Raw genomic sequence first — 144,179 nt, 5'->3', positions numbered from 1 at the left:
ATCCCAATACCTGGCTCAGGGTTTGTTTTTATTAATAAGACCTTCTAAGATTCGTGCTACAGACTATCCTGATAAATTTAACACCAAGTATCTCAATAGTCTTATTTTGCATTTAAGTTTTCTGCTCAGGGAGTGAAAACTATATTAAATTAAAATTACTTTGAATTTGTGTCAATGTAATCTGAAACAAAATATATATAAAAAAATCAAGAAATAGCACTCAACTGCTGAGAATAATCTCCAAAACAACCAAGAAAGAAAACTGATTGCTCTGGGAAGGAGGCCTCTCATTCTTCAACATAGTCTGTTTAAAATAAAAAATTATACTTGAAAAAAATGGGGGGTTAAGTAGCTGATTAGCTTTTAATATGATAGTGACATTTCTTATGTGTTCAAAAGCTACCCTATGTTTTGCTCTGTACTTATACTTCCTAATTGCCATCACTATACTTTGTTTGAAGGACTTAAGCTTTTAATTTGCATAGAAAAGATCTTTAAAAAATGGTGTCCTGGCAAGAATAAAATAGATGTGAAATTGGATACTGCCTTTCCCTGTCAGTATTTTCAGGCATATTAATTATCTTTTTGGCTAACACAGGTAAGCAGAATCCTGATAATTACAGCAAGAGGGATTTCCACTGGTTCAAATATATATATAATTTCCACTGGTTCAAATATATATTTAATTTCCATTGGTTCAATATACATACATATACATTTCACTCTATCTCATGATTTGTTACCTAGGCAAGTGTGGCATTAACTGGAAACTATGACCCTTAGAATTAATCATGTTTATATGCCTAGATATAGCTTATGTCAGCACAAGGTTAACTGCTGAAAATATCACCTTTCATTAAAAACATGTTTTCTAGGTAAAATACCCTACTGCTGTAACTGTTTGAAGGGATCACTAGATTGGATAGATAATAGATCATTTTTCTGACATGAACCAATTAAGAATGTCAATATGATTCACTTTATGTATATTTATTCTTATACCACATGAACAATATATATATATAATATATATATATATATATACATACATATATATAGTCTCATAGTGTAAATTTAAATATTATTTACATATATTTGTTGGTTTGTTTTTCAAGACCTCACTTTGGAACTTAATGGTTGGATTCCTTTCCACCCTGTTGATGATGTAAGCTCAGGGCTGCTGTGAGATCTGCAGGGTTAGTGCTCTTGGCTACTCTCTCTCTCCTGTCTTAAAGGCTGTGTATAGTATCTTAACACCAGCTCTGAAAACAGCATAATAAGAATGGAATCAGGTGGGAAAACATTACCAGAGTCATTTCTAGAAACTCTACATGGCTCTTGTGCCTTCTACCAAAGTGTTACCTAGTATTACTCTGCAGAGGACAATGCAAAGAAATATGAGGGTTATTTCTTGGTCAGCTTAGCCCACTTCACACCACACATGTAAAAGCTGGGTGAAAACATCTGCATTCAAACCTACAAACTATACCAGACATTTTCTTTTCTTCTCTTTTCTCTAGTTTTTTTTTTTTTTTCATTTTTGTTGTTTTGTTTTTTTGAGACAAGGTTTCTCTGTGTATCCCTGGCTGTCCTTGAACTCACAGAGATCTGCCTGTCTCTACCTCCTGTGTGCTGGGATTAAAGGTGAGCACCACCACAGCCTGGCTCAGACTTTTTTGGTTTTGTTTTTTGTTTTTACTGTTGTCACTGTTTAATCAATCTTGGGGTATCATCAAATTCAATCCTGAGCTTCATGTCTGGATAGTAAGACATTGTCTTAGTTAGGATTTCTATTTCTGGGATGAAACACCAAAAGCAAGTTGCGTATAAAAGGGTTTATTAGGCTTATGATTCAGCATTGCTGTTCATCACAGAAGCCAGAACAGGAACTCAAACAGGGCAGGATCCCAGAGGCAGGAGCTGATGCAGAGGCCATGGAGGGGAAATGCTTACTGACTTGCTTCCCATGACTTGCTAAGCCTGCTTTTTTATGGAACCCAGGACCACCAGCCCAGGGATGGCACCATCTACCATGGGCTGGGCCCTCCCACACTGATCACTAAATGAGAAAATGCCTTACAGCTGGATCTCAAGAAGGCATTTCTTCAGCTGAGGCTCCTTCCTCTGATGACTCTAGTTTGCGTCAAGTTGACACACAAAACTACCCAGTATAGATATCTACTCTAAATTCAACTAAAATAACTGAAATTAAGACAAATAGAAATATCACTTACAGATGAATCTTAACAATTGAATTGAAGGAATGTTTGCATACTGGTGGTTGGGATATAGAGTTATTTAAAAAGAAAAACATATTGGAAGTAATATTTTTCTGTTTCTACTGAAGGTAAATACATAAATTCCCTTTGCTCTTGCAGTCTCACACCTGGAAATGAAACCAGAAGACATTAAATGCTTATGCATAAAAATCATATGCAGAAATACTCACAATAACTTAAAGAGTAAAGATTCACCATCCAGTGGCTTCATAAATCCTGACATCTTGTTACAATGTGCACTAGACATTACTGAGGAAAACAAACCCCTGATACACTCATGACCACAGATGAATTCCACAGACAAAATATTGAGTTTAAGAACACAAATATAAGATAGCATTTTTGTATGATACCTATTGTATAAAGTTCAAAATTGGCAGAAATAACCCAAGGGTAAAGTGAGAATAGCAGGAGCCTAGGGTCATTGATGCTGAAGGGGCTTAAGGGAGTCAAGGATCACTGACCATCATGGGCTTTAGGGGAGTAGATTAAAATGAATCTATTTAACACAGTTTCATATACTGTTAGGTCAAGATTGGGCAGACTCCCCTGTTGGACCTCTAGTGAAGACTTTGGCTTTATCACAACTGGGGAGATGACATCACAGCCAAAGTGTCTTTTAGATTGAGAAAGAGGGGCATGGGTATAGCAGGAAACCAGAAGAAACAATTCTCACTCCTATAGCAAAAAAATTCTCCAGCTTATCCAGTTTCAGAAGCTTGACAGATCTCAGAGACAGAATTATCATCCATGGGGGTGGCACTCAGGGCCTCCTTACCTTCCATGAGGCCTATCCTTTTATTCAAACCATCCCATTCATTCAGAAAAGATTGTGGCTTCATGAGGCTTGGATGTGGTTTTCCACACAGCCCCTGGGATGTGAATGAAGGCTTGATCCTAAGAATGGTGTCTGTTAGCAGATAGAGTCAAGGAAAGTCTTGTCAGTATGTCCTGGGAAGGAATTACTAGCTCCTGTGAGATGTCCTAGGAAGATTATTTTGAAGGAATGCAATTGGTCCTCTCAATTCACTAGCTTCATCTCCAGTTCAGTAATCTTCTCTTTTGTGTACTTCCTCATCTGTAATTTTGGCCATGCTGAGATCCTCATAACAGCTAAACTGCTAATAGCATTTACCTTGAAGATCCAGAACAATGAACTAATTAAAATTTCTCTTGTTTATAAAAGCAGCCTACTTTAGGTATTTCATTATAGTAATGGAAGTTACACCAACACATAGATACCAGAAATAGCCATAGCCTGGTTTAGAAGAGAGTCATGAACAGCTTTCTATATGAAAGGATATCAATTTAAATAGGTTTAAGATTATAGTAATTTCCACATCACCTAGGAGGGATGAAGCAGAGTGGGGGCAACAGATGGAGAGAGGACTACTAGAGAGGACTGTAACTGGGAGGCACTTAGGGGGACATTGTGGAAATCTAATACAGTGGAAACTCCCTGTAATCTGCAAGGGTGGCCCTAGAAAGGAAGTGCATGAGACTCAGAAATGAACAAACTTCAAATGCTTGGGGAGATTGATTTACTTAAAAGATTCCCTAGGGCTCCTCCCCAAGGTTTAGAAGCAGTAAATAACTACCAAAGGAGGATAGTTTGACCAGTTGAGCTACAGAAGGGAGATGCAATCTGTTGAACTTCCTGCAAGTCTTGCAAGGAGCTCCAGGCTTACAGCCATCATAAGCTTTCACACATGTCATGGAGGGAATTTTCACTGATGCAGCTGCTTTTGAGTCGACTATGCTTCTGGAAGGAACCCTTATGCATACTCCTGTAAGCAAACTCAATCAACATGTATAATCACTGAGGTGAGATTTGGGTAGAGTAGATATAGTATCCAGAGATGTTGCAAGGTCTGGGCCTAAACTACAAGAGGCTATGTCTTGCAAATCACATGACTCATATAGATACACAGTTTAAGGAATCTTAGTCAAGATCTTCCCTAACCTTTATCTCTGAGGTGACCATACATGCACAGTAGCATGGATGAGTCCATGTTGGCAAAGTCCCTCTATATGCATACGTTTAGCTCCCTAGAAAACCTTAAGAGACACCTTTGCACAGTCTTATCTATTCCATCTTTCCACTAGTCATGTATTCAGTGACTATTTGTGGAATGCACGTGTGCACTGTTAATAAATAACTTGATAGTTTTATTGCTTGGTGAAACGAGAAGTTATCATAGATGAGTAATATGGAAGACACCTTGATAGACACCCTTGGTAAGCAATCAGAAGAAAATAGCAAGTCAAAGGTACAAGGAGAGAGGGGGATAGTTTTGTAAGTGAGGCTCTTGCTTTTAAGCATGCTAACTGAGTTCAGTCCCAAGAACCCATGTGGAAATATCAAGTGTGATGGCACATGCTTATTGTCCCATCACTGTAGGAGCAGAGCTAGGTGAGTCTTTGGCACTTATTGGTTAGCCCACCTAATCTAACTGATGAGCTCCAAACCAATGGAGATCATATCTCAAAGGAAGTTGATGATACCTATGTCTAGTGCCATACCACTGTGCAGACAACCAGTCTCATGTAATATCTGATATTTCCCTCTGACCACCATATGCATGCATGCACACACACACACACACACACACACACACACACACACACACACGAGGTGGATTCAATAAACAAGCAGGAAGAGCATTTATTAGCCAAATAGATCTTAATCTATGAGATGTAAAAAGGTCTTTTGACTCTTTCAAGTTACACTAGGCTGAATTAATGCTGTGCACATGGATTTCCATTTATCTCTTTGCAAAAACAGGCAATTACACCATAACGTTTGGGTCACAGAGCTTGTTAAGTAGAGTTTATCTGGGATGCAGGTGTGGGATGAGGGGAAACCCATCCATCACATAAAACTATATTAGGAATGTTAAGCCCTCTCTGTAAGCATGTGCTTTATCAGCATGGCCACATACTTTAGTTTCTTTAAATAAAGGAAAATATTTTTAGCTACTAAGACTCTTCTTTTAATTGAAGCCCAATGCATGCTTATTGCTGACACATGTTAAATTTCTTGCTTATCTAGTATATAAATCTTTTCAGCCAATAGACTCACATTGTGTGTTTCCTAATTAGCACAGGCACTATATGAAAAATGCAGGAGACATCTGCGAGGCGGAGTTTCCTATCGGTTTTAATTGATTCTACTTGTCCTGCATAGTCCACAGGCTCTGCTAGTTCGGCTTGTCATGAAGATTCCTTTAATTACCAAATTTTCCAGGTGAATTAAACATAATACTAATTTGTTGGTGGTCTAAGTAAGTTCTACATTCAACTCCTAGTGTCAGCTAGTAGAGTTGAACAGTAATGGCCACACATGTTTGTCTGGAATGATCTAGAGCTAGACATGGAACTGCACAGTGTCCTAAGTGTCCTGACATATGACCTGAACTGTGAAGCTATCAAGGGACTCTTGGGAGTGAACTATTCTCAGAATACCTGACTGTGGATAGAAGATGTGTCTTAGGTCTTTGTTTTCATGAAATACTTTCCCTATAACAACATAGTCTGATATTTAATCTATTTAAATGGATATCCTTTACATAGAAAGCCACCCACCCACTGATGCCTTCCCCCTAAATCAGGGTGTGGGTCTATTCTAGTCACTAATTGCAAGATATGCTTTTGCCCATGAGACCTTTTATAGAACACTATTAAACAATCTACAGCAGATGAGAACTGGAATTCCAGTCCCCTGCAGAATATTTCAAAAATTATTATTCACCCATCCTTTTGATTTTGCAGTTACCAGAAAATTAGCTAGTGGCCTAAATGCTGTGTCTGTAGTTCCATTCAATACTCACTTTTTTCTCTCAATTCCTTGCCAAACACACTGTATCCTGGGAACAAACTGTGCACCCTAAATTTTACTATTACAGTAAAAAAACTTCAACATTTGAAATCAAGATGATTTACATTTGCATTTCTTTACTGCTATTATCTAGCATGTTGCCTGATATGCCCCAAGAACTTAGTAAATTATTGATAAATGAGTAAAATTTTGAGCAATCTATGATGATATTTGTTACAAAAATGGAGATGATTGCACTTATCCATGCTGATCTCGCTAAACACATACCTCACAAGAATATGTAGCTCTCTATCTAAAATGAATTAGAGAATTGTTTTATATTTTTGTAATAAAATTAAAATAAATTAAATTTATTTTCTCTGATATTTTCTTCTGTATGAGTCTCCCTGGATTAAACTGCAAACATCCATGAACTCAGAAGAGATCACTATTTTTATAACAGGAATAAGGAAAGGAAGGGCAGATGACTGTGGCGGGGGGGGGGGGGGGGGGAGCTTTACTTTTTTTCATGGGTATTAGTGAAGGTATATTTGTATACAGCTCAAGAATAGCCATATAAATTCTCTTCACCTGCATTTTTCATTGTCAGTTGGAGAGGAACTGAAAATCAGGCAGTAGGCACAACACTGTTTGATTTACAAACATCATTTCAATTAAGCATTGTAAGAGACTCTGAACTGGGACTTCATACCTGCATTTCAGAGAAGACAGTGCCTCAAAAGATGAAGTCAAGGAGAGGTGACAGATAACTATTTGAAGCGACGTTCCTTCACAACCATGTTCATTTGGGACCTACAGACTAAGATAGAAGAAATAAGAAAGTTTTAACAAGAGAAAAACCCAAAAGGGTCAACCCTGAGACACAAAATCCATCAATGAATTGCCTTCCCAGTTTGTGTTTGCTACAATTTTTAAATCATACTAAAATGGACTTGGTTAAGACTTCATTATATTCGATCTAACTCTCTGACCTTGTTCGTGTCAATGATCAACAATTCAACAGAAATCTTTTTTATTTCCTTTCTTCAAATTTCACCTCTTTCCTTATCAAGAAAATACTCAATTTCCCAATTTAGTCATCCAATTGCAGCAATCAAAATTATAGCTACCATTTTGCTTAGCAATTTACTGTGTAGGAGCCATTTTTCAAAAAGCCAAGCTTTAAGGTAATTACTATACTTATTTTATAGATGAGTAAACTGAATCCCAGAGACAAGAAGGGCATTATCCAAGGTCAAATTTAGCAAAGGTGGCTTCTTCATTCTGACTCAAATGTTTTTCCATTAAATCATATGTGTTCTTATTCAAATTATAAAGTCTTGTTCAACTCTTCCTGCCTCCTTGGAAGACTTGCTGAATACGTGTCAAGTTGTCCATCTTTAGTATGACATCCCAAGAGCTCTCATCCTAGGTGCAACTGACCTCCTTGCAACTTGTATTTAATTCCATAAAATGGTTAATGCTTTGTTTCAACCTAGTGAGGCCATGGTCCTTAGATGCTAGGTCAAGTGTTAGTCCACATGAGTCTTGAAAACACGTTTTAGATGTGATTAATTTTGAAATCAGAAGACTTCAAATAAAGCAGGTTGTCTTCCATAATATAAATCTCTCTCTCTCTCTCTCTCTCTCTCTCTCTCTCTCAATGGATCCTAGTTCTCTGTACAGCACTAACCACAAATGATAATAAAACTCCTTTAAATAATTAAGTCCCTCTACTTTAGACAGAACCTTTGGTATGTAGCAGGGTGTCAAGGAATCACTAAGAACAAGGCAGTCTAAGTGTGGAAAGATAATGTCTTGTAAGCAAAACAAACACAAGGGATTAGACAGCTTTCAGTTACATGGAAGTCATTTTTGTATAAACCACATGAAGTTGCATCTCTGTGTAGCACTGATGTGTGCTGTAGATTTCCAAACTCCCAAAGCATTTTCTTTTTATATATTGGAAAGCCAGGTAACTATTCAGTTGATTGCTTCTAGGAAAAAGAATGAAGGAATTGTTGAACACTCTGGGGCCTGAGGACTTCAGAGTAGTTGAGTAAAATATTACAGGCAGGCTTAAAGTGATCCTGTCTGGGTATCTTATGCCATATTTATACAGGATAGAAAGACTAAAGTACTTTAAATATAAAATTTATTTGGGATCCTTCAGGGGCAGGAATCTCATGTAGAGTATGATTTTTCCTCCTCTTAGAGATATTTAACAATGCAGAGGGACAAATTTTGTTGTCATAACATGAGAAAAGCAATGACTATCAGAACCTAGAGAGCAGAGGTCAAACCTAACCCTACATAGCCTACAAGACTCAAGATAGAATCTAATGGTAAAGATTTCTATAAACTACACATCAACCTTCTCAAGTTCAGAAAGCCTACTCTTCAAAATCTGAATTTTCTGAGGTTGTCTTGAGAGATCTGAATAATTAATGTCATCACCACCAGGGTTGGAGGTCTTTTCCCTCCTGGAGATGAATTTCATTTTCTCGCTTAGAAAAGTAAATGGAAAACACCCAAATGAAAGCCAGCAGACTATTTGCCCAGAGTGTTCCTCAGTGATGGTGTCAATTGTTCTCTTTTGCTTTTGGCTGAGTTGTAAGTTGGGTGGAGAAGAAGTGTTTTTTACTTTTTTTTTTAGTTTAGCTTTTAAAAAAAGTTGTACATGTATGTGTGGTGGCCATCTCTGTGTGGTGTTATGCACATGACTGCAGTGTCATCAGAAGCCAGAGGAGTGTGTCTGATCCCATGAAGCTGCAGTTACATGAGGTTGTGAGCCACCCAATGTGGGTCCTGGGAACCAAATCTTGGTCCTTTGCAAGAGCAGTAGGTGCTCCTAACCACTAGGTACTCTCTACAGGTCAGAAAGTCTTCAGGTACACCCTCTGTTAGTGTGGGGAAGCAAAAGGCAGAGCATCCCATATGATTGTTTACAGGGGAGTTTTAGTATTCTAAGTTTAGTCTGAGTGGAAGAATGAGATAGACTAAGAGAAGCTGTATTTCTTAATCCATATTCTACCAGCTTGGTCTGATCACTACACAATTCATTTGATATCCTTCTGGCTTCTAGAGCTAACAAATTATTAGTTATTAATCACTATGTTAATTATATTAGTTGAGTAAGTCATTAATTAATTACTGTATTAATGGTTGCAGATAACACATTTGCCTCTGAGCTAATAGATGCAAATTGTGGGTCAGATTTCTATTTTTATTTACCTCTGACTACCTATCATTACCTTTCATATCCAGTCTTTGGCACTCTTCACCCATAGCTCTACAAACTGCAGCATTTCAATGTTTCTTTGGATCCAAAAACATACAGCAGTAGACCTCTACAGCCAAGCCTAGAAAGCAACAGATGAAAATGATCACACAAACAAGGAGAAAGAGGATACAATTGTAACCATTACTATAAATGATTATAGAGAGCCTGGAGAGAAAGACCAGTGGTTAAAAGCATGTACTGATCTTGCAGAGGACAGACATTTGGTCCCCAGCACTTACACAGCGGCTCATAACCACCTGTAACTCCAGTTCCTGGGGACCTGATGCCCTCTTCTGGCATCTTTGAGCACCAGATATGTACACAATACACGCACATTCATGCAGGCAAGGCAAACCCTTATAAACTGTTGGAGCCCACCTATGCTTACTAGTGGCTTTACATAGCAGGACTGCATAAGAGATTGATTGGACCATGGGCCTGAGTACCAAGTGTTTATAAGGGTCTACACTTGGATGTATCTAGCAAGGGGGAGGTACTTTGCCCCTCCCCTTGGCATTGTTATAAAAAGCCCTTTGGAATAAAGTTCTGGGCTGGTGTCTAAGAATCCAGGCCCACTCGACGCTATCCTGTGTTTCTCTGTTTCTCCTCTTTATTTCTACCTAAGTCTCTTATCCCTCATTCCTCAAGAGTCCCTGGGGTAAATAAATATGGGAGCTGTTCTCCCACAATAGACATAAAATAATAAATATCCTAAAATTAATATTTTAAAAATGTTTAAGGAAGAGTAGTAACATTTTAATAATTCTCTACTTATTTATTCATCAATTATTTTTCCTTCAACTTTTTTTATACACTGCTCTTTTCTTCTCAGAAGCTCTCAAACTATGTTGCCCAAATTTTTTTTTTCTGCTAACTTCATGTTAGCTCCTTCCCAAAAGAGGTGTTCAGGAGAGATCAGAACTTATGGGATAAAATCAAAACACTATCTCTCCACTTCTGTGTTGACCTAGAAGCAGTTGCTGGCAATCCTAGGAACATCATGGAGAAGGAATGATCTAGGAATCTCACAGTCCAAGGGTAAGCAGTGCTTTTGTGCTAGGTCCTTTGAAAAGTGTCTTTCATTTCACAGTATCAAACACAGACCTTTTGAACCAGGCACCTTTTAACCCAGAGGCATCAGTGCTTCTGAACATCAAGAATCAACCTTTATTCCTTTCTCCCCTTTCTTCCCAATCTCTCTTAAACATTTTTTGTGCCCTAGACCTTTTAGCTCCAGACAGTTTTATTATGATCCTTTGGGTAGATAGATGGGGAGAATCTGCTTGTATTTATGGGTCTCTGTTATCTTTACAGACTGTGTTTTCTGTTAAAAGTGAAGGTTTTGAAAGGAAGAGTTCAATTTCCCTTAGAGATTTATTAATGTTTTTATATACATGTATACATGCATAGGTATGTGTTCATGATTAAACTTAGTCCTGCCAAACATGCATGTAACCCAACTATCCAATTTCATTAAAGAGTTTAACTCTTTATTTCTCCCAATGTGATTGATGAAAACCATTGTTTCAAGTTTTTCCAGGCACCTCATAAGCAAATTACTCCCATTGATTTCTAAAGTGGAACTTGTCCACAGACAACATGCTTGCTCAGCAAAGCAATTAATAACGTTCACTTGGCTACTTTAGAAAACAGAAGGTTGGCTCTTTTGTGTTGGGTCATGATCCTAGTTAATGAACCCGAAGTATTTCTAGGAGATAAGGAATTGTGTTGTCACATATATGTAGAGCTAGGTTTGAGGGGAGCCTTGTAAGAAGATTTACTGGCTTTAGTGTTTCTTTCCTTTAAATGCTGTGAGTGGAAGCTTTTTATGCTCAGAAAAGAAGCAACATCTCTCTCTCTCTCTCTATCTCCCTCTCTCTCTTTTTCTGTCTATTACTGTCTCTCTGTCTGTGCCTATCTCTGTTTGACTTCTCTCTCTCATGCAGGCATACACACACACACACACACACACACACACACACACATCTAACTTCTTTTCTTCATTATATAAGCCATGTACTTGGTAAGTCTTCCTGATTTTATTTACATCAAGTAGACATTCAGAATTCAGTTTCAATAAGACTGAAACAAGGCCTGGGTATCATCTATCATCTAAGACAGGAAAAAGTCCAGTAATTCTTCCATCTACATAATACCATCTTTATCCATGCTGTCTTAAAAATGAAGCTGGTAGATAGCAAAAGAAAAAAAAAAAGAAACTCATTTTTCTTCTGCCTAATCGACTTACAGGGAGCAATAATCCTTTGTTAATTTTTTCCATCAGAGCAAGCCCATGTTGCCAAGAATCACTTCAGGAAAACAGTAGGTGACATTCAGTGCCAAAAGTAATTTAAAGAAGAATGTTTTGCATTCTGAATGTGTCAGGTTCTCAAGGTTCAATCAAAGGGCTTTGCTTATGGGATCTGAGAACTTTTCATAAACAAAGGCAATGGGTTCTAGAGGGATCCGCATCTTGTTGACTCTAATTATTTTCATATGATATTGAAACTACCTACATGGATTATGCTGTTTGAAAATGGCAATCTAAGTCGAGGCAATTTGAATTGCAAAATGAGGATATTTAGGACAAGGTCCTGTGTGTGTGTGTGTGTGTGTGTGTGTGTGTGTGTGTGTGTGTGTGTGTGCATTAATTGTACTCTATTACGAAAATCAGAATCCTGGGGTTGGAAAGGTGGCTCAGTGCTTAAGAGCACTGGCTGAAGAAAACTGGAATTCAGTTTCCAGGACCCACATGCAGGCAACTGCCTGCAACTCCTGCTCAATGGCATCTGATACCCTTTTCTGGCCTCTTAGGGTGCCAAAAGGCATATGTGTATATGTTTCTGTGTGTGTGTGCACATGCATGCGCACATGTGTCATACACACATAAGTACTAAATAATAATAAAAGCTTTGCAAAACTTTGTGTCTTAAAAATCATACATTTACATAGATAAGAGATCTGCCAATCATAGCCATGGGACAAATCTGTCCTAGAAACATTTTCAATATATCCTAAGAGAGGGGAATAGGTTTAACCTTTTTTAAGGGTTATAAAGCCTAGTTTTATTTACTTGTTTCCTGTCGTTTTCAGAATAAAAACTCTGCATTCCCCTGATTCCACTACAATTTTTCTAGTCAGAATTGAAAACTGGTCTTAGTGGGGTATTGCTTTGTTTTGTTTTGATTTTGTTCTTGGACAAGCTCCATTACACACTTGGGGAGGAAGCATTCCCTGACTCTCTTTCTGGCGACTTTCAGAGGGCATGACCAATTTTTTCCCAAGTGTCTTCTATCATGTAATAAGTACTCTGGCCTGTTCACTTGCATCTGGTAAAGTTCTAAGAGAAAGTACAGAATTGTAGAAGGCTGCTTAGGGACAATACATGGAGGTGTCATGATGTCACCTTCTCCCTCTGTGTAGGACTGAGGTAAGAAAAGAGATGGGAAGGTATGTGTTGCTTTTGCAGAGAGTCTTACAGAGAAACCAAAGGATTTCTCATGTTTTCATTTTTGTTGATGGGATAAAGCACCCTGGCCAAAGGCAATTGTGGGAAGAAAAGTTGGTGAGCTTGCAATTCCAGGTTATAGTCCATCATTTCAGAGAAGTCAAGACAGAAACTTAAGTAGCTAGTCACACGACATCCATAACTAAGAGCAAAGAGATAATACATACATCTCTACTTGCTTGTTTGCTCTCCTTGAGTTTCCTCTTGTCTTACATTATCCAGGACACCCTCTGAATGGGGAATAGTGCTTCCCACAATGAGCTGCACTTTGTACCTTCATATATCAATTAACAATCAAGACAAGTCCCAACAGATCTTCCCATGGGCCAACCTGATCTAGATAATTGCTCAGTTGAGACTCTCTTCCCAGGTTATTCTAGGTTGTATCAAGTTTACAGTTAAAATCATCAGTGTGGCTTCATGAAAATAGGACCCTATTTGTTTCTAGGATGTTATACCCAACTTTCTTTTTAATTGTTTTGTTTTTCAAGACAGGGTTTCTCTGTGTAGCTTTGGAGCCTGTCCTGGAACTCTCTCTGTAGACCAGGCTGGCCTTGAACTCACAGAGATCTGCCTGGCTCTGCCTCCCAAGTGCTGAGTTAAAAGCTTGTGCCACCCCCCCCCCAGCTATAACCAACTTTCTATGTGTTTTCCTCCACTTAATATCAACCATGATGGATCCTAGAATCTTCTATTGAAAACATTTGTCTTTTAGTGAAGCTGCAATAGTGGCATTATTTGAGTAAAGTGATTCAGAATTGAGGAATGTAAATGATTGATAAGTGTCTTAGTTACTTTTCCTATCACTGAGATAAAATATAAAAAATAAAAGGAACTTACTTAAGAGACTAAGAATTTTTTTTGCCTTGCATGTTGCAGTGTATCATGGTGAGGAAGTCACAAGAGGCAGCTAATCACATTGAATTTTCTAAGGAACAAATATCATTTGATGCTTATGATCACTTCATTTTCTCCCTTTTCTTCAAGCTCAGGGAATGAAGCCTCCTACTTTTAATGTGAGTTGTCCCACTTCAGTTAACCTCATCAGTGAAACCACTCACAGGTCCACATAGAAGATAAATAATCCTTCACATGTTTTTGAAGACTTGTCTCATATGAAATTCCATAGTCAATCAAGTTGACAATTAATGCTTACCATCACAGCTCTACCCCTTGTCAACTTGACACTCAACACATGGCTTTTAAGCTATAACCTTCCATTTTTGTCCCCATAGATGCATGATGATCTTATAACACAAAATGCATCTAGTCCAAAATCAAAAGACATAGTCATGAATTGTTTCAACCCTTCAAAATTAAAGCAAAGTCCCTTAACTATGGACTCCTATAACATAAAAAAATGACTTACATACTTCTAACATACAATGACACAGAATAAACAGTAAGCTCCCTTAGATCAGGTTGTAAAAGAACAATAGAGCTTTTTCATATTAGGTAGTTGTGGTGCCCATTTGTAGACTATTCTAACATCAAAACTATAAAGTTAGAAGTATGGTAAGATATCAAGATGAAGAAATGAGACAGACCTAAACCATTTGAGATGGATTTCCATTTTGTAGCATTTTTCCATGCTTGTGTTATGGGAAAAAAAAAAATCCCAATGAGCATACTGCATACACCTTTATCCTCTTAGTCACAGTCTTTACTGATAATACTATGTATCATTAAAGTATTGCATATTTTAAAGTGTAATATGATGTTTTAAGCAATTCTGTGGTGGGAAATGATCTTTTCAAGTCTTCTCCCCTTCAGTGACCCCTGAGATGAGTTATCAGAGTACCTGTAAAGAGACTGTTCCTGTAATTTGGAGCAGTTCCTTGGAGTAAAGTTGGGCTGGCTCACAGGAAGAAATGGTTGCAGGAAGCTAACAGAAGGTGATCAGTTAATAAATGGGTGGCTCAAGAATGAGATAGGCTCCATCTCTCCTGAGACATGCTAGCAGGAATGTCTCTGACATTTGCTACAGCATTGGAATCTACTAAAATTTATACATGAGAAAGACATAATGGCGTCATACACAACAAAATCTTGTAGGCTTATAATTCTGTGGGGGGCATGTGAGTCACAGGTTGGATATGCCTGCTAGAGAAAGATGTTTCTTGAGGAGATGGGAGTTGGTGTGGGGTTACATGAGGAGAAACCTGGGATTTTAGAGAATATCATGAAGCTAATGTGGATATGACCTCATTTCTCTTGGCTACAGTTTTTGTTCTGTTATATGCAGCCATTATGCTAAATCAGCCCCAAGGTCCATTCTGATTAAAACTCTCTAGAATTCCAAATTTCAATGTAGATCTTATGACCATAGAGGTTTTTTGAAGAGCTTTGCAGTAAAGAAAGTATAGATCACGCTGCCAACATCTGATAATTCATAGTCTGCAATTGCTTTGTGCTGGTTCATCTAGTGACAGGAGGAAGGTTAGCTTCCTGTGCCCCTGCAGCACTAATGACAGTTTTGAAGTTGCCATAACTTGTGTCTGCTCTTCTATTCCTCAGTTCAGACACCTGTGTTAGTTCAGTCTGTTCCCTAAAGGAAGAGAATTGACAGGATATGTGCATATACATATGTGCATGAAGAATTTATTAAATCAACTTACAGTGAAATAATAATAGTAATGACCTTACTCCTGAGATGCTGAACACCTTGTAGTTTCTCAGTCCTTGAGGTTGGGTGCCTTTCACATGGCAGAGGCTGAAAATTCCAATAGTTACTCAATCCATGCTGGATGCCTCAGCAGTCCCAATCTGGGACCCAAAATCCAGAGGACTCCTGAGAGCCTCTGGTCCTTATCCACCAATGGAAGCCTGGGAATGCTGGTTCTGACACCAGAAGGAATCATCAACAGAGTCAATCAACTTCTTGGCAAAATGCAAGGCCAAGAAAGCAAAAGGCAAATCATGCTCCTTCTGCTCTACCATTTTCTTATCTGGGCTGCTACCAGAAGTTGCCACATGCATTTGGGGTGGGTCTTGCCAATCAAATAAGGCAATTAGGAGAATTCTTCAGTTGAGGTTCCCTTCTCAGATGACTTCAATTTGTGTTAAGCTGTCATTAAAACCAGTCACCACACCAGGATGTTCACTCTGTAGCTGCTTTGGACAGGACCAGTGAAGCCATGGGGATGTGGATCTCCAGAGACAGTGGGCCAGGAAATTGACTATTATTAAAAAATAATTAAAGCAACAACAACTGTAACTCAAGTGATCATAAAGCAGAGATCATGACAACCACACTTGTCTGGAGAAGTCAAGATTTACTTGCAAAAGTGGCCTTTGAGTTGAGAGAAAAACGATGTTTACAAAAGGGTCTGAAATTAAAAAAATAAGAGGAAAAGTTGAATTACTGATCATAAATTTAATTGGGGTATCCACTTTCTTCCTTCCCTCTCTCCCTCCCTCCTTCCTTTGGTTTCCCCATTGGCACTGGGTAAATTTGCTCACTGAAGGAGAAAGATCGCTCCAAGGACACACTGCTTGTTATCATCACCCAGGAACTCTACAGTGTATCCTGACTTCCAGGCTAGGGCTGAAAAGTATTTTGGAGTTGGATCATGAGACACTTTGAATTCTACATCAAACACTTGTTAAACTAAAGCATCAAAAGACAAAAGAATGGCATGGCTTCTTTTGATGTTTTAAAAAAAACAATCCTGTAACTAATGTAAAGGATATAGCTAAAGTTGGGAATCACTGATAAAGGGGTGGCAATTATCTTAGCATGGTTTAAGCACTATCACTAGAAGGAGATTGGAAAAGCTGAGTTCCAACCCAGTGAAATAAGTGCCATGTGCCAACATGTTTGCAGGTGACATTTGCAACCCACTAATGTTACTGAAGTAATCTATCTTCTTCCAGCCCAGTTGTCTAAATAACCATACAGTGGCTTCCTGGTGAAGATTTATAAGACCCTACGAGTGCCAAACATTGACTATATTTTTCTCTTTAATTCATGTTTATAGGCAGGGAAAGTGTCATCCAGAGAGGGTTGTCTTTGATTAAACATCAGATTGAATATCATTAATTTTTTCCTCCTATTGGCAAACTGTTGGGTGGGTAAAAGGGACCTGCAAATATTATTTCCACTGTAGCAGTAATCATTTAATCCCAGAGGTTGGCATTTGTGCCAGATGAATTAATTATTCTCCAAGCCTCACTCTCTGCTACCAAACGAGACTAACTTTTCCAGCTCCACTCTCTGCATTATGACTCCAACTCTGCTCTCAGCATTGTGATTCCACCTCTGCTCTCAGCTCTGGGACCCTAATCCTACTTTAGTTTGTTCCCAGTTTCTACCCACAAACCAATACATGAAATAAGAAAAAGAGAGAGAGAGAGAGGGAGACAGTTTCATCACATACCCAGACAAAGAGAGTTAGTGATTTTGCAAACAGCTCAACCAAAGCCTACATCATTTTGTAGCCTGTCTACAATGTTACACACAAACCAATTTCCCCAAACATGTCTTCTATTCTTCAATAGCCAGTACCTGGCTCCTAAGCTTCTATTTTCTAATTTGGATGAATAACTGAACTTGGCAAAGTAGGTGCATTGTCAAAGCTGATTTATGTTGTCGTCAATCCAAACTGCTTGGCTCTACACTGAAATGATCCTTTCCTGCCCATTGTTCAGAGTTCAGAAAAACACCTTCTGTTCTATTGTTTGGCCATGGTTAGGATAGAGATTTTCTGTGCTCTTGTTCTCTTCCTGGTGCACCAAGCTTCCCTACAATAATAGATAAACTCCTCTATAGAGGTTTGTGGGACTCTCAAAGGGAAAAGGGAGAACAGCTTTAAAAATGGACATCAGTGGGTGGGAAGTGCTGTACAGAGAATATCAAACAGCCTGAATAACAGCCACCAACCATTTGGATTTTCATGAAATATGTTCAATACTTATGGTGGAAGCTTATTTTCTTTTTTACAGTCTGGAGAATTCAATGAAACTATTGGTCTCTTTTCTTAGAGAAGATGCAGAAAGGACCTAGCTAGAAACACATGGATGCACACACACACACACACACACACACACACACACACACACACACACACACACACACGTACACACGTACACCTGTGTTTACCCCTGAATTATTATTCAAAGTGAAAAAGATGTAGTTTTTCATATATTCTTTTCTTGATATTAAAAATTATATAGGAAACCAGTGTTTTAATTACTTTTCTGGTTGCCTGACAAGCAATTTACAGAAGGAAGGGTTTGTTTTCAGCCTATAGATCAAAAGGTTATGGTCCATAGGGTGATTAGTCACATTGCATCCACAGTCAGGAAGCAGAGAGCAATGAATGCATGTGCTCAGATCACTTTATCTTTTCAGTGACGGCTAGGACTGTAGCTCAAGTCATTATATGGCCTAATGTAGGGTAAGTCCACACACTCCAATGATTAATATCTAGGTAATACCTCACAGGCCCACCCAGAGGTATCTATGTCCTGTCAAGTTGACTATCACACAAAGCTACATTCATATTGAACACATAGGGGGTTATTTACTTTATTCATCTTCGAGATTCTTAGCTCTTGAGAGCAGAGATGTGACTACAGAGTTTTGGGGCGGGGGGCTTCTATGCTATTAGATTTAGAATTGGAGGCCTGGATAAAGAAGTCAACCTCAAGAGAAAGAAAGGCTTTTGCTAATAGACACGGCTATCTCAGAATTGTCTATCTTTTGATCAAGGAATCGTATAAGTATTCTGCTGTTAGTGGTGCTATTGATGTAGCTCACAATGTAGTCAATACAATGAAAAAGAGTGCCTGTGTTGTGGATGTGATTGTTAGAGACAAACTCCAAGACCAATAGGACCATGGACTCCAATGGATGATGTTAATCATCAGACACAGAACAAAGATCTGTGGTCCCTGGTTTGTCAGGGTCATTGTGTCCATCAACTCTTTGATCCCATCTTCACTGACATTTACCATCCACAAGGATTTCAGTTCAGGGATGCTAGTTGTGTACTATTCCTCCCCCCCTCTCCAAGTGTGTATGCATGTGTGTGTACATAGTGAGGAGACCAAAGGACATCCTCGGGAGCCATTCATAAGATTCTGTCTCCTCCCCAAGTCTATTCTTACTCTTTTTCAACAGACTATCTCACTAGGATAACTAGTCATATAGATCTGGAAATCTTCCCATCTCCATCCATACAGTAAGCCTCTGGGATCTGCTTGTCTCCACTTTCCAGCTCTGAGATTACATATATGAATCATCATACCTGGCTTTTTATTCTTTTTAACGTGTGTTCTGGGGCTCAAACCTATATCATCATGCTTCTAAAGCAAGCACTTTACCAACTGAGCTATTTCTCCAGCTACTGTATTCAGTATTTTTAACTAGTATTTGGAAGCCCTGGAAGCTTTGTGTATGGCGGTGGGGATGGGGGCCAATGCCTTTGCACAAAGCCCCCTTTCCCCTCTTGGCTCTCACTGCTAGTATGACATGGTTTTTTCAGCCACATTTCCTCCATCTCCACGTTTCTGAGTTCTAAATCTGTGTTTCTCCTCCTCAGGTCTGAAGGAAGTCTGGCCTTAAGGACTCTCTTAGTTAGGGTTCCCGTTGCCGTCATAAAACACCACTGACGTAAGCAACTAAAGGAGGAAAGGGTTCATTTCAATTACAATTCCATATCACACTCCATCACAGGAAGTCAACGGCAACTCAAATATAAGAAGCCAGAGGCAGAATGGCTGGTGCAGAGGCCAGAGGCCAATGCAGAGGCCATGAAAGAGTTATATACTTACTGGCTTGCTCATTTATGGCTTGCTTAGCCTTCCTTCTTATATCATCTAGAACCACCTGTCCAGGGTGGTACTGGCCACAGTGAGCTGGGCCCACCAGCATCAATCATAAATCAATAAAATGCCTTATAGATGTGCCCACAGTCCAATCATATGGAGGCATTTTCTAGATTAAGATTTCTTCTTCCTAAAGGACACTAGCTTGTGTCAAGTTGACATAAGAACAAGCGAGCACAGAGGCCATGTGATTCTCTAAGTCTAGAACACAGCCATGTTTACTATAGTGCCTTCTGTGGGAATTCCCTACTATGGCACTAAGATTTGAAGTTTTCAGGAATGCTTTCTGTCTGGTTGCTTATGAGAGCCTTCCCACTGAGGAGGTAACAGATGGTGTCACTGGTAGATGAGCACAGACAACACCATAATGCCAGGTTGTCCATCCCAAAAGTCCCCACATGAACACAGGAAAATCACCCCATTCTCAGAGTGTGTCCTCCTTCTGCCTTGTGTGTGCATGTGGAGTTTGGTGGGCAGAGGCATCCTAGATAGGATATGCTGCACTCAATAGATTATGAACAAGAAAATCAGAGGGTTGATTTGAGTTTTTCACCTCCTTCCATTTTAGCCTCAGGATGTATAATCTATAACCTTGGGTCAGAAGCTCCATGCTGTCTAAAACTTTAGGTAATATATATCAGGCTACTTTACGAGTTTCCCCATTAAGTCTTTTAGATTTTGTGGTTGAAGCCAGAGAATCGCATCAACCACCTCCCTCCGTGCCTTTCTGCCTTATTTCTATAAGACAGATCTTGAAGCTTGCTATCAAGCTTGGTTATGCATATCAGCCCAGAAAGCTCCCAGGATCTTCCCATTTCTGCCCCCACATCACTGAGTTTACAAGGAGTCATAGCTATGCCCAGGTTTACATTGGGTACTGGGGATTGGAATTCAGGTCCTCATGCGTGCCCAGCAAGTTCTCTCGTTTACTGAACCATCTTTCTGGCTGCCCCCTCCTCCAGTGAGGTGTTCTTATGTGTTACGTACCAGTCTGTCACATTTTTTTCTTGTCCAGTTTGCTTCTTTCTCAGCCTGTGTGATGTTCAGGGATGATGCTGATCCTTGCTTCCGTGGAAGTAAGTCTTGAGGGTTCCTAAAATAGTATTGTTAGTGCATGTAATTATAGGGTTTTTAAAGCCACTTCAGTGACAACATATTTAATCAACATGGAAGCAATAATGGCTATTATCAAATTCTCCATGTTTCAGAACACTTTCTTCACCTTTACCTCATTAAATTCTCACAACACTATGAGATGGGCAACTTTCCCATGTCTTCAGTGAAGCTTCTTGGCCACTGTGATCGCTGCATTCTTCTGTTCCATGTTTCACCCACTCGACTCGGCTGTCTTTGGGTCTTCATCTGCTACTGTCAGAACATGGCCTCAAGTAGCTGCTAATGTTCAGAGGACTTAGAAATGTACTTTTAAAACATATACAGACCCTACATAGATGTATCAAATGTCTCTCACCCCACACACCTGCTCAAATCTTGAAAGTGAGGCCATTTAGAACAAGCAACAAGAGACAAAAGAGAGGCAACTGGATTGCTCAGAATCATGGCAGTTGTTGAGCTGTATGATTTATTTTTACTCTCAGTGTTATTTATAGCTATCATATTTTACTGGAGCCCAGCTCTCCTCTGCGTGTAGCACTGGTCTGCAAAGGCCTTTTGGCTGAATCACATCCCCTCAGGAGGCAGCCTTATAGGAGACTGTGCAAGAGTGAGAGATTACACAGCAAGGCAGGAACATAGCGAGACCAAAGAAGGTCAGACAGACTCTCGTAAAACCCTCTCATGAAAATTAACCAGTGTCCCCTGAAAACAATCCCAGTCCCTTCTAAGGACAGTACTCTCCCTGGCTTAATTACTTCTTACTAAACTTCACCTTCTGAAGACTCCATGCCATCTCCCATCATGCCTGTAGTAAAAATCATACACTATCTAGGAGCTTTTGAGGGAAGCACTATGCCAAACCATGGCAACGGGTAATCATCACACTTTCTTTTCCAAATGAAATCAACTTTTCCCTAGATCTATAATTTGAGTATTATACTCTTATTTTTTTTTTTATGAAATGTCTCAGGCAGACCAGGCTGGCCTCCAACTCACGATATAGCAGAGAATGAGTTTGAACTCCTAATTCCTCTACTTCCATCTCCTGAGAGCTGGGTTTACAATCATATACCACATGCCTAGATTGGAGTGCCTAAAGTCATACTCAGGACCTCCTGTATGTTAGACAAGCATTTTACCAGCCAAGATACATCCCCATCCCTGAGTATTATAGTCTTGAGAATCTTACATCCCATTTTTATGAGTGATTATTGACTCCATATATGCATCTTTCATGCTGCTCTTGATTCTGCTTTGTTTATTTACAGTTTTGGCTATATCGCAGATTAACATAGGGAAGAACATGTGTTGATTTGATTAATAAATACCTGAACAGAATCCACATTCCTGAAGAGGAGGGTCTAATTTCTCCTCTGATTTTAACAACAACCAAGGATATACTTGCTTTGAGAGATGTCTACATTCCTGAGTTGACATCTTGTGTTTTTCTCATTCTACATGAAAAAGTTATACAGAAATTCAAAATGAGCATTTGGTTAGCCTAATTTAAGCACTTGGAAACGTGACATAAAAACATTCACCTGAAACTACAGATTACAATTTAAGCACCATCTTTTACTTTCTATTTTATAAAAGAAATCACACTGAAGTAATTCATAGATTTTTTTCCCTTTTATAGTCAGCTTGCAAAAGTTTCTTAGTAAGACAAAATTCAGAAACAAAAATACAATGAACTCCATTTTTGAACTTTCTTCTCCCCACATTTGTGGTAATGAACAAGAAACAATCAGAGTGATGAATTAATTAATCTAATAACATCTCTCCTCATCACATTCTTTTGAGAACAGGGGTCTTTTATCCCTCCTGTATTGAAGAACAGCCAATCAAAACACAGAAGTAATTATTCTGAAAATGCCTCGCTCTCCCTTTTAATACAATTATTTTTAAATATCCAGACACACACACACACACACACACACACACAGAGAGAGAGAGAGAGAGAGAGGGGGGGGGACTGAGGAGACACAATCAGAGGAGGAATTAATTACTCTATTAACTCTGCTTTTCCTCGGTTTCATTTATTCACAGTTCGGGAAGGGGATCTCCAGAGGTCATCACTCCATGTATCTGCCACCTGTCAGGGATGCTCCAAAACCACACAGACAGATGGGCAGCCTCCTGGTGGTTGTGCTCCGTCATCCAGGGTTGTTGCATCCTTTGTTCCTCTTTTTATTATTTCTTTTCATAGAAGTTCTTGGCCCACACAACTAATTACACACAGATTCAGGATTTGTCCACTTTGCTAATGATTATATTTTATTCTAAAACTGTAATTTGCTTGTAAAAGTGAACATACCCTCAAAAAGTTGGTTCTAGTGTGAAAATGTGAGTGGAAATGCTGCAAGATGGGTTATACTCATAGAGAGCATTCAAGACATACTCTGAGGAACCTCAAAGGGCAAAGAGAAATACTGGGTATCTTAATCACTTCTCTGTTGCTGTGATAAAACATGGTGACCGAAAATTATGTAGCAAAGAAAAGCTTTATTTGGGCATACAGTTCCAGAGAGATAAGGGTCCCTCATGGTGCAGAAGTATGGCAGCAAAAAACAGTCCTGACAGTGGCAACAGAAAGCTGGGAGATCATTATCTTGAACTGCTTGATACAGCCTAGCTGAGAAACATGAGCTCTTGGTGCAGGGAGAGACCATCCCTGGAAAGTAAAAGGCAGAATGGTGAAGGAAGGCCTCCTCTTGTTTTCATTAATGCAAAGGCACACATGGTTACACATACATGAATACAACACTCTGTATACAAAATCCCCCCTCCCTCTCTCTCAAACACACACACAGAGCTGAAAAGGGTGTTATTAGGTGTGATGAAAGTTGCCAGCTTGAGCCAACTCTCTGTGCTCTTGAATTTCAGCCACGAAGTCTTGTGCTTGGCAGTGAATTGAATCGTAAACTCCACCTGGAGTTCTTCCTGGACATACACACCCTGAAATGCTCAGAATTTCCACACTAATCGGAAGTTCTCCTAGAAGACTAATTACTGCAGGAAGCTGTCTAAACTCATATTTCTGTGTATTTATTTGATTTTTTATTACTGTCTCATAACTATTGGCAAAACCAATAGCAAGACACAGGCTGGGGTGACAAAGATTCTCCGTAATTCTACACCTTGGCACACTGCTACATTAGAGAAAGTCAATTCCCTGCAACTTCTGATGTGTGCTTTTTCAGATTGTCTCTCCTCTGAAGATCAAACTTCAAAGAACTTTTGGAAATTCTATAAAGCACATTATTCGACCAACTGACAAAAGGGGGAAATAGATGGTGAGTTAGACAAAGTGCAGTATTAGTGTAAATTTATGAGAGTGTCAGCTGTACTGGTGGACTATAATAGAACATCCCCATTGCCAGGAAATATTCATGAAATCTAAGAGGTAGAGAGTTATGCTGTATATCATATTCGAATTTTCAGAACAGAAAAGAGGACAGACTTCTAGTTAAGAAAGCAAAATATTATCAATAGGTAATAGGCAATAAAATGAGAAATGTGTTCATATATTATTTTTACCATTTTCATTTTTGCACAAATTTAAATTTTGAAATTATTTAAAAATGTAAAACATTAGCAGCCAGTAACTCCTCAGGGCAGGAAGGGGCCTCATTAGCCCTTCCCCATCCATGATGAATGCTGACAGGCTCCATCTTGAATGGTTCTTGTGCAGATAACCATGGCTGTGATGAGTTCCTGAGTGTGGTCATGTCATGAACCAAAGACGTTATTCTGAAGCACTCCTCTCTAAACTCTTCATGTCCCTCCTGGGATGTTCACTGAGCCTTAGCATGAGTGACATGGATGTCCCATTCGGGCAGTTGTTCTTAGCACTTGAACTAGTTATCTACCTCTGCAGCACCTGCTGCCTACCCTCAGACAAGGTTTCTAGGAGGAGCTGTTCAGCAGTTAACGGATGCCGGTAGGAGGAGGGAGAGATAGTCTCTTCACTTGTGTACACACACACACACACACACACACACACACACACACACACACACGAACACACACAGTGAGAGACAGAGACAGGCACATTCAGACACAGAGACAGACAGACAGTAGACATGAAAGTAGACTGGGGACTAGCTGTGAAGGAGTCAGTTGGTTAGGCAAAAGATATGAGAGAAGGTTATATAGGTAAATATGATCAAAACACATTATACACATGTATGAAGTGTTCAAAAATAATTTAAAAATAGCATTGAAATATTTTTTGTTTGTTTGTTTTTCTCTTCACCAAAATAAAAGGAAATGATGTTATGTCAATGTTAATGTCTCCTTGCATTCTGACACTGAACAGTTGTTGTTTGGGTCCTGGGAAGAGGTTGTGTTGCCTTTTTCAGAAACATTCTGATTGGTCAGCTCTCATTTGGAAAAGCCACTTTCTTTGAGTTCCTCCTCATGCTGAGGCCATAAGTAGGCATATGCTAGTGGTTGCATCAACTGTGCTGCTATTAAGTTTTCAGTAGCCACACTCTCTCAGAGGCAGGTGATGGGAGAGAAGAGCAGGTGAGTGAAATGTCAAGGAGAATGGCAGTGGAGGCTGAGGCCTGTATCCCAGTGTGCTTTGTACACAGGAGAATGGGCAGCAAGTAGCTGGCATTATGCTCAATGGCCCATGCTGAGTGTGAATAACAGCTTCTTGATATTAATAAATAAAGGGAGATCCTGTTGTGCATCTCTTTTATCACAGCTGATGCACAGTCACAAGCTTGTGATGGATAAGGACAATAGCACATCTTAAATATCTTTTATTCAGTAACTAGTTTATCAAAGGTTCACCTTGGTAGGGGGGAAGGTTAAGTGACTTTTTTTCTTGCTAATCATTGCTCTGTTGAATTGTATGTTACTATCCATATCCTGTCATTTTTCACAGCTTCCATTGACTCACCTCACAAAAATTGAGACTATCTTGTACCGTAAACTCTAACTTGTTGACACAGTTGTCAATACTTGGTGCATGTAAAATCTTTGAAATCAAATTCAATTTTAAACCTATCTTCTTCCCCTGCTGGGTATCACCCCCATCCTTTGCCTGAGCCCTCACCATCACTGCTACTGCTTTCTTCCTAACTCTCCTCCAGTTCAGCTCACCTAGAAATCTGCAGCTGGACTGAGAGGGAAGAATCAACTGGATTTTCTCTGCTCAACTGGGTATGGTTTTCATTTACTGGTATGGATGTCTGCTGCTTCCCCTGATACTGGCTGATCTTTGCCCTCTAAATGGTTGATCCTGAATATGTGTGATTGGAGGACATCCTTGGACATTAGTTTACTTTCTGTATGATTTCAGACAAGGTCTCTTTTTGTTGTGGTTTTCATGGTCAGGCTGGCTAGCTGGCCTTGACGCTTTTGAAGATTGACCCTGCCTCCTACTCATCCTCCAGCAAGAGACTGCAGAAACTCACCACTGTATGTACTGATATGAGCTCTGGGAATTGGAACTTAGGTTCTCTCTGAGCCACCTTCCCAGCCCCCTTCTAATGGCCTTCTAAAACTTCATTATTACTGTTTTTGAAACAGGGTCTCATCATGTATCTCTAGCTAGCCTTGAACTCTTTACGTAGACCAAGTCAGCCTGGAATTTACCTGTTTGAAGCTCTGGAGATCTGCTTGCGTCTGCCCCCCCAATGCTGGGATTAAAGATCTGTGTCACCATGCCAGGCTAAATCTATTGTTCTTACTCATCTGACATTGTTTTCTCTTCCTGGAGGTGGGATTTCACTCTGCACATAGGTCTTGGATTTCCTTGGTGGTCATGTCACTGTAACCAATGCTCGACTTGTTTAGACAGCATTGGCAACTTTGAGACATATTGGTCAAGTATTTTGTAGGCTGTTTATCTGTGAGAATTTGACTCATTTTCACCTCAGACATTACTTGAGTTCCAGAATAAATTAGTGCTGTGGTTTTGGAAGAATGAAACTATGGAGGCAAAATTAAAGGTCATGTTTATACACACAGTGAAGATACATAGGATTCTCATGATGATTTATCCTTGTAGATGATGCCTTCCATCAGTTGTTGGGCATATCTGATATCTACTTTGTACAGTTATTGCTCTCTTTTTCCCTTCCTTCATGTGGTTTTTGAAAAGAATTCAGTGGAAGTAGTTCACAGATAAAGATTCAGGACACAGGGTTGATCACTAAGGACATTTTCCTTCCATGCTTCTTTTGAATTCTGTGAGTGAATCTCGTCCTTTCCTTCACTTATTTACTTATGTATCAAATCAATGTGAATCATTACATATATTGATTTTTTTTTACTTTGGATTTTAATCTAATACTGGCATGTTTATTTGATGATTCAGACGTTTCTGTGTTTGACTGGTATGTCTCTTCAAAATGCCACCAATTCTATAAGGACTGGCATTGTTCATTACCCGGTACCATAGAATATTCTAGAAGAATTTTACTTCAGGTGCCACTCTTAAAATTGGCTACATTCCCCTACTTCTTTTAGGGTTGCTAGCTCCTTCCACTGAAGAATTTTAATGAAACAAATTCTAGATACACAGTTTGCCTATTGCAAGTCATCTAACATTCATCTTCTTAAACCATTTTAGTTGTCACAATAAGGAACTCTATGTGTATATTAACTGTATATGTAAATGTTTACATAAATAGTTTGTGTTTGACTTTCTCTCATAAGCTAAGCCTAAACTCCTACTGATGTCTCTGAATTGAGTCTGTTGAGCTGTGGATTGATCTAGCTTCTCCCTCTTAGTCATGGGTAAATTTCCACTTGACTGGTAAGAAACCTGGCTGCCACTTGTCCCTACTCATTTCATTCCTTGTTATATGGCGTTTTTGTAACTGTGTAATTGTTAACATGGTACCCTATGGGAAGTAATCATAGGAACTGGAGTACAATGCTCCTATTAAGTACCTTGAACCACCAACCTACCAACTATACTTACTTCTACAGGCTTTTGTGTCAAAACTACAGAACTGATTGATATTGCTTGGTCCACTTTAGTACAGTAAGGTTCTCTTATCACAGCCTGAACTTGTCTCAGACTCTATCGATCTTTTAAATGATCAATAACTATATTGGATACATGAGGTTCATTCTTTCTACTAGAAAGATATTTGGGGTTAGAAAAGTTCATGGTATATGTGCAGCATGTTAGTATCAAACAGAACCATTTTGCCATTCTGAAAATCCTCTGTGCTTCAGATATTCACAGGCCCTGCCCCACACAATCTTACCTTTTATTATCTTCATGATTTTGCTAGTGGAAGATTGTCAGCTTACTCAAATGATATTATGCAGTTTTTAGACCATTTGTTTGGTTTAAGGGTATGAAGATAAGGTTTATCAATATAATTCTGCAACTCGGTAATTCATTTGTTTATCTGGTAAATAGCACTCAATAGAATATAAGCTTATTAACCTCTTGGGTAATATCTTGGTAGTTTTCAGTTTGGGGTAATTAAAACTAAATCTGCTTCAGTTAGCATTTTATAAAAACTGTTCTATTTGGTTTTGAGATGAGATCTCATTACATACCTCAGGTTGCTTCAAACTCAAAATCTCCCTGCCTCTGTCTCCTGGCTATATAATATCACACATAGCTCATACCTACTTGTAACTCCATCTGTAGGTGTTCTAACTCCCTCTATGGCTTCCCCAGGCACTCTCACACATATGGCATATACTCACACAGTTATACATATATGAACATGATGTTTTAAAGTGTCATGAATAAGTACAAAACACCCAGAGAGTTAGAAAATGAACTTGGAATCTGTTATATTTCAAATTTAAACTGCCCTCAAGGCTATTTGCTAATAGCTTAGTTTGTGATAGATGGCTTGGGAAGAAGTTGGATAATGAAGGTTTGAGCTTTGTTTTAGATTGGTCCATTACTGAGTTCGTAATTTGATGCACTCATAGGAAGTGATAGAATATTAGGGTGTGTGGCTGAAATGAAGAAGTGGGTCCTTGGATATGTGCTTGTGGAGACAATATCTTTTTTCCTGGCTTCGTTTTCTCTTTCTCTGGGTATGCTGGTTTCTCTGATGTGGCTGTTTTTGTTGTTACTGTTGGTGGTGGTTGGTTTCATTTGCCATTCCTCTCTTACCTTCCCATAGAACTAAAGGTGATGAAGTCAACTGACCGTGGATGCAGAGCTCAGAAACCACAAACCAAAAGTGATTTGTCATCCTTGAGTTGATCTTTTTCCAGCTATGGCATCACTGTGATGGAAACATAACGTATAATCTATGTTTTCATGTTGGAAATGTGTAACAAGACTAAGGAACACATCATAAGCTATACATAGCATCAGCATTAAGAATAACTGTTGTTTGCAGCAAATGTAACTGAATACAGTTAGATTATATATTAGTTGATAAGATACTTAAAATCACCAGGGTGATTTAGTAACAACTATGTGAACTACTTTTGCAGTTTTATGACAAAATACCTGGCTGAAAAGCTTATGATAGACAAGACTTATATTGGCTCATGCTCTAAGAGGGTTTAGTCCACCATGGTGAAGAAAATGGCCAACCAAAGTAGCTGAAGGGATCTTCTGGCCTCCTCGGGCATGTATGTATGTAGTGCACAGACATGCAGGCAAAGCACCCATACGTATAAAGTAAAAAGAAAAGAAAAATGAGGATATACAGAAACATTCAAATTCACATGATAAAAGTCACCTTCCTGGCAAAAAAAAAAAAAATAACACCATAGTCAAAAATCAAACACAACATAAAACAAAGCTGAAGAAACTTCTAGTCAGCCATATGCAGAGTGTTCATTTGCAGTAAACTTCCAAATCATAACATGCAGACTCACCAGTGTAAAATTTAGGTAATATGTATGATTGTCTTCTATACAGGAATCAATAGCTTTCGAATACAAAAAGTCAACTTTTACAACTTTAAACATGAACAAAACAGCATAAGTGTAAAAATCTACCATTTTTAAATGACGCCTAAAATTACAATATCCAGTGGTTCAGAAATGTAAGGGAAAGAATATTCCTACTTATACATGGTAACAAAGGACCACAGTGTAAACTGGAAAAATTCCTATGGATATCAATGTTTATGTGTACCAGTAACTTAAAAAAGTGACTTCAGTTTGCCCAGCTTTCAAATGGACTCCCCCTGCCAGTGTGTGTGTGTATGTGTGTGTGTGTGTGTGTGTGTGTGTGTGTGTGTGTGTGCATGTTATGCATTTTGTATGTCTGGGTGTCATGCCTGTGTGTGCACAGATAGAGTCTAGAGGAAAACAGCAAATGACCAACTCTATCACTCTGCATCTCATTCCCTTGGGACATGGTGTCTAAGGGAAAGTGGAGCTAGGTGGGCAGCTAGCAAGCCCCACCTATCGTCCTGTTTCTGACCCCAGTAGCACTAGGGTTATAGACTTGTGCTTGACCATGTTAAACACTTTATGTGACTGCTTTAGATTCCAATTTAGGTCCTCATGCTTGCTCAACAAGAGCTCTTATCCATTGAGTCATATTCCTAGCCTCCAAACGCATGAACTCAACCATAATTCTACACTATGAGATCAAACTTGCAGAGCAGCAGAGCTACTGTATTATGGGGACAGGAAGAGGGAGAAAGACAGGGGGAGGGGGAGAGAGAGGAAGAGAAAGTTGGTGTGTGTGTTGGTGTGTCTTTGTGTATGAATGCACAAGCAAAAAAACAAAGACTTCATAGAATTGGTGATTTAAGCCAGAGCTGCATAGCATCATGATAAATTATGACTTATCTCTGCTCATATAGCAGTCTACAAGGAATTATACCACCATGCCAGGCTAGTGTAAAAAGAAACTTTAATGGGGCATGGTATAGATGTTATTATGGATTTATCATAATTATGCCATCTTTCTAATAATATTATTTCAACTTTCCCATTGGTAACTGTCTTAGCTTTTTTTTTTTTCCAGTTTGCTGTGACAAAACACCCTGACAAAAGCTACTTAGGGGAGAAAGGGTTTATTTTGGCTCAGTTCCAGAGGGATAGAGTCTGTCATGGTAGGGAGGGCATGGCCACAGGGGCAGGAGCCCAACATTAGCATTCCCAGTCAGCAAACTGGAAGTGGGGGTAGGCTATAAAAGTACAAATCTCACTTCTAGTGACCTATCTCCTCCAAAGAGGCTCCACCTCCTAAATGTTCACTACCTGCACAGACAGCTCCACTTTCTGGGGACTAAGTGTCCCTGCTCATGAGCCTGTGGGGGAACATTTATCATTCATTTCACATCCAAGCTGCCAAGTATCTTCATCCAAATAGGAATTAAGGAAAATTCTGAGTGAAAATAAGCATGTGTATAGGTGTATGTATTCTTGGACAATATTTCATTAGGAATACTAGATTACTTTTGTCAGATTTCCTTGGGATTTTTTGAGATATAGGGAAATGAAGGGGCATCTATTAACGTGTTTGAATTTTTTCTTATTGAAAATTGATGCAATGTATTTATATTCTAGTAACAGGTTGATTAATGGATTATTGTTAAAGTCTTTGGATGTCACTACACATGTAAGGTATTCTTAATATAAAGAGTTTACAGGGAGCCCACTGAAATCAGAAATTTTCTAATGTGACTCAGCAGTGGATTGCAAATGTATAGTTTCCATTTATGCATATATAAGGGAAGTGATGTGATGGTGTTGGGTACCTGGAGATGCTGGGTGGGGATGCTTTGGGCTCTTTTACTCTATCATTATTTTTACATTGTTACATTTATTTGTCTGTGTGTACATGTCCATACCACTGTGTGTGTGTGTGTGTGTGTGTGTGTGTGTGTGTGTGTGTGTGAATCAGAAGACAACCTGCAGGAGTCAGTTCATCATTCCATCTTTTGGGTCTGGGGATCAAACTCAGGCTGTTTGTTTGGTGTCCAAGTACAGGAAATACATCCAACCTCATATTGTTTTTCCCTTCTTTTAGGAGTGTATTTTAAATAAGTCTTCTTTTGAGAGATTTAACATATAGAATTTTATTTTCCTACCAAAAAATCATTTTATTTTTATTACATTCTTATTTATTTTATATGCATGTATATGAACATACACTTGCCTCAGCCCATGTGGTCAGAGGACAACTTTCAGGAGTCAGTTCTCATCTTCCATCATTTTGGTCCCAGTATCAAGTTTTCCAGACTTGGTAGCAGGCAACTTTACTCACCAAGATATTTCACCCATCTCAGAAGTTGTATCCTATCGGGTTTGCCCAACCCTTGTAATGTACTTTGGGTCACATATGGCTGAGGGGACTCACTGAATGGGAACCCAGACAAAAATAATAAACTTAGCTAAGACGAGTTTTTGTGACTTGGTTATACAGTTTTTAAGTGTGATGTCTAGAAATGATAGTGTCCTGTTGAGATGTCAAAAGTTGTCCCTGACTTTAGGCCACCCTTGTCTTTTTGATTGATACATGGTCTTTAATTCATTACACAATGGGGAGCATCATGAAACTTAGTCTTTGAGTTTGTTTTGGGCCTTTGTTCTCATGATAATGGATTACATCCTCTCTCTGAGACATATTCAGCTTTGAGTCATCTGATATTGTCTGAGGAAAGGCTTCCTAATAAACAGAACAATAATAACAACAACAAAAGACAGGTAAAACACTAGTCATGAAGTTAGTCAATGAAGAATGAGAAGGTAAATTATAGCAATCTATTTAAAATGTAACAAATGCAACAAATTAGAAACCCAAAGTTCTACTGCTACTTACCGCTCATTACACATTTATAACACATTTGGGCTGTGCTTTTGTGTGTGTGTGTGTGTGTGTGTTTGTGTGTTACTGTGTGCTCATACATGGTCTGTCCACAAGTGTATGGAAGTCAAAGTTTGACTATGGCGTATCCTTTCTCTCTCTCTATCTTATTTATTTTAAGGACATGCTCCTTTACTGAATTGGGATTCAGATATTGGCTAAACTATCTGACCAGAATGCCCCAGGGATTCTCACATCTTCATCCCTATAGTACTGTGTCGAGCTTTGTACATGGGTGCTGGAGATCTGAACCTGAACACAGGCCCTTAGGTTTGCAAGACAAGCATGGTGCCTATTGAGCCATCTTCCTAGGCCCTGGGTTACGCATTGTTTGATTTTTTTTTTCAGAAACCTGGGGGGAAACTCTGAACTTTGGTGGGCTATAGATATAATACATACCCACTTGCATGCCTGCTTGTTGAACAAAGAAAAGGATAGAGACACTGCACCTAGTTGAGCCAGCCTTTGGAAGTGCTCCACCCATCTGCAAAAATGAACAGAAGAATAATGGGAGACAGAAGCATGTTTGCAATATAGATATTGCTGTGTGCCACTTGTATATTGCCAATGATTATGAGTAACAATGAGAGCAAGAGAATTCTATATCTGCTTTGTGAATTACAAATGTTGTCTTTATTCAAACTGATTCCTGAATACTAATACTACTATTATTATTACAATTTTGATTACTATCATGGTTATTTACAATTAAATTACTCGCAATAGTTGTATAAAATGTTCATTCCTATTGCCATAGTTTTCATTGTGTGGTTTGGGGACATAATTCTCTTTCAAAAAAAGTGTGAATAAAGGGGCTGGAGAAATGGTTCAGTGGTTAAGAACACTTGAAGCCCTTGCAGAGCATAGGGATTCAGTTCCCAGCACCCACATTAGGAGGCTCACAACCACCTACAACTCCAATTTCAGGTTATCCAGCCCCCTCTCCTGTCCTCTGTGAGCACTCACACTCATGGTGTGCATACATATACTTGAGTCTACATATATACACCAAAATAATGAATCCAATTTGTGATTCGAATATTCAGTGTATGTATTAGACACTCACAGAGTTCTAGGCAGAAGGAGCCAATGAACCAGGTGAAGCAGTGTTTTCTGGGTTGGTTATTAATGAGCAGCTCAGAGACTATGGTGAGACTCAGAAGCTCTGCCTTGAACCTTCACAAAGGTGAGAGGAGAAACTCCCAGAGAAGAGATAGCAGAACCAATGTGGAGTGGGCAGAGGGGGTCCAGGTGCCAGCTGGAGGGAGGGGAGAGGAGTTTCTCCTCACTGCACGAAGCTGGCTGTCCAGGCTGCAGAACGGAGCAGCATGTCAGATGGCCGCCGTCTCCCCTACCGTGGCAGAATACACACCTGTGCTGGTTACTATTCTCGTGGCTGAGACTCCCAACAAAACAAATGGAGGGAGGGCTTTTATGCTGGACTCACAGTTTTTTAGATACAATCTATCACAAGGGCAAGAGCATGAGGAATCTGGTCCCACTGCACCTGCAGGCAGGAAGCAGAAAAAGGAATAGAGTAGCTCAGCTCACATTATCCTTTGTATCAAATCAGGACCCTAGCCCATGAGAGGAAGGTGTCACATTTAAGGTGTGTCTTCCCTTTTCAGTTAATTCACAGAAACTCCCTCACAGACATGCCCAGGTGTTGGTCTTCCAGGTAATTCTAGGTCCTATCAAGTTGACAACTACCATATTTCCAGCAGAACACCCCAAACCCAAGCTCCCCATGGGAAGCACATTGGAATATTTATGGATAACATTAATGGGACACTCCCCTTGAGTTGGGGCTCTAGACATCTTTTGTTTTTATAAACTGACTTTAAACATTATCACATAGCATTTTCTTTTTTAAATCCACAATTAAATGGTTGATCATGTACTATAATTGCAAAAGGAAATGGAAGAAGACTGTCATTAAGTAGAAATGACACATTAGTTACCTATAATGAAAAAACTCAGCAGACTGAGTAATAGGAATTCAGCAGCCTTGGAAATTGAAAGGTAGAGCCTCTGCCTGGGACAGCTTTCCACGTCTCTGTTGGGAAAAGGCCTTTTCCTGCCACACCTGATGAGTTCTGTTTGTCCTCCTCTTGACTTTGAATCTGTGTGTTTTGTTTTGTTTTTTGTTTTTGTTTTTTTAAGAATTAGCTTTCATGTGATCAAACTGCTTCTATTTTGATTCAGGATTCAAAGCTTTTGTAATTCTATTCAGAGCCCTTTTAAAAAAGAACAAATGCATGGTTAATAATATATGGAGAGTGGAACCCAGCAGCCTAAGGAAGACCCCAGCAGTAAGCAAAGATGGTGTACAGGATGTCAGAGGAAATGTGGGAAAGAATAGATATTAGGTCCTGCCAGATAATTCAGGGAGGCGATGCAAGGATGAATCAGATTTTGAAATATCATTTGGCAAAATTATGCACATTTAGAGTACAGGTAGTTTTGTTGATGAGCAACGAAGAACTTTGACAAAATGCAGCTTCCTATTTGTTGAGTTGATGTGTAAGCAAAATATGGTAGCTTTCCAATGCTCTAAGTACTATGTAAAGGTGACTTTCTTTATGCGGAGGCCAGAATATGAAGACGTATCGTATGTATGTATTCTCCTTTGTATAGTCTTGATATGTTCATCATAAGGCTTACGATTGGTGAGACCCATCCCGCGTGGGCCAGATATGGGATTAGGCCCAAGTTGTGAGCCAACCTGATGTGGTGCTTGGACACCCTGAGTTTTGTGTAACTCAACCGATCTCCTAGTCTGAAAGAAAAGTACACCCACAGCTGTTAACTCCTGATTATACATCATACTGCTCGTAGCACACTCCCTCACGAAAACGAACTCTTTCTCAAGATAATGCTGATTATCTTAGTAATAACAATTGCACTTCATTTTGACGTTCCAGACACATGCTGTACAGAGTGTAAGACGACCAACAAAATTTACCTTCACAACATAAGAGCAAACTACCAAAATCGCAATTTAATTTAGAATTGAGCAACCCAATATATAAGTGAAAATATTTTATCATATGCTTTTCAATATTATATAACACCTTATACCTAGTCACACCACCAAGCTCTATACATGTGTGTACAACAGTTAACTCTTGTGTTTATAAACATGTAAGCTAGAATGAGAAGCCACTATTATAAAGCCCAATAGATGCGTCTCCTTGACAGCCCTCACTCCCCAGCAAAAGCAAGTGTTTTATTAAAGAGAACTTTTTCAAAAAAGGTAGTATCTCATCTCAATCATCTTATACACACACACACACACACACACACACACACAACCTATGTAACAACACTAACAAGCTGGTATTAGGTGCTGGTAAATGAGATCCATGACTTCCGAGACGTTCTCCCTGCTAAGGCGTCAGCAAAGACGTCCACAATCGGACTAGGCCTGTCTGAGATATGGATCAAGCATTTAAACTGTCTGGATCTAGGTATCTGTGATGTGGCACATGAGACTTCTTCCGGTCTTCGAGCATACTGGGTGGCCTGGGGCCTCTCCATGTCTCCAGCGACTCCCTTCCTAAGCGATATGTAAACACCTCTTAACCACTGAAGCCATTGCGTCCTCCGGCTCTCTCCCTCTACACGAGCATAATGTTCTTACAATACATGGCTTACTATCGTTTGTAACAACTTAATTGGATTCCTAAGTGAAAGAGTTAGAAGTTCTTATCCAAACTTATTAGGTCTAGTTTGCTCTACAGTGATTGGCGTTGCTTCATGGGGAATCGGCAGATTACCCAATTTCTCTAAAGAGTTCCTAAATTCGGATCATCAAGCTAATCCATTATAATATCTAGCGAGCGCGCAACTGACTTCTTTTCCATCAGCTAGCAGCTATATAATAAAGTGTGTGCAGAAAACTCAGAGAGATGTCTGCCTTGTATGTTATGGACTTTTGATTTTCATTGACCCATTCTCGCGTATTTATTCTCAGGTAAAAGTCCTTTGACAAACGTGACAACCCTTGTATTGTTGAGCCACACAATTATCGTGGTTGGCGCGTGCGTTCACCTAAAGCCTTCGAATTACCTAACTGTCACCAGGGTAATATTAGTTCGAGTTCTACCACACTACATAGATGTCTTCCTCTGTCACACAGTATAAATGGAGCACAAGAATCATGAAAATTTAAAAACTGCCTGCTCATAATGCGATGACGTCACCACCTTCACGAAATCTATGTGAGAGTTACTCTCTTAGAAGAGAACCACTTATAATATTTAAAATATGACTTCTTTAATTTAAGATTTTATTTCAATTATCTTAAGCAGCTTTATTAAGTGCATATCCACCACGAGCCCTGTAACTCATCAAGCCACTACCTTAGTCTACTCAGATGTCAACCCGCCTCTGCGTACATCGAAGCCCCACCAGTTAGGATCCCCCTCTCCTAGTCCCCACTCAATAGACTAGTATTAATTAAACTTAAGGTAGCTTTTGGTCCGTTCTTCGATGTAGTCCCGAAACTAGCGAAGAGGCTCCTATGATTGTGGGAGTGGAGTGCTCTTTGACTCCATCTACCCTATAAGTTGAGTCTCTAGGAAAAACCCCTCTATTCTCCTCCCCCATTGCGCCACCTCCTACCCTCACTGCCATACAAGCGTCTGTGAAGTATAATATGCGGCCACTCGACCACCTACCCAGGCGTAATTGGACCTCCTGACAAGTGCTTGTAAGTTGTCCAGTGCTGTGCTCAGTGTTATGTACCATGACCCATAGAGAGGTAACCTGCTTCTCCCATGTCTAGGAAAATATGCGAGCAGAAAGCTATAAGGGAGGCGATAATTGTGTCACCACTCAATAAAAGATGAGGAGATGGTACGGCCCTATATGATGGAAGAGCATCTGAGTCCTGAGGATATCGGAGAAAAGAGATAAGAATAGCGCGAAATAAGACGTGTATCGAGGAAGGACTCGGGTAAGCAATCACGGTGAACTTAGATACCTAGTCCATTAAAGGAAATACCACAGTAAAAACACCATGTGTAGATATAAAGGAAAGTAATAAGGCCTGAGCCCTTTGACCCTTCTATTAGGCATCATAAAATAATCCAAAGCGAAAGGAGCCAAAAGAACTCACTATGGTTATTCACAGTCGTGAACTGCAGAGCTCCTCTGTCAAACCCGTAATTCTACCATGAAAAGAAATATGCAAATGACCTCGTGTAACAACCAGAAACTCAAGAAGTGCTCATTTTTGTCCACCTGTGTGAGAGACACTCTGCAGCTATATTCAGCTTATCTCTCTCACTTATCAGGTAACTCCCTCTGTATACTCTCATATTGATGAGGGATGATTATGCCTGTGAATCGTCTTGTCCCCTAGTGTCTCATGAGATGGAACACGTCGGTATTACAGCGCGCCATATGAATACATGTTGGGCGTAGTTATTGGAGAGTATATCTTCTGGCTTTTCACGTGACTCTTTTTCTCATCTTCCCAGGTAGTTCACATCCCCAACTAAATCGTGGCATCAGCAGTTATATCACATCTTTTATAAGAAGGTCAGATTTATATAATGTTCACTCTTCTTATTTATTAAGCAGACCTGCTCTCACCTAGTCAGAGACTATAAGTAATAAGCAAGCAACGCCAACTTTCACCACAATTAGAGGGCCTTATAGGTAGTTTGTAACTATTTCGACTCAAAGATGGCGTCTACTTCCCAGTGTGCATATCCAGTAGACAAAGTTCTGAAGCTGTGCTCAATATTTATTCCCTAAGATAGGTTGCTGATGTCAGTTTATTGCCCATAGTTTTTGACGCCCTTCATGTGATTAACTGACCATCTCCTTTCTTTTTAATACTCGTGCCCTCATACCTCATTTAAAGAAAATAAACATCCAGAAATTATCTCACCCAAGATGCGTGTGAGGCCCTATAGTGAGTCTTCTGTAAAATTTGCTTCCCAACCAGTCACTGGACCTCTTAGTTAGCTAATGCAAACCCAATAATTATAGGTATCTCGACACCTCTCCTACATCCTTCTTCCCTATCTGCCCTTCGGTCTCATGCTGACGAAATAAAAGACTATCACGCTCTTTAATAACAGCAAAACCACCTTCTTTTTCTTTCTAACCCCATGTGGTACTCTGAGAGTCCCCTATTGAAGACTAATTCTACGACGATGGTGTGCCCTGCTTTTATTCTATCTGGGTTTTGTTCTACCTCTTTTTTCATCTCAGTGGAGGCAATCTAATATTCATGTGATTTGTGAAGAGAGTCGTATCCTGGGCTCAAGTATTAACTTGACATTCTCAGAAGCTGCTCTCCGCCATTACTACCCAAGCATGAAAACCTGCGCAATAGCCCTAAATGTAAATATAGTTTCATCAGAGAAGTACACAAAATTTCTGTGAGTCGTGCTGTATCTAATCTGCTATTCCTTCTTGTCGCATGATCGCGCCCCTGCCAATAACTCGGGCCTAGTCTTGAAATCCCTCCCCAATATGCCCATCTTCCTCCTGTTTACCAATCTCACTCCAGTTACTTGCTCCACATCGCTCACCCCTAAAGTTTTAATCCGAGAGAGATCCAGTAACTTTATACGCACCATGCCGCCGGTGCTTCCTGAGCTGTCCAGTCGAAATCCTCGAATGTCCGCGTGTCTTCCTACGACAAGGGTCTGCACCTATCTGCAACCCTCCTGAGACCCCTCTTAGCCTGTTCTTCTGGGTTCTGTTGGAATTGCTGAGGCCTCTTATATATCTTTCTGCTTTTCTGCCATCACTCCCTGGGATTAAAGCTTCACTTTCTGGGATTAAATGATCTCTAAATGACTTTTTCAGCAAGCCTGTGGGTGTTCCAATGTGTCCTTTATACAGTAAACTCTATCAAAAAATTGCGACAGTGAGTAAACCACTGATAACTTTATTCTGCCTTGGAATGCATAGGATAAAAACGGTGTGCTTGCTTACACTGCCTTGATTGTCCTCTATGAGGATTAACCTCCCTCCAAGAAGGAAAAATTTGTTTATGAGTGTTCCATCTCAAATTAGTCCGCTGAGCAAATCTTCTCATTCTGAAATCTGATATACCCCTATTGTATTAAAGCCTAAATTATTCATGGTAACATAATTCAATTATTGTTGTGAAAGAGTACCGAACAAGTGTTCCTATTAACACAAATATGAGCCATGCGTATCTACCAATCGTCTTTAATCTGTAATGAATATTATAGCAATGTTATAGTGGAACACCATTTACCACTATACCAAATATTGCAAGTAGAAAAATATTGGAGAGAGTGAGTGCATATTGTAATGCGAGCTTTTTTAACCACAAAATGACTTTTGAGTAATGGAAGTGATGACCTTAATATTGAGCTCACATAGCAGATGAGTACCTTAAGAAGCGATCAATAAGGGGCGTGTGCGATCTTGATGGAATAGGTATGTGTGTCACCTAATGTTGTCTTGACTAGTGAGCAAAGCACAAGTCTAGCTGATTTTCCAGATGCTGTAACAAGATGCATTGCCCATCAGCCAGTGGCAGGAGTATTCCCTTCTCAACATTTTAAGCTGTCATCGGTGCTTTTGATTTAGCATTCCTGACAGGTGTGAGGAAATGGTATCTCCAAAAAGCATTTGATTGCATTTCCCCTGACAACTAAGGAATCTGAAACATTTGTCTATGTTCTTTCCCCGGCCCCATTGAGATTCTTCTGTTGGAGAAAGGTTTTTTTTTAGCTCTGTAGTTCATTTATTAATGATTATTTTGAATTATAGATATTGAAAATTAGCTTACCTAAGTTAATTCCTCAGAAAGTGTCTATGATAGAGATTGCTATTCTTCGAGCAGGAGATCAACTCCTCCTGTTAAAAGATGTTAGAGTGCTCGTTCGAATCCAAGTACCTCCTATTCCCCCAGTCTACCTGCCTTATCACCATCCTCGTCTTATTAGTAATTACGTCTATCTTGCTTTCCAACGGAACCAAGCAAGCTCTGCATCCCGTACGAGCGATCGCGTAAGTGCATGTTTGAATTTACTTGATGGCTCTCCGTGTACTGTGCGTCTAATGACAGTATTAATAAAAATATCTGCAATGATCACAACCTCCTGATCCGAACTAGAGGCAGTTGATAGCTACCTTCCTGTATACACGGTTCTTCCTTCGTCTTTATCGTAGGTCTCCGTTCCAGTATGAGGTGAATCCTAAGAGTAAATAATCTAGAAGATCCTGCCTTGTCCCATGAGGAACTTATAGACTACTATATTGAGTCTGAACCCTAAAGCTGATAGATTTCAATCAGGATCCCATGCCATTACTCTTTCTACCTAGTATGCTAAGTAGAATCGCCTCATCTTGCCAGCAGCGTGTTGTGAAGATGGGTTTGGTCTTTTCTTATTATTGTATAAAATCTGATTGGCCCACTGCCACTTTTGTCAAAATATGGCTGCTCAAAGGAGTGGGGAAGTGAAAGGAGTGGTGAGCACTGAAACACTAGCATTGGGCTTGAGAAACCCAAGATGCTCTCTATATAATTGAATCGATCTCAATGTAGACTCAGAAATATTGCCCACCAAATTGAGAGCACATCATGGAGTGTGGTGATTGTGAAAGATGGCAAGATACCAAAGCCTATCTTTTATTGTGGTCTAGCTTTAGTTAACGCTTTGAAGTCCCAGATTATAGCTACAATAATTAAACAATAGATAACAGATATTTGAGTACACCTACAGGAGCTATACATATACTGGAACAATTTTGAGCAGGCGGATGCCCGCCTTCTGGACATCTTCCTTTCTTAACTATTGCCTTTGAGAGAATTCGGCTATCCCTTATTCTATGACTGACCTTGCGTGCATTTAGTTTTCATCAATGATGAGATGATAAATCTATTTACTTTCAGCGCTCTCGCGTATCCGATATACCAAAATACAGTGTGAGGAACTTTTCTTTTAAAGAGGAGAAATATCTGAAAAGCTAGCAAATCTCGTGATAGTCTCCCTATTAAGTAAAGTAACAAATTTCTACATTATAATCTTAAATGTTGACTTCCTATCTAAAAAAACAATGGGAAATCTTTTCCCCATTTCTTGAATCTTCTTCCATTCCTTTACATTCTGAACGTACAACCCTAATTTACCCTGTCCTTGCCATTAACCAGGTTCTTATCGATTATTGTTCGTGCTCTCAGAGAGTCTGACCCAAGATATTTTCTGTTAGTCTTGGCCTAATATGTAAGAGGTGGTGAAGTATCCTTAATCCCGAGCCTTTTCATTAGTCACTCGCCTGGCAGGTCAATGATCTCTTGTGTTAGTTCTAAGGCCGCAGTCTCTAGTGTAACTATTTCGAGGAATTGATCTATGTTTTCCAAGCGCTAGCTCAAGCCGCCAGCACTTTTTCAACTGAATAGATAGGTATGACCACCACAAGTCGGTTCCTTGGTTCAATGCATATAATTAGAACCATAAAGTGAAATAAATAAATAAACGTACAATCAGAAATAATAATGAAATAATAATATTAAACAATTAAAATAAAATAATAAATACCGAGTGCAATTGCAATAAGTGCGTAAAGCCTTTCTGTGGTTTATAAACTATCCAGAAACATTGGTCTCACTCTATTAATGAGACTCGTCGTCTTTGTTCATCGCTATGGTGTGGTCGACCTTGTTGTGTAGCGGCGTAGAGGGTAGAACCATTCACAACTGTTGGAGTTAACGGCTTTTATGGTCTCTTTGTTTAGGCGTCTAATATGCAGTAGAATCCCTGTTCAAGTGCCTTGTCTTGTTCCTGTCCTAGCTAGCTCCCAGTAGAATTCTGACATTATTTGTGGACCGTGTGTCCTTCCTCATCCATATATAGTGTTTTAAGGACTTTTGCACCTAGTCTTCATGTATTACGACCCCTCAAAAGTGTTACTGTATCGCGTGTGCTATGTCATGTGCCATCCTGCTCCTATCCGTACATATGAGATCTACATCGCAATGAGCCTTTAGCCCAAATGAAACAGCGAACCTCTGAAATTTTAAAGGTAAGTCATCATCATATGTATGGAGAGTATTTGTGTTTCATAATTACTCTATAGTTCATGCATCTAGAAGGTATTTGATCATAGTTCATGTCTGCAACTACTATGCTTATAGCACATACTCTAGTGAATCTACGTACATGAAAGATTTACATTGACGGTACATATTATGCACTGCGTATGTCGAACCAACCGTCCATTGCTATGCTCTCTTAGTAAGAGTGACAGCTGACACTCGATGAGTTTTGAGTGGAGAGGAATTTGATTTTTTTGTATCTGTGTAGTTTGACATTTTGGTGTGTGGTCTAAATGTGAATATTTAATCTATGAAGAATGAGTTTATGCCTTTAAAGCACTGCTTAAATAAGACTCGATTACTATATGTAGAGGAGAAGTCTTGTGCAAGCCAGCAGTAATTCCCCTTTCCTAGTTATGTCCTTTAATGCTGGTTTGTGTTATCAGGGGTAACACTAGATAGAGCCTATTTGATAAAACTAAAATGATAGGTGTGTCTCACTCAAGAAGTGTTTTCCTCTAGCTGTAGCTGCGACGTAAGTAATCCTCCAGTGTAGATACCTCCGATATGGTAGCGATAAGGATTCTTGTGATATAGTATTTGAGAAGGAGTATTAAGAGTATTCGTTCTTGAACCATTATTCTTGACTTGGGTCTATAGAAGGACTGCACTCCGAGACGAATCCCGTAAAACTAAAATCCATATTTTGGGCCACTTTTTATATTTTTGTTGGTCTATGGAGAGATAGGAACCATTCATGCGAGAATGCATATCATTACGTTTAGGTCCTAGGATCGGACAGTATCTTCTGATCAATTTGGTAATACTCAATTCTTGAAATTGTGAGTAAGCTTCTGTATCTAGTATATATCCTTTTAACCATTTTCCACCAAATATTTGTGAACGTTAAGCTCAAGTTTTAAAAGAGCAGCATAGACTCATATATTACATCTAACATGAGATTTCACACCTAATGTATGTTGTGAGAAAAAAGTGTAGCCCACCACGCGTTTGTACAATGTTCCTGGAGTTTAATTAATATGAGACTAAATTATCTCTCTCGTTAGTTCTATATATTAGATATATATGGGGAAATATGGAAAGATTACCCAAATCTGTACATGTAATTATCCGTCCTCAAGAAGTAGCATAACCTTTCGATGGTTGTCTTCTATGCACACCTTTGTTACCTAGATTCCTAGAACTAAACCTTTTCTTCAACCCTTTGAATGTGAATTATAATACTATAGAAGACACCGTCTCTCTGGGTGAGTATTTGGTTCTTGCCAATGCACTAGACCTCTCTCAATCAGGTGGAGCTATCTTCTTCCTGTGAAGGGCAGGAGTGCTTAGGAGCTTTCAGGTCTTTCTGCCATTGTTTTAAAGCCATAGATGTGGGCCTCGTTCCAAACTTCTGTCAATGATAGCAAATCATCAGCCATCAGTCCCATTCATGACAAACGCATTCATACGAAGGACCACTCACAAAAGAACTGTAGTAAGAATGTGTAATGTGCAATTTTCCACTATTGTGTGAAATTCTGAGTGCTCTAATTTTTTTCACATGCTCCTCCTGATTCCAAGTGAAAATTGGGTATTACCCACAGAAATTCCTCGGAATGCAGGCTTTAAGGCTTTCCCTGCTAATGTTGCTCCAATAATTGTGTTGTTTAATGAAATTTAAGTGACGATTTACAGCGACATAAAGGAGACTATGGATATTTGCGCCTCCCTGAACACAACAAACCCAGGGCCGGTATTCCCATAACAAAGAAAGCCTTACTCACAAAACCTAATGTTTTTTTCCCAGGGAAACTCTTAAATTGAGAGTACACGAAAAATTTATATTGGTTGAACACACAAGCTTAAAGATCTCTCCCATTAGCGGAAAGTAAAATAGGTCCGCAGATGGGCGTGAACTTGCAAAACAATAACGTATTGATATAGTCATATTTCTCCTTATTATAGTGTTGAGTGCTCTGAAAATTAAGCTATCATGTGAGAGAAATAGCTCTTCCATTTTAGTCTCTTAGGAAGTTCCAATACTAGCATATTGGGTATAGTTACGCATAAGATTATTGCCAGCACCAGAGATCCATTCTAGTTCCTAGGCCAACACTGATTCCACTGTCTCGAATGAGGAGAGCGTCCTGGTGAAAAAGAGTCCTCGCCCTTAGTCTGAAAAGAGTAGATGGGGTTAGAGGTATGAGTGGATTTGTGTAAAGAAAGCCTATCCATATGGTTACAAATTAAGGTGTGAAGATCCATGTAGTTATGATGGCATGAAGAAATAGTCCATCCAGAGAGATCAGACGTCGTTATCATCTATCTTGCAATGAATGTAGCTCTACGGACTCCTGTGGATGAATATGAAATGCCCTTCTTCATCTCTCTTGATTGATTTTAATATACGCAGAGACATGTTATAGGACTCTAGTTATGTAGGACCAACCTTATATGCCTCTGTCATTGATGTAGTGTGACAGACTAGCACAGTGTTTTAGTATGGAGTTGGAACTTTTTTTTGTGTCGCCTATCCCTTAAGTGACTCTAAGCGTCTAGAGCAGTGAGATCAGGAACCTATAGTGTTTGTCTTTGAGGTTGAGGTGTGTTCCTTGTATAAAGCAGAAGGGTGATGCCGGGCGGTGGTGGCGCACGCCTTTAGTCCCAGCACTCGGGAGGCAGAGGCAGGAGGATCTCTGTGAGTTTGAGGCCAGCCTGGGCTACCAAGTGAGTTCCAGGAAATGCGCAAAGCTACACAGAGAAACCCTATCTTGAAAAAACCAAAAAAAAAAAAAAAAAAAAAAAAAAAAAAAAAAAAAAAAAAAAAAAAAGAAAAAAAGCTGAAGGATGGATCCTGTTTTCAAATCCATTCTGTTTGCCTGTGTCTTTTATAGGCAAATTGAGTCCATTGATATTAAGGGATATTAATGACCAGTGATTGTTAATTCCTGTTATTTTTTGGTGGTAATGTGTATGTTTCCCTTCTTTGGGATTTGCTTTTGTGAGGTTATCTATTTCCTATGCTTTGATGGTTGCAGCTAACTTCCTTGGTTGGACTTTTCCTTCTAGTACTTTCTGTAGGGCTGGATTAGACTCCCAGTGCTCCACCCAGGGCCTAGCCGTGGATGTCTGCATCCAGAAAGAGAGTAGGAGATCCCACCTGGATCAAGAACAGAGAGGGAGAACAAGGAATAGGAGACCATGGTAAATGAAGATCACATGAGAAAAGGAAGAAACAAAGTGCTAAAGAGGCTCACAGAAATCCACAAAGATACCCCCACAAAAGACTGCTGGCAATGGCCGAGAGACAGCCGGGACTGACCTACTCTGGTGATGGGATGGCCAAACACTCTAATAGTTGTGCCAGAAACCCCATCCAAGGACTGAGGAATCTGGATTCAGACATCCTTTACTGCTCTTAATATTCTTTCTTTAGTCTGTATGTTTAGTCTTTTGATTATTATGTGGCAAGGGGACTTTTTTGTGGTCCAGTCTATTTGGTGTTCTGTACACTTCTTATATCTTCATAGGCATGTCTTTCTTTAGGTTGGGAAAGTTTTCTTCTATAATTTTGTTGAATATATTTTCTGTGCCTTTGAGCTGGAATTTTTCTCCTTCTTCTATCCTTATTATTCCTAGGTTTGGTCTTTTCATGGTGTCTCAGAGTTCCTGGATGTTTTGTGTTAAAAATTGGCTGGATTTAACATTTCCTTTCACTAATAAATCTATTTCCTCTATCATATCTTGAACACATGAGATCTTTCCATTTATTGTATTCTGTTGGTTATGCTTGCCTCTGTAGTTTCTGCTCATCTACTCAGATTTTCCTTTTCCTGAATTCCCTCAGTTTGTGTTTTCTTTATTGCTTCTATTTTAATTTTCAAGTCTTGAACTGTTTCCTTCACCTTTTTGATTGTATTTTCTTGGGTTTCTTGACTTTCTTTAAGAGATTTCTTGATTCCCTCCAGTTTTTTGTTTGTCTTTTCCTCCATTTCTTTAAGTGAGTTTTTCATTTCCTCTTTTAGGGCCTCTATCATCTTCATAAAGTTGTTTTTAAGGTCGTTTTCTTCTGGATCATCTGCTTTGGGATGTTCAGGTCTTGCTGTTGTAGGATCACTAGGTTCTGGTGGTACTGTATTGTTCTTTATGTTGTTTAATGTGTTCTTACACTGCTGTCTACCCACTTCTTCCTTTAATCCAAACAGGTGGAGCTCCAGGTCAGTCTTCTTCCAGTTGGTGCAGGTGGGGCCGCTGGCTCCTGTGGTTGCTCTTCTTCCCAGTCAGCCCAGGAGAGGGAGTATGGCTCTGGTGGTGGCTGTTCCCAATTGGTGCAGGGTGGACATATGGCACCAGTAGTCACTGGTGCCTCAGGGGGTGGTTGGCTTGGGGAGCAGATTTACTTTTTCATCTATTCATTTTATGTGAATAGAGGGAGTGTGCCACAATGCATGTAGTGTTTAGAAGACAGCTTGTGGGAGTTGACTTTATCCTTCTATCATGTGTGTCTGGAGGATCAAACTCAGGTTGTCAGGCTTGGCTGTAGATGCTTTTCTCTGCTGAGTCATCTCACCACCCCTGTAGATGGGTTTTAAATATCAGTGAACTTAGATTGTTTTCTAGTAATGGTGATAATTTATTTGTGATCCAAAAAATGTCTAGCAAAAGGATAAAACCCTGGTGAAAATGTCTGTTTATTTATACGTTTTTTTTTATATCAAACATTATTTCATTGATTTTTTTTTAAAAAATAAAATAGTCTACTCACTGGGTATATAAGAAACTTATGCAGCCAAAAAGACATTTGTGTTCCTTAAATAGCCTATGTTATCTAATTTTGTAAGGGACATAGCAGTATAAAAGCCCATGTACACACACTTACATACTCATGTCAGTGGGTACCAGTTATTGAGGGTATTGACTTTCAGAAATCAGTCAACAATGAATTCAACCAGCTCTACTGTGTTTCACATTCACAGTGGATTATAGTCATGGCTGTCTCCTTGTGTGCAAATTCTTGTAAAATATATGTTTCCCTGAGACAAAGTGTGGAAAAGTTTCTTCAGACTTCAATAACTAAAGATTGGTATCTAGCTCATTCAACTATGCATGATGTTAGTGATGTCTCCTGGGAATAGTCTCTATCAGAATGTCTGTCAAAGCCCATGGTAGCCTTCTCTTTGGCACAGAACAGTTGCTAACATGAGAATGTTGCTGGTAAGATTTTGTTGGAATTTATGTTTCAATAGGAAGCTATAAATGAGCATCTCTGTGAGTTTCAAAGAGTATTATACAATATTCCTCATCTAGAAAATGAATGAGTTGGATTCAAATATTAGTAAGATCATTTAGAGATCTCAATTAGAGGTCTTGAGAACCTAACTCTGTGACTGACAGATTAATGGGAAGGAAAATTACATTTTCTACCTATTTATCTCTCCTACTATTATTTCAGTACTCAATTCCCTCAGCACAAAATGTCTAAAAGGGCAGGAGTGATGCCTCAGTGGAGGAGAGCACTTCCTGCTCTTGCAGAGGATCTGAGACCAGTTCTGAGCATCTATACCACAGCTTATAACAGTCTGTAGCTCTAGTGCCCAGGAACCTGATGTCCTCTTCTGACACTCAGGTGGTACACATACATACCAGCAGGCAAACACTCATACATGTCAAATAAAGATAAATATTTTTTTTTAAGTATAAAGCAATCATACTAACTGGGCAAGATGATATCTATGGGAAGAGAAGAAAGAGCAGCTACTGTCTTTTGAATAACCCCCATGTGTAATACTTTCTTCTAAATACAAATAGCCTGGCTGCATCCTTGAAGTTTCACAGCACTTTTCATTGTGGCTGGACATTAATAATTCCACATTATGGATGAAACACAGTTTCAGAACACTTATGCAAACTACTTAGCACTCTGCATCTAGAAACTGGACAGTTGGGATGCAAGCCTAGAGCAGGCAAATTTTAGTTGCTTTTATATTTCAGTTCATTTTTTTTAATAAATAAACAAGCAATTTCATCTTGAGTGGAGAGGAGGAAGTGAAAGAAGCCAACTTTTAGAAATATTGAAATGTACTAAGTAGAATCTTTGCAGTCCCTTTGGTAAGACAAGACTGTGATGTATATAAACACATTTAATTTAGCGTGTCTTCTCAAAAGTCAATATTACAGACAGAAACATTGAACTGGCATTCAGACAATATATAAATACATATAAAAATATTCAGACAAAATATAAAAACATCCTTTGCTTGACTTTTATATATTTGTTACACAAAGTTTCAATGTTTGGAAAAATCACAAATATTACAGGGGTAAGGAAAGGAGTTATGGATTTTATTAAATTCTGGAGGAGGGAGGACTTCTAATATGAGACAAAGTCCAAGCCAGGGCAGCATCAGGAGTTTAGGCTAGCTGCAGAAACCATGTATGGTAAAATAAAAATAATGGTCCTGATATCAAATTTTAGTTTAAAGGTAGGTCGCCTTCCAGTGGAAGAGAGAACAGTCAGCATTCTCTGTAGGACATTAGCTATAAATTTCATTTAAATAAGAAGACTTTTATAATTCAGCCAGTAAAATAACATGACTTTTCACAGAAAATATAAAACAAGGCTGAGGCCGAACCAAGGGAGTCAAATATATTTTCCCTTAATATCTTTTCTGAGTCCCCAGGAGAGACAGAAGAATGGCCAGTAAAGGAGGGAAGAAATGGTTAAAGAAAAGGAGACTCTTTTTTTTTTTTTTAGGGAAAAAACCCAGAGGGAAAAGAAAGCCACAGTAAAATAGGTTCACTAATGAATGAGGAAAAGCGTGAAATTAATGATGATCTAAAACGGCTGAGTTATTGAACTCATTTTTAAAATCTCCCCTTAACAAGAAAAACGAAGCAAAAAAAATATAGACAATTAGGGAGTAATGAAGACATTGCAAAAATCATTCTGGCCAACAGGAAGAGGAGGGAATTCCTTACTTGGCAGACATGAAAGGCCCATATCACCCACAGTGGTTCAGGGGATTATATAACGTGTTTACTGATATATGCACATTTATTCTTAGAAAATGAACAAATGTCTAACATACTGGAGAATGTAGTCATAATAACTCTTACAGGGGTTGTAAATTGTTGTGTAGATTTTTTTTTCTGAAGAGACATAGTGAACAAAACATCTTACCCTAGATAGTAATATACCCAATAACCGAAACAAACCATCCCACCCATGATAGCTAATCTGGTTTGTCAACTTTAATTTAAATGCCTTGAAAGAAGGGAAAGCGACTTGTTGCCTCGATCAGAGTAGAATGTAAGCATGTGTGTGGAGCATTTTCTTGATTTCTAATTGATGCAGGAAGGCCCAGCCCTGAAGCATGAACCTAATTAGCCTTATCAATAAAAACCAGGAGTCAAATATTGGGGTAAAAGTTGAAAGATCAGAGAAGCAGAACAGCAGCCATCAGAGATTTCTTACCTCTCAGAATCTTCAAACCAATAGGGGCTGAGATCCTATCTCTGACCCACCTTATTATTTCCTGTCTCCTATCTGTACAGACCCCCAGACCCCTATGGTTAACTAATAGCTAGCTCCACCCGCTGATCTCCAGGCAAGCTTTATTTGTCAGAACACAGACAAAATATCACACAACACAGTCCACTGTAGGTGGCACCATTCCTAGGTTGGTGGGTCCAGGCTGCATAGGAAAGGTTGCTGAGTTAGCCTGAGGGAGCAAGCAAGTAAGCAGTATTCCTCCACGGTCTCTGCTTCAGTTCCCGCCTTGGATTTCCTCCAGGATGGACTACAAGCTGTAAGCCAAATGAACCCTTTCCTCTTCTAAGTTGCTTTTTGTTAGAATGTTTTTAATCTTAGCAACAGAGAAGCAAACTAGGACCCTACCCAAGTGTAGCTTCGTGAATTGAGGGGATTAATCAGGGTTACTTATAGGAGCATGGGCAATTTATGGATGCCCACACTGCTGAAAGTCAAATGACCCTCTGCAGCAAGGATTAATCATCAATACATCCTTGGGGTAAGGTGTGGCCTTGTGAGCCCTTTTCCCTAGAAACCATTAACTACCTATAAATCTTGGAGAGGTTAGAACCTCTTGACATTCTCATCTAGGAACTGCTAAATGTGAGTCCTTGGGGGAGGAGGGTAGGGTTTTTTCTTCCATGATGGAAAGCTGATGAGCCCAGTTACATGTGGGTGTTCTCAGGTCAACACAGCTGCTAGTGGTTCAAAAGAGCAAAGGTTGGACAGCATTCCCAAACAAATGTCTATACACCAAGGCACACACAGAAGAAGAAGGGGTTTTGTATCCCAGACAAGGTTATAGATGGGAAATAGCATATTTCCAGTACCAGTAAAGTAGTCCATGAGAACATCACAGCTTTGCTCCATCACAAATCCACGAGGAAAACAGCAAAATGAAATAGCTAGACAGATTGCTTCTGATGTGGTGAGTCACCTGACTGTTTGCAAAGTTAATCAGGGTGACTCAAAAGCAACTGATTTAGTCAGGGTTTTGGGAGCATGTTAAAGATGGCTGTGGCCATAAGAGATAGCAATACATGGCGAATTTTAAAATTGAGTAATGGGTACAATCTGGGCTGTTATTGAGTCTGCTTTTTTACCTTTTTAAAAGGCTTTCCTATTTATGAGTAACACCATGGTTTGTGGGTTGTTTAAGAGATTTTGTAATGGTTATTATTCTCCAAAAGTTCAGAAAAATTTACCAAAACCAAAGAGGCAAATAGATTAAAACTGGACTGTAGGTCAGATGTGACAGTACATGTGTGTAACCCCAGCACACAGGAGGCTGAGGCAAGAGGCCAGCTGTAGATTTGAGGCCAGTTGGATCTGGGAGACCTTTCTTAAACACACAAACAAAAGAATGGACCATAAATCTCAAAGTGTAGGATTATATATAGAAAGTGAGGAGAGGGCCAGCAAGATGGCTCGTTGGGCAAAGATGCTTGCTGAGCAGGCCTGAGTTGACATCAGTCCCCTGGAGTCACAGGGAAGGGAAAGAACTGTGACTCTGACTTCCACACACAGACTGAAGCACATATAATGAGTAAAATTAAGCTTAATAAGATGAAATAGTGAAGAGACTGGAAGAGGGTTGTGAAGAATGCAAGGGTCATATTTGGATAGCTGGAGAGCTAACCAAGGGAGGCAGAAGTTCCACAAGAGCAGCTCATTAGTGCTTTCATAGACACCTACTATTCTGGCAGGAAGAGCGGGAGAGAGGGAGCACTGCTGAGAGGAGGATAGGGAGCACTGCTGAGAGGAAGAGAGGGGGAGAGCACTGCTGAGAGGAAGACGGGGAGCACTACTGAGAGGATAGGGAGACTGTTGACAGGAAGAGAGGGAGAGAGCGCTGCTGAGAGGAGGATAGGGAGCACTACTGAGAGGAAGAGAGGGAGTACTGCTGAGAGGAAGACAGGGAGCACTGCTGAGAGGAAGACAGGGAGCACTGCTGAAAGGAGGATAGGGAGCACTGCTGAAAGGAGGATAGGGAGCACTGCTGAAAGGAGGATAGGGAGCACTGCTGAAAGGAGGATAGGGAGCACTGATGAGAGGAAGACAGGGAGCACTACTCTGAGTTTTTTCTCTTCTAGTGAAAACAGCATGAGAAACACTGTGTCCTATGTAACATGACATTCACTGATACAGAGAAATGAATGCAGAAAATTTCCAATGACAACAGAAGTCATTCAAACTTCAAATGCCCAGGAACACTTTTGCTAGCTCTGGGATCTACGCTTCTTCCAGGCCCTTCAAAGGTGCTCAAATTAGAAAGTCCAAGACTAGAGAGTGGGGGGGGGCAGATTAAAATGTTTTTATAGGGTGGGTGCAAAAGATACTCATTAATGGAGAAGCATACATTGCAGAATATGGACGGTCAAAGGGATAGACCTGGATGCAAGGATTTAACATTCACACTGTCATGGGAGAACCCCAAGGCAGCAAAAGTCTAAGAAGTGACCACAGTGACATTACCTGAGAGAATACCTTGAGGTATCTTTAGTGCCCTTGCATTTTCAGATTGCATTTATTCACTTATTTGTTTGTTTGTTTGTTTTTGTATGTATATGGTTTTGTGTGGTGGTAATCTAATTATACTGAAATGTGATTTTGATTGTATGTTAATAAATAAAGTTGCCCGGGGGTCAGAGCTATTAGAGCCATAGCAAGAGTGTGTCGGTGGTGGTACACGCCTTTAATCCCAGAAAGCCAGCCTTTAATCCCAGGGAGTGGTGATATAAAGCAAAAAGAGATATAGGACGTGAGACCCAGAAACTAGAAGCATTTGGCTGGTTAAGCTTTCAGGCTTTGGAGCAACACAGTTCAGCTGAGAGCTATTGGGATGAGGACACAGAAGCTTCCAGTCTGAGGAAACAGGACCAGCTGAGGAACTGGTGAGGTGAGATAGCTGTGGCTTGTTCTGTCTCTTTAAATAGATGAACAGTCAGGAAATAGGACTCTCATTCGGGAGGCTGGGACACCGCAGGCGGAAGGGTGAGATTTTGGCTCTGAGCTCTGACCTCTCGGCTTTCTCTTTCGCATTGTTTCTGTGTTTCTTATTTGGTGGGACGGTTGGTTACATCTATAGTTTTGTGTTGAAACACTTGTATTATGTTATGTGTGTGGAGGTCATTGGATGATGTAGTCAATCTACTGTCTTGTATCAGGCTCACCTCCATCCAGCTCTCTTAGGGGACCCAGCAGCACCATTACACAGAAGAGTTCTTCCATGTTCAACTCTGTGTGCACCCACTTCTTACTGAGAAAACAGGGTGAGTTTTTCCATTTTGTGACTGTTTCTTTTCCAATCCATACATCAACTCACAATCCTCATGGCTCAGCCTTCAGACTTCTAGGCTTATGGGTGTTATCTACCATGCCTGGCTGGCAATAAGATGTGAATCTTTGGGGCCTCCTTTACCCTGGGGTATCCATTAACAATAAAATTAACTGTTGTGTACATACAAAGACAGACACCCCCCCACACACACATTTAGATGAAGAGAAATAGAGAAAGAAGAAATAGAAGAAATAGAAACCCTAATAGCAATCTCTGGGCTCCCCATGATGTTGCATACAAGTACACATATGTACATACAAAGACAGACCACACACACACACACACACACATACACACACACAAATGCATGTGCGCAAAAAAAACCCCATTAAATATTTGGACATTAGTTATATAAAACAGTGCAAACTTATGGTTTTCCTTCTAACCGTGGAATATTCAATCTGATGGTTTTGATGTCCTTTTGTAATGATATTTTAAGATAGTATAAGACATAGATTAAGCAGTGAACATCCATTTAAGTGTATATTGCATGAGTGAACTTTTGGACTCAATCAGGACAAAAGTGAAATAAGACTGATTCTCGGGAAAGAACGCGTATATGGATGACAATACAAGCTCAGAAGCTCAGGGAATACTTCATATAGAAGCCATATTGAGCATGGGCAGAGGGTCACTGTCACAGAAGACCAACTTTGAAGCCATCTTTGAAAAGCAAGTCAGGGGAGGCCCATCAGTGAAACAGGCCAGGGTAGGGAAACTGAGTGTGAATACAGACAGGCCTTGGTCTGAACAGAACACAGAGTCTGTTGAGTCCGTTGGCACGCAGTCTTGGAGGAGCTACAGTGGGAATGTGTCTGAAGACACTTTATCCATGTGCCAAGGAGACTTGGGCTCCTTAGGGAAGTTCTTGGTAGGAAGAGATCTAATACAGGAAAACAGAAGACTGTTTTCACAAGCCTTCCTAGCAATCTGAACTACCTGGGTTCTGAGGTTTTCAATAACTGAAACAGGACTATTTACCATACAGCTCTTCCTCCTCCTCCTAAATGTGTTCCTATATGCACCTGAGTGTCTGCTTGTGTACCATGTGTGTTCAAAAGCCCACAGAGATCAGAAGAGATCCCTAGAACTGGAATGATATGTGATTGTGAGCTGCCATGTGAGTGCTAGAGACTGAACACACCCTGAACATGCCTATCTTTGTTAATGATGTTCCAGGGCCAGTCTTGCTGACTGCTCCTCTACCCCAGGAGGAAGACAGTCCTTGGAGAGAGGGGAAGTGGTTGGTAGGAGTCGCTTCACTAGTAAGTCACTCTGCCACTTGAGTCTAGCTCTTCTCATCCTGAATCCCATGTCTTCAATATTCACTTGGAAAAACCTAAGACTCAAAATGAATAAGGTTTCCAACTGCCCAACTTTCTGCTGGATATTCTAGTCCAAAATAGTACTGGGCACATTGAGAATCCATTACATTTAAGACTCAGACACAAAGTGACAAGAACTCTGTGATAAAGATGTATCAGTAACACCTCTCCTCCTCCTTAAACATCCTTGAAACCAGGGCTTCAGCAGACCTTGGCTGTTGAAAACTGTTGTGGAGGGGATGAGGAATCTAGCTGATGGAGTTCAGAGTTGGTATTTTTCAGTAAGATTCAATAACACTGAATAGCTCAACTGGGAATGACTAGTCTCCAAGCACCTCTAATGTCATGTGTCTCCAGATGCCCAGATTTGCATCACCCACTGTACATACTCTTTCTGTCAGTAACAGAAGATGTTGTCAATCAACTGAATTAGGAGCAAAAACCAGTAGTTAGGAGCACACAGGAAGACAGGAGTGACTCTACAAAAAGAAATGGGAGACTGAACCCCAGTCCTCTACAAGAATAATACCTGCTCTTCACAGCTAAACAATCTCCCTAGCCATGTACAGACTCAAACCTGCATACCCTGCCCATCTTAAAGGACCTGGTTATTCTGTCATAAGCAGGGTTATGTATTACTGTTTATGGTGCTGGGGATTGAATCCAGGTCCTTGTCCATGCTAAGCAATCAGGATACAGCAGGATACATCACCAGACTTTGGTTTTATTGAGACAAGGTCTCACTATATAGCTCAGGTCACCTTTAACTTGATACATAACCCAGGCTAGCCTCAGAGTCATGATAATTCTGCAGTCCTCTCTCAAGTACCTGGATTACAGCCATGCACCACCACTTGTAGCATAAATCTGAAGGGTTTTTTAAATTGAAAAATAAAGTGTATAATATGACAGTTATTTTCATGAGAAAATTTTGAGAACTTTAAATAATAACCAATATTGATTATTCCAAAGTAATGGTCTATAAGCTTAAAAATCATACAAATGATCATGCAGTTTGAGTGTATTCTCCTAAAGCCCAGTGATAGAAACCTAATGCCTCACACACCAGTGCTGGGAGATGATGCCTAGGAAGAAATCTTTAGGTTATTGGGGCTCCATCCTCACAGGGTTAGTGCCAATGTTAGCAGGATGTCAGCTCACTTTGAGTTCACCGTTTGCCCCTGGAATCTGGATCTGAAGTTTTAAGCAGGCTACATGTAACCCAGACATGAAGGTCTTATACTGTAATAGGGAACAGATTGTCTATAAGGGCTTATGCAGACAGCAAGGATTTAGAAATGTGAAAAACCCAATATCCTATAAAAGCAATAACAGTAAGCAGATGTAATTCTTTATTGCTAGTCATTGGTGTTCTTTTATACTAAGATACAAGACTTCTGTACTAAGTTCACAGTTAAGACAGTCTATAAAACCCTTGAATTGTATCTGAAGATGCATGCTTAAATCCTAAGTGCTCCAAGGTTTCATGGTGAAGTCCTAATGAACCCCTTTTAGCCCATAATGTGATGAATTCAACACAGTTCTTCCTGTTGCTTTGCCTCAAACATACCCTCCCATTCAAGACTTTTACTCACCTATTAATTCCCACTCTGCAGTTAGAGACTAACATGTCCTTGTTCTGACAGATTCCCCAGCGGGAACTGGTTGAGCTGAGCGATGGCGTGGTGCAGATGTTGTTACATCTGCCAATGTCATTGGTTATTTCATGCTCTTTGGTTCCTCCCAAACCAAATATTGCCTCAAGCCATCAGAACTGAATAAACAATTGTTCAATTGGTCGAGCAAGTACAAGTTTGAGCAAATGAACAGATCAGGAATTAGTGGATAAGTGAGTATTGGGTACTGGCTTCCAGGTGGGACTTGAACCACAGAGCTAGCTGTTAAAGGCAATCAGGAGAACTAAGTCTCTGGTCAAAAAACATGCACCAAAGCTGCTGTATTCCTTCATCATGTGTTTATCTCATGGCATATGGTTATCTCAAAGGTCAGCCTAGGGGGCTGGCAAGATGTAAAGGTAGTATATAAAGTCACTTGCTGTCAAGGATGATGACTTGAGATCAATTCCCAGAACTCACTTGCTGGAGGAAGAGAACCAACTCTTCCAAGTTGTCTTATGACTTTTACACATGCACACATGTGCATACGCATGCCCATATACATAAATACACACACATGCACAATAAGTAAATGTAATTTTAAACTATTAAGTTATCCATTCCATGTATTCAAATATTTTTGGATGCCTAGTGATATTTACAAGATATCTTTTCTCTTTTGCTCCTATGTCTTATTCATTTTTCATGTTCTCTTAAGATAATAATCACTGTCTCATTAAAAATCCCTTGTTGTGTATACATTACTTATGTTTGAAAGTTTAATAATGAGTATTCTATTAATTCTTTCTAAAGAATTTTAAAGTAATGAAATAAGCATCAAAGGAGTCCTTTTAGTAACTCTTCATCAATAATCCTTCCTTGCACACATTTGCAGCAAGTGGCTATAAACGGAGAAGGAAGTGTGCTGTTGTATCTCTGTGGAGTGCCCCTGGCTGGTGTGGTGACTAACACTCAGATCTGCTACAGGCCTGAGGTTGGCACTAAACACTGGAGATGTACAACATATTGTGTACACTGTTATATACAAGAACTTCCCCCAGAGTGGAAATATATTCTTTGAGTAAGATAGTTTAAAAATTCAAGGAGAAATGGTCCATGGAAAGAACAGTACTTCCTCTAAATTAGAGCTTCCAAAATCAAACAAATTTTATCACCCGAAAGGTAGTAAAAGGTAGAGGAAATGTTCTAGATAGAAAAAGAATCCATGAATAGACTCCCAGTGTGAATCCCAGCTTCAACCTTTTCCCTGAGTTCAGAGTACCATTATCAGCGGTTCACAAAGTGGCTCACTGGTAACACTTTATATGCTTGCTGTGTGTATATTATGTCTACTGAAAATGTTTCCATTGTGTAGGTAGACCAAATTTATTTATCCAGTTGATGTATTAATATTGATAGACATAGGAGTTACTTTCATCTGGTTAGTGTGGATGTTGCTGCTGTAAACTTTTGGGATGGTTTTAACTGTCAACCTGACACAGCCTAGGACCACCTACAAAGATCTTCCTGAAGAAGAATTATCTACATCAGGTTGGCTTATGGGCATGTCTGTTGGGGATTGTCTTGCTTGTAAATTAAGGTGGGAAGGTTCACCCTGAATGTGGGGAGTTCCACTTTATGGGGGTGCACTCTAACTTGTAAGAGTAAAGAAAGCTGGCTGAGAAGTGGCAACAATCAATCAGGCTGCAAGGTTGCTAAGTTTATTCTTTCTGCTCCTGACTTGATGTATTGCTTTCAGTTCCTGTCGTGACTTCCAGTCAGTGATGAGCTGTAAGCCTTTTCCTCACCTAGCCTGATTATGATCAGGATGTTTTATCACAGCAATAGGGATGATACGGACGGTGTCTAGATTTTAAATATTTTGGGTATATAATTAGGAGTGGGGTCGCTGAGTCATGGGAAAACTGTTAGGTCTAAATTTGAGAGGTAGCACAAAGCTATTTCTTTTGCTCATTGATTTTCTTTTGGAGGAATGACAAGGACATAGTTCTAACTTAAAAGGTCATGGTTGCGGTGAGACTACCAGGTAGCAGAGGATCAAAGCAGAAGGAAGAAACAGTTTAGGAGTTAGTTGTAATAATTCAAGTGAAGGATGCTAATGCCAAGGACCAGGAGACAGGTCAAGAAGAAGACACTGCTTTCTATGTGCTAGAAGGTAATGCTGGCTTGGAAGAGAAAGCAAAAGAATTTGTGAGGATGATGGAAAGGTGGTGTCTGTGTGCATGTGTGTGGGTGCATGTGTGTGCATATTTATAAGGAAGCACACATATGTGACTATACTTACATGCATGTATCCAAGCATATGAAGGTCAAAGGTGAACTTTAGGTTTCTTCCTCAGTCACTCACCATTTTGTTCTCTTGCAGAAGGGTCTCTCCTGTCGTTGAACCTGGAAAATAATTCAGGTAGGAGGGCTGGCCAGGGAACCCCAGGGATCTGTCTGTCTTAACCTTTCCAGTGCTTTGGATTGCAAGTGTGTACCACCATATATGTCTTTTTTTTTCTCACTTGAGTGATTGAGCCATCACAACTACAAGGTTTTAAAAAATGTATCCTTTCACATTTTCATATATAAATATATGTATACATACACACACACAGCTCTTTGATCATGTCATTTCCCCAAATATATATATATTTTACTCCAAACACTAAAAAAAAAGAATATGTACACTTTCTACACTTCCTAATAAAGGGGAAACAGTAGAGTACTAAGCGTAGGAGCTAAAACTAGGGCTCCTTTTTTTGTATGTTGAGTTTGTGTGATTATGTGGCAAGCATCTGTAGATTTGAAAACAGCTGTATCCAGTGTCTTTTACTATATAATAAGCCACTACAGCATTTCCAATATCCATATCTCTTATTTTGAAGTAAGCCACTGTGTCATTATTAAACCTGTATCTCACCTCCCTGCCCCTTTGTAATAAGCCACTGTGACATTATTCTGCATATATAAAACTTATCTACTATTTTGTATTCAGCCACTTCAGGACTTAGTAAGCAATGTTCGACTTACCCATGAATCTCAGTCACTATTTAAGCTGTACTTAGCTTGTGATGTTGCTGCCCATGTGACCTGGTCATGCGACATGAACTCCCCTGTTTGCTGTAGGCTGACAGGTTCTTTGGAAGTTTGTTGGGCATGGAGACCTCAGATAAGATGAATCCTTTTCCCTCTCTTTTACCATGCTTCCTAACAGTCTAACTTTGGTTGTTTTTTTAATGTGTGCTTTTAAAGATTTTTATCTACATGGGACTGCAGGTGACCCTGGGAGTGAGAAGAGGACATTGGATTCCCTGAACTTGGAATTACTGGTACTTGTAGGTGTGGGTGCTGAGAATAAAGTACCAACTCTCTGTAAGAGCACACATACTCTTAACCCCTGAGCCAGCTCTCCAGCCCATTGCCTACATTATAGTCTTCTTCAGGTATTTTAAAGGAAATCTCAGAATGTAATCAAAAGAGAGAACAGAGCTGCAAGGCTCTTGATTTACGACCCCTATAGCATCCCCTCCATTGCTTTTAATGGGTGTAATTAAGTGACAAGCTCAGCCTAGGCTCTTGATGGGATGTTTCCTGGGAACATGGCATTATTGGCATCGCAAAAGAAGATTCCAAGGCCAGGAGAGTTAGTAACTTGTGTGTGTGTGTGTGTGTGTGTGTGTGTGTGTGTGTGTGTGTGTGTGCGTGCTACAACACGGTAGAGAAATTGAGACTATACTGAGTAGCATGTGCCTCAAATCCAGTAGGGAAGATTGGCTGTGGTAAAGAACAGATGGAGAAATGAGGCTTTCCAAAGATTAAGCTCTAGTATGTTGCAAAATCTAAAACTAGTTTGATGAAAAGGAAACAGAAAAAGGAAAACAAACCTACCTATCAGTAGAGTGGGAGGAAATAAAGAGTTTGTCCAATAAGTCAAACATGAGGTTGGAAAGTAAACCAAAATCGCACTGCCGTGTGTAGTGATTAACCTACTTAATGGCTTTTCTGACAGCTAAGTGGTCTGTAACAGTCACTGTTTTCTGTCTACCTCTGGACGAAGGGAGAGGCAGTGGTTTATATGAATACCAAAACTCTCCCTTTCTCTAAGCTCATTAAAAGGTCTGCACTTCCATTAATAACCCCAAGAACTGACCAGGAGTGTTCTGCAATGCTAGTGGGAACTATGGATTTGATCTCCATTGAAGTAATATAACCCTGTGTCTTAAACTCTGGGAAACTCAGTGGTGAGGGCAATTGAAAGACAATCACTTTATACTGCATTAAAAAGCATAATATGGCTGGGGGCTGGAGAGAGGTTCAGAGGTTACTACTGCTCCTTAGAGGACCCAAGTTCAATTCCTAGCAACCAAGTTGGGTGACTTGTAACCATTTGTAACTCTATCTCCAGCAATATCTGATGCCTCTGGCTTCTGAGAGGACCCACAATTCATGTATAAATACACACACACACACACACACACACACACATATACATGTGCGCGCGCACGCGCGCAGGCAAAGCACACACATGTATGTACACACATATATGTATGCGCATACACATGTATACACACATAATTGAAAATAAAATTGTGTTAATGATAAAATAGAGCATAATATGGGGCCAGCACAATGGCTTAGGAGGGGAGGTAAAGGCATTTGCTACCAAGCCTGATGATCTAAGTTTCATAACTGAGAGCCACATGGTGGAAAAAGAAAACTAGCATCCACAAGTTGTCCTCTGACCTACACACATGCTCTGACAATATGCCCCTACCCAACCACAAATAAATAAATGAATAGATAAATTGATAAAAATGATTAAAAAAATAAAAGCAAACCATGTACTAAGTCTCTTCCTATATATAAAATCCTTCTGGGTCTACACAGTTCCACAGAGTTGGAAAGAGTACTTGACCTTGTTTTTAAAGCACTTTGCATTCAATTAAGAAAACATACAGAATAAATCCTTCAAAATGCTAATTAGAAGCTTAATTACATGCAGACATGTATACACAGATAAGCCCAACCTGGAAAGGCATATTTAGCAATAGGATTCATAAGAGAAATCATAAACTGTGAGTTAGAAGTCAGAATTAAGGAGCCAGAGCTGAATTCTGACCACCTACCCTTGCTAAATTAACCCCTTAACCCTGTAGCTGCTGAAGATTCAATTTGTGGTTTTTAGAAAATGCCAAACTCTAGGTTTCTAGATGCTAAGTGTTAAGTGGCCTAGTCACCACATCAGCTGAGAAGGAATGAGGCACCCTTTGAGTCTGTGCCTCCAGGACCATATTGCCTGCTCCTCTTGAGAGGCACACACTATGATGTTCCTGTGCTCTTGCTTCCTCAACTGTCCCCAGAAGCTGGGAAAAGCACTTAGCCTGCATGTGGAGCAGTCCTCCAGGGATCACAGGCAGAGGGATGGCAAATACCTCTATCAGCTTTGTTTTCTTTGCAAACTTGGCAGGGAGCTAGAACAGACAGATAAAAAGAAAAACAGCATATGAAAGGAACCAGTTGGCAAAGAGAAAGAGAGGAGACCCACCACAAAGGCCACACAGCAGAAAAACTATGTGCAAATGTTTCTCAAGTCCCTTTCCAGAGGGAGACACAGCAACAGCCACCCATTCTCCTAAGCTTTCGACAGCAAACTGAGGCAGAATCCCCAAACTTCATCTTGGGGAACAAACCACGGAGCTTGGGCCTTCTCACAGAGGAGGGGTTACTTTGGGGGTATGAGTATTCCTCTTCCCAATAGACCACATCTGAAGAGACTTTACCCAGCAGTCAGGAAAGCATCCCAATAGCTGCATAGATGGGGCCCCTTCCCCATCTATATGCTCTAGTCCCTCCCACAGTCTACATGCAACTAAGTCATAGTTGCACACAGTAGATAGTAGGGAGCAACTGGATACCTAGGGGAGGGTCTCCTGCCCCTCCCCAACCACTCATGATTGTATAAACAATACAGAAGCCCAGCTGGGATAATCCATTTGGAAAGAGCTTGAACTGAACTCTTAAGATCCAAGTTGCTTGGCTTAGAGGAGAGTCACTCTCAACAGCAGGAACTGTGTGTAATTTGAATGTCCTGGAAAGACACCAATCTTCCAGGCCCAGGTACTACCCAGATCATATAAATGAACCTAACAGTCCCCCAAAAAGAAAAACCTCAATTTCCTCACTAACAGCAACAGCCTTGAGATTCCAGATGGCACCCACCAGATCTGATGTCTACAAAGATCATGCTGAGATGTCTTACACACACAGTCCTCTGGACAGTCCTCAGGGGACTGAGGTGTGATTGCTGTCCACAGATGTTATTTCTTTTCTGTATCGTCTTCCCTATATTGATTTCTGTACTTGCTTTCTCGATCAATCAACTCTACCCAAATCCATGCCTCAGGCACTCTTTGTGGAGAATCCATACTAATAAAGAAAGAAAATGTTCAACACTAAAATTTCTTAATTACATCTGTGTGTGTGTGAGAGAGAGAAGAGAGAGAGAGAGAGAGAGAGAGAGAGAGAGAGAGAAGAGAGAGAGAGAGAGAGAGAGAGAGACATGGTGTGTCATGTAGAGGTCAGAACACAGCCTGAGGGATTTGTGTCTTTCCTTTCCCATGTGAAACTTGGGGATTGAGTTCAGGTCATCAGTCTTGATGGCAAACACTGTTACCCACTGAGCCATCTTACATGACCAAGTTGAACACTTTCACATATTTTTTTAAAGTAAGAAACATTTTAGATATTAAGGAAAGTCACTCATTCAAAAGATTAGAACCCAGATACTTCAGCATCCAACAATGTCTGCCTATTCCTCAACCTCAAGATTTTCATTATGTAGTTGTTACAGATAAATAAAACATACACAGACATAATTATTAAGTTTGATTATATAATTTGTCATTTCTTATGCATAAATGAAAGAAATACATGTTTCCTGTGTAACAATTTAACACCTTCAGGCCCTGAGGTGGGAAAGCTCTCATCGTACTCTATTATTCTCAAGATAAATTTAGCCAAAAGAGGTCCTCAGATTTGATTCTCTGCATATTTTATTTCAAGAAATGGTGCATTGGAATATTTTATGTTTAGTATTTTTGAAAATATTTGGATTATTTGGGTTTTTTAATTCTGAGATAAGGTCCTTGCTCACAGAATCACCGTGATCTAATAAGACAACTACAGCCAACATTTATAGAGTGTTTTCAGATTAGCTGGCTTGCACGCACATAACTTCATTAATCATTGCAAACACCTTGGGAGACTCAAGGAGCTATTTTACAGATAAGAAACTAAGCTGCAGGGACTGCATCTTGCCCACACTCATGTGTCTGCCACATGCAGATAGTTATGGAGTCCAAGTCTTATTGTCGGTTCAGGACAGGGCTGCAGCACAGTCTTGTAGGTGGTCTTCCCTGCCCATGGTCAACTAAAGGAAAGAAGTAGATGATGGGATGTTTGGGCAGATGTAAGTATGAATCAGTCAGGAGGATCCTCCTTGCTTAACAGTCTCTGGTGTCTGGGACAAAGAATCAGACCAGAAACACATGGGTAGTGGTAGAAATAGATGAAGTTTATTAAAGGAAAGAAAGGCACTTTCAAGATCAGGAATGAGACAGGGAATAGAGATAGGGCCCAGACACAAAAAAACCTCTGCTCCCTGACACTTGTAACTCCTTATAGGTTTGACCCTGGAGTTCTTGCAGGGTTTTTCTCATACATGCTCTGTTTGTTACATGAGACCCTTTGCCCAAAGGATAAACATCCGGCTACTAACCTACCAAGTGCCATAGCTTTAAGTTCCCTAGTCTCCTTGCTGGGACCTTTCTCTTACCCGCCTTCATCCCCTGGTCCTTTTCATCACTGTTAAATGAACTCAGAGGAGTTGCAGAGAACACAAAGTAGAAGATGTGGAGAGTTTATCTCAGAGTATTAAAAGACTAAAGTAGCCAATAGACAAAGTGTCCATGGAGGGGAAAATGGCAGAGAGACCACCATGGAGGACTTGTTCTCCAGATTTGAAAATGAACAATAATCAGAGAGACCATGATGCTGGCCTAATTATGAAGTTGGCTATATAGCATGTCCTTAAGTGTCTGGAACAGACAGCTTTCCTGAGGGGCATTATTCTGTTTAGATGATTGGCAGGTCAATTGGGATTACATTTTAATGGGGAAGACAACAAAATGTCCTTGTTCTGCTGTGGGATGTTCTGTATGTCCTGTGGGAGCCCATTCTTGGGTTCCTCATGGCTTTACCCAGCAGGTCCACATAGAGGATGATTAGGACCACGGGCCTGAGTGCAGGTATCTGAGATGGTCTGCACTTGGCAGTGCTGTGGGATGATCTGTATGGCAAATGTGTTGCTCTGATTGGTCAATAAATAAAACCTGATTGGCCGTGGCTAGGCAGGAAGTATAGGTGGGACTAACAGAGAGGAAAAAAGAAAGAACAGAAAGGCAGAAGAGTCACTGCTAGCCAACGCCAGGACAAGCAGCATGTAAAGATGCCACTAAGCCACGAGCCACATAGCAAGGTATAGATTTGTGGAAATGGATTAATTTAAGCTATAAGAACAGTTAGCAAGAAGCCTGCCATGGCCATACAGTTTGTAAGCAATATAAGTCTCTGTGTTTACTTGGTTGGGTCTGAGCGGCTGTGGGATTGGCGGGTGACAAAGATTTGTCCGGACTGTGGGCAAGGCAGGAAAACTCTAGCTACATTGTTCTTTGACAGAAAGCCTTGCTAAGGTTACAATCTCCCAATCTTCCAGCATTTCAGGAAGTCCCATATCCACCCAGGGCAGGAGATATGACTCAGATACCTTTTGTTCCCACCAAAATCCATGTAGATTTAAATGAATTATAGAAATAAAAAAAAATCTATAAAAATTGCCCTGCTTTACCAGAGGAAATAGCCTCCCCTTAATGAGCCTCTTTAAAGCCCTGCTACATCTACATTCCTGCCTCTCACAAAGTACTTTAACACTTAAGAAGAAGCAATTGTGAAGCTTGCCCACCCCCCTCTCTCTCTCATCTCACTCACTCCTTTTGGGAGGTCTTTCAAATTCTAACAGCAACAAATGTAAATATCTCCATCCTTTACTCATCATGAAAAATGAGTGCATTATTGGGGAACTGAGAAACGGGGTGGAGGGTGGGGAAGAGGCTTTGGAGCTTAATTTCTACTTATCTAGGAAATACCGTCACTCTCCTTATAGGTCTTATAGGTTTGTTGACCTTTGAGGTGAGGCTGACAACTCCAGATAAGAAGGTAAATAAACTTAACCTTGACCAATAAAAAAGTTAAATCATATACGGCTGTACTGTTTGTGTTAACAGAAATTTTGGGGAGTCTCATCTTGGGTACCACATGTTACTTGGGAGAATAAGACTTCCTCTTTGGTTTCTTAGTCTTGTTAATAAATGGATTTAAGAATAGATTCAGTAGTTTGGTTTGGTTGTCTCTGTAGGTTTCCCCATCATTATCTTGATGCCCCTTGCTCATAGAATCTCTCTTTTCTCTCTTCTACTGAACTAATGGGAACTCATGAAATTTAGATCAACAGCTGTGGAGCCTGCATGGGACTGGACTAGGCCGTCTGCATAGCGAGACAGTTGTGTAGCTTGATCTGCTTAAGGAGCCACCTACTGTAGGATCAGAATCCATCCCTGGTGCATGAGCAGGCCTTTTGGAACCAATTTCTTTGATGGGACACTTCACACAGCCTTGAGGCAGGGGGAGAGGCTTGGACCCGCCTCTACTAAATGTATCTCTTCATGGGAGGCCTTATCTTCTTGTAGGAGGAATGGGAGGTGGTTTGGGAGGGGGAGGTTGGAGGGGCAGGAGGAGGGAAGAGAAGGATCTTTGGTATGTAAAATAAATAATTTTTTTCTTAATAAAAAAAAGAATAGATTCAGAAAGAAGCTTGATGACAATTTTATCAGCATTTAAGAGAAAAACAACAGGGTAGGCAAGCTGTAAATCTCACCATCTATCCAGAGGAAGGGAAGAAAGGAAAGAGAGAAAAAATGTTCTATTTGAGTTAAACCTGCATGGTCAACAATAGAGGTCAATGACACATCAGACTAGCAGCCCCATGGCCAAAGTGGGGGACATTCAGAGCAAAAGTAAGAAACCTCCAACTACCAGCAAAAGTGTCCTTAGGCTCCAGCCAGCATCCCAAGTAAAAAGACAGGAAAGAAAGACAAGGAAAATTAAGTCTTTTGAGTCAGAACTCAGAGAGGAACACAGTCCCACCTAATAGAAATTCATGACAGCTCTGATTACTGAACCCCAAGCAAGGTTTTTTGGAAGGAAAAATACTCTTACTAAAGGGCTAATTTTTCCTACCATCTCCTTGACAAGCCTTAATGTAAATCCACCAGGCTGAGGGGTAGCCCCTCCGCCAGGTGATTGACCTGTCCAGCTGGATTAACTGTTAAGGTAACAGAATGGTATGCCTCCACTCAGAGGTAGGTTCCTTTGCTAGACAGTTTTTACTTAATGGGCCCCCAATGACTTTTGTTAATTCCACCCGGGCCCCATTAATGGGCCCCCAAATTAATTTATGAACTCCCCAGATACTGACTTTTGCTAATTCAAGCTGCTGCCTCTCCACAAACTTGAAAAATACAAAGGAAATGGTCTACTTAAGAATATTTAGCTTTTGCCCTTCTTGAAAGTCAGGGAAAGCATGTTTGAATTAGTCTTTTTTGGGTTTTTCATCTTTCACTCCACCCAGGGAACAACAGTACCTCTAAATCAGAATTACATTTTATGTTGTCTTAACTAGACAAATACACTCAGCTCTCCTGCTGGATTCCCAAGACCCAGCCTCTGCACCAGCTCCTGGGATCATACTGCCTTCTCTTTACAAGCCATTCATCCCTTCATATCAGGAGAGCACAGTTACATCACATATAGAAGAAGCCAGTTGACTTCAGAAGACTGGAAGCCATTCCTCACCTGGCTTCATGGAACAAATGGAGCATGCTCGAGAAAAGCCTGACTCTGCAAACCTTCTAAACAGGAGAGATGGAGCTATGTAAATTTTCTATAAAGAGTTGTGTGGTTCCATGGCACAGTTCTCTTGAGTGAAGTCCATGCTCTGTTTTTTTGCTCAGTTGACTAGCTCATGCCTATTTTCAGGAGTGTTTTCTTTTTTTTTTTTAAATTATGTCTTTATGTATGTATGCATTTTACGTATATATGTGTGTGTAATACATGTGTGTTATGGTGTGTATGTGAAAGTTAAAGGACAGCTTGTGGGAGTCAGTTTTCTCCCTCTACTATTCGGGTCTCTGGGATCAAATGCAGGTCCTCAGTCATGGCTCCAGACTCCTTTGTCCACTCAGCCATCTCCCTAGCCAGGTTTTACCTTTCTTCATAAACTGTTTCTGTTTCTATTTCTGACCCTGTGTTCTCATCCAATCCATTGTCTTGGGACACAAGACTCTTGACACTTTAGCAGGTGCCCCTGGGACACCCTGGGCAGTGCCCTGTGATCTCATATCCTAGTCTATAATGCTTGATTCTTTCATTTTGGTAAAATGCATCTTATATAATTTGCCAAACTTGGGGGCTGCAGATATGGCCCTGTGGTTAAAAATGTTTACTGCTCTTTCAAAGGACACAGATTAGGTTCCCAGCACCCACATCAGGCAGCCCATAACCAACTATCACTCAAGTTCCAGAGGACCTGACACCTTTTGTCCACTGTGTACACTAGGTATGCATGTGGTGCACAGAAACTCACACAGGCAAACACACATACACATAAATAAAAACAAATAAATCTTTTAAAATGTGCCATCTTAGCCACTAATGAATATTATTTTGTAGTATTGAATGTATATACATTACTATACATATAATGTCCATTTTTTCTTGCAAATGGAAAATTTATTCTCAATGGACAGCTCTCTGCTTTCTACTCTACCAAGGCCTTGGAGGATTTAAGATGCTTCATGTAGCTGGAGTTTTACAGTACATAACTTTCTATAATTAGACTAGATCATTCAGAATGTCCTCCAGGTTCATCTGGGTGTAATACTTATAAGAGACAGGAAGAATGGATTTGATAAGATAAAGTCACATTTGTATTTCACACTGTGAAAGAATCTGCATGTACACATTACTAATGGTTGGTTTTTTCTGAATGAACCTCTATCCCAGGATTCACTGAATTCTATGGTATACATATGGTTTATTTTCTTATCTATTCATCCACACAAACACTTCTACTTTGGCATTGATTTTCTTGCCTGAGTTTTTAGGGTGAAAGACTGGGTTCTGTTTGTCCTAGCTAGATAGGACCAGCCACTTATCCTTATCCTCAATATACTTATTAAAGAGACAATTAGTATTGGAAAGCAAAGGCCTTTATTTTATGATTATGTTGGAAAAGGGAGCAAATAAAAAGGTTCAGTAACCCCAAGTCCACCTTTTGGGTACTAAAGTGTGGTTTAGGTTTAAATAGAGACAGACCTATGCTTAACTGAGCAGTCCTAGTAACAAGGTGGTCCCCGTCACTGACCCATCAGTGTCTCAACTTCAATCTCTCTTGCCAGGTGTCTGCAAATTGTTGGATCTGGATGAAATCTCTTCCTAGTAAACAAGTCCCTCTTCTCTGTTATGCTTTACCAGCCAGAGATGTCCTGGGGAAGTTTCTTGAGGAACATTATTTCAACAGTATGATAGCCAAAATGAAGGGCTCAAATGTCCCTCAGTAGAATATGTTCAGTTCTGCCAGGACAGTTACAATATGAGACATTCAGAAATCTCAAGATGCTCTCTCTCTCTCTCTCTCTCTCTCTCTCTCTCTCTCTCTCTCTCTCTCTCTCTCCCCTCATACACACACACACACACACACACACACACGTGTGTGTGTGTGTGTGTGTGTGTTTGTGTGTGTGTGTGTGTGTTCCAGGAGTGGAACAACTGGATCATGAAATATTTAGTTTCAATTTCATGAGGAATCGTGGCACCATTTTCAATAGTGGCTATGCCATTTTTCATTCCCACCAACACAGAGTTAGTATGTTCATTTCCCCACATCTTCACCAACAGGTGTTACCCGTGTGTGTGTGTGTGTGTGTGTGTGTGTGTGTGTGTGTGCGTGCGCGCGCGCGCGCGCGCGCGCCAGGGTTTGAAAGAAATTAAGATAATATTTGCCTTAAGAAGCCCAAAAGAGGCCGGGCGGTGGTGGCGCACGCCTTTAATCCCAGCACTCGGGAGGCAGAGGCAGGTGGATCTCTGAGTTCGGGCCAGCCTGGGCTACCAAGTGAGTTCCAGGAAAAGGCGCAAAGCTACACAGAGAAACCCTGTCTCAGAAAAAAAAAAAAAAAGAAGAAGAAGAAGAAGCCCAAAAGAGGTGGAAATAAACTGAGGTGTTATTCTAAAGTTGTATCTGAAGGAGACACACATCTTGCTCCTTTTTCTCATTTAGTGATAAGTTCTTAATTTTCTTGCCATTAATATAGAAACCATTTATCCTCACACTGCAGCCAACATAAATCATCAACACAGAAAAGAATAGTAAACAACCCTTAATCGATAGCACTGTCTTCTCTGAGATCACGTAGAATGGATGGAATTCAGCTGATGAGGACTAGACCTCTGCAAAAACACAGCACAGGCGTCATCTCCTGGTAGCATCCTCTTCACCCCCACTATGTGAGTCAGTTTTATATTTGAGAAAGGCCCTTTCTATCCCTAAGAACTTTGTAGATTTTATTCCTTTTCATCACTATGCCATCTCCCCAAAAAGACCTTTTCCACTTCCAAACTAAGGTATTGTCTCCCAGGAGTTCACTTATATAATCTTACCTACTTTTGGTCATTCACAGCAGACTTTTTCTGAAATGTAATTACTCATTTGTATGTGGTTGTTTTGTTGGTTGGTTGGCTGGTTGGGTTTTTTGTTTGTTTGTTTTTACCATGAGCACCACTATGCATGCACAGGCTAATTTGTCCCCCCTCACCTATATATTCTTATCACCAAAGCTTTATTTTACTTACTGCTAGGGCAGGTTTTGTGTACTCAAAATTTGGTGAAGGCACATGTAGCATGAATCTTAGAAGGTCTTATTAATAAAATCAAACCTGAGGCCAGTTATTGGGGTGAATGCTGGAAGATCAGAGAAACAGAACAAGCCATAGCTACCTCATCTCGCCAGTTCCTCAGCTGATCCTGTTTCCTCAGACTGGAAGCCTGAGTCCTCATCCAGAATGGGTCTCAGTGGAACTGCTGCTTGAAAGCCTGAAAGCTTAACCAGCCAAATGCTTCTAGTTTCTGGTCCTCACGCCTTATATACATTTCTGCTTTCTACCATCACTCCCTGGGATTAAAGGCTCACTTTCTGGGATTAAAGGTATGAGTCACCATGCCTGGCTGTTTCCAATGTGGCCTTGAATTCACAGAGATCCAGAGGGATTTCTGCCTCTGGAATGCTAGGATTAAAGGCATGTGCTACCACTGCCTATCCTCTATGTTTAATATTGTGGCTGTCCTGTTCTCTGACCCCCAGATAAGTTTATTAGCATGTAAAATATTTTGGGGAACACAATTCCACCACAGGCACACTTGGATATTGACCCATCTCTGTGTGTTCACCTAACACACTAACTACAACAGAAATAACAACAATGATAATTCAAAAACAAATTTGGATTGACTTTTAAAACACAATCACAGTTAAGAAAAAAAGTTACAAAGATTTCCTATAGTTCCTCCATGTGCCCTGATAAGTCTAAAACTTGAGAAGAAAGCTAGCATGACAAATGGAATCTACTCATGAGGGATGCTCTCTAGTACATGGTAGTAGTTCTCATGCTTGTGTGTACCAGAATTGTTGGAGCTCTTGGGATGCACCCCCAGATGGTGACCCAGTGATTCTGCTATAGTGGGTCTGAAAACTAGTGGTCCAGTTCCAGCTGATGCTGGCACAGGCTAGAAAGTAAAAAAGGAAAGTGATCAAAAAGAGACACAGATTGATATGTAACAGACATGACATGAGAGCAGTGAAGGTCTGTCTATGGAACCTGGGTGAGCTGTGAACACAGCACAGAAGAAAAAGCCACCCATGAGTAAAGACTGAGGAATCAAGTGTGAAGATGTAGGAAGAAGAGAGCTGTATAGCATAGTCACCCCAGGAAGCTAGCAGAAGTCTAAATTTATCCATGGCAGAACAGGGTTGAAGAAACACCTTCAAAGAAAAGGCCATTAGCTTTCAGAGTATTTGTTGGTTCTTACATTCACTCAAGAGGGACTTTCTAGGAGTCCTGTGGGAACACAAGACCCTCAAGAACATTGTCTGGGACCAAGCTATATGCTTTTTCAGCTGTAAAGACAAAGGTGGTAACTGAAGTCCAGCTTGACTTCCTTCTTTAACAGAAGTACTAAATGAGGCAACCAAGGAAATTCAGTGTGTACATAATAATACTTGATTCACCATGAATTTTCGCAAGGTTTGTCTTGATGTGGTAGTTGAGAAAATGAGTCACTCATGTTAATAATGAAGAGGTTGATGCATAGTCTCAGGTAGTAAAGGATGCCTACCAAAGTCCCCATGGTCTCTTCCTTCAAGTGCATTCTATCAACAGAGATACAAACTGACATGTTCCATATAAACTGAGAAAAATGCACTAATGTGATAGAATATTCAAAATAGGAAGAAGGAAGATTACCTTTTAAATCTTATTACTAATAGTTTTAAAAAATGTCTAGAATTACATTTGGGGGAAAAAGTGAAGAAGGAAGGAAGAAACAAAGAATGAGCAAAGTTAACACAAAATATAAAAGGAGAACATGTAACACTTACTCTATATAATCTCACTACATATAAATGGCCCATGTCTTCTAAGGAAAATGCTGAGAACTTCAGACTGGCTTAAGAAATGGAGAACCATGGACTAGGAGCATAGATCCATGATAGAGTAATTGCCTAGCATATACAAAGCTCTGGATTTCATCCTCTGGAAAGAAAAGTAAAACCAAGAAAGACACATTTATCTCCTCTACATGAAAATCTGAAAAGAGAATATGGAAAAAGATAATGATGTACATGCTGCAGTAATAAGAAATACATTAGTTAAGGTAGACCTTAGAATAAAATTAATTAAAAAATAAAGTGGGATATTCTACTGTGATGAGAAAGGAAGTTCATGAGAATGATATCAAAGTATTAGTTATTTATCTCAGTAAGAAATCACCCGCACACATATAGTGAAAACTACCAGAATCCAAGGGAAGGATAGAAAACCCACAATTTAAAAAAAAAAAACACTCGTTTTAATTCTTTTCTCTTACTATAACTGGAAATACAATTCAGCATATTGATAGTATGTTCAGACAACACAATCAGCTGAATTATGACATTAAGTGTGTCTTCCTTAGGAAGCAAAACTTTTTAGGTGCAAGACACATATGCTTTTATTTTCTCAGGTATATCAGAATCTGGCATTCAGATTGGTGAGCCTTCATCGAGGCCTGTCACAAGAAATGAAAAATGAAGCAAAGTAGACAAGCATTAAGACTGTTTGTTGACTTAATTTTCTCCATATCTGATTAGGTTTCTGTTGTGGTTTTAGATACAGAATGTCCCCCTCGCAAAGTTCATTTGTTGAATGAAGGGTTGTATCTCAGCTGCTGTCATATGCCTGGGGACAATCAGAAGTAATTCTTCTGCCCATGTTTAGTAATGGATCACTCTGTGTGGTTTATTTTACAGCCTGGTAAGTTCAGAAAGTTCCAGAGGACTTCAATCCATGACTGTTGTTTCCAAGGCTTATCCTAAATGAAACCTTTTTACAATCATGGAATTTGAGGGATCTTTCTGTCTTCTTTCTTCATAGTATGGCAATGGGGGTGTTTTTCATGGTTGCTCAGCTGCCCAAATGACCAACACAGAAATTCTCTGTTCCTGTAAAGGCTAACTTCAGGGTTTGTATGGAGTAGGTTTGCTATAACCAACAATAAGGAAATGATATCTTAAAGATGTGTATCATTATCATCATCATTAATTAGCTTCAGCAAGAAATCAGGGAGCTGTCTTCCTCATGGAAAAGGTGATAACTCTGTGTGTGGTGTTTCTAAAAGTGAAGTGTCTGCCAGGTTCCTCAGAAGCTTTTCCAGTATATAATTAGGTCCGACTTAAACCATGGTCTGCAAGAAGGAAGACTTTGAAACTCAGAAATACAAGTTGTGGGTTTACTCCCCATCTCTGCTCCCTTTATTTTAAATTATATGTTAGATTGTAGTTTTGACAGTAGGGCTTTTAAAAGTAACAGAACTAGATTGTGCTGTAGTAAGGTGGTAGCCAGATGGCCAGGGTGACCCCTGTAACAATGCAGGATCAAACCATCCCTGGATACAGTGCAAGACCTAGCATGGAATGAGACAAACTAGAATTGTTGCAGATGGAGAAAGAGCAGAGTGATAACAGCACTGAACGCTGCTGATAGCATGTTTCCTGGTATAACAAATCCTATCTGATTACCAGTTGCCAAATTTTTATGTCTCTGCCTTTGCCATGGCTGGAGATAAAGTCTGGGACATACACAAGGCAGAGAGTGAATGCAAGACCAAGGATGTCAGGTTGTCATTGACAAAAGCTGTTGATGATGTAGGAGACTGAAGAAAAAATAACACCAGGGTATGGATAAGATCCATCTTTGAGTCTTAATGGAGGGAAAAATTAGAGAGAGAGAGAGAGAGAGAGAGAGAGAGAGAGAGAGAGAGAGAGAGAGAGAGAAATGGATATGTGTATTAGATTTCTATGTAAAATGATATATGCACAATTGTGCATGCATGCACACATATATACAAACACTTTGAGAAGAGCCAAACAGATGGGTTCTCATCTATAGATCAAAAATACATTTAAATACACATGATTAAAACTACCTAACAAACAGAAATCTTTGGACACAAAGGAATACAAATGCTCTCTGGAAAAACATAGCTAAACCCTAAGACTGAAAGGTTTTACAGAAATGAGATTTCAATAGGGGTGATGTCATAACACCAACAACAGAGAGAGAGAGAGAGAGAGAGAGAGAGAGAGAGAGAGAGAGAGAGAGAGAGAGAGAGAGAGAGAGAGAGAGAGAATTTAAGGAAACAAACTGCTGAGGGCCAGACAAGGAGGTGTGCTCCTACCATCCCAGTGCTGGGAAAACAGAAACGGGGATGTTGGATCACAATTCCTCCTCAGAAACTAAACAAAGGTAAAGTCCCCACAAACGAGGACAGTGAACACTGACAACAAAGAGGTGAAATCAGATACATAAAGACAGCAGTTCCAGAGTGTGTCAGCCACAGAATATCTCATTTGAATACACTAATGAGACTGCCTCAGAACTACACAATATTGGCTGTCTAAATGGCTCAGTGCATACAGGAGCTCAAGCCAAACCAACTAAACCTGGTTCCCAGAACCCATAGAACAGGCTCCTGCAAGTTGTCCCCTATCTCAATATAGCACTGTGGTACATCACCCATATACATAAATACATTTAATTTTTTTAAAAAAAGAGTACATTATATGATATGGAAAAGTACCTCCCAGATTAGCTGATACACATATAAAAAATCAGAATAGTTACTCAAAAGTACTTATGTAATTGAATTTTAATATGCAAAATATGCATATAATTGGAAAGTTAGTTTAAAATTTTTAATTTATTTTTAATGAATTAAAATCTCTATTTTTTGCTGCGGTGTTGGGGATCAAAACCAAGGCTTTACACACATTAGCTAAGTTTCCAGCCCCTCCCACTTCTTAAGGGATACATTAAAACATAAAATTTGTGCATAAATGGGACCATGTATTATACTTGATACATGTGCACATTACAGAATATTTAACTCAGCATACATGTATCTCACCAAAAATGTATCATGTCCTTGTGTTAAAAACTTCTTATGGCCTTCCTGGTGGCCCTTGGAAATGCATGGTATATTGCTACAGTCTCTGGCCACAGAACTGTGCGATGCCATCGCACAGCTTCCCACTTCACTCTATCTGTAACTTAGCCCCACTGATCACCCTTCACCCCCCACTTCTCTGGCTTTTGCCATCTGTGAAACCATAAGTGTTCATATACCACATCTGAGTGAGGTCATGGAGAAGGCCTTCTGGCGCCTGGCTCCTTCCATTTACTATTCTCCAGATTAAGTATATGGTCACAGGTGGCAAGTCGACCCCCATTTTGTGGCTAAACAATATTCTCTGTGTGTATAGCATACCTTTACCATCCAACCATCCAGCCATCCCTTGATGGCATTTAGGTTGATTGTATTTGTTTGGGGATCTTGTGGCCATTGCTACAATCAGCAGGGAAATGCAGATATACCAGATAAAATGATTTACAACATTATTTTAATTAGACATCACCAATCTAGCTTGTATTAGAAATTTACTTAATGATAATTTGTATTTTCGTAATGCTGTATGTTACAAATATAATTTATTCTGCCTACAGTTACTATAACTGTAAATCTTCGATTCCTCTTAAGAAGATATATATGGTTGTGTGTGTCCTTACAAATTCATTTAGACTTCTCTATATATGGATATTAAATAAATTATTATCAAGGTAAATTGTTCAATATAATATGACTGGCAATTGTGTATTGACACCATATTCTATACAAATGCTACATCCCCACCATTAACTAAAGCAGTGTATCTAAAGACGTTTATTTTCTAAGAGACCTTGGCAGTTAATGATGGGCTTCTAACTTTGCTTCCAACTCACTTGTCACTTAATTATTTCTCTTGCTTAAATGTCTGGCAATGATTTCTAGTCCAGTGATGAAACAACCATTAAAGGAGTGTTTTATAAATCGTTCAGAGATAATTTATGTCAGATTAAGAAAGTAAACTTGTTTTATCTCTGTTTATCTAAGAGTTATTTTTTCATAAATTGCTGATGATACACTGAATCACTTTGTATCCATTATGTAACAATATTCTATTGCATGTCTGTTCATGAGAGAAATTATTTCAATTTCTCTGGCTTTCTGGGTCCCTGGCAGGAAGCAGAAAGAGATAAATATTTGGTACCCAGCTCTGCTCTCCTTTTTATTCACTCCAGGAACACAGCTAATGCTGTTCATGGTTGTGGTGGCATGATGGTTAGTGTTAATTATCAACTTGACATAACCTACACTCACCTAGATGGGAGATGAGTCTCTGGGCATGCCCGTGTGGGATTATCTTGATTGCATTAATTGAAATGGAAAGACCCACCCACTGTGAGTGGCAACATCCTGGCTGGGATCCTGGCCTGTGTAAGTGGAATGAGAGCTAGCCAGCAGCATGCATTCATCATTCATCGCTCCCTGCTTCCTGGTGGTGGATGTGATGTGAGCAGGTGCTTGAAGCTCAGACAGCCTTGACTTCCCCATCATGATGGATTGTAACCTTGATCTGTGAGGGAAATTAAATAAACCTTTTCATTCTTAAGTTGCCTATATCAGAGTGTTTTATTCGAACATCTTTGGAGAGATTAGAAGTTGTTCTAATAGTTTCTGAGTCCTAGGACTCCAGTGAAGAACAAATTCAGTAAGGCTGATGCAGGCCATAGTTCAAGGCCCTGTAATTGACACATCTAGACACCATGATGTGTTGGGTGAACTTGCCTGTAACTCTTGCTCTGAGAAACAGTGTAGGGGATCAGCAGTTTGTTAAGAGCTCACTAGCCAGTCAGCCTAGCCAAGACAGCAAGCTTCTGATTCAGTGAAAGAACCTATCAGAAGGCAACCAGCACAGTAATAGAGGGATATGCCCGATGCTGGAGCATTTGCATGCAACACACACACACACACACACACACACACACACACACACACACTCCACCACGCGTGCACACACACACACACACACACACATACACACACACACACACACACACACACACACACACACACACACTTTACTATAAACCCAGTGACAGCCCACAAGAATATCCATATGTCTCCTTTAAAGGGTGACTCCATGGTTCCCAATATCCTCTACCTGCCCAAGAGGACTTGAACAGGTGGCAGTGTCCTCAGCAAGTTTTTGTCAGCCAGAGAGAAACTTTGAGAAGTCATTGCTCAAATGTAGCAATCATGACTTGTTATTTTTCAATTTAATTTTAGTGTAAATTAACTTATCTCTGTGCAAGTGGCATTAAAGCTAATAACCCAAAAAAAGGATTAAGATTAGAAAGTAATGCTGTCACTGACAGAGCTCATTAAGGGCCTTTATCACTGCGGCTGATGAACTACATGGGGGATAATTGGCCTAATTATAATACATTTGTTTCTTCAGCCAGGTATTCTTTGCTTTCCTCTCTACTGATTACTTACGGGTCTCAGTTTGGCCAATTAAACTTCTCTCCCTACTCCATCCATTTCTAAAATTGATAGTAGATAGCTCAGATGTCTGCTGCTGTCACTGTACTTGCACTCTGGGAAGTTAAGAGCTACATAAAAGAGGCAAGAGTAGAGCAAAAAGGGAGATGGCTTTGACGTGGTATAGAGTACAGAACCAGACCCACAGTGAATTATTACTGGTGAAAGAGTCTAGCGTTATGGAGAGTTATTAAGTGTGGGATTGGGTGGGAATTGCCTATCTCCCCAGCATTTGAGGGGCTGAGGCAAGAGGATTGGTATGAGTTGGAAGCTAGTCTGAACTACACAGTACATAAAAGGGCAGCCTGGTCTATACAGCAAGATCTTGGTTCAAACAACAACAATAACTGTGTTGGAAACACACTGGCACCCAGGGCTCTACTATATCCTACATATACATGTATACTTTCCCTAATTATTAAGAAATATTTTAATTGCACTTTTTATGTGTGTGGGTGTTTTGTTTACACGTATGGCTGTGTGCTCTGTGTGTGCTGAGCCCTTAGCCTGTGGAGGCCAGAAGACAGTGTCAGATGCCCTGGAACTGGAGTTACAGGTGGTTGTGAACTCTTTCAGGTTCTGGGAATTGAACCTGGGACTTCTGGGAGAGCAGCTAGTGCTCTTAACCACTTAACCATCTCCGTAGACCCTCCCTAATGACCTTTATTTCCATAACAATAAACAGGAAATCTGTGAAAGATGGTTTAACAATAACAAGATAAAAGCTTAGTATTCACTTGTGAGTCCATCATAATTGCCTTGGACACAATGTATTCCTTCAAAATTCATGCTTTGGAATGTAAACCCCAAGGCCATAATATTAGGAAGTGAGACTTAACAGACTATGGAATAATGAAGGCAATTAAGGATAAAGTTAATTCTCTTATTTATAAAGTTGAAGGGACTCATGGAGTCTGGGCGACCCTTGAACTCACTGTGTGGCTGAGGATAGCCTTGAACATCTTCCGTGTGTGTTTTAGTCTCCTGAGTGGTATGACTACAGGTATGTACCATCATGCCTAGTTTAAGGATTAACCCATGGCCTCATATATCCAAGTGACATTGGGATCATTTTACCAACAGACCTACATCACCAACTCTAGCAAAGTCATCTCTACCTTGGCTTCCTTCTGCAGTGTGAAAATACTGCAATAAGAAACCGTCAAAGCCCAAGCCTTCTCAGATCCTAAGCCTGCAGATTTCCATCTTCATCTGCCCAGCCTCCAAAACCAGCAGAATATGAATCACGATTTATAAATCACTCAGTGTGTGGTACTTTATTATGGCAGGAGAAATAGACCAAGACATGCACAGAAAGTATATAAACAGAAAGACAGTCCTTTTCCCAGTCCCAAGAACTCTCTGTGGGACAGTGTTTGTCCCCATGTGTGTGGTAATATATTGTGTATCAAATAAAGCTTGCCTGAGGATCAGAGGACAGAGCCAGTCACTAGATTAAACATAGAAGCCAGACAGTGGTGGCACATACCTTTAATCCTAGCATTCAGGAGGCAGAAATCCATCTGGATCTCTGTGAGTTCAAAGCCACCCTGGACTATGTGAGATTGATTCAGTCTAGGAGAGTAAATGGAGCCAGGCATCGGTGGCACACACCTTTAATCCCAGTTTTTGGGAGTTACATGTCTTTAATCCCAGCACTTGAGATCTCATGCCTTTGCTACCAGTATTTGGGAAGCACACTTGCCATTAATTCCAGTACTAGGGAGGAAGTGAAATGGCTGGGCAGAGAAAGGCATACAAGGCATGAGGAGACAGGAACTAAGCTTTTTCGGTTGTGAACTCAGAGGCTTTCAGTCAGAAGATTCGTGGAGATAGGATCTCGCCTTCTACTCAGTCCGAGGATTTGGTAATGGTGAGAAGTTTCTCTAGTGGCTTGTCCCTTCCTCTGATCTTCCAGCATTTACCCCAATATATGGCTCTGGGTTTTTTATTACAAGGTCTTTAGGAATTCATGTTGCACATGTGTCTCAGGTGCATTGTGTGAATTTCAAGCAGTGCTGGATCTAACTTTGTACTTTGATCTAAATATTGGTTCTTCCATCTGAGTTCTTATGGAACATGAGGGCTGACCAAAACAAGAGCTTTGAAGAGATGCATTGTCCACATGAGATGTGTGGGAGAGTGACAGGAGGCCACAGAGAATGACACTTAGCAAGTGAAAACTCAGGAGACTCTCAGCTCTTAAAAGATTTTGCTACTCTTTCAGAGGACCAGAGTTTGATTCCCAGAACCCACAACAGGCAGCTTAATTGTCCTGTAATTCCAGCTCCAGGGGATCTGACTTCCTCCTCTTGTGCATACAAGTACTTGCATATATACACAAATAGACACATAAATAATTAAATGTATCTTTAGAAAATAAATAATTCTGTATTTATATATTTCACTTATTTGTGTTCATAGTTCTGTAATATTATCATGATTTAATATATACTTATATATTATTTTATTTATGTTATTACCTGTATATAAAATGATGGTCAAAGTAATATAGAATTATAAGTATTCTCAATCTAAATTTAACAAAATTAACACAAATAAACTAATAAACATATGACCACTATCAGTAAGATTCTCTTTACCTCACCAAGTGCAGTGGTATGAGATAGAATGAGTGGAAAATTATAATTTTACAATGATATTAAATTGATTTCTGACCATTTTTAATCAGTAAGTTCTCTATACTATAATATTAATAATTAACTCAGCACTTATGTATGGAGTGCTTAGGATTTGCCAGGAACTATCTAACGCCCAGACTGTGATCACAGGCATAGTGCAGCTGGAAACAGGCTGTGTCAGAGGAGATGAACTACATGGTGTGCAGATGTTTCCATAGTTATTGTCCATACAGAGGTGTAAACAGTCAGTCTATAATGACACTTACTTCTTAAAGCTTATTTGCACTGGAGCGGAGTTGGCAAGGCTTCCTCAGTACCACACACATGGTGTTCCTTGAACCACTGTGTCAGCACCACAGGAAACATGGAGACCCAGGAGTCTCTTTGATATTTTACTTATTTAATATATACACAGAAGTGCCTTGGCTTGATCATCAGGTGGATCTATGTTTAGGTTCTTAAAGAAACCCCTATGGGGTTCTCCATAAACCCTGGAATATTATTTAGAATACAAATTATTTATTTTCAGCAAAGCAGTGACTAGAAGATACCATGTTAAATGAAAGAAGACAGACACAGAAAGAGAAATACAACCTGGTATCTTTCATATATGGAAGTTGAAATAGATCTCAGTGTACAGTGACGACTGGAGTTTGGGAGTGCTGGGTAGGGGGTTAATCTGAGGATGGACAACAAATACTGAGACACACTTAAGTAGAAAGACTAAATTATGTGGAGACAACAACGAAAAGAGGGTTTACGTAGCTCAGAAGAGCACTTGATCAGCATGTGGTGGAGGGGCTGATATGAATCCCTGTTACTACACCAATAAAGGAGAGAGAGAGAGAGAGAGAGAGAGAGAGAGAGAGAGAGAGAGAGACAGACAGACAGACAGACACACACACACACACACACACACACATCTGCAAAGATAATCAAGGTTAGCTCACACTAACAGTAAGCAGATAGTAACAACATATGAAAAAGGCATGCTATGATCCTTTAATCAGAATCTTTCTGTATGGCATCGATGAAGGAATGTGATGTCTAACACAACTACATAACTACATCCTCCGTGAAACATGTGGAAGTTATTAATTTTTCTGCATACCAAATAATGTGGTTTCAGAACATGTAGAAGTCAAACCCAGTAATATTAAAAACATGAAAACACAATTTTTTAATGCTAGGTGAAAAAAATCAAAATAAATAGATATGGCTATAAAGGCTTTGATTAATAGTAATTTGAATAAAATATGAATATTTAAAGCATAGCTGAAAAAGTTCAAAAATAACCATTAGCCAATAATAATACCACTCTAAATCCCCAAAAGTTTAAATGCAATCTGTTTGATAATTACTAGTAAAAAATTAACCCAAATAACTTCATTTGATTAAAAACAATGTTTTAAAAGTTCCAAAGAAGAAATATTGTTTATTTTTCAAAATGGTGATAAATACCCAAACTCAGAGGAAAGGTAACACTAATTTAAGAGAAAACATCTCTTTTATCTAAATCCTTTAAGTAGCTGAGAAATCAACAAAATTTCTGAAATAACACATTCAAAATGCAAATGAAAAGAAAAATCCCAGGGGGATGGAAACAAGAGATGTAAAAATCAAATACTTGTAAAGAAAATGATTACAAAAATTATTTTAAAACACAGTTCATTCCTAGAGAAGCTGGACACCAAATAGGTCACTGAGCCAAAGAGAATGATGAGAGTCTTCAGGGTGGAGCTGGAGTTGCAGAAAGAGTCACAAACAGAGTAGTGGTGGCAGGGCATATTCCTCTCCGTTATGTAAATAAACTTGAAAAGTTACATAAGGTAAATTATTTCCCAGAAAATTTCCATGACAAAGTGTTTCCTCAGCAATAACCCCAAAAAGCGATTTAAGAAAGAAAAGAAAATATAGCTAGCCCAATAACTATAGAATATATTAAGAAAGTTAAAAAATAGCAGTAAGATGTTCACACAGTTGCATTCTTTAAAATATTCAGCTAACAGATATTTTAAGTGCTATTTAAACAGGTCACAGGGAAAAGAGGTTTTATAAAATATGTCCAGGCCTAGGATAAGCATGCTGGCCCATATCTAATCATAGCACAGAGGAGGCTGAGGCAGGAGGTTCTCAAGCTTGAGTCCAGCCTGGGGTATAGCCTGTTCTCACAACAAATAAATAAATAAATAAATAAATAAATAAATAAATAAATAAATAAATACCAACCAACTGACCAAAAAAATAATCGACACCTTTTTAATTATATTTTTATTGATTTTGTGTATGTGTGGGTATGTGTTGGCATGTACTTGGCACTGTGTATGTGTAGAGATCAGAGGACAAATTGAATTAGTCACTTCTATCCCGCCACCATGGGTCTCAGGAAAGAAATTTAAGTCTTCAAGCTTAGTGGTAAGTGCCTTTATCCACGGAGCCATCTGGGGCCCACAAAGAACAAGTTTTAATGAAGAACAAAATAACATGATAAGCAAAATCCTCAATGATAAACAATAAATTGTATTGTCTCCAAATTGTAGTTGTTACAAATGGAAGACAATGTTCAGAGAAAGGAGGCTGAGCTGAATCACCTTTAAGGGAACTTCATTAAGAGATAAGAGCATTATGGCCACAGGCAGCCATGATGGGGCCACAGCAGAAACATGAGCATCCAAGTCTAAAGACAGGATTATCAGGAGAGATGGCCAACACTGGCTGAGTGACTGGAATTTCAAGGGAGAAGTCCTTTGCTTCATAGGGAATTTGAACTTCCCTCCATTTCCAGAGGGAAGAAAGGGAGGAGCAGAGAGGGAGAAAGAGGGGAAGGGAGGGAGGGGAGAGGGGGTGAGAAAGAAAGCACTAGAAGGGTCTGTAACCTAGCAGTGGTCACTAGCACAATAAGGATATCTAAACTGTAGAATTCCTCTTAAGATTCTATTTCCACTGAAATGGCCACAGTTTCTTAAAACCACATGTAGCTAGGAGCCACCATACTGGAAAAAGCAGAAATGGAAAATATCAAACTTCATAGGTGGTTCTCAGAGGAAACTTCTGATGAAATTCTCCTTCCTGAAGCTATGGGAGAGAGGTTGACAAAATATTAGGGCAGCTGTCTTAGGGTTTCTATTGCGGTGATAAATCCCATGAACAAAGCAAGTTGGGAAAGAAAGTGTTTATTTGGCTAACACTTCCACATCACTGTTCATCATCAAAGGAAGTCAGGACAGAATCTCAAACCTGGAGGCAGGAGCTGATACAGAGGCCATAGAGGGGTGTTACTTATTGACTTGCTCCCCATGGCTTGCTCAGCATTGTTGATTACAGAACCCAGGACCACCTGTCTGGGGATGGCATCACCCATAATGGACTGGGCCCTCCCCAGTTAATATCTAATTGAGCAAATGCTGTACAGACTTGCTTACAATCGATTCTTGTGGAGACATTTTCTTGATTGAGATTCCTCTTCTCAGATGGCTTTAACTTGAGTCAAGTTGACATAAAACAAGCCAGAACGGCAGCCGAATTGGTAAAATCTGGTTATCTATCCACTTGTAAGGCCAGGACACAGGCAGACAGGGAGACACTTTGACATATCGTTCCTGTAGAACCTCAAGAGGACACAGATCATCCATGTCACCACATGCTTTAAAATACTTTACATTCCCCTTGTCTGACAGCTGTGTGAGACAGATGTTTATCTGAAGTTCATGGAGAAGGGAATTTGTTTAAAGCCTCTCTATCCCAAAACATCAAAGATGGAGGTGAAATGTAGACCTTCTAAACTCAAGCCTACTGTGATCTTTACAAAGTTACCCAGTTCTTTCTCAGCTGGGATCTGTTGGGATCCTGTGGTGTCTGTTGGGATCCTGTGGTGTCTGTGTAATGGAAAGCTAATTTGTAATCCATGAGAGCCTGCAAATTCTGGATGCTGTCAAGCATCAGCATGCAGGCATCTAGTAATTAATATTAGCTCTTATTTCTCCCAGACTTGATAAATCTTGCAATATTCACTATACAGCATGCAAACAGAAAAGGGAATCAGGGTGGAGAGAAATGCACCACTTAAAAAAAACAGCAACAACCACAATAATAATAATATAGATTAGAGAACATAAATTTGATCCAACTTCATTTGGAAATAAAAACTCTTCCAAACTATAAAGTGCTGGCCCATGTCAGAGGTAAATACTCTGTGTGTCATGTGCAAACTGTGAGGAACTTTGTGTTCATCACTCCACACATAGGAGCAAGGGTCTGGTGTTCCTAGACTCTTGATTGCTAGGTGTTGTTGATTTTTCTCTTTTTATTCTTTTTTTTTTGTGGGGGGGCACCACCCAGCTCCCAAATAAATTACACGGAGGCTTATTCTTAATTATGAATGCCTGGCCTTTGCTTGGCTTAGTTTCTAGCCAGCTTTCCTTAACTTTAAATTATCCCATCTACCTTTGGCCTCTGGACTTTTCCCACTCTTGTACTTCTGTAAATCTTACTCTTACTCCGTGGCTTGCAGTATAGCTAGGTGGCTGGCCCCTTGAGTCCTCCTCCTTTTCTGGCTACTTCATCTCTTTCTTTCAGATTTCCCCCTCTGTTCTTTCTGCCTGCCAGCCCTGCCTATCTTTTCTCCTGCCTCACTATTGGCCATTCAGTTCTTTATTAGACCATCAGGTGTGTTAGATATGCAAAGTAACACAGCTTCACAGAGTTAAACTGATACAACACAAACAAAAGCAACACACCTTAAAACAATATTCTACTAGGGCTAGGTGTAAACATGATATAAATGCACTTATCACTCTAACTAGACGCCCTTTGAGTTCCTTATGTACAAATCAGCGTTCTTTGGGCTGGGGAGACAGCTCATTCAGTAAAGTGCTTAATGGACCAAGTACCAAGACCTGAGTCCAATCCTGAGCACCCTCCCAAAGGGCAATGCATAAGACTGTCACTCCAGCCCCAGGGTATGTGGTTCCCCAGGGCCTGTGTGAAGAGAATACTATAGAGAACAGAAGGGCAGGACACCCAGTGTCCTTGTTTGGCCTCTTCATATACACATGCATATGTATGCATATCCCACATGTCCAGCACATACATGTTAAATAAATAAACATCAGGGAATCAGAGTATTTGCCTAACCCCAAACAGAGCTAGACACCAGACTGTAAAATGAAATCTTCCTTGTCAGTCTGCAGCTGTCGATTCCTTTGGGCAAAGCAGGTGTCCAATGACAGGAAATGGCAGGTCAGGTTTCACAGAGTGCAGATCCACAGAGCACCCAACACATTCAATACATCTGCTCCCATTCACAACGGCAGAAGTATCATTGCTGCTGAGTGTGGTGACAGGCCACAGGTTCTATATTAGTAGGAGTGGAAAGCTCATGAGGACAACAAACTATTTGCTCTCTTATTTATTATCATATATTTATCTATTGGGAGTGTTGGGCAAACAACTCAATGTCTTGTGCACTCTAGGCAAGTACTCTACCATGTGGCTATATTAATTCCCAGCCCCATTTTTTAAGTGAATGAATTAAATTACTGAAGATGGGGTAGAGCTTATTAATATATTATTTTCTAAGATTGATAAGGTCCCTTGGGCATAGCTTAAGGAAATACTGAGCTGACAGCAGTGAGTCCTCTAGGCTGAGGAAGACAGAATCATAGATTAGGAATCCAAGGAGCAGGAGATCAAAGTTCCCTGGTATGGGTTACAATTTAAGGGCTGCACAGCTCTATGTTTGGAGCAAGTGTGTCCAACCTGCATGCAGCTGAGGACAGTCAGCCTACTTAAAACATTATGAAATCATTTTGTGACATTTTTGTAATTTAATTATGTCACACTATTTATTTGTTTGTTTGTTTTGTGTTTGTTTTTTATGACAGGGCCTCACTATGCAGCTCTGGCTGTCCTGGAACTCACTACATAGACCAGGCTGGCCTTCAACTCATGGAGATCTGCTTCCCACTCTTTCCTGAGTGCTGGGTGGGATTAAAGGTGTGTGCCAACCTGTCCATCTAATTGTGTCATCCTTGAGTGTGACTATGGAAGGCAGTGCATGTCCTAAGGTCAAAATAGCTCAACTCTCATCAGAGAGGCTTTGACTTATAGTAGATGATAATTTATACTGAGATTCATGACTGGACAACGTTTTGAATTTTGAAAAATTTCATTTCATTGCCATTTTTTTGCGTAGAGGGGGAATTATGTATGCCATGGCACCAGAGTCAGTGTGAAAACCAGATGATGATTTGAGGGAGCCCAGTCTCTTTCCATCACGTGGGTCTCAGGGGTAGAACGCAGGTTATTAAACTTGGCAGCAAGTGAGTCCTCTCCCTGCCCCCTTATTTGGTTTGTTGAAATAGGATGCTATGCAGCTCATACTATATTTGAACTCTTGAATTTCTACAGGGGCTAGGATTACAGCAAAGTGCTATACTACCCAGCTTGGAGTCATAATTTAAATAAGTGAACTCACAGATATTGCAATAATAGTCCACAGATGGGCTTCCTGCAAGCATAGAAGCTGATAGAAGAAAGAGAAAAGCAAACGGAGGAACATTAGGCAGATCTCTGAGTTTGAGGCCAGCCTGGTCTACAATTTTAGTATATGTGCTGCCGGAGCGAGCACCAGTCTGGTCTACAAAGTGAGTTCCAGGACAGCCTGGATTACACACACACACACACACACACACACACACACACACACACACACACATACACATACACACACACACATACACACACACCAAACAAACAAAAAAACAAACAAAAACAACACCCTGTCTCATAATACCAAAGAGCAACAACAACAAAAAAAGAGGAACATTGGAAAACTGTGAAGAAAATTTTGAGATAATAACATGTGTATCTATTATTCCTATCTGAGGAACACAGTGTCAAGATTTGGGTCTCTTTATGACCACACATATGATAACTCTGTTGAGGCTTGTAGCAATATTTTCAAATAAATCTCCCCAGTACACGCACAAGGAAAATTACTTTGGAAAATAATCACTATTTGCTTAAGCATTTGGTGAATGGAAGGGGGGGGGGAGAGAGAGAGAGAGAGAGAGAGAGAGAGAGAGAGAGAGAGAGAGAGAGAGAGAGAGAGAGAGATCAGAACAAACAATCCTGGGTCAAAATCCATGGTTTAAGTAGTCAAGGAAGTATGCTTTGCTGTTGGAGAGATAGTGTTAATTCTTTTCGTATCTGTTTCATAGAGGTGATAATGGTATTGTCGTTGCTTTTTACTCTTTTTGGGGGGCCCACCACCCAGCTAATAAATCATACATGGAGGCTTACTCTTACTAACAAATGCCCAGCCTGAGCTTGACTTAGTTCCTAGTTAGCTTTCCTTAACTTAACTGACCCTATCTACCTTTTGCCTCTGGGCTTTTCCCTTTATCTTACCTCTGTATCTTACTCTTACTCGGTGGCTTCCTGTGTATATAGCTGAGTAGCTGGCCCCTGGAGTCCTCCCCTTCTCTGGCTCCTTCCAGCTTCCTTTCCAGATTTTTCCCTCTATATATTCTCTCTGCCTTCCAGCCCCACCTATCCTTTCTCCTGCCTTGCTATTGGCTGTTCAGTTTTTTATTAGACCATCAGATGTTTTACACAGGCACAGTAACACATTTTCACAGAGTTAAATAAATGCAACATAAACAAGAGCAACACACCTTAAAATATTCTACTACATGGTATCAAATAAATGCATGCTGGAAAAGGGAAGTTAATACACCACTGCAAGCATGCCAGGCATTTCACAGCTTACAGGACACCCACAGAACTAACCCAGGAAGAAGTGAGTCTTTTTCAGTTGCATCCTAAGAAGATTTAGAAAATAATTCAAAGGCTGAAGGGACTGATCTACAGGGTGAGATTAAAGCGGGACACATGGTTTGTCATTGTGCTAGATAATAGCTAATGGAGGGTTAGGACTGCCAAGATCTATTTCAAAGGGACAAACAGCTAAGACAGCCAAGAATTACTTCAGTTGATATAAAACGATATAAGTAAAACCACTGAAAATAAAGTGAAAGAAAAACTTATCTGGATACCAGAAAATGATCAAAGTTTCTTATTTGGGGTCTTTCAAGCTCACATAAAAGCAAGCTGAGTTTGCCATCCTCACTCTGTGTCCTCAGTGGGGCAGTCTCCAAAGGCTCCCATTGCCGACAGCTCTCTCACTATTCCGTAGGTACTCATCCCGTTTCAGGAGCTTATCTCTTTAATTTGAGCCATAAGGGGAGAGAAATTATCGCAGAATACATTGTTCTTCCCCAGATGTCAAACTCTTATGTTTTTTTTTCCTTCCTCCCCTCCATGAACTTCTCTCAACATCCTTGGGGAGAGCTCCTGTAAGTGTGTGAGTGGAACTAATTGAAAAGATCAGATTTAATAGAATTTAAACTTACTGAAGGGGGAGATAATTTCAGTTACAGTAGTGTCAGGGGAGATGAGACAAGACCATGACAGATCTTGAAAACCACATTACTGGAAATGCCCTGTAAGTCCTGCAAAGGCAGGTATCTGCTCCCATTTAACCACAAAGGATATAAAGGCCTGTCAATGTTGTTTTCGTTTTCGATAGTGATTTTTTTAATCAGTTTTTTTCCTTTTTTTAGCAAAGAAATTTGTTTTCAAAGTGAGAAAAAATGAACCTTCTTTCTTTCTAAAGATTTATCTCTCAGGTCTGCGGTGATAGCTCAATGGGTAACCTGCTTCACTGATGAGCACGTGTCCCCAGCACCTACGTAAAATGGCCAGGTGCAGTGGTGCCTGCTTAAAGCCCCAATGCTAGGGAAGTAGAGACAGGCAGAGCTCCAGGGCTCCCTGGCTAGAAGCTTCATCCAAACAGCAAGTTTCAAGTCAGTAAGAAACCCTCCTGAAAAAAAAAAAAAAAAAAAAAAAAAAAAACCCAAGATGGAGAGCATCTGAGAAATGATACCCAGGATTGACCTCTGGCCTCCACATACATGCTCACACAGTGGAATCTCCACACAGCATGAGCATACAGAATGGCTATTCTACTTCAGATTCGATGAATGACATTTACCTGAATGAGGTAACATCATGATAACTAATATGCTGGTGGGTGGGGGTGGGAAGCCAGTTTAAAAACTGACATTGAGCAAACTTATCTTCAGTGGGCTTCAGGGGCCAAATCCTAACCAGTCTTCAGCTACATGATTCTCTTTTCATGTTTCTTAGAGGCACCTATTTGGATTTTCTTAGACACAGAGCACTGAGCAGAGGAGTTGATAACATGGATCGGGTCTGTATCTTGCGTTACAACTTAGAACAGCCCTGTGTGTTCCTGATTTCGTCCATCGTCCTCTGATCTCTAATGCTAAGCCTTCCCCAGAACTTACTACCCCGATAACCTCATGTGCTACTCCTCTTGATCCTGATGTATGAGCCACACCATGACTTGAGCAATCCTTTCAAGATTTGGGGTTTTGTCTTTCATTACCACTTTGTCAAGTTTAGTGTTTTCATTTCCTTAGATGTCTGTTTCCTTATTTCCTGAGATAACAAGATGACCTTGAACTTCCAGCTTCACAATTCTGGCTTAGAACCTCCCAATGGCATCAGTGTTAGCATTTGGAACTGCATAATGCTTTGTTGTGAGGGGTTGTCCTATGAATAATGGAATATTTAGCAGCCAACCCTGACTCCTATATAAGATGCTAACAGTAAGCTACAGCCTACCCATGTTATGACCAAAGTTTGTACAGGGAGGAAAAAAAAACTACCCCATCACAAGCTGGGAAGCATCATCCTAATTTGCTGTCAGTGAGATAATTTCCTTTTATAAAATGCAGAGCAGAGTGTCACATAATTGCCTCTGAGACTGTCCTTAAGCATCCTAAACCCATAAGCAACCGAATTCTAGCATCTCCCTTACAGTTCCTGCAAACTAATAGTCTATTTCCCTTTTCTCCCTGTCTTGTCAAAATGCTGCTTCTGAGGTTTCACACATGGTCTGATTCGGACATCTCTGACAATGTACTGCCTAGGCAGCACCCTGAGCTGGCCCGGGCACATTCAGTTCTGTTCTATATTTATTACAAGCAGACCCAAAATGTTTTCGGTCTTTGTGAAACTGGCTGGCTGAGATCCTCTTTTGTGAAGCACCCCCACCCCACTGTTCCACATAGGAAAGGGCTCCTGCTCTCTTCTCTGTGGTTCGCACCTGTGAGAACCAGCGATGAGCCTGTCTCCCAAAGATTCAGTCAGGGTCACCCACATGCTGTGATCTCAGGGACCACACCTCTGTGCTGACTGAGCTGTTTGGAGGCTCTGTAGGAATGACATTCAAGATGGTATGATAATATAAACATTTGAAGATCTGTGTCTTATATTCGTGTAACTTTTTGGTAATTTAATTCAAGCCAAGCAATGTACTGTGAAAAAGAATCTAAAATCATTTCTAATCCTGATTTCACTTATCTTCTTATAATAGCCACATGAGGCATGTTGATCCTATGGATGAGAGGCAACCAATGTCTGGGCTTCCATTCTGTGCTGATGTTTTTAAGTTTAAAATTTAAAACTACTCCTCAAAGAGATGCTATTCCATTTATATTGTGAGCAAGAAAGCTCATATCTTAATTATAGTCTGTGGAAGCTGATGTGGTGTCAGGCCCCGGAATATCCAGCAGAAGAGATGTTCACCTGTAGCAACCTGGTATCTATGACACCCACTGTTCACACACGCTTCATATTCCTGCCACACCCTTTGCACATCTCTACTGCTCTGGTGAACATTCATGAGCTGAGCTGCTTTACTAAATGAGTATGAAATGGTCTCCACATACTTTCAGAATGAATCAGCAGTCTCTTTCTTTCTTGGAGCTTGCTCCAAGGCATGGCTATTTGGAATTGGACTGTACATCATGTTTCCAGAGGCACAGTCTAGGCAGAGCCACGTAGAAGCCAAGGAACACAGATCTGTTCCTGACCCAGAACAAGATATTAGGTTAAGTCTGAACAAGGAAGCCAACCACACCTTCTTCTAATTCCTCAACCTTGGATACCATTAGCTACAATCAGGGAATGCATGACCCGAAGAGAATTAGATAAAACCTAGATACATACAAAGGGAAATTTCAATGAGAAATGTATCAATACATGCCCATGCCAGCTCATCATGTAATGTGATGCTCTCCATAGCTCAAAATGGTGACTGTGAAGACTGTGACGAAAATAGTGTTAACTTCAAAGATGATAGAATTGATGACTATATCCTTGAAGTCCCACCAAATATGGGGTATCTCACCTTTATGCAAGGGCCCCCAAAATGAAGATTCTTGTATGTAGAGATACCATGACTTATGCTTTTTAATTTTTAAAACATTTTAATTTATTATTTTTCATATATATATATATATATATATATATATATATATATATATATATCTTGATTACAGTTTCCCCTCCATCTACACCTTCCAGTTCTTACTCACCCCTCCTCCCATCCAGATCCATCCTTTTCTCTCTCTCTTTAGAAAACAGATTTCTAAGGGATAAAATTCAATAAAATAAATTATAATAAGATAAAACAAAAACAAACAAACAAAAGGAAAAGAGCCCAAGAAAAGGCACAGGAAACACAGACACAGAGACCCAGCTCATTCACACACTCAGGAATCCAGAATCCGACAAAGCACAAGACCAGAAGCCATAATTTGTACCCCAGAGACCTGGGGGGAGAGAGAGAGAGAGAGAGAGAGAGAGAGAGAGAGAGAGAGAGAGAGAGAGAGAGAGAGAGAGAGAGAGATGATATGACATTATGAGATAAGGAACGTTCAAAGATGCCACTGAGTTTGGTTTTTGTTGGCTATCTACTACTAGACATGCACCCTACCCTTAAGAATAGTTTAATGATATAAAAGAGATCTTTCTTGAAAATATGATTTGTGGGTCCATGAAATAGCTCACTAGGTAAAAGCACTTTCAGCTGAGAATGAGAACCAAAATCTGATCCCTGGAACCCACATGGTGGAAGAATAAAACCAATTCTCACAAGTTCACCTCTGACCCTCACATGGAAGCCATGGTGTACCCACTCACATATGCACACACACACACACACAAACACACACACACATACACACACACACACACACACACACACATACACACACACACACACACACACACACACACACACACACACACACATACACAGTGTCCCCAAGTACACAAATGCAGGAACTCATACACATAGGCATGTATACACATTAATTAAAATTTTTAATTAGGTAAATAAAATTTGTATACCATATACTTCAACAACTTAAGACTGAATTTAATATTTTTGCTCTATTACATTATTACAATTTTTTCAATTTGAAATTATGTATATTTTAAATACTTACATGAAGTAAATATATATTTATTATATTCATATGTGAATGTTTCATATGGTATTTTATATTTTTATATAATATATGGCTCTCTATATATAACCACATGTCTATACACATAGGATACAAAAGTTATACATAATTTAAATATGTATATGTAGTACACATATTTATATCAAAAGAACTCATATACTATTATTTATATATCTTACAATATATAGTTATGTGTCTTTATCTATGTGTATATAGAGAGTTGTATTAAATAAAATCTGCCATTCTATTGTTTTTAAAATTTGAGACAGGGTCTCACTGTCTCCAGTGGCCTTGAATTCATTGTCTATCCTGACAGGTATTGAGCTTTAAACTCGTCTGTCTCTGACTTCAGAGAGCTAGGATTACAGACCTGCACTGGTACAGCTAGCTATTTTTCTGTTAAATATTAGATGGTATTGTAACTTCTAATTTCTATAGCTTTTTTTGCCTGCATTGAATATTTTCTTTACCTTTGAGCAACAATATTTGAGATCATTGTCTCTGTCAAAAAGCTGGAGCCTGTATCATAGTGACCCAGCCAGTAGCCACACCTTAAGACAGGCCTAAAAGTGGTGATAATAATCATGGTGTTTAAATACGTCACAACTATTCACCAAGTGTCCCCTCTGCAATGTGAAGCATCTTCCATGGTGTTTTCCTGATGGGGCTTCAGTCAGGGATGGCAGTGGCCATGCCAGAGGAACAGCAGATGACATTTGACTTCAGGGTATCAGTCCACCAGGAGGCAAATCCCTGATGGGTGAATCTCGGATAGGCAAAGCCCCAAGACCTCAGACCCCAGAGTGTCTCTTGCTCCTGCTGTGCATTTACATGTTTGCTGCTGCCATATTTCTCTGGCATCTGGCATGGTGTGAATGGCTGTGGGGAGATCCCCACTGCCTGTAATGTAGTGTGTTTATCTCATGGAAACATCCTGTTCTCCTGGACATTTTTTCCTGTGGACTATTATGATGATGATTTCTTCCTAAGCTGTACTATATAATTGATAATAATAATGTTTGTTTAAATAGAGTTTTGATGATAAAAACAAAACAAGGAAGTATCACACATCTAGAACACACAAGTTTCTATTCAGGAGTCGTATGGACTGTGACTTAGGTTAATGATTAAGGAAAACAATTAAGTCCCAGTAGCCCAGCTAGCTTAAATTCTTCTAACATTAATGTTGGGAAATATGTTCCCAGGTTATGGAGTGCATCACAGCTGAAACAAAGCATTGAAAATAACTTAAAGTTAGAATGAGAAGTTTTTGTCAAATAGCTTTGAGGTGAAAAACCCAAGAAGACAACCTAAAGTTTTAGAAAGGCATATAGTTGAATGAGGATCTTTTAAAGGTCAGGAAACAGGAACAAAGCAGCCCAATTATCATTACCCAATGTGCTTTCTTGCTAGGATTGGTTGATGACCAAAGGTGATGATTAATTCCTTATGCTCATTTTTTCCCCAATCTCCTGATATAAAGAACTATTGATGAGTGGGTATGTAGCCTAAAGATTTAAAATAGAGCTGACTGATTCTTTTTCATATATAAAAGTTTAGATTTGTGATTCACTTAAGATTCCTTATAAGGTTACCTTTCAAGATAAGTAATAAACTGATTGGTCCTTTCTTTTAACTGCAAAACACAGCCTGCCAGTAAAAGAATATCTTGCTTGCTTACATTCCATTAATTTATAACAAGTTCCTTGCATATGAATGCACGTGGGTTCTTGCGATAATTTATTTTTCACCTGTAATACATAAAATGTTTAATCATTTAAAGGATATGAAAAACATCCTGTTTTTTACTTGTATTCATTGTAATCATTCTCTTGAAAGGCAGAATGTAACCACATTGTAATTTTTATATTTCCTGAAAGTTTTTGCTGGGGTATATATGCTGTAAAAGAAAGAATAAAGAGAGAGTTAAAATGAGTTAGAAGGAAAACATCAAGAAAGATAATTAGAAGTAAAACATCAAGAATAAAGATAGTTAAAAGGAAAACATCAAATTAGGAGAATTAGGAGGAAAACATTAATAGAGAGAAGGAAAGCATCAAGGGAGACAGAAGGGACATTTCTGAATAGAGATACCAAAAGAGAATATAGGTCATAGAATACAGAAGACTAAAGAAGAAAACCATGAAGAGAGTGTGTGCCTTTTTTCCCTAACCCCCTCAGATAAAAAAGTCATAGTACACACACTGTCTCCATGCATTCCCTCTGAGTGAGTCCTGTGCTCTGGAGGCTGGTCCCCTAGGCAGAAAAACAGGGAGTTTTGTAACATCTTGCATGTTGGTGTTTGACCATGCTCTATCTTTACTGATTTTACTCTTAACTACTGTTGTAAAATATTCTTTGAAGATGTGTTACATTTGTTTATGCTGCGGAATATTTGCTTGATTATGCAAAGATATGTTGCATTCTTTTATGTTGTATTTCTTTAATTCTGTGAAGCTGTGTTACTTTCCCTGTTTAAAACACCTGATGGCCTAATAAAGAACTGAATGGCAAATAGCAAGGCAGGAGGAAGGATAGGTGGGGTTGGCAGGCAGAGAGAATAAGTAGGAGAAGAAATCTGGGAAGAGGAGATGAATAAATGAAAAAAGAAGGAGAGGACAACACCAGGGGCTAGCTACACAGATAGTCACCAAGTAAGAAATAATGCAAAAATAAACAAAAATAAAAAAGGTAAAAGCCCAGATGCAAAAGGTGGATAGGCTAATTTAAGAAAAGTTGGCTAAAAACAAGCCAAGCTAAGGCTGGGCATTTATAAGAAAGAATAAGCCTCCATGTGTTTATTTGGGAGCTGGGTAACAAGTCCCCAAAGAGTAAAACAGAAAAAACAAACAAAAAACAAAGCCAACACCACTTTGTGTTCTAAGTATTCTAAGTGGTCACTACTGAAGGGCCTCACCCTCAAAACTGCTTTGCATCTAGGAAACAATGCTGGACTGTGTGTAAAGGTGCAGAGAGACAGAGCACCTGCTGCATGATCTGTGTGTAAGGAGTAAGCCTGACTTCCAAGTGTGTCATCAGACTCCTCCCAGCAATGTCACATGCTATTGCTACTCTAGGCAAACCTTTCTTCTTGGAACCGAAGTCATGTTTGTCCACAGACAGAGAATAATCTGTTAAACAGTTAGGAACCGAGGCCCCACCTTCTCTTCCTTTCCCCATTAGCCTGCCCCTCCCCCAGTTCACCTGACAGCAGGCCTTTTCTTCCTGTCTCACACAGGCTCCTTTTGCAGGTATGCCGTTTACTCTTGTTAGACCTTGGCTGGACATTTACTGAGTGACTGGCACCCTGAGGGTTAATACTGCAGATGTGTCTGCCTGCTCTTGTTAGGCCTTGTCTAGACAGTGGTGCCTCTGTGATGACAGTCACCGGAGAGATGAGCACGTCACACAGTAGGCATTCCAATGAAATCGGGTCAATAAAAACACGAATAAGTCCCTTATTAATTGCTGGTAACAATTGCTGTCTTTAGCTTTCATGACCCCATACAGCACTCACAGCGCTCTCCTTCCTGTTTGAGTTTTGTGTTTTCTTCTTACCTCCCCACACATTCCTGTCTTAGGAGCAGAAAGCTGTTTGTCTTTCCCTTGTGAACTCATGCTCCTTACTCACTGTCCTTAGCCAAGGCCTGAATCATCTGTTTGGTGGGTCAGGATTCCAGTGATGATGTGCATGTTTCTGTGTGGATGCATGTGCATGTGAGTCTAGATGTCTGAGGAGGCCGGAAGAAGGCACTGAATCCCCTGGGGCTGGCATTACAGGCGGGTGTGAGCCACCTTGCATAGGTGCTGGGAACGGAAACCAGGTCCTGTGGGGAAACATGAAGTGACTGTTCTGAATCACTGAGTCATCTCTCCAGCACCAGAATTGGTTCCTTAAGAACATTTCAAACCTCTTATCTTACAAATGAGTGCTCATAATTTTCATCCCAGTAAACATTTATGAACGTTAATAATGTGGAAGTATTTTGGCAAGTGATGCTTATGATAAAAGACACGGGACCTGCATATGTTCTTCCAGACTGCATGTAATTACCTTCAAGAGAATCTTTTGTTGCAGAGCAACCAAACAAAATACAAATCACACACTCATGCCCAGACACATGAATACACACACATGCATGTACACACATGCACACGCTCTATAAAAGACAGTCCTCTATTAGGCAAGGCACCCATTATTCTTACATAAAAAAATCATTGGCTCCTGATCACACTCATAGTATGTAGTAGAAAACATATGATGCATACAATAGGCAAATGTGTCCTGATAATATTATGGCTTCATGGAAGGGAAAGGAAAGTCAGTCATTTTGTGTGATATGAAGGATTAACCTAGGGCTGAGGAGATGGGTTGGTAAATAAAAAGCTTGTGTGGTGATTTGAGTTTGTTTCCACTGATCCCATATAATTCTGTATTTGCAGTACTCCTATGGCAAAGAGGGGCAGTGGAGACAGGAGACCCCCCTAGAAGCTTGAGGGACAAACTAGTCTGGCATTTGCAGCAGCTGCAACATGAGAGACTTCTGGTAATAACCAACATCTGGTGCTCTCCTGTGACACCCACATATGTGCCTGCATTCACAAACACACATACATACACTCATCACACACATGCATACATTCACCACACATAGTCACATGCACATTCATTCACTCACCACATACACTCACCACACACACACACACACACACACACTTGCACACACATGCATATACTTACCACACACATGTATATACTCATCATGTACACATACACATACATGTACACTCATGACACACATATTCACTACACATACACTCACCACACAAAGGCATACTTTTACCACATATAGGCATTTGCACATTCATTTACTGACCACACACACACACACACACTCATACACATACAAATGTGTACATTCACCACACACATACACATAATACATGCATGTATACTCACCACACACACATACATATATACACTCATAACACACATGTATACACTCATCACACACATACTCACCAGACATACACATGCATATACACACACAAAAGCATATACTCAACAACAAATACACGGAGAGAGAGAGAGAGAGAGAGAGAGAGAGAGAGAGAGAGAGAGAGAGAGAGAGAGAGAGAGAAAGAACTACTAGAAAGGTACAACCCTCTAGTGTAAAGAAGGAAGGGTACAAGCCTCTGTTGTGAGGAAACATTCTGTCTCTCATCCTATAGGCATCGGTCTCTTCTTGACTACAAGCTGTAGTGAGCATTCTACAATGATTGATCACATAAGCATGCTCCTGAGAAAATATGTGAACTATACTTTATATCTGGCTTGAAACTTTTTATTCAATGCTAAACTTTAAGGTTCTTTGTTGCTCCAATTTGCCTGTGTTTCACAGAGCTTTCAACTTAAATGCTGTTTGCACTTCAGTAAATCTGAAACAATTGTGCTTCAATTCAGATCATTTCAATGGCATCCCACTTCTGTGTCTTCTGCAGGCACCCACTCAAGCACCCATTACGAACTTACCTGAGTAATATGACTCAGTCAGCCTCTTGTACCACGCTCTCAGGATGTGAATGGCAACTTCCATCACTTTTCCAAAATACCACGCAATATTCAAGGACAGATTTCAACTGTGGTTTCTATGAGACATAAAATGATCTCTTCAACATCAGAAACAAAGCAGAACTAAGTTAGACTGTTAAGGGCAGGACCATCATTGTTTGGGTTTCCTCTTTGTAAGTTTAGTGTTTGTCTTACTTAGGGTTCTATTGCTGTGAAGGGACACCATGGCCATGGCTATTCTTATAAAGGAAAAACATTTAATTGGGGCTGGTGTACAGTTTCAGAGGTTTAGTCCATGATCATCATGGCGAGAAGCATGGCAACATGCAGGCAGACATGGTGCAAGAGAAGGAGCTGGACAAGGCCACACCTCCTAAAAGTGCCACTCCCAATGGGCCAAGCATTCACACATGAGGCTATGGGAGCCTTCCTATTCAAATCACCATAGTATTCTAAGATTATATACAGCTTGTTGCTTGGAGATCAGCTTCACTTTATTTTTCTTTGATTTATCACTCAGGGGACAAATCCCTGGTTTGATTTTTCTCTTTTGGGGGAGTTTAAATTCATCATCATTCCCTGCCATTCACTGTCTATGTGGGTCCTAGAAATGTCTAGATTTCATTGACCAAAACAGGAATTCTTCATCCTTCCATTGTGTTCCTGCCACATGGCATCTTCAGTTTGTTTTCTGATTCTTTTACACATTGAGACTCTTGCTCCATAGAGTGACATCTCAAAAAGTTGATTCTTACATTTGTTAAAATCCAAAGTTGCAGATTTATAGAAAGTCCCAGAGATGAATATATCTATCAGCAAACATTGAGCTGTAGATATCTTACATTCTCATTAGCATTAAGAATCTATAGAGGATGTTTTACTGCAAACAAACATGACTGATTTCTGTGTTTTATTGCATTTGCTTATTTAATTAGAAGCATATTCATTCTATTCTTCATTCTTTTTATCAGTGTTATTAAAGGGTTTTACTATCAATATTCTAAGACTGATAAAATTAGTAAGAGTGTATTTTGCAAAAGGTTACAGCTAATGGGAGTTAAGATCTAGATTTTTCAAATGGATACATACTCAGTGGAAAAGAGAACTACCCAAGATTATTTCAAGAAAAAGAGTAAAAGGGATGTCTTAAACTTACCATAATTCCAGCATATACTCACTTAGCTTCACTTTCATATTCACTTTATTATTAGCACTTTCACATGCTGGACACTCTCTCAACTGTGGAGTTCATGAATTTTAAGTCTCTTGGGAAAAAGAGGCTTCAAGAGACAGTGACAGTGTACCCTTAGCACTAACAGGGGACTACTTCATGCTTGAGTCTTCACTGTTATCCAAAAAAGATGTAATTTATACCATTTGCCTCCCACTATCTTGAAAGATGTACAATAGGAAAAAGCTATTTTAAAAGAGCTAATGCAGATTGGCCATCAACACTCTAAAGGAATCCTTCATTCTAAGCATCCAAGAATGCTGAGAGGTTTCCTTTCTTGCTTTGTGAAGCATGGATAATACACAGAATGCTGACTAGAAGGCCTGCCAATCTGGCACCTCCAGATGGTGGGGCGATGCAGATTTATAAATTGGATTGCTACCTTTTCTGAATGTATCATACATTCCCTACTCATTTTTCTCCTTACTGTATGCCTCATTAAGTGGAAAGTCTCAAAGATGCTGGATAAATTGTGCATAAACTGGCAGCCAGGTGTCATGAATAACTTGACTCAGCCTCCCTAAGACTCTGATTTATGCTTGAGCATTTTCTTCAGTTATCAGACATTTTATTTCAATATTTTATTACTTTGAATCTTTGAGGCCTTTACTGTTCATATATGACTTCCTAGTAAAAGTTGAAGAGCATTGATTGATTGATTTAAAAATATTATATGCATGTTCTCATGCAATGCTATGCCATTAAAGTTTTGATATTTTCACTTGGAAGTTGGGAGTAAATAGAAATACAAATGGTAAATTCTCACTTATATAGTATTCAAGGGGCTCGGTGGGTGCTGAATTTAAAACAAGTTATGAACTATATATAAGGAAGGCACAATATATAGCCAGGCTACTGTTTTTGTCCTAATGCGAAATAGTTATGTGATGTAAATTCAAGTTCCGGAGGCATTGCTTCCAGCTTAGCATGTTATGGGTTCTCATCCATTTGCAATAGATCAACATGAAACGTGAGCATAGAAGAGAGCACTGTAGCTGTGAAGTTCCATCTTGGGGTAAGGAGAAAGTGGACTCTGCCATTCAAGCCAAAATACATGATGTTCTTTCCTCTCCACCAAAACAAACACATTCAGATGGTCCCATTTGGGGGTTGCAAATCAAATGTCCTGCATATCACATATTTACATTATAATTCGTAACAGTAGTAAAATTACAGTTATGAAGTAGCAACAAAATAATTATGGTTGGGGGTCACCACAACATGAGAAACTGTATAAAAGGGTTGCAGCATTAGGAAGGCTGAGAACCACTGGTCTAGAGTAATGAGAGTCCAGCATGATACAGGCTATGAAAACCCCCAAACTTCAAAAAGATTGATGTGCAATCTCCCAGAAATACAAGTTCAATTCATGTTGCCTACTTCACACAGCAGCACAAGAGTTGAGTTAGGTTTTTCAAAAGCTTGGTTCAAGTAACTAACAAGTCTATTAGACCCTGATGTCATCAGGGATTTTATTGACACACTTAAGAAGAGTCATAAAGGAAAGTCTGAGGGACCATCAGGGGCTGACAGAGCATCTTAGGGCGAGAGCAAGAGGAAAAAACAACAGCAAATAGATTGTTAGCACTGATGGCCAGCTTGACAGGGTAAACCATTGGACACTTCTGTGAAAGAGGTTCTAGACCCACCTTACCTGAAGTGAGTATGGCATCATTCTGTGGGCTAGGATCCCAGAACTGACTGTAAACCTATAAGTGACTAGGAGCAGTTATAGTTAGCTTTGTCAGCCTGACAGAACCTAGAGTTATCTGAAAGCCAAGTCTTGATTGAGGAATTGCCTAAATCTCATTGGCCTGTAAGTGTCTGTCAGGGAGTGTCTTGATTGTTAATTGATGTAGGAGGGCCCACCCCCTTGTGGCCAGAACCATTCCTTGGGCCAGTGGTCTTAAGCTTCATAAGAAATATATCTAAGCATGAACACATGTGCTAGTAGTGAGCAAGCATGCTTCCTCTCTGGTTTCTGCTTCAAGCTCCTGCTTCCTGTCAGTGACGGAGGAGTCTAACCTGAAAGTTTAAATAAGCCTTTTCTTCCCTGAAGTTGCTCTAGATCTGAGTGTCTTATCACAGTAAGAGAATCCAAGCTAGAATAAGTAGCACCCAGCTCTCTCTGTTTCCTGTTGTTGTGACAAGTGGCCTTATACTTCTGCTGCCACACCTTCCCTGCCATGGTGGACTGTGTCCCCTCATACTGTCAGCCAAAACCAACCCTTTCTAAAGTGGATTTTGTCAGTGTTTTGTCACACCAATTATAAAATGTTTTTACATTAAAAAAAGAACAAATACTATAGAATTGTATTACATGAAATATATAGAATATACAAATTCATAGAGACAGAAAGATTAGACATTATCTCAAGATAGAGAAGAACGGAATATAGAGCAATGATTTACTAAGTACATAATCTCTGTTTTGTGTGATGGAAAAGCCCCACAAATGGATAACAGTATCAGGACATAATATCATGAATGTAATAAAATAATACATTTAATGAATATCATAGATATCATTGTTGAATGAATACTGCAAATATAATCAATGAATAACACAAATATAATTAATACTATAGTGTAATTAATGAATATCATGAGTGTAATTAAAAATTTTTTAAGTGATTAATACATGTGCTAAACACTTGTGTGTTTAACTGACTTCAAATTTTAAAATTTAGCTTAATGTTTTATTACAAAATGTTTTCCATATGTAGGGCTCTTGCAAGTTAAAAATTCAAACATTAGATCAGCATGTACATAGAGAAGGACTAGGAAGAATAAACAGAATAATCAATTCTACAATAAAAATTATAATTTAAAGAGCAAAGTCTTAATTTGATAGTCTAAGATATATTTCAAGCACAAAACCCAAGAGTACCATGGAAAATAGCAACCATAAAAAAATACTTTAGAAATTAGTGCTGTTACAGAAACTTTTAGCATATATTATGTAAGTAAATGTTTTCATTGACAACTAAGTTATATATCTGGAAAGTACATTTATACTATTCTGATAATCCATATATAAATGTCAAAGGATACTTGCCAAGATAATTTAATCCATCATGCAAAATCATTTAATTTCAAACTCAACTCTAATAAAAACCAATCATCCTCTCTGCAAATCCCTTTTCTCACCAGTAACTCAGAAAGCCTACCTGCTTCTGTATTTGGCTCTGTGGCTTCCACAAGTCTGCTGATGCAGGGAAGAAGGGGGTTAGCACCCTGACACCAGCTTGCACACCAGAAGAATATATAGGATCTCATTAAACCATATCCATCCACATCTATCCATGTGGACCTTGTCTATAGAAAAGTGTTGCTGATGGTGGTCCTCTACTGGGTTCCAATGCAAAGTGAAAGAGTTTATTGACTGTAGAGTTTGCTTCTGTTGTGGAAGGAGTGGGCAACCCAGAGTAGAAATTTCGAGGACTGGGGAAAAAAAGAAATCCCTCTAATGAGAATGCTAAATGAAGAAGAAAAGGAACAAATGAGGCAGAGATAATAAAAGCTATCTGAAGAGAAGTGTTGAGAAAGAAAGAAACATTGGTGTAATTAAAATGACCTGCTAAGTTGGAAGCCAAACTAACAAAATTCTGTCCACATCCACAAACATAGCAACTCTTCTACCCCAAAGATGGAAGGGAAATATAAACCTTCCAAAGAGTGGGAGAAAGCTACTTACAAAGAAACTGTATGTATACAGTTATCTGCCACCTCAAGACCAGGTCCAGAAAAGACAAGGAAAATGTTCTCAAATTCTGAAGAAAGGGGATCAGCTTAAAACCCAGCATTCTGTTGCCAGTCAAAGATGAGATCAAAAGATTACTCCTGGATTTTTTTCTTTTGTAATTTGTTAAGAACAGCTTCAGACATGCTCATCGGGATGTAACTGCAGCAAAATGAAGATGCTTTAGTACAGGGAAAGAGCATGGTCTGGAGCAGTGGTTCTCAGCTTGTGAATTGTGGCCCCATTTGGGGGTTGCAAATCAGATATCCTGCATATCAGATATTTATATTACAATTCATATCAGTAGCAAAATTTCAGTTATGAAGTAGCACCAAAATAATTGTGGTTGGGGGGGTCACCACAACATGAGAAACTGTATTAAAGGGTTGCAGCATTAGGAAGGCTGAAAATCACTGGTCTAGAGTAATGAGAGTCCAGTATGATACAGGCTATGAAAACCCCCCAAAACCTCAAAGTGCAATCTGCCAGAAATACCAGTACAATTCATGCTTCCTACTTCACAAATCTATGGGATGTCTGGATGTGTTTCTCTTCTGTATGGTTTCAGCTACACAGTTTCATTATTTTATGAATGAGTCATACATGTGTGTAGGCATAATAGTTTTAAGTGTGGTCGTTGCTTTAAGTTTTGAAAAGCAAAGTACAAACAGAGCATGAAGAATTGGGTTGCTATTTGTCAAAAAGTAGCAAAATTGCACAAACTTTGCCAATGTAAGGTCCAGGGTTTGCAGTGATTGGGACTCGAGGAGAGGTAGGAGAAGCAAGAAAGTCTTCATCCCTCCTTCTTCCCTAGCAGGTGAGCTTGAGAAATTGAGAACCCAAGCCTGGTGTTTAACTCAAAAAATATGAACCTCTGAAAAATGTTGTAATATATCAAATAATTTCGAGAGTTGAAAGTGAAATGGAAAGTAAGAAATGAATTTCAGAAAGTAGAGAGATAAATCTTCTCTAGAAAATAAGAATTTGAAATTGAGGCACACACATACTGCATAATTTTAAAAGAAAACCAGAAACATTCTCTAGAAAATAGCATTTAAACATTACTTTGAAATTCTACACTTAAGGCTAGAGAGATGATTCAGTGGTTAAGATTTCTTGCTGCTCTTTCAGTGGATCCAGGTTCCTTTTCCAGGATCCATGTCTGGAAACACTCAGCCACTTGTAACTCTAGATTGGGGGAATTGATCCCTCTTGGGACCCCTGTGGCCACCTACACAAAGATGTAGCAGACACACAGACATACACATACGCATCCATGTAAGTAAAACTGGAAATTCTTAGAAAAGATTTATCTTCCTCTTCATGGTTGACATTTTATTGCAACAATATAATTTTTAAACCTGTAAAATCATAATGAAATAGTATATATTTCCCAAAATAGTGTTAGTAGTCAAGAATTATTTCATATATAATTTACAGAGATTTTGTCATTTTTTTGCAAAAACACATGTAGTCTACTTATAATTTAATGTGGCTTGGAGATATTCATTAATAATACTTATTTTTAGCCTTATCAGGCTTTCTAATGAGGGAGGCTGTAAGATTAAATGCTACTAGTAGAATTAGCTTGTTCTCATGATTCTTCACTGTCCATTCCTTGAGTGTGAGGCTGAAATCTATTCTTATCTTGATGCCATGAAAATTAAAGCTATACACACACACACACACACACACACACACACACACACACACACACATATATATATATAATATATATATATATATATATATCAAGATGTGCAATAACAGGATTTAATATCAAAAAGGGGTTTAAACTGGGAGTCAGAGCTAGAGAATGCATCAGACTCAAAAGCCAAGCCAAGTTCAACCTTCTCTAAACTAACACTGAGAACCTGTTGATTAAAAAATATATGCACACATACATATGAATGAATGAATGAAACAATTTAAATATACAAAAGTAACCTACAGAAAAAAAAAATTAGAAAACTTGAAAGTAAGAATATGAAGACTTAAAACCAGCAACAGAAAGAAGAAAGATTTTGCTACAATGATGCTAATTTTCCCAGCTTTCTTAGGGTGGGTTCTGGCTACTTAATCAACAAGTAGAATGGCTAAAAGCATTCCTACCAGAACACTGGTGTCTAGAATTTCTAAAAGGAATCAACCTTTTGGATTAGGAGAAAGAAATGCTAATTGAAATGTCAGCATATCATGGAGCATTTGGGGGAGAACCCACATGGCAGAAAAAAACAAGCAAGTACGAAAATACTTTCAAATGTTAAATGTTAAAGGGCATTAAGTTGTTAATGTGAAAGGCCAAGGCTTATTCCAACAAAATGGTATATTGATGAAATGAACTGGAAATTTTATACACACTGACATAACTAGACTGGGTCAAATTTTTAAATGAATGTCATATCTTAAATTTAAAAAAATAACATAAAATCTCTTTAAGAATTTTCAAAATTAAAAGAATAATTTTCATTTTCCAAAATTCATTTTGAAAATTGTCTGCTCGTGTTTTAATAAAAGATTTGGAATATGATTAAAACATCCAATTAAGTTAATTTCAGATCTAAAATGTCAAACACAATAAAAATAGATATTGTAAAATGGTAAATGTAAAATGTATAACTTAGAACAATCTACAGCCATGCAGTTGTAGAGGAATTTAAATAAGCAGCCTGGAAATGAAGAGAAATTAGCAGAAATACATCAATATAGTTACCCATAGCATATGGGGCATGAAAATAAGACATAGATTGTCTAAATGAAATAAGCAGTGTTTGAATTAGTACATATATGTACAAATTTTATATTTCAACAAAATCTCTATTAGCATCAGGTGTGCATTGCAAACACTTAAGCCTAGTATGCACAGGCAGGGGCAGGGGCAGAGGCAGGAGGGTCTCTGTGAGCTTGAGGTCAGCCTGGTATACAGAGTGTATTCCAGGGCAGCCAGGATGAAATAGTGAGACCCTGTCTCAAAAGAAAATCTCTTTTTATCCATTCATATGAATTTAGCAAAACTATTCCATACAATCTTCTTTAAAAATTCTCTATAGATCAACCTGAAGAAATAAACAATGGAAAATAAATGAATACCCCAAACACCAACAGCTGCAGACCACAAATGTCTGTTAAGATAGCCGTAAAAACAAAACCAAAGATAAATGTGTGATAGCTTCTGTCAAAGATGAAATCCAAATTTAAATTGTGAAAAGACATAATCATGTCAATGAATGTTATAACATATGATGCTTCAAAGTCATTGTTCAGATGAAATGGTCTCCTGAGATGTTTCTTGATGTTTAAAAAGAGCCTAATTTAAGGCCTGGAGAGATGTCTCCATGGTCAGTAGCACTTGCTGCTCTTGCAGAGGACGAGAGTTCAGTTCTCCCCGCTCACATGACAGCTCACAATCACCTGTAACTCCAGCTCCAGGGATCTCTTCTGATCTTTGTGGGCACTAGGCACATCCATGGTGTACCTATATGTATGCAGGATGAACATGTACACTAATAAATAAATATTTTTAAAGTTTTAGAAAGCATAAACTTTATGTTAAGGTTACTTTTAATCTAATGCCAATAAACTTGTCTATTGAAAGACAATTGAGCTATGCAGTTTGTAGCTTTAGAGATTTTTTAGCATTTTGAGGAATGTTTGTAATTTTCACAGCAGACCTTGGGTGATAAACACAAGCTGGGCACATTGGCAGCATCCAACTCTACACAAGCAACCAGGAAGCAACTGGGGTCAAATCTGTGCCCATGGCTCTCCGAGAAGAGCAATAATGTGTTGGCTTCATTGCTTTACAAATGACAGAAGTAAGGATGTGAGAGACTGCAGAGCAGCTGCTCTTGGCCTTGCTACTCAAGATAAGATCAAAGCTTTGGGTAGCACAGTCTCCTGCCTCTCCCTCAGGATAATTGTTACTGAGAACTGATGTTCTCGGTGTCCATCTGCCAGACATTCCACGGCAAGTGTTCACAATGGCACATTACAAACTCCACACTAAAAATAAAGGAACTCGGACAGTCCCTAATACCATATACTATGTGTAGCTAAAAATAATAATTATAATAATAATAGTAATAATAATAATACTTCCAGGCTGACTAATACAACTAAAAATTAGTTTCTCAGAAAGATGATTTTGTTTCATCTCTATAGTAAACACCTAAGCTACTATTCCATCTTAACAAGAGCGATGGACTACAGCAAGGTGAGAAGAAAATATTGATCTTCAACTGTGCAAATCCTTGAAATGGAATTTATGTGCCAAGTTTTGACTAATGAATGCAGGCCATGCTACCTAATCCACTAGACAGTTACCACAGAGCAGCTGACATTATGTGGAATGCTGCTGAACTGAAGCTTACAGGTTCCCAATCAAGAAATGAATCTGAGTCAAGAAAATGTATGAAAGAGCTAGATATACCTACACCTATGCAGTATGAGACACCAATGCAGGGCAGAAATCACATCACATGCTTCAGAATCTAGGTTTGCTTTTGTTTGAGGGTAGTGATGTGGTTTGAATGTGGAATATCTCCCAAGAGCTCATGTTTGCATATTTGGTCCCCAGATGATGGTGTTATTTTAGAAGATTCTAGAACACTTAGGAAGGAATCAGAGCCTTGCCAGATGAAGTGAACCTCAAGGGCTGATGGTGAGGTATTTCAGGCCTGTTCTGCTTCCTGTCAATTCCATACACTGGAGAGTCAGCATGCCCAGAGGCTCCTTCCATCTCACCTGCCCTACTATAGTGAACTACATCCTTTCTCAAACCACGAGACAAAGTGAACTTTGCCTCCCTCAGGCTGTGTATTTGGTTATAGCGACAAGAGTGTAACAAATATGGGCAGTGAGAGAAAGGGATCAGAGGAAAATTATCTCTAGGAACTTGTCAAAGAAATCCAAGACTAAGTTACTAAAAATCTATTTTATTGGAAAAACAAAAGTAAAGCCTTGGATACAGAAATTAATCCGATAGTACAAACCATATACCTCATGCTCCAAAGTTCTTGTCATTACCCAGAGCCTGCCTGCAGTGTGACAAAATTGTGCCACAGAACAAACAATTGAGTGGTTGGATACCGAGACTCTGAACTTCAGAAGAAAAGGCAGTGGAGCTAGAAAAAGACAAATAGAAACTAGAACATACACAATACACGTGAGTGGTGGTTGCATTGTTATTGAAGATAGAAACCAGTTTGACACACTGATGATATTGTGTTGATAAACCAGGACCAAGAATTTGTGGAAGATTGTATTTACAAATGTTTCTAAAATTGTGAACACAATTAACAAACTCATTTCAGCCCCTTTAAGATACTGATGACTTAATCAAACTAGGGGTGATTCAAAGGCTATAAAGAAGAAATTTTGAGCCGGGCGGTGGTGGCGCACGCCTTTAATCCCAGCACTCGGGAGGCAGAGGCAGGAGGATCTCTGTGAGTTCGAGGCCAGCTTGGGCTACCAAGTGAGTTCCAGGAAAGGCGCAAAGCTACACAAGAGAAACCCTGTCTCGAAAAACCAAAAAAAAAAAAGAAATTTTGTAACAACATGAGGGTGGTCTGAAGGGTAAAACAAGGAGATCTGTAGGCAGGGAGGGTTCTTTCTTCTCAAGAGACCTTTATCATCCAATTTATTGAACCAATAAGTACGTATCACACGTTGACAGGTTAAGAGAGGGGAAAAAAAAAACAGACACATTGCAGTGAGCTTGCTACCCTACCACTGTGGAGGCAGAGATAGGTGTGTCTTGGGGGATTCTGCCCAGCCTAGTGACCAGACCTAGTGAGCTCTGCCAGGGTAACACAAAATGAGGTGGATGGCAAACTGAGGGACAATGTCTGAGTTTGACTTTTGGCTTCATGTTCATGGCCTGCTGAGAAGGAGGAGTGAGAGAAAAAGAGACAGAGACAGACCGAGAAAGAAAAACAGAGAAAGAGAGGTAGAGATACAGAGATGGACGGGGGGGCAGAGAGAGAAAAAGAGACAGAGAGACAGAGACAGTGGCAGAGACAGACAGACAGAAAGACAGACAGACAGAAATACACACAGAGAGAGGCAGAGATACAGAGATGAATACAGGCACAAGAAGGAGGAAAAAGGAAGGGATAAAAGATGAAAAATAGCAATTATCCCTAGAGATCTAGAAAATAGACTTGACTAGATTGCACACAGATTCTTGATAAAAATTGCTACAAACGATAACTAAAGATTGCTATTTGTACACGTCTTACCTTTACAACAAATGAAGATGTGTGTTTCAGGCTGAGGACAGGACCACTGTCAAAGATAACTCTGGACCAACCAGTGATAAGGAAGAGCCCAGAGGCTCCCTCTACCTTGTGATTAACCAAGAAAACCCACAAGCTTTGCTAGACTTTAATTTATGCCCTACTATGTTCACATTGTTTCTGACTCAAAATATAGTTACTAAATTGATCACCAAGTTACATATATTAAAAAGAAAAAGGTTTTCTTTTTTTAAAACAAGTTTACAAGTTAGTGTGGCTATTAATTATGGTGGTATTTTATTTGTACTGAAATGTGATTTTAATTTTATGTTAATAAATAAAGTTGCCCTGGGGTCAGAGCTATTAGAGCCATAGCAAGAGTGTGGTGGTTAGAAGAGCTAGGTAGATTTCTGTGTGTTCAGGGATACAGCCAATATTGGAGACATACGCCTTTAAGACCTGGAGGGCGGTACTTACAGGCAGTGATGAGGCAGTCATGTGGTTGGGTTTACAGCCAATGTGAAGGCAGAACAGAAAGACTATTTAAACACAGACAAACAGGAAGTAGCTCTCTCTCGGGGAAGTTAGGAGCACTGCAGGAGGTAAGATTTTATCTCTGAGCTCTGACCTCTCGGCTTTCTCTTTTACATTGGCTCTGTGTTTCTTATTTTAAAAAGACGATTGATTACATCTACAATTAATTTTTTTAAATACCCCAGAGACGCAACTAAAGGAGAATTATGTCTGAGAGTGGAACTGTACACATTGGCTGGTTACAAAGACATAAATAATTAGTATAAGACATTTGAAATTTATACAAAGTTTATTTGAAGACACTCCACAAGCTATCAAGAATACTTTAATAAGGTTTGGGCATGTACATCCATGGCGGGGCACTTGCTCAATATATAACTCCTTACTTTCAATTCCCAGCATCACACAACAAAGAACATTTCAATAACTACAGGATATGCCTCATTTAGAGGCAGACAAACTCATGTTTAAAGTTTTAGTTAACACTCAATAATCAATGAATTTGATTTTTATCTGCAAAATTGACTATAAATTAAATACAAAAATCTAGAATAAGAATACCCAGGAGTATGAATGCACCCTGCCAAGTACGGAAATATAAAGTTTCAGTTGAGTTCTTTTGCTGATAGTTGAGGAACACACTTCTTAAAACAGAAAAGAAAGTACAGAAATAGCCTCCAGTAAATATGGAAGAATAGCATAAAATGAGATTTGCAATTCAAATCAATGAAAGAAAATGGATTAATTAACAAACAGTGGCAGACAAACACAGACCAATTAAGGCCAATTTACCTCACTTCTTGCTCTAAAGTAAAATCTAATAAACAATGATTTATGAAAATGTGAAAATATTAGAAGAAAAAGTCTGAGGGCTCAGAAGGCATAAGAGAGTGAGAAGATGACATCTACAGTGTGTTCTAAAGGGGAATAAACAAGACCAAGGATGCAGCTTACGGCCAGAGTGCTTGTTCAGCATGCACAAAGCCCTGGGTTCCATCTCCAGTATTGCATAGAACTGGGGATGGGGCTACACACCTGTAATCCTAGTACCTAGAAATGAAGGTGGGAAGGGCAGAAGTTCAAAGTCATCTATAGCTACATAGAGAGTTCAAAGCTAGCCTGGGGTATGTGAGACTCTGAAAAAATACGTGAACACAAACAAATAAAATATGGAGTAAACATAAAATGAAGAGGCAACACACAAGAAAACCTGTTTTTAGCATATATGCCTCAAAGGAAATTATTTCTAGTTTTTCATTTATAGCTAAATATTCACTGATGGCAATAAGAAAAGAAATATAAACACATAAAGGACCACAAAAGAAATAGTGAAGATTAAAAAAGAGAAATGATTTTAAAAATAAAATGATTGACTAAGTTCACAATTAAAGATATGCATATTAAAATAACTAGGAGGTAGGATTTCTCACGGAGCAGCTAGGCAGACCATAGATTATACAAGTCCTGGCACATGTGGAAAAACTGGCTGTGCTGTTGGATCTGTTGACAGCCCAGATTTTGCTTGTGTTTTGCTGTCATTGTCCATCCATATGTTAAATGCACGGTCTCCCTGACCCCAGCTATGCTTCTAGTCATCATCTTTCTGCCTTAAAGCTAGAGTCTGATTCAGGAAATATAATCTCTGTTAATTTAAAACATTTTGAAGTCCTTTTATCTTTCATTATAACCACATTCCAACACCCACCACCTTATTGTTTAACTAAATCAGAGATGTTCTCCTGAGATGCAGGCCTGGAACTGTGTTGAGCTTGGAGTGAGAGAAGATGATGGTAGTTTTGGAATTTTCTCTCAACCCAGGAACTCAGCAAATTCTGAGTGGCAAGAGCAGCTCTCTATTAAATATCTGGGAGATGGAGATTGGCCTAGGTGCCATATTGCTTTCAGCCTCCACTGGCCTTCACTTATCTAGGTACACAGCTGTATTAATTACTTTTTCACTCCAGTGATGGAATACAAAAGCCACTTGAGGAAAGAAGGGTTTATATTGGCTCACAACTCCAAGGGATGCAGTCCATCATGGTAGGGAAGGCAGGCATATCAGCAGGGCCAGAGGCAACTGGTCATCTTGTATCTGCAGTCAGGAAACAGAGATAAACGCTGGCACTTCGCTTGCTTCTTCCATTTTAGTCAGTCCAGAGTTCCAGTCCACAACATGGTACCTGCTACAGTTGGAGTGGGTCTTCTCACCTCACTTAATCTAGAAATTCTCACAGACATGCCCAGAGATTTGTCTCTTAGGTGAGTCTAGATCTTGTCCAGTTGATAATAAATATTAACCATCACCACATCTTATCTACATAGCTAAGATAAGGACATCCCAGGTCCACATGAAAAATGGTGGATTCCATGAAGGAAGAGAGCCAGGGAGTTAGGCAATGCATTTTCAGTAAGGGGGACAAAGATCATCACCTTCCTACAGTAGCTAAGGTCTAGAGACAGCTCAGCATCCCCTTATCTTAATCTCCAGGTCAATTCAATTAGCTGCACCCTGGGGAAAAATTTCTTTCTTTAAATTTATATAACTTAACATCAAAACCTAGAAGTCAGCAGAAGATAAATTAAGATTTATGAAAGTATTCTTGTAATCATCCTGAAGAATAAAGACAGATAAGCTGAGCATCTCTTTTTCCTGAATCCACACAGGAGCAAAACTCTCCCAGCTCAAACCCGCTCAGTATGATGGACTGCTTATATGAAACAGATTAGATAATTCCCATTTGTGGGTGTCTGAATACTATTTAGGACACCTGCATCTAGAAAATCTGAAAACCCATTAGGCACTAGCTTAAAGAAACAAGAATTTTACAGCTTCCTGAAAGAAGAATGGAGTATAAGGCAGGCCCTAGGAGAAGATGAAAGATGGCCTCTGTGATATTAGAGCCAGTGATCATCTTCTCAGGCTAAATGGAGGCAGCCAGCTCACAGGCATCATGCCTGTGAAAGGAGGGGGGACCAGACTTGTATTTCTGTTTAACATTGGAGTAATCTTTCTCAGAATCCCTACTAACACTGTCCGCTGATGCCATATTGCCCAGAGATCTGCAGCTCTATTCCTATCAGTCAACACTCTGTGTGGGGATGAAGGGAAGCTCCTAGAGTATACTAAGTCTGAGAAACCACCTTCCAAGAAACTGTCCTTAAATCACAGTATTCTGAAAACAAACGAGAGCTGGAGACTGTGGCATACATCTGTAATCCCAGCACACAGCAGGCTGAGGCAAGTATCAGGCTAACCTGGGCTACATATGGAGAGCCACAGTGAGACTTGGGTGACAATGAATACAGTAAAATAAGATGCAGTGATGCATAAAAGCCAACTCAAAACTGTGTTTATCTTACCTTTATATCTTCTATTCATGTATGCAAAGCTCTTGTCTAAAATTATGAAAATTAGTGCATTTTTCTTTACTCTGGTACATTAGCTCTTATAAACACTTTATATTTTTTTTCTGTAATAAGCCAAGTATTTATGAAATTCTGATTCTTTTTATTGATTTTTAACCAAAGGTACCAAGATTTCTAGCAAATTCCTCAACATTAGTCTGGCTAAATACACAGTGAGTCTCACAGTTGACTCCCACCACAACCTAATTAATAAACCTCTCATTTAAGTAAATCATAAGATTTTATTAATCAACATTTTCATTCATCCTTTTTGAAGGAGGCTTTCAGTTTAGGGGTTTTCCACAGTCTTCATTAATTTCAGAAGCTCAGGACTGATGAATCCCAATAATTTCAGGGGGAAAAATCCCTCCATAAATTTATTTGACTTGTGCTGATTGAAATCTATTGGTTTTTAGAGGAAATGTCTGTTGCTTCCAAATTATGTATATTGTTCAGGCTCTGTATGTATTTTCCGAGGGATTTAAATAAATTTGAATCAGCTCATTAGGTTGTAGACTCGAGCTGAACATAATGACTCATTCTTAAATTAATATGGTCGACCCTGAAGTTCTCCTGTCTAAATCAGTTTAATTATGGGAAGATTCACGCTTCTCCAAAGGATGGCCATGTTCAAATGAATTTCTCAACAGTTCATTAGGTAATGATGTCATTACGTTCCCTGGGTCAGCAAATGCGTTGCTACTTGGCTTTGAGAACAGACTGACTGGGAGCAGATTAACAGGTGTTTTCTGTGCACTTGATGTTCATACATGCACAAAAAGGAGGTATTATCCTGGCGTGAAGTGTTTCTATCAGGGACATGGCAGCGTTCCACTTCCAGCCCTTCCCTTCTGTTTTCTGAGCTGTGCAGTCTGTTGGGACACATTTTTCCAGAGGCAGTTGAGGTGTCAAATACTTTACAGCATCTTTCTGACTTGACCATTAAGAACAGATCCTAACTGGACTCTAGCTAATTCACAATATAAAACTCACCATTAGAAAGAACACTGAGTCGTGACTGATACTGAAACATGGTGGTACTTAATGCAAGGCTGTTTCTGGAATTGGGAGCCACACACATGATCACAGCCTTGAGGCATGGCAGGTGAACAATCCTGTGTGTGCCCCTCACTGTTCTTGAACTCGCTAACAATCAGCAATAACAGAATTGCAGACCGGGGGATGAGGATGCTGAGCGTTTTAGCATATTGATGAGTGACTTTTAATATCAACCTGCCCCATTTTCCCTATCAATTTTGTAAATGAATACAATTGTGTCACTTCCCAGTAATGTCTGTTGTGAGTAACCCTGAAGGGAACATGGAATACAGATTTTTCTTCCAGGGTTATGGATGAAACCCAGAGCTACACATTTCTGAGCACGCAGCATCCCACCCTGAAGTGCAAACCTCTTCAACCCTGGGTGTGTTTTTGTAGGGTAATTTTTAGTTCACTGTCATAGGTGCCTGTAGGTGAGACGATTAGATGGTCTCTAGATTATTTTTGACTTTTAAGGGAAATTTACACCATTTTCCACCACAGTTATATCATTTACATTCTTATCACCAATGAAGGTGTTTGCCATTCTTTAGGCTAATGATTGAGTATTTTGGTGTTTTTTTTTTATAACAGTTATTCAGACTTGGACAAGACTTATCATTTTAATTTAATTTACATTTCTCTGATCATTAGTGATATTGGACACCTCCATCTTTATGAATGGTCCCTCTCTTTTCTTTAAATTTTATTTATTTATTTTTATGAGTATGCATATTTTGCCTGCATATATGTCTGTATACCAAACACATGCCCAAGGAGCCAGAAGAGGGCATCAGAAACCCTGAGACTGGAGTTACAGACAACTGTGAGCTTCATGTGAGGGCTGGAAATAGAACTCTGGTCCTCTAGAAGAGCAGCCAGTGTTCTTAACCCTGAGCTGTCTCTCCATTCTGAGAGGACATTTACTATGTTCTCTTACAAAATATGTCTGTCCAAGTCTTTTGTGGTTTAAATATTTGATGCCATTGTGTTGCTGGAGGGCTTCTCTCCAGGTTCCCCAAGCCCCGCAGTCCCACAATCCACTTATAAAATAATCACTCAGACACTTATATCACTTATAAACTGTATGGCCATGGCAGGCTTCTTGCTAACTGTTCTTTTATCTTAAATTAACCCATTTCTATAAATCTATACCTTGCCACGTGGCTGGTGGCTTACCAGAGTCTCTACATGTTGCTTGTCCTGGCGGTGGCTGCAGTCTCTCCTCCTTCTTCCTGTTTCCCCAATTCTCCTCTCTCTTTGTCCCGCCTATACTTCCTGCCTGGTCACTGGCCATCAGTGTTTTATTTATATAGAGTGATATCCACAGCACTTCCCCTTTCTTCTTTTTTTAAAAAGGAAGGTTTTAACTTTAACATGGTAAAATTACATATAACAAAACAATTACCGAGCAAGAATTATAGTTACAATATTAAAGAAGATGTCCTATCTACCTTATATTTGTGAGTTTAAGGTTTTATAGCTAACTTATCTTTTATCATAACTGAGGAAATTACGACTATCTAGTCTTCAACCACATCAAAGACCTGAGAAGGAACATAATAGTACCTGAGAAATGGTAGATGGATGCAAGCAACTTTCGGGAATCTTGCAAGAGTAGACCAATACAGCTGGCAGCCTGGACAGTCACCTAATGCTTCTCAGCATTGTTGGTGCAATCAAATTGGCTACAGGCCTAGATTATCTGACAGATATTTTCATAAGCAGGAATTCTGAAAGACAATCTTACCCTGTCTTGGCAGAGTACAGTGGTCACTTTCCTTGTGTCCCACTTGTCCAGAAAGGACAGCCTTGCATTCATACTGTTAGCCGTCAAGGGAAGGGCAGTTCTTTGCCCAGTAGGCCATTTTGTGCCAAAAAGACAAACTTCCAAATGGAAATGTCTTAGAAGTCCAACATTCTCTCGGGATCAAATTGGTGCAGCCAGGAGCAAATGTTTCTTATGTCAACAGAATTCTAAGTTATTTAAATGCCATATTCTCTAGGTCTGTGAAGTGTTTGAAGATTACCTATCTATCTGAAATATATCTATGTATACCTAGAAGACTTAACTAACATGGCTACAAATATGATTATCATAGATGACTAATTATTAATCTATTTTTAATTATCCATTACAATTTTAAATGAGTTACATAAACATAATACCTCAAACAAGAATATATATATATATATATATATATATATATATATATATATATACAGTATAACAAAATTAACTTCAAGTTTGTATCAGTAAACTAAAATTTATACCAATGTAAAACATTTTAAACATAAACTAAAATCTATACCAATGTAAAACATTTTAAACAAGTTGTTCTTTAAAAGTAGGTTGATTAATCTATCCTTTTATCTTATCATCTCTATATCCTCCTATATATCTATATCATATCCCCCTTTTTTTTTTTTTAGAAAGAGATCACATTTATAATCAACCTGTTTTAAATAAAAATATTGGTTTTTCTCTGTCCCACACCAGAGGGCTCTTCTGATTTGGGACATAAGAATCCTTAACCATTTTTTTTTTTAAAGCAATATGTCTGGGTTTAGAGGGGGAGTGAGCCAATTCCACCTCTAAAGCCAGCTTGGTATATTTGGGAATTTGGGCGTAGCATCTCTTACTACTTCCTGCTGGAGGGGGGCGCTGTATCTTATGGGGACGCAAAGAAAATTTTAGACCTATGGGGTAGTCCGTGAGGCTGTATTGTGTGAACCAGTTGCCTTGAAACCGATCTGGATGTTGGATCATCTGGGCCATGGTGTCATCGGAGTCCTTTCAGGGGGTCTTGGCTGGTGAAACCTGATGTATCTTAATCTGGAACAAGTCCACAGCCTCTGGCTTTCTGTGGAAACAAAAGCAGAACCTCTTTTCCAAAGTAACATATCCTTATATCTAAATTTTGAAGTCAAGGTACCTTTAAAATATACATTTTGGCATAACTCAACAGGTTTTGTAATCAAATGTTTTTCTTTAGTTATGAATATCAAAGAGAACATAATCCAGATTCTCTGTGTGGTAGCCATCTTTATGTGGCTTATGTTTTATATTACCTTGAGCCTTGAGCCTATTGCTTTAAACTGTACCATTGTAAGCCCGAACCGCGCTGTGGCTGCTGGCTCCGCCCACTTCAGCTTCCCAACATGGCAGTGGTACGTTTTCTGCCAGCTCTGGGAGTCATCAAGTCTCAGAAATAGTGGGTGTAAGCTTTTATCAAAGCAGCGTGTAGCCCAGAAACCATTTTTTTTTTTTTTAAATACTAGTAAAGACTAAATCTACCACACAGCTTAATTTGCCGCTGGCAGATGCCTCATTTCCGCCATACTGTCGGTCAAACGCACCCGCCAGGAACCCGCCAGTGTCCAAACTTGCGTTTTGCCGCATATAGCTGCCCGTATGAGACAAGAAGCAGGAGCCTGGTTTTGGCTCTGTTTAGAATTGGTTATTAAATATTCTCAGGTTTAAGGTGGAAACTCGAGCCGTTGGGCGCCATTTGTTGCTGGAGGGCTTCTCTCCAGGTTCCCCAAGCCCCGCAGTCCCACAATCCACTTATAAAATAATCACTCAGACACTTATATCACTTATAAACTGTATGGCCATGGCAGGCTTCTTGCTAACTGTTCTTTTATCTTAAATTAACCCATTTCTATAAATCTATACCTTGCCACATGGCTGGTGGCTTACCAGAGTCTCTACATGTTGCTTGTCCTGGCGGTGGCTGCAGTCTCTCCTCCTTCTTCCTGTTTCCCCAATTCTCCATATAGTTACAACTTAGTATATATAATATCTTAGATAGAACATATTAAGTATTAGGTTCAGGTTCTTTAGGATAGGACACCTTTGAATGATCTTTATAACATGCTGTTTACCTATGCTCTATACTTCTCTGGATTTTAGTATGTGTTTCTTGCTTGATATTCTTTGCATTGGTTGTAGTTACATCTTATCTAGGTCATTATCTCTCATTATTTCTGGACAATATTTGATAACCATTCCTTTGTATATAGTCTTGTATTAGTTTAGAACCTTCTTATTTAGACAAAAAGGAGGAGATGTAGTGGGTAGCCATTCTAGTTTGGTTCTGGAAGTTCCAACCCCCATTGAGACTCTGGCAACTGTCATGCCTACGAGGCGGGGCGAGGGGAGGCGCCTGGGGACCCGAGAGCTGGATGGGCCAGCGCTCGCTCTGGGCGCTCTCTCGGTGCCGGGATGCTGACCAGTGCAGATTGACTGTGTAGAGCTCCGGAGAACACCGCTGGACTGCATTACACCTTCCCCAGACCCTGCGACCTACCCATTACTTAATTTGTGAGTTACGCCATTAAATAAATATCCTTTTAACTACGTGGAGTGGCCAAAATAATTTCTCCAATACCATTGGGTTGCACAAATTGTTCATTAATTTTGGTCCTAAATCTTCCATTGTTGTAAGCAGACTTTTCTTTCCCATCTGTCATTTTCCAAATAACTGACACAGAGACCTAATATTAGCTATAAATGCTTGGTCAATAGCTCAGGCTTGTTACTAGCTCTTACATTTTTAATTAACCCATATTTTTATCTATGATTTGCCACATGACTTGGTACCTTTTCTCAGTATGGCTTGTCCATCTTGCTTCTCTCTGCATCTGCTTGTTACTCTCCAGACCCTACCATCCTTCTTCCCAGTGTTCTGTGTCTTGCTGTCCCATCTATTCCTTCTGCCTAGATATTGGCCAGTCAGTTCTTTTATTAAACCAATCAGAAGTTGCCTTGGCAATGACATATCTTCACAGTGTACAAAAAGGTTATTCTATAACACATTGTCTATACAATTTATAAATGTTCCTTCCCACTCTGTTGGCCATCATTTTTCTCTTGTAGATCATGTCCATTTCTGTAAAGAGACATTGTAGTGTTATGGACTGCCACCTGCTTGATTTGGGATTTGTCTGTGCTATTGTCATTATGCCCATAAAATGTTATCAAGGACATTCTCAAAAAGATCTCTTTCTTTCTTACATAGGTTTTATTATTTCAAGTCATCAATTAGGAATTTTTTCCTGTTTCTCTTTGATGATATTCTTCATGCTGTAGTCTTCATGTACTCATAAATAGAACTGCCTTTTAAAGTTCATCTTCAGCTAGTTTCCTGTTGGTATATCAAATCAATATGCATTTTTCCCATTCAGCTTTTTATTAAGAAATTTTTTATTCATTTTCTATTCAAATTTTGTATCTTGTAACTTTACTGAAATTTGTCTATTGAAATTTGTCTACTGAAATAAAGTCTCCCAGTATTTTACTATAGTCTTTAGCATTTTTCATGGATATAATAATGTACTTACAAATAGACACAATTTTACTTACTTGTTATCTATTTTAAGTATGTTTTTCTTGAGTTCATTGCTATGGCTAGGACTTTGGATACAATGTTGAACATAAATCGTAATGTAGGCAACCATGTCCTTCCTGGAATTAGAAGAAAAGTTACCAGTTACCTAGCACTGAGTCTGATGGCTTTCTTCTGCTGAACAATATATTGCTCCAAGATACAAAATTTTGTCAATTACTTTTCTGGACCAATTGAGACGACCTTATAATATTTATATTTCATTCTACTAGTGTAACATACTACACTGACTGTGCTATGATTATTGAGCTATCCTTGAATTCCAGGAATGAATCCCATTTCATCACAGCAATTGTTCATTCTAATCTTTTATTATACTTTGGTCTGTTGAAAATATTTTCATCTCTGTATATCAGAGATGCAGATCTATAATTTTATTTTCTCTTATAGTGTCTTTGCATGCATTGATACTAGGGTGGTGCTTTCTGTTATTCAAGTTTGGATAGCCACTGAGAAGCATTTGTATTTTTTTTCTTTAAGTGTTGAAATTCAACAATAATCAAATTTAATACTGAAAGCTATGGGTCCTGGAATATTGATTTCTGAGAAGTGGTTAGTACTATTAGTTCTGTTTTCTTACATGTTATACATGAGGCAGAAATTTAAAATTCTGAGCAAATACTGAATATACTATTCATTGCATGAGTCACAAGTATTCACTGATTTATCTCTAGTCTGTCTAACTTACTGGTGTGTAACTGTCCCCTTCAGATCTCTTATATTTCTGTTGAATCATTTGTTCTTTCTTCTCTTTCATTTCTAATTTTTCTTCAACTGCCTCTCAATTTCCCTTTGTAATTCAAAGTGTGTGTCAATTTTATTTATATTTTCAAAACAGAAACAACTTTTTTTTGTTCAATGGACACACACATATTAGTTTCTAACTCTCCTTTTTGTGTTCTGATCTTTATTATTTCCTTCCTTCTAGTTACTTGGATTTATTCATTCATTATTAAGTTCCTTAAGATATATCTTAGTTTTTTTCTGTTACTATTAGAAAAATACTCTGAAAATAAGTAAAATAAAGGAGAAGGGGTTTATTGTAGCTCAGAGTTCCAGCCACCATCCATCACAGAAGTGAAGTCAAGGAAGCAGGAACTTTTAAGACAACTGGCCACATCATTCCCACTGTCAGAATGCATACATACAAATGCTCGGCTAGCTTTCTCTACTCTATTACAGTCCAGAGCCAAAACTCCAGAGAATGGAGATGCCTCCTTTCAGACTGGGTCTTCCCTCATTAGTTAAAGCAATCAAGAAAGTTCCCCACAGACATACTCACAGGCCAACCTAATCTAGACAGTCCCTCATTGACATTCTCTTTCTGATGATTCTAGATTACATCAAGTTAACCCCAAGATATAAAGTCAGGTAGCTCATTTGCAACTTTCTTTAAAAAATAATTTCTGTGCCTGTGAGTGTTTGTATATTATGAGCACCATATGCATGTGATGTCCTCATGGGCCAGAAGAGGGTGTCAGATGCCGAAATTGAAGTTATAAGTAGTTATGAGGTGCCATGTGGGTTCTAGGAACCCCTTCTTTATGTCTTTCTTTATGCTCCATGTAGATACTGAACACTATGATTTTCTTAGTATTATTTTTGGAGTATCTCCTAAAGTTTGATATATATTCCCATTTTGTCTCAAGAAATGCCTGATTTCCCTTTTATATTCAGGCCCATTATTTAATTTATAACTAATTTTGAGTTTTTCCAATTTTCCTGTACAGTTTTCAAAAATATATTTCTAGTGAAATAGAATTATTTTTGAAAATGGTAGTTCATATGATATCATTATTATAAAGTTGATTAAAACATTGGGGGCCTAACAAATGATCTGTCATGAAAGTATTTTACTGGCCTATTGATGGATGTACATTCTCTGCTGTTGGGTGAGGTTATCTGTATGTGTTTGTTAGAGCAATTGGTTTAAAATAGAGTTCCAGCTTGGCAGAGTGTTATATACCTATAATCACAGTGTTTTAGATTTTGGACAGGGGATTACAAATCCAAGGTCACCTTGTTCTACATGGAATCATTACCCTGTCTCAAAGAGTAAGGTGATACAGCATTGTCCTAGCATACACACAGCCCTGGACTACATCTCTAGCATTAAAAATCAATAGACAAAAGAATAAATAAATAAAATACATTCAAATCCAGTGTTTGTTGATTTTATGATTGGCATAGTGATTGTTCAAAGCACTGTACTCAGTAGTTCTTATTGCTACATATTAGTGTGTGTGCATGCATGCACACATACACATACACACACACATACACACACACACACACACACACACACACACACACACACACACACCACATTTCTGCTTGTACATTTTTTCAGGAGCAGTCCACCATGACTTTTTGAGACAGGGTCTACTGGGTGGCCTGAAGGTTAGGCTGGCTAGTCAGCAAGCCCCAAAGATCTGCTGTTCTCTTAATCCCTGGTACTAGCCCTGTAAGTGCATGCTATTGCAACCAGAACTTTGTAATGTGGGTTCTGGGGATCAAACACATCCTTACATTTTCAAGGCAAGCACTTAACCATCTGAGTTATTGCACTAATGTTAGTTTTCTATTTTGAACCACTCTACTATATGTGATTTAAGATATTGGAATATCCTGAATTTGACTTTATACTCACCCTCAGTAATGAACTTCACGTGTCCCTGTTTGAAAAATGACATTTTGTGTCCATTGCAGAGATCCTAGACCTAAACTTTCTGAGCACTAATTTGTCTTGGAGTGCACTGAAACTCTGGAGCCACACAGAGCATTTTCCATATGGAACAGATCAGCTTAGGTGTGAAGTCTAGGCTAGGCTCTGGCAGAAGGCCTCCATGACTAGAAAAAGAGGTGACAAGAAGGTTCCATGGATTTTCTTAGAACTGTAACTTTATTTTGATTAAGGCAATTGGGAATGTACTCTCTCTGCCTGACATAAAGTAAGGGATAATAAACCGGTCATGACCAGGAGGAGGGCCCATGTGTATTTTAATACCTTCAAAATTTCAAAATTGCAAATTATCATGACAATCCAACCTATAATCAATAATCTAAGAAAAAAATACAAAAGACCATAGATGCTAGAGGATATAAACAAGCCTTTAAAATCATTATACTAAAAAGAATCATGAAGTCAGTAAGACAAAAAGGAAGAAATGTTCAACCATATATTAGCACTTATAAAAAGCAAATTAAATGGATATTTTTGAGCTGAATAATAAAATGTCATTTTTTGTTTGCTGTTCTGGGAATGGAATCCAGGACCATGTGTGCCATTGAGCTATATCCTTAGGTAATATAGATTAAAGTAAGACTTTCCGTCAGGCATGACACATGCCTTTAACCCCAGCATTCAAGCAGCCAAGGCAGGGGGATTTTCTGTGAGTTCAAGACCAGTCAGGTTTATATGACAGATGTTGTTGACAAGCAAGAGTTACACAGCATGACCAAATCTTAAGAAAGAAAGAAAGAAAAAAAAAAAAAAAAAAAAAAAAAAAAAAAACAAGAAAACCCTTCAGTGGATGGATTTAGTATTAAATATAGGACAGATTCATAAACACTAATTGTAAATATCAGATAATGTAGGATTAGTGAAATGTAAAATAGAGAAATTGAAGTACACCTGAGGCTTAAGAGAAAAAGGCCAGCAAGGGACCTGGGGAGTTCTGGGTCAGAGGCACAGCATTGTAAAATCATGTAACTTGGAAGCTGAATGTAGTGGGTAGCCATTCCAGCTTGGTTCTGGAAGTTCCAAACCCCACTGAGACTCTGGCAACTGTCATGCCTACGAGGCGGGGCAAGGGGAGGCGCCTGGGGACCTGAGAGCTGGATGGGCCAGCGCTCTCTCTGGGCGCTCTCTCGGTGCCGGAACGCTGACCGGTGGAGACTGACTGTGCAGAGCTCCGGAGAACACCGCTGGACTGCATTACACCTTCCCCAGACCCTGCGACCTACCCATTACTTAATTTGTGAGTTACGCCATTAAATAAATATCCTTTTAACTATGTGGAGTGGCCAAAATAATTTCTCCAATAGCTGAAGCAGGAGGATGGCCTCCTAGGAGATTGGATGAGACTCTGCCTCAGAATAAAGTCAAAGAAAGTGCTGTGTAGAGCACCTGAATAGCATGTGTGAGGACCTGGGTTTAACCCTACCAGAAAACACAAACAGAAACAAAATATCCAGAGTACCTTTCATGTACAATTCTTGTACCAGTGTATTCTTAGAGGCAGAGAAGGGGATATAGTTAGAAGATGATGGCTAGATTCTTGCAGAATGGATGGGTAGATGGATGGTTACAAACACACACACACACACACACACACACACACACACACGGACATACATTGTTTCTACCTAGTGCATTTGTGTGTGTGTGTGTGTGTGTGTGTGTGTGTGTGTGTGTGTGTGTGTGTGTCTTGCCTGGTCATAGGTAACAGCCAGTTCAGGCTACATATCCACTGTTGCTAGGAGTCTTAGCTGGGGTCATCCTTGTAGGTTCCTGGGAGTTTTCCCTTGCAACAGGTTTGTATGTGAACCTGAAATGCCATCCCTCCCCCATTTTCCAGTCATCTTTTTCAGTACTCTCCTCCTCTATTCATCCCTCAAAGCAATCCCTCATGTTCTTATCCCCAACCACCCGAAGTCCACCCATGAGATCTCTTTTACTTCCCCTTCCCAGGAGATCCATGCATTCCCTCCTTGTTACCTGCCCTCTCTGGGTCTGTGGATTGTAGCAGAATTATAGCATTGTTATCCTTTACTTTACAGCTAATATCCACTTATAAGTGAGTACATAACATGTTGGCCTTCCTGGGTCTGGATTACCTCACCCAGGATGATTTTTTTCTAGTTCCATCCATTTGCCTTCAAATTTCATGATATTGTTATTTTTAATAGCTCAGTCATGCTCTATTGTGTAAATGTACCTTATTTTCTTTATCCATTCTTCGGTCCAGGGGCATTTAGGCTGTTTCCAGTTTCTGAATATTACAAATAAAGTTGCTACAGACATAGTTGAGCAAGTGTCCTTGTGGTATAATTGAACATCCTTGGGATATATGCCTAAGAGGAATATAACTGGATCTTGAGGTAGATCTATTTCCAATTTTCTAAGCCATGTTGATTTCCAAAGTGATTATACAAGTTTGCACTCCCTCTAGCAATGCAGGAATGTTCCCCTTGCTCGACATCCCCTCCAGCATAAGCTCTTATTTGTGATTTTGATCTTAGCCATTCTGACAGGTGTAAGATGGAATCTCAGAGTCATTTTGATTTGCATTTCCATGATAGCTAAGGATGCTCAATGTTTCTTTAAGTGTTTCTTGGCCGTTTGAGATTCTTCTGTTGAGAATTCTCTGTTTAGATCTGTATCCCATTTTTAAATTAGATTATTTGGTTTGTTGATGTGTAGATTCCTGAGTTCTTTTATTTATTTTGGAAATCAATCCACTGTCAGATGTGGGGTTGGTGAAGCTCTTTTCCCATTCTGTAGGCTGCCATTTTGTCCTATTGACAGTGTCTTTGGCTTACAGAAGCTCTTATGTTTCATGAGGTCCCATTTGATAAGTCTTTATTTGAAGCATATTTTGTTAGGTACTAGGATAGCTACACCAACTTGCTTCTTAGGTTCATTTGTCTGGAAAATCTTTTTCCAATCCTTTATTCTGAGGTAATGTCTATCTTTGATGTTGAGGTATGTTTCTTGTATATAGCAGAAGGATGTCTCCTGGTTTTGTATCTATTCTGTTAGCCTGTGTCTTTTTATTGGCAAATTGAGTCCATTGATATTGAGAGATATTAACTTCCTTGGGTTGGACTTCTCCTTCTAGTACCTTCTGTAGGGCTAGATTTGTGGATAGATATTTTTTTTTAAATTTGACTTTGTCATGAAATATCTTGTTTTCTCCATCTACAGTGATGGAAAGTTTTGCTGGATATAATAATGCCTGGGCTGGCATGAGTCTCAACTGAGAAGTCCAGTATAATTCTAATGGGTCTTCCTTTATGTTACTCAGCCTTTTTCCTTTGTAGCTTTTAATATTTTTTCTTTACTTTGTATGTTTAGTGTTTTGATTATTATGTGGCAAGAGGACTTTTTTTGGTCCAGTCTATTTGGTGTTCTCTAAGTTTCTTGTACCTTTGTAAGCATGTCCTTCTTTAGGTTGGGAAATTTTCTTCTATAATTTTGTTGAATACATTGTCTGGGCCTCTGAGCTGGATTTCTTCTCCATCTTCTATTACTATTATTCTTAGGTTTGGTCTTTTCATAGTCTTCCAGATTTCCTGGATGTTTTGTGTTAGGTGGAATTTTTTTTTTTTTTTGGTTTTTTGAGACAGGTTTCTCTGTGTAGCTTTGCGCCTTTCCTGGAACTCACTTGGTAGCCCAGGCTGGCCTCGAACTCACAGAGATCCGCCTGCCTCTGCCTCCCGAGTGCTGGGATTAAAGGCGTGCGCCACCACTGCCCGGCTTTAGGTGGAATTTTTTAGATTTAGTAATTTCTTTGACCAATTAATCTGTTTCCTCTATCATATCCTTGATGTCTAAGATACTCACTTCTACGTTCACTTACCCAGATTTTCCATTCCAGAATTCCCTCAATTTGTATTTTCTCTATTGCTTTTATTTCCATTTTCAGGTCTTGTACTCTTTCCTTCACCTGTTTGTTTGTTTTGTTTCACTTTTCCCCTTGGCTTTCTTGGCATTCTTTAAGGGCTTTGTTGATTTCCTCCAAATTTTTGTGTCTTTTCCTCAATTTCTTTGAGGGACTTTTTTTTCATTTCCTCTTTGAGGACCTCTATCATTTTCATAAAGTTATTTTAATGTCATTTTCTTATGCTTCAGCTGCATTGGAATGTTCGAGTCTTGCCGTCATAGGATAGCTGGGTTCTGGTTGTACCATATCGCCCTTTCTGTTATGATTGTGTTCTTATACTGGCATTTAGGCATCTGGATTTGGGGTGAGCATAGGTTTAGATGTTGGTTCCTGTGTTTGACCTTGTTGGTTGAATGTTTTGTCCCTTGGCTTCTGTTTCCTCTCTGGTCTTCTAACCTAAGTGGCCAAGGGTTCTGGTGACTGTTGAGTCTTCAGTTACAGTAATGTGTTTCTGTTGAGGTTTTGGGGCACTTGGGTTCCTAGATCTGGAAGGGCCTCTGGTAAAGCCAAAGTCTTCTTCCAAAGATGTAGACCAGATTATGGAGCACAAGGTGGGGAGGTGCAGGCTGGTTTTGTTGAATGGGCTTTAAGGAGTATTATTAGGAAGTGGGCAATGTCTTATCTGGGGTCCCTAGGATTAGCCTGGCTTCCAGTAAAGCTACAGGGGCTGTGAGCTGGGATATGGAGTCCAGTGGAGGGGATGATGTTGGGGGAATGTTGGGCCAGATTTAAGGAATGTTAGCAAGAGATGGGTAGTATCTTACCTTGGGGCTCTAGTTCCAGCCTGGCCATCAGCAAAGCTTAAATCTTCTTCTCAAGTTGTAGGCAGGAATATGAAGTCTAGGGGTGGGACATGCAGTCTGGGGTTGTTGGGCAGGCTTTATAGAGTGTTAGCCAGCAGTAGGTGTCTTACCTGGGGTACCTAGGACCAGTCTGGCCTCCAGTAAAGCTGCTGGGCCTATGAGCAAGGGAGAGGACCATGGAATATACCCTGTGGGGATCAGGATCTGAAGAGTGGGGAAGCTCAGCTGGGAGGCAGGTCACTCACCTGCTCTTCAGATTGATGTGGATTGATGTGACCGTACATGGGTTGGTGGAATCTGCTGGAGTTGTGGGGAAGGGATGGCTTCAGGGAGGGTGATGAGGTGGGAGGGGTTGAACCCTTGGAGTGGGTCTTAGAGGAAAAGAATCCAGGGGATGGTAGCAGTTCAGGTGGCAGACAGATCACTCACCTGCTCATCGAGTTTTTTATAATACAAGTTTTTATAAATATCAACTTACACCAAAGATTTGAAAAAGAAAAAAAATACTTTGCAATTATCAGGTACACAAAATAAAGTCACCATAAAATCATCTGGGTATGAAAGGAACTGATTCCATAAAAAAATTAATGATAATTTAATTTAGAAAATTATGTAGGATGAATTTGGGGGGCAGAAAAACACTTGCCAAGGATGATAGAAGAATACATTAAAAGACTTAACTACTTTGTTATCTACTAAAAATGTTTACTCTTTCATTACAAAATCTCCCAGAAAGAAAATTCTATACCCATATGTGGTAGTATTGTGTTCCCCAAAATATTGTGTACCCTAATAAACTTAACTGGGGTCAGAGAACAGAAAAGCCACTAGATACTTAGGATAGGCAATGGTAGCACACGCCTTTAATCTTAGCATTCCAGAGGCAGAAATCCATATGTTCAAGGATATATCCAAGCATGATGACCCATGCCTTTAATCCCAGAAATCGAGCCTTTAATCCCAGGGAGTGGTGGTAGAAAGCAGGAAGGTATATAAGATGTGAGGACCAGAAACTAGAAGCATTTGTCTGGTTAAGCTTTTTGGCTTCTAGCAGCAGTTCAGCTGAGATCCATTTGGATATGAGGACTCAGAGGCTTCCAGTCTGAGGAAATAGGATCAGCTGAGAAACTGGCAAGGTGAGGAAGCTGTGGCTTGTTCTCCATCTCTGACCTTCCAGCATTCACCCCAATAACTGGCCTCAGCTTTGATTTTATTAGTAAGAACTTTTAAGATTCCTGCTACACCCATATGTCTTTAACCATGAATTTTCCCAAATATCCAGGGCAGAAGTAATTCCTAATACCAAGCAAACCCCGAGAGAGAGAGAGAGAGAGAGAGAGAGAGAGAGAGAGAGAGAGAGAGAGAGAGAGAGAGAGAGAGAGATTGCCTCTGAAGTTCTTTATAAGACCCTGGAAATCCAATACCACAACTGCAGGAAAATATTCTGAGAAAGGAAACTTAAAGACTTAAGTCTTCTTAAGTCCTGTAAATGCAGCACCATCCTTGGTGCAATCCTAGAAAATCAAACCCAGCCACACATAAATAGGATAATATATCACGAAAAGTGCGGTTTACTCCAGAAATATAAGGTCGGTTTAACATTTGGAAAAGCACATACATATGTTCACTAAAAGATGTGCACATGAATATTCAAGGCAGCAATATTCATAAAGCCAGTTTCAGAATTACCCAGAGTGCTACCCACAGTAGCATGGATAAATAAATTCACATTTTCTCAGGATACATTCCCACAGAGTAGCATGGATGAACAAGATTCTCACAAATGCAGGATGCGGCAAGAGAAGCCAAAATGGAAAAGTAGCCATTGAAACGGTACTTTACAAGAAGAACAAGCCCCCAGACATAGGAATCCACGGAATAGAAAGTTTAAACAATGATGTCTGCTCTGGAGTGGAAGAAAGGTCATGACCAGAAGGAAGTGGTGAGGGGAAGGCGAGATGGGGGGTGTCTGTGCGATGGCACATGCCTGTGTAATCATCTGCATGCACATTTGTCTCAATACCAAATTAAGAAATAAATGTTTCAAATTGGAAAGGAGGCTAGCCGATAATGCTTCATTTCTGCACTAACTATCTAATATTATCTAATTCGATTTAATTTAAATGTATATGTGTGTGAAATAGAATTAATAATAAAAATTTAGGACCCACCAGTCTATAGTTCTAGTGTAGAGTAGGGAAGACAGAGCACACATGAAAAAAAAAATACACACACCTGGGTAAAGAGAAGTGAACACAGGCCTTGAAATGGGAACACGGGGAATAGGGAGATTGTGCAATGATTGAAAGTACTTCCCATGTAAGCATGAAGACTGGAGTTTATATTTCCAGAACCCACATAAATGCCATGTGGGCCTGGTGGCCTGCTTGTAATTGCATACTTGGAAGGAACAGATAACAGATTCCTTGAATGAGACCAGCCATGTCTACAAACTCTGGCTTTCACTGAGAGACTCTGTCTCAATGCAAAAATGTGGAAAAGTGATGGAGGATGATTCTGGAAATGAATCTACAGCCTCTCCATTCACATGTACCCACATGTAAGCACACCTACACATATGCGTATCCACATATGTGCAAAGACACGTGCAGATCTCTCTGTCACACACACACACAAATGAAAAAAGAAAAGAAAATAGAAAAGCATTCTGGATGCATGGAAATGTAGGAAGGGTAGTATTGAACAAAGAAGTTGGTGGCTGGGAACAGACTGAGAGCACATGGCTATTACGTCACCTATAGGCAGATGTAAGTGAGACGGGGGGGGGGGTTCAAGGTCAGAATCATGAAGATATCTTCCTTTTGGTCTGCCAACTGTTACAATTGACTGTGAAATAATACATTTAAGACATAGGAGCTGATCATGAACCACTGTAAGGAATCAGTCAAGAGATGGAGCCCCAAACAGTACATACATCTGATGAGACTAAATATCAAGAATTTTGGTGTTGAGTTGTCAACTATATTCTGATATTTGTGTGTCTACTTGGATGTTCTACAAGCATGGATTCCTAGTTTTGACCCAGTTTAAAAAAAAGGGGGGGGGGATCCAAAGTCTGCCCAGTATGACAGTGAATACTCTTCATGCAAGCAGACAATTGCAATCCCCTGTGCACTTGTCTCTTGAAGCATTTGGACAGTTTCAGGGCATTATGGGTATGTTTTCCTACACATCCAAAGGTATTGACTGCTCTCATTGTATCTCATGATAATTAAAGTCATACATGTGCCCTGAGAGAAACTGATCATTCCTTTCCTACATCATGTCGTTCCCTACTACAAGAAGAAGAGAATACATAGAGCTCCTGCTCTGCCTTTTATTACAGATTTCAGTGTATTGTCATCACCTACTTAACTAAAAATAATGCAAATTCACCACAAACCAGACAAGGTTGAAGTTAATAGAGAAAACAATAATATTAATTGAACTTGTTAGGTCATATGCACCCAGAGCTGTGTCTGAACAGACACAGGCTGGGTGTATGAGCATATCTGCTAAGGTGCACATACTGGCAGAATGTACATCTTCATGTCAGAGGGTACACTGTTCATCACATTAAAGAGAAGGATTCTTATGGCCTTGACATAAGAATATTTCATAAGTAAACCAGCATGTGGACCTATATTAATGTTGTCTTTATTCTCTCCATAGGCTATATTAACCCACCCCAGTTCTTGGGCTGCTGAGATGTATGGGATCAGTTTTGTTGTGGAGAAGTGGAACATCAGGATGATGTATGAAAATCCATTACTGAATTTATGGAGACAAGGATGAGTTAAGTCCCTGACATTGTGACCATGGGGTTGACCAATTCAGAGTGTCCATCTTATCTCTGGGATTTTGATAGGAGGATTTCTGTGAGGATCCATGTGGTGGGAAGTAAGATTCCTAGACTCTGGGAGACGCTAGAGAATGTTTACAGTTTAATAAATTACCCACAAAATAATAACCCAAACTGTCAAAATGCAAACATCTAGAGAACTCTGTGTATGAGAGCCACTTTGCTTCCACAGCCTGTGTAGGCAGCAGTCAAAAACAAAAGGAAGCATGCTGCAGCAAGAAAACCCTCCCTTGGAAATGATGACTTCTGCAAAACGAGCGACTTTCATCTAGATAATTAAGACAGCCATCAGAGAGCTGTGTGTTGGTAATGATAAACATTAAACACTGAAGACTGCTTTCTTTGGTCCATTTTGTCTTTTTCACAAAATTACAGGGGGAAAAAGAAACTGTAGTTTTCTAATTGTTGAACTTCTTACAAATATAGCATCCTTTCAAATCATTCTTGAAATATTACTTTAATTGCTTCAAATAATTGAGCTGTTTTGCATATACAAAGAGGATATTACTGTTTGGCTGTGATGTAACTTCTATCTTTTGTTGAGATGAAGGAAAATCCCAACAATCAAACAGTCACTGATTAGATAATTTAGTGCTCATTCCAAATTCCAAATCCTGCCATTATTAAAGTTTTGTGGATTAGATACCAGTAGCTGCTATGTATTATGAACTTTCTGATGTCTAGTATTCTAGGAAGTCATGGCAATGTATTCCTTCCTTCCTGCTTTGCCTCTGTGTCCTCTGCTGTGTCTGCTGTCATACAGAGTGGAGTTCTGGTCAATGCCTTAGGCCACATGGCTGGACTGGGTCTTTAGTTCCTTTTACACTCCAAGGAAACTGGAAACACATGTATTCTAGAATATCTGTATTTTCTCTAATTCTTATGTATGTGTGTTGCAGAAAATAATCTCTGGAGTTACTACCCAGAAGCCATTGACCTTGATTTTTTGATCTTCCTTTAACCTGTAGGTCACCAGATAGTCTAGGCTACCTATCTAGCAGGCTCTCAGAATCCACCTTTCTTTTTCCCTAGTGCTGAGATAAAAATCTGTGCCTCTTTGTCTGACTTTTATACATAGGTGTTGGGAGTCAAAGTCAGATCTTGTACTCACACTGAGCATCTCCCTAGCCCACCTTCAACTCCTTCAACTTGTAAACCACAGGTAGATAAAGCATCATTTACAGTACTGATTTTTTTCACTATGTAAATTTTTGCCTATGATTTTAAGTACCTGACAGATGATGTGATGCATATTCTGTTTAATACAGATCTTCACACCATGAGCAGACATGAAAAAACATTTAAAAGGTGACATGATGGTGCTTCTGCTGCTGATAGTAGTGGTGGTAATGATGATGGTGGTGATGATGACTGTGATGGTGGTGATGGTGGTGATGATGGTGATGATGCTAATAATGGCAGTGCTGCTGCTGTTGCTGATGGTGTTGAAAATGCTGCTAGTAATGGTGATATGCTGGAGTTGATGCTGGTTACAACAGTGATGCTGCTGCTGGGATGATGATCCTGGTGATGAGGTTCAGCTTACATTATAAAAACTATCTCTTTGTAAGAAGTTAATAATTCCCAGATGCTTTTAGAATCTGAGCATGCTGTAAAGGATTTACCTCATCACCAAAGAACAAGTTCATGGGAGAAATAATAAAGACCACATGATAATTTATGTAGTAAAACCTAATTCAAATACTAAATTTATAATATGCAATTAGGTTTATGGAAGCTGTTCTTGAAGTTCTAAGAATCCTCTGGGATCCTGCAAATGACACTTTTAACAAGGGATTATGGCCAAGTCCTTTATCTAAGCATCATGTCCTGATCATGTTCCATCTGCTGTCAAAGCAATGGTCCATGGAGGGAAAGACAGCAGCATATAGAAGCCAGTTAATAGTGTGGATGCTGGGTGAGAGGGAGAGGAGTGAGTGAAGGACAGGGACCCGTATGGCTACAGTCAGATCCTTGGCAGCTTTTCCATATGGGTTTAGAAGGTCAGCAAGGTTGGTGATTTGATCTGTTGGCAGAAGGAAAGCTCTAGCTTTTGTCTACATCACAATTGAAAACAAAACAAAAGAACACTGCTTTCTCTTTCTTGTAATGTCAAATAAAGTCACTGGTATTGCCTTCTTCTTTGCCTGCACTTTTTAAAGAAGGCAATTTGCATACTCGGGTGTGATGGTGAATTTTATTTTGCATGGCTTGTCTAGATAAAGATATTTCATATGTCAAATTGTCATTATATCTAATATCATCTGTTTAATATGTCCAAGAACATAATTTTTTATTTTATCAATTTGCCTATGCATATTGTCTCATTATCTTAATACAATACTGTTTGGGAAGGCTGACTCCTAAATAGATGATGGGAATACAATTACCCTGATGAAATCTGGTTTTGATAATCAGAAAATTTCCTAAATGTATTTATGTTCTGCTTTGTATAATGAGTCATTAAAGGAACAGAAAGATTGTGTGGCTTCTTAGCTTTTCTCTTTTCCTTCATAAGGATTCTAGAACTTACTTTGTTAGCCATAAGTTGCTGCTAATGCAGTGTGAGGGAGGGAGGAAAGCAAAGCTGAAGAGCCCAATGCTTAGGATAATTAATCAAAGTCAGGGAAGGCTTGACTATTTTATTTGCTTTTAAATAGGGATTTACTAAACATGTAAACATCACTATAATGTCATCATTTCCTGAAATGTATGCGGTTTAATCACTTTCTTTAGATAGAATTAAAAATGATACTTGATGGAATTGTAAACTGTTAGAGGTGTAACAGTGGGAATAAGTGGGTTACTGGCTGTCCATCACCTTATGGAAACATTTATGCACAAATTAAATAATTCCGCAAGGCAATTCCTGACCACACGCTGTGTGCCAGGCACAGAGTCATAGGCAAGAGCACAGTGATCATGATCACAGCCCACATTGTAGGTGGCCTCATCTTACAAGGATTATAATTCTTTATAGAGAGGCTATTGGAACTGACATAAGCATGGTCAAAGCTGAAAAGCAACACCTTGGCAGCCAATCACAATGATTCCTTGGTCTCCATTAATAAAACTTGATTTGCTGCCAAACACATGCAGATATGTGGGTATTACAAACCTGTTACATTCAAAAAGACTTAAATGTGCTTTACTTGAATCAACATTTGAGCCAGATACAATTTATTCCCTACCCAATGCTTCTCTGGTTGCATGAAAAACATTTCATAGATTCAGAGAAAGAAAGATAGAGATGAATTAGGAGTATAAGAAAGAAAACTACTATATATTATCCTTGCATTGTATGGACCTTAGAATCAGAAGAATTGATAATTGAAATCCCTGTCATTAATTTAGAGTTATGTGACTTAGAAGTAAAAGGCAATTAAACTATTAGAGACTCGTTTTTTATATTCATAAGATGAGCAAAATGAAAGTTATGCCATACAGTGCTTGAAACATTGGAACATGTGTCCTGTGCATGGATATTATGAAGATATAAAAATCAGGATATGACAGATGCAGGAGTCCCATAGAGCAGAGATACAACTCAGCATTTTCATCCTCTTGGAAGAAGGCTCACTCTTGGCGGGGGCTCAATAAAACTTTGGAAAGTAAACAATTCCCAATACCAGGAAGTCCCTAAAATTTACAGGATTTACAACTTCCATTCCTAAAGCTATGTAAGCAGTGGGACTACTGGGAAGATGAGACCCTCAGATTTCATCAGCAGAGCTGCCTGCAAGTCACATAGGGTCCCCCAGGGATAAAGCTTTTGTGTCATTATCCATATTGGGGTGGGCTTCTGCCTTCTCCCCCAGGCCATCTTCTACCACTTCCTCTGAAAAGGTATGACCTCTCATGGGGCATCAGCAAAGCCATGGACATTCAGCTGAGGCAGGTCCAGAGCTTGGGATTTTCTAAGAAAATCCTTTACTAGTAGCCTCAAACACACCATATGAAAAAAAAAATCCCCTCTACTGTTCACAACCAAGAATAAACTATAAACACAGCAGGCCTGGAAGGAATTTCAAAAACCACAGGCTAGTTCCTATTAATAATGACAAAATAAAGACCACAAATACAAAAGCTAAGAGCATTTTCCTCTAAAAGGGTACCCAGGACCACAGATCTTTCTACACTGAAAATGTACCTAAACCAGAACTGTATTCAAATGCAAGCGGTACTTTTTAAATGAATGAGATTTTAATTTTACTCCCATATCAATAACTACATTTAAATATTTTAGGTAGATTTCAGCCCCCCATGGATTTTATGTTGCTACTTCAAAAAGTAAACAGGAATTCAAGGACTAAGTTAATTGAGCTAATTGTGGGATTTTCTCCACCAAAGAGAGCGAGCTCATCTTTCTACTTGTTTTATCAGCAGAGTTTGTGTTTTGAAGAGTAGGGATTTTTGAATGTCTGTTTTTTGTGTGTTTGTCCATTTTGAAGGTAGAAGTCATTTGGAGTACAGCCGTGCCTCTCAGAGACACCTTCCACACGACTACCTCTGCCTCTTGATATTGACGTTGAAAATGATATAGGCACAAGGAATAGCATGCTGTAGTTTAAAGTTTATTATTAATAGAGTCTTCGTGAAAATTTATCCCAGCAATAGATTGAACAAGACATGTAAAACCATCACTGGATGTTACTAGTAGAGTTTAAGTAGTCACTTCTATAATTAAATCAGTATTCCTCGGTATGTCAAGCAAGGTCCTCTGTGTTATACTCCTGATTTTCAACTTCACATCTGTCTGAACTTTAAATTTCTCATAACTTCTACTTTTTAGAAAGTAATAAACCCTGACTGTCTGTCACAATATCTACCCCTGCATGTCTATATTGTTACCCATAATCTTTTTCTAATCTAGCAAATGCCTTCTTCAGATTATCTAATGTGTGTAGCAAAAGCAGTGTGTATTTCCAAGGAGGAGAGAATATAGTCTTCTGGTTATTGGTATGCAAAATTAGGCTTCATACAATTCTTAGTTATTAACAGCAACATAAAAGGAACATTATAATTACTGAGTGAGGAATGGGAGGGTAGTCAGCTTTGGATGTGGAATGAAAAGGCTCAACTACATCCTTCTGTCCATCTCTCATGGGATGGTTCAGTTCCAACAATGAGATTCAGGCACATTGAGCAGAATACATGACATGTTTGTTGTGTACTTTTTTAAAATTTTATTTTATAATTTAATTTAATTTTACATATCAGCCATGGATTCCCTTGTTCTCCCCCCTCACCTTCCCCCTATCCCACCCCCCCATTCCCATCTCCTCCATGGCAAAGACTCCCCTGAGGATTGAGTTCAACATGGTAGATTCAGTCCAGGCAGGTCCAGTCCCCTCCTCCCACGCTGAGCAAAGTGTCCCTGTATAAGCCCCAGGTTCCAAACAGCCAGTACATGCACTGAGGACAGGTCCCAGTCCGACTGCCTAGTTGCCTCCCAAACAGATCAAGCCAATCAACTGTCTCACTTATCCAGAGAGCCTGATCCAGTTGGGGGCTCCTCAGCCATTGGTTCATAGTTCATGTGTTTCCATTCGTTTGGCTATTTGTCCCTGTGCTTTTTCCAACCTTGGTCTCAACAATTCTCACTCATACAAACCCTCCTCTTTCTCGCCAATTAGACTCCTGGAGCTCCACCTGGGGCCTGGCTGTGGATCTCTGCATTCGGTTCCCTCAGTCATTGGATGAGGTTTCTAGCATGACAATTAGGGTGTTTGGTCATCCTATCACCAGAGTAGGCCATTTCAGGCTGTGATGCCCTGCAACTGAAGAATGGGTAAATAAAATGTGGTACATATACACAATGGAATACTACTCAGGTGAAAAAAACAATGACATCATGAGGTTTGCAGGCAAATGGATGGATCTAGAAAAAAATCATCCTGAGTGAGGTAACCAGACTCAGAAAGACAAACATGTATGTACTTACTCATAGGATGATACTAGATGTAAAGCAGGGATGACTGGACTGCTACTCACAACTCCAGGGAGGCTACCTAGAGAGCAGGACCCCGGAAAAGACATAGGGACTGCCCAATGACAGAGAAATGGATGAGATCTATATGGACAACCTGGACGTGAGTGGGGGTAATGAAGGGCAAGGGTCAAGGGAAAGGGAACTTGGGGGAGTAGGAGATCCCAGCTGGATCAAGAACAGAGGGGAAGAACAAGGAATAAGAGACCATGGTAAATGGAGACCACATGAGAATAGGAAAAAGCAGAGTGTTAGAGAGGTCCACAGAAATCCACAAGGATACCTCCACAACAGACTACTGGCTATGGTCGAGAGACGGCCCGAACTGACCTACTCTGGTGATAGGATGGCCAAACACCCTAATTGTCGTGTTTTTTTTTTTTTTTTTTTTTTTTTAAATAGGAGAGAACTATTAATTTTTCTAAAGTCACAAGAAAGACCTTATTAGATTCTCTAGGACAAAATTTTAACTTACATACTCCATTCATGGAACAAATACTGACATTTGATCTCCCCCAGTCTAGTCAGAATGAATGTATACTGCGGTTATAGCATATTCTCACTGCTGGATCTTATTGCATCTTTGACATGAGTGAATGCAAGTGTGTTTGTTGTAATTTTGAAATTTCAAAATTGAGACCCAAGGTTATTTTATGTCTTTGTTGGTCCCAATTATTTTTTTTAATTTTTTAAAATTAAATTTATTTTAGTTGTTTTTCTGAGAATTTCATATAATGTGTTTTGATTATATACACAACCCACTACTCTTCCCAGATGTACTTCCACTTCCTTTACCCCCAGACTTCATGGTTGGTTGTTTGTTTTTACTCATTAAGTCCAATTTGTGTAGCTATGTATTTTGGATGTGTGGCCTTCCACTATGATTTGGCTCAATTCCTAGGAAATGACTCTTAAAGAAAAATGACTCTTTTTCTCTCCCAGTATCTAAGCAAAAGCTCTTTGGATAGGGGTGGGACTTCACACCCACCTCCTCCTCCATGTTGAGATTTGGTCTGTCTTGAGTTTGCACAAGTCTTGTGTCTTTTCTCACACCCACAATGAGTTCCTAAGAGCAGTCTTTCAGGAAAGTTAATTATAGATTCTGAAGTTTTTCTCTGAAGGACCTATCAAGAGATAATACATGTGAAATGTGTTCTGTAAACTGCATGGTAAAGATAATGCCAGCACAATTGCTGCTATGGTACTATGATTTTACTTACTCTTGTTATAGCTTTCCTTTCAATCTAGCCAATAAACAGTGTCTGAAGGTCTGTCCTTTATCTGCCCTAGGTTCAGGCAATGTCAACTTTTCTAATAAGTTCAACTGAGAACACAAAGTAACAGATTTATATTTGTGAGGCATCTTAAAGTTTCCAGAAAACCACACTTAAAAAAAGAAAGTTGGGTCTGGAGATTTTTGTTTGGTTTTTGTTTGAGACATACATATACATACACATATGCATGTTCTCCCTCTCTCTCTCTCTCTCTCTCTCTCTCTCTCTCTCTCTCTCTCTCTCTCTCTCTCTCATACACACATACACACAATAACTAAATGAGAAAAAAAAAGACAACATGGAATTTGGGTTGTGAATGCCTGTAATCTCAGTACTTGGCAGACAAAATTAGGAGTATTGAGTTCAAGGATATTCTACATATTAAAGGAGTTTTAGAATAAAGGCATGGGTATATGGTTTTGTTTAGACCAGTCTTGTGGGGATCTCCTTAATATTCTTTTAGTTTGTAGCACTGAATAATTTTCAGAGATCTGTGCAAGCCCACAGTTTTATAGCAAACTTTGTGAACTAAACCTATGCCAAAAAAAAAGTGGTCGAAAAGGTTGTTATACAGAGTTGGGAAGAACCACATTTCTTTCCAAAAGTCTATAAGTTCAAAACTGTTTCTATGTTTCAATTAGTTTCCCAAAAAGAATATTTTTCTTGCAGCCAAAGAAGTTCTTTTTTTTGATAATAAAATGTTCAAATGAATTTTTTAAAACATAGAAAGAAAACACATTTAACAGAAAGTTAATAGGGTGACTTAAATGGAAGCTGGAATTGCAGCATGATTTTCTGTGTGACTTTCCAGAGACTGTCCAGAGTGAAGACCCCAGTATGCCTCCCTGAGCATAGAATGGGAGTGGGCTGCCACTGTCATTTGCTGGCATGGGGACTTCATTTCTGAGTGTGTTTTACGTACAGTCAAAGCAGTTCCCATGGTATTTTAAGCATCAAAAGAGTTGTTGGTCAGAAAATGAGTGTGCTTCTCTTTGAACCTGGCTCTCAGGTTTGGTGACAGAACATATATTGAGTGGCCATTCCTCATCCTAAGAACAACATTCTCATTACAACATGAGATAATAGAACCATATCCTTCTATGGTCCCAAAGGGCTGATGGTATGACATTTTTATCCTTTTCCCAGTCTTTGTCATAAAATAAGACTTCAAGATGGGATACTGGTATCTAAATGTCAATGGATGTCTTTTACATTCATAAGAAAGATAAATAAAAGATATTGATCCAGTGTTGGATGAACAGTGAGGCTCCTTGCTTCACTTAGCATGATACTTAGAAGAGCATTTCAGGCAAAATTAGAACAGACCCCCATTCCTATGTTCAGTTCTAAAACAGAACATTATCAATGATCTACATTATTCAACTCCTCCCTCTAAGTTCTTCAGCCTGCCTTTAGTTATGTTACAGAAGAATAGCTTTGTGTAGAAACATACGATAGAAAATGTAAAACTGGCCGGGCGATGGTGGCGCACGCCTTTAATCCCAGCACTCGGGAGGCAGAGCCAGGTGGATCTCTGTGAGTTCGAGGCCAGCCTGGACTACCAAGTGAGTCCCAGGAAAGGCGCAAAGCTACACAGAGAAACCCTGTCTCGAAAAACCAAAAAAAAAAAAAAAAAAAAAAAAAAAAAGAAAATGTAAAACTGAAAACTTGTTTTGGAAGAGTTTTCATTTGACTCGTATCCATGTTCATTGAAGTGGCTGTGTCTGAGTTGCTGCTGTAGTGGTCTTCCAATCTGAAGTCTGCCCAACCAAAAGTTTTAGAAAGAACTAAAGTCAAGGTGAGATTCTCAGGCCAGAGAAAGGCTTTCTAGCAGTGACTGCTCTGAGATGCTGAGGCTGGCTGAAACGGCTCCACACCTCCCGGAGACAGGAGAACCAGCTTGTTCTCAGGGTCAGCTGGAACGTGGAAATGAGACAGATGTAAAGAGAAGGAGTATGAGGAAGGAAAATAAGACCATCACTTTATCTGGAGGCCTTAGGATGATACACGGTCATGGCTGAAAGGCAATGGGGGTGGATTGTGCAGACAAAGATACTTGTATTTAAGCAGTTGTTGGGAAAAGGGACAACCAGATCAAGGCCTTGATGTAGTAAAGGAAGGTGAAGATGGGCACATGCTAGGCTCTGTTGGTAATTCCAATAGTTATACTACAAAGAACAATTTTCCTAGGATTGCTCTGAAAAAGTAGGGATGTTCATTACAAAGTGTCAGCTGCCTGTGAAGCAATTATGAGATTTGTGTCTTCGGGCAAGTGTTTTGTTGTCTGTGTTTGTTTTCTGAGTTTCTTTCAAATCTCTTTGCCTCAGTATTTTGACTTTCCAAAATCAGTCCCCAAACAGCATGCCCCTTACGATGGTACATAAGTTGAGCTGTGCTCTGGGAGGAGTTGGCAGGCTGCGGATGTGGAGGTTCCTTCCCAGGGCTCTTACAGGATAGAGAAGGCATGTGAGTGCAGTGATGGGGCTGACAAGATGGCTCCGATGGTAAGGGCATTTACTACCCATCCTGATGACCCGAGTTCAATTCCTGGACCTGCACTGTAGACGAGGAGAACTGCCTCCCACAGTAGTTCTCTCACCCCCACACATGACAGGCCACACAGGCAGACACATACATACAAGTTTACATGTAAGAACAAGTCAAAAAGTTATTCTTTCTTCTGCAATTTCAAGACTCTGGAATCAAGAGGTTTCCCAAATATAGACCCACTTCTAAAGTGTCTATTATAGCTTACTGAACAGCCTGGCAGGAAAGGTGTGGGGGAGTAGGAGACACTCAAGCCAGAAGGAGATCCCTCACCACCACACAGTATTTATATCCCAGAAACTTTCAGGAAGGAGGGAACCAAATAAGCAGGGCACAGCTCAAAAGGAAGGTTTCAAGACTTAGTATGAATCCATGACGTTAAAGCTACATAGAACTCTGACCCAACCTTGCTAAAAGGCAAAAGAGACTAGGTACTCTCTTCACCTCTCTGAGAGTGGGATGAGTGTAGCAGGAATCTTAAAAGTTCTTATTGATAAAATCAAACCTGAGGCGAGTTATTGGGGTCCACGCTGGTAGATCAGAGAGACAGAACAAACCACAGCTATCTCACCTTGCCAATTCCTCAGCTGGTCCTGTTTCCTCAGACTGGAAGCTTCTGTGTCCTCATCCGGAATGGGTCTCAGCTAAACTGCTGCTCGAAAGCCTGAAGCTTAACCAGTCACATGCTTAACCAGCCAAATGCTTAACCAGCCAAATGCTTAACCAGGCCAAAATGCTTCTAGTTTCTCACCCTCACGCCTTATATATCTTCCTGCTTTCTACCACCACTCCCTGGGATTAAAGGCTGGCATTCTGGGATTAAAGGCGTGTCACCATGCTTGGCTATTTCCAATGTGGCCTTGAACTCACAGAGATCCAGAGGGATTTCTATCTCTGGGATGCTAGGATTAAAGGTGTGAGTGCCACCATTTTCTAGCCTTTGTATCTAGTGGCTGTCTGTTCTCTGACCCCAGATATTTTTATTAGAGTACACAATATTTTGGTGAACACAATACCACCACATCTCCTCTCTTTTTGTCTAAAATTAATAAAAGCTTATAACTAATACAAGAAAAAACTATCCAATAAGTATATACAATATATACAGCCAAAACTTACATTAATGATGTCTAGTCCATTAACATGACAGATTCAGATAAAAAACTCCATTATATATATTAACAATGTCCAGTCCAGTAACGTCTGATAATCTCAGACCAAAAAATTTTCATTACTTATCTTATTTAAAACAAGTAGTTCCTTTTTAAAAGTGGATTCCATAATCTCCCTTTTTATCTTATCATATCCATATTCTCTCTTTTTTCTTTTCATAATAGATTCAGTAGTCTACCTTTTGTTATTTTTATATCTTCCCCTTTTTCTTCAGTGTAGATTCAATGATCTACCTATTTATCCTATTATTTCTTTATCTTTTTTCTCAGAGTAGATTCGATGATCTATCTCATATCTATATTCTCTTTTTATCTTTTTTCTCAGAGTAGATTCAATGATCTATCTCATATCTATATTCTCTTTTTCTTTTTGCTTTCTATGGGTGAAGATATCTTTAGGGAATCTTGAAAAGAAAATTTTTGGGTTAATCATCAAGTCCTGTATCATTTGTCCAGTCTCTGCATAATAGGAAAGTTCAGGGCTTGCTTCAAGTCCTTGTTCAAGTAGTCTGTCAGGCTGGATCATCTCAACTAGTCCTCTCGAAATTGTCCTGACCAGTTTGTAGTCCAAAGTCGGATTTTTCCATGGTGTTAATTGGCTTAATGGCTTTATCATAGTCCATGTGGAATCATCGTTGTAGGATCCTGTCATCTTTTTGAAGATTTCAAAGTCACTGTTAGGCATGGTCATGGTTTCCTGCAGACATTTTTTTTTTTTTTTTTTTTTTTTTGCCTCCTCTGTGGTTTGGAGCAATCATAGTCTGATAAATGTCTGTCTCTCGGAACCATGAACATTCTTCCCTAGAATAGAAAATCTTCACAACAATTTCTCCCCACCATTTGTCTTGCCAAACTTTTCCAAACTGACCTTTGCTGATGCTTTCTTGTAACACGATGGTCCTGGCAATTCTTCTCTGAACCAGCAGAAGTAAACCCTTCGTCCCAGGTAGTAGCATCACCGCAGTCACCAACACGATGAGAAGGAGCTGGCAACATGGAGTCTAGTGTGTTTAATTTCTCTCTAAATCAAAAGCTCAGAATACCGAGAACCAGAGGAAACAAAGGTGATGGGGAAATACATATAACCACAGAGATCCTGATATTAAATCTGTATGTTGAAAACAGGTTCAATGAATTTGGTAGAGAAAGCATGTAAAGCAAAGCACTGGCATGCTTCTGGATTCACGTTCAGCTATTATTCTTACACCACCTAGGGCCAGCTGCCCAGTGGGCTGGGCCCTCCCATGTCAATCATCATTAAAAAATGGCCCCACACACAACACACTTGCCTAGAGGCCAGTCTGATGGAGCTGTTTTCTCACTTCAGCTTCCCTCTTCCCAGGTGACTCTCGCTTGTGTTGATTGATCAAGGCCATCATGGCCAGGGAGACCTGGCAACAATTGTACTTAGGCTTGCTGGTCACATTAGGTCTCCGTTCAGGAAACAAAAAATAAACAGTAAAACCTCCAGACAAACACAAGAGTCGTTTCTTCTATTAAGATGATACCTTTTAAAGGTTCTAGAACCTTCTGGAGCAGCACAGCCAGCTGGGGACCAAATGTTCAAAGGTGAGCTGTGGAAGGTTTCTTTTTCTTTTTCTTTTTCTTTTTCTTTTTTTAGTTTAATTTAATTTCATTAACTTTTTTCATTTATTTTACATGCCGACCATAGTTTCCCCTCCCTCCTCTCCTCCTGTCTCTCCCCCTGACTCCCATCTACTCCCCTCCCCACCCATTACTCCTCCATCTCCATTCAGAAAGGGGCAGGCCTAC

The sequence above is a fragment of the Peromyscus leucopus genome, chromosome 7 (assembly GCF_004664715.2).
Source record: "Peromyscus leucopus breed LL Stock chromosome 7, UCI_PerLeu_2.1, whole genome shotgun sequence".
NCBI classification, from domain to species: Eukaryota; Metazoa; Chordata; class Mammalia; order Rodentia; family Cricetidae; genus Peromyscus; species Peromyscus leucopus.
This window is presented reverse-complemented; position numbering follows the sequence as displayed.